At 40.1% G+C, this 144,179-nt stretch overlaps 2 protein-coding genes across 2 annotated transcripts; both read right to left on the minus strand.

Annotated features, from left to right (window-relative positions):
• Window positions 1–9,683: 9,683 nt before the first annotated feature.
• On the minus strand, window positions 9,684–13,104 carry LOC133635368 (E3 SUMO-protein ligase ZBED1-like). Its single transcript, XM_062028508.1, has 3 exons — window positions 11,948–13,104; window positions 10,908–11,527; window positions 9,684–10,735 (listed from the first exon to the last, which is right to left on the minus strand). The coding sequence occupies exons 1-3, from the start codon at window positions 12,804–12,806 to the stop codon at window positions 10,322–10,324; spliced, it is 1,893 nt and encodes a 630-aa protein (XP_061884492.1). The 5' UTR covers window positions 12,807–13,104; the 3' UTR covers window positions 9,684–10,321.
• Window positions 13,105–39,334: 26,230 nt separating this feature from the next.
• Window positions 39,335–85,742, minus strand: LOC133635371 (regulator of G-protein signaling 5-like). The gene is made up of 5 exons (XM_062028511.1): window positions 85,590–85,742; window positions 84,291–84,404; window positions 78,959–79,020; window positions 55,601–55,767; window positions 39,335–42,950 (listed from the first exon to the last, which is right to left on the minus strand). The coding sequence occupies exons 1-5, from the start codon at window positions 85,631–85,633 to the stop codon at window positions 42,786–42,788; spliced, it is 552 nt and encodes a 183-aa protein (XP_061884495.1). The 5' UTR covers window positions 85,634–85,742; the 3' UTR covers window positions 39,335–42,785.
• Between the last annotated feature and the right edge of the window lie 58,437 nt (window positions 85,743–144,179).

A 144,179-nucleotide genomic window follows, 5' to 3' on the forward strand; every position in this document is an offset into this window, starting at 1 on the left:
AAAATCCATTTTAGCTCATTAATTTACAAATTGATGTATGTTTGAGAAGGTCTTCATTAAAATCTCCCATTATAACAATTGTGTTACTGATTGGATTTACCCAATAAAGTAACTTAACCAGATTTGATTTAAAAAGTGAATTTGGATAACATGGCGGACGATAAATTACTGCCATCAAAATGTTCTCTTTGGTAAATAGGCACACCAAACACTCCAGATTTAAATTGGGCACCTGCATAATCTCACAGTCCGAATTATCTACAACACATATGTCAGAGTCAAGGCCCGCGGGCCATATCCGGCCCGCGAGAAGGTTTTTTACGGCCCTTGGGATGATCTTGATTTATTATTAGAACCGGCCCGCAGACCGCAGATCTTTTACACGCACCAATACTACATTTCCCACAATGCAACGGTGACGCACCGAGCAGTAGGCTGCTTCATTTCAATATTTATTGGCACAGCAGTCGTCAGCATCACAGTAAAATTAACTTTCAGATACCCATCAAAAATGGCAAAACGGAAGGTGGACACTGAGAACCGGGGGTTTCAAACAAGGTGGGAGTCGGAGTATATGTTTTTGGAGGTAGCTGGAAAACCTGTGTGTCTTCTGTGTGGAGAAAGTGTGGCGGTACTGAAAGAGTATAATCTGAGACGACATTATGAAACGAAACACGCGGACAAAAACAAGAATATGGACATGGAACAAAGGCTACAAAAGGCAGAGGAATTAAAACGAGGCCTCAAATCTCGACAGGCTCTGTTCAAAAAAGCCAAATCACAAGGCCAGGCTGCTGTCAAGGCCAGTTTTATTTTGGCAGAAGAGATCGCTAAATCAGCCCGGCCATTTACGGAGGGAGATTTCATCAAAAACTGCATGATTAAAGTTTGTGACGAAGTTTGCCCAGAAAAAAGGCAACTCTTTTTAAATGTGAGTCTGAGCAGAAACACCATTGCCGAGAGAGTAGACCAGTTGTCCATCAATCTAAAAGAGCAGCTTGTGAAAAAGGGAAAAGATTTCATTGCATATTCCTTGGCTGTGGATGAGAGCACCGACATTTCTGACATTGCCCAGTTGTCAATTTTCATCCGCGGAGTGGACTCCAGCCTAAGCGTGACAGAGGAGTTTTTGGCTTTACGTCCTATGCATGGCACAACTACGGGGCATGATTTGTATGAAGAGGTGTCAAGATGTGTAAATGAGATGGAGCTGCCTTGGGAAAAACTCGTGGGTTTGACAACCGACGGAGCACCTGCGATGTGTGGACACAGGAGCGGACTGGTAGCGAAGATACGGGAAAAGATGCAAGAGGAAAACGCGACAGGTGAGCTGACAGCTTATCATTGTATCATACACCAGGAAGCGTTGTGCGGTAAAGCCTTGAAAATGGAGCATGTAATGAGCATCATCACGCGCACAGTTAACTTTATCAGAGCCAAAGGTTTGAATCACCGCCAGTTCAAGGCATTTCTGACGGAGTTAGAAACGGAGCATGGTGATTTGCCTTATCACACAGAGGTGCGATGGCTAAGCCAGGGAAAGGTGCTTCAAAGATGTTTCGAGCTTCGTGAGGAGATTTGTCTGTTCTTGGACAGCAAAGGGAAAAACACAACACAACTCCGAGACGAAATGTTTCTGTGTGAAATGGCTTTTCTGTGTGACATTACGAGTCATCTGAATGCAATGAACTTGCAGCTGCAGGGTCGGGATCATGTCATCTCTGATATGTACAGTACAGTGAAGGCATTTAAAACCAAACTGACTCTGTGGGAGACGCAGATGCGGAAAGAAAATTTGACCCACTTTTCCAGCTGCCAGACCATGAAAGAGAAGCTCTCTACCAGTGCATTCCCGAGCGCACAGTTGGCTAATAAAATAAGTATGCTTGCCGCTGACTTTCGACGCCGATTTGCTGACTTTGAAGCACAAAAAAGTAGGTTGGAACTGCTCGGTAACCCGTTTGCTGTTGACGTGGAAAGCTCACCACCAAACCTTCAAATGGAGTTGATTGACCTCCAATGCAATGATGCACTGAGGGCAAAATATGCGGCAGTGGGTGCTGCGGAGTTCGCCCGTTTCCTCCCCGACACAATGCCCCAGCTGCGCATCCAGGCTGCTCAAACGTTGTCTATGTTTGGCAGCACATACCTGTGTGAACAACTGTTTTCTTTGATGAACCTGAACAAAACATCACACAGAAGTCGACTTACTGCTGAACACCTCCATTCAATCTTGAGGATTTCCTCAGCTCAGAGCCTTACCCCGAACATTGATGAACTTGTGGAAAAGATGGGACACCACCAAGTATCACCCTCAACCTCAAACAAGTGAACATTACTGTGCAATCACATATTTAGAGTTTTTACTCAATTCAAGTTTAAAAGTTAAAGTTTAATATTTGTTTTCACTGCATGTTACTTCTCCTTAAACAAAGTGTTGTTTTTGATTTATAGATTTTTGCACTTTATTTTATTGTATTTCAATTTAATTATATTTTAAAAATATTTCAGTTGAGTGGATGATAGAAAATTGCTATTATTGTTTTTTTCTTTGAAGTAAATTTAGCCCACTTTTGCTAAAATAGAAAATATAGGCTACTGATGGTGCCTTGAATACCGGTTTCTTTCATTTAATGTTCATGTTATGGGGATTTTTATATAAAGGAAATTTGTCTTTTGTGTCTGTTGAAAATTAAAGATTACTGACAGAGCCATAAGAAAATATTGCTTTATTTATCTGATCATATTGGAATATATTTGTTAGGTTTTCAGTAGGTTCAATTAGGTTCACTAGACTATATGCGTCATTTAAAAATTTTTCAATGAACATTCGAACAGTCCGGCCCTCGGCTTGTAGCTAAATTTTTTATTTGGCCCTCCGTCCATTTGACTTTGACACCCCTGATCTACAACATATAAACCCACTCCGCCATGTTCTTGATCTCTAATCTCAGATAATTTGACATCATTGCTGCTGTAACACAAGGCTCGAGTTTGACTGTGGAAAGTGTATCCCTCTATTTGGACGCAGTCTGTTGAGGATTGTGCACTGAGCCACGTCTCTGTGACAGCAATACAGTTAGGCTGTAAATGCTGTGTGCAAGACACCAAATGAGCGGTGTGGTAACTTAAATTTTGAACGTTCATTAAATACAAAGAGAAACTGTGAGTTTCTAATGAAGGCTGTGGCTGTTCAATTAGAAATGGGGGCATGCTATCCAATGCCTCCTTGACGGTGTCCTTGCAGTAAATGGCCTTTTCCTCAAAATCTCTAATCACAAGGCCGGACATATCCCTAACACGGCTGAGGGCGACATACGCCTGCCCAGCTGCAAAAACCTTGCCTAAACACACGACCTAAACACACGACAGCCTCCTACAGTTAGACCTTGCACTTTGTGAACAGTGCAGTCCCATGCGAGTTTAAGAGGAAACTGACGACGCAAACCGCCACGTTTTGTCGCCGAATCCTCCACAGGATCAATGGCAGTAGAATGCGGGCATTCTACAGCAGCATGGGAACGTTGCTTCCTCCTTTGTGAGCCTATTTTTGGATCGTCAAATTTCACATAGACTGCGAGAGGGAAGTCTTTATCTGCTCCAAATTGAATATAAGTCACCGTTCCACATGCGCCATTGACCAGACCGTCTGCCACGTCAAAATTTTTGCAAAGCATTACACGTGCTTTCGGAACCAAACACAAACTCTTGGCCAAACACGTGTACGATGTTTTGCCGTGATGCCCGACTATGCGCTTTAATTCACCCGACTTCCTACTGTTAATAAAATCTTGGGCCTCGATTGTAACATAATCTGGACAAGTTGTGAATAACCGCTCCAGATTATGCGCGCTGGTTTGCATATTCGTGGGATAAATATGCAAAGCTGCGCTCTCTTCCCCCGTCTCCCGGGACTTGAGGATATCTACGTCGCTTTTCAATCAGGGGGTTTGCTTTGACCGAACTCTAAGTCTATTTAGCAGCTCAGAAAATACACTATCTTTTTGCCTCACAATTGTTTTTAGTGCTACTTTTGTAAAATGACACCAGAGGTCCACACCCACCTGACTGGTGTTCAGCGGCCTCCCTTTAACGGATGGCAACTGATAAAAGTCACCGACAGCTACAACACTAAAGTTGCCAAATGGAGAAAAGTCCCCCGTCTGCTTAATTTGCCTTAACCGGCCATGCACGTAAGCTAAAAGATGATGATCTACCATACTGATTTCGACAATGATTAGAATTTGTAGGTGACCAAATTGAGCCCTCAATGAGTTTATCTTATCTTCACCCAGAGGGATATACGGTAAACTAACCTGCATGCCAATACTGAAGGTGTGGTGAATTGTGGCTGCATGTAAATTGTATGCAGCTATGCCTATGGGAGCAGTTAAGAGTACGCAGGTTTCATCTGGTTGGTACAGACGCGACAATAGTCTCCCTGCCTCGTACTGGATAGCTCTAATCAAATGGCTTTTTCCAGTACATGCCCCACCAGTTACGAACGCATGGAAAGGTTCTGGGTTTTTTCCCATCACCTTTTCTAGGCACCATTTCCTAATCCTATCAAAAATGCTCCTCTGCGTCTCATTCAGAGAATGGACCACAGCTAAACCCTCCCTTCTAGACAAAATGTCAGTGTTTCTCTCAAATTGAGCTACTTGTTTACCACCAACAAACAAATCAGGGACATTTTCCTCCAATTCAACTAGTTGCTCTTCCCTAATTTCCCCCTGCTGCTGTCGCCGCCTCTCCTCTAAACATTCCATGTGCTCGATTTGCTGTTCAGGACAAAGGTCCCCCCACGCATTGTCATCGACATTATCGAACCGGTCCGCCATCTCCTGCGCACGCTCTAATCGAGGACAGTCCACTTCAAACTTTGCCCTGTTGTTATCGACGACGTCTCGCACTGGCCGCACGGTCCCGCCAGCCGACGTTACATTACCTACCTCATAGAACTGTTTGTAGAACTAAAAGCCTTCCGGCTTGAGGTCGAAATCAGTTCTATGATGAAGGAACAACTGCAGCAAACGCTGAAAGTGGGCTTCCTCCTGTTTGTCTAATTCAAACCGCATGTAGCGAACGACAGCAAACTGAGTTCGTGTTCTCCGCAAGATGAACCCTAAACCCCCTTGTAGTGCAATTCTATTGTCTGATTTTTAATTCTTGCTGAGAACACGATACTCCAAACAAAATGTGGCTATGCACATATCCTCAAACACGACACTATCGGGCCTGTTCCTATACCTATCTACAATACTTGTCATCCACATGTCTTCTGACCTAAGACCCTCTGAGGAAGCCTTTCGCAACAACATACTGAGGGGTAAACTCATCCGCACAATGTTATTCCCTGTTGGAATAAACACGACCTTCTTGGAACATTCTTTCAAATGCATGCTCATTAGCCTATACACTGCCTCCTGAGCACAGACATCTCTGTTGTGTAAATATACACTGCCCAGTTTCTTTAAAGCATCTTTAGCAGAGAGATGTCCTTGTTTATTTGCTTCTTTAAGGGCATGGCTCAATAACAGACCTATTTCTGTCTCTGCTTTTGTGATGTACTTCATTATGTATACGATGACTGCGTAGGCGTCAGTGACAAAGCTAATGTCCATGTTAGCGTTCCGACACTTCAATAAATTCCTATTATACTGGTTAACCCAGGTGTCGTTTACCCCTCACCTATAAACCACCTTATTCTTAGTCTCCTGCCACCTATAAGCAAGCTCAAAGACTGCCTGGTTGATGCCCACACTGGCAAACAACTCTTCTACGCTACCAAAAGGCTCCTCCCTCTCCATGGCATCCTTTACTCTCGACATAATCAACCGTGCAACCTCCTTTGGCAACTTCTGTCCCTCATCGTCCAGACAGCTGCACTGTGTCTGAAATACAACTACCCTCTGTCCTCGTTCCCTTTTTAGCACAAACACATTCTTTGATTTTGCAGATGAACGTGCGTGCAGAGATTGGTATTGGAAAATTAAAACGGCATTTCGTTTTATTTTTACGACATGACTTTGAATGCGTTTGAACCGATGACACATCTTCCAATAGTGTGTCATCGTCTGAGGGTAGCTCACATGTCACATATTTATCAATAAACTCTGCAACTTCTAAATCGGTGTTTTTATTCATTTGGGGAGCTCCCTCAATCCAAAACAGCACATGAACATGGGGGGACCCACGCTGCTGGAACTCAATTCAATAAAAGTAATCTACAATCTTGCTAACTGGTTGAGACGGGGACATGAGTACTTCCTTCAAAAAACAGTGCCACCTGTAGTCAAACATCTTTGCGGCTGTGACCGGGTTGCGACACAGCAGCTCGCACCTATCGGCCCACTCTAACTGTTCTACTGTCTGCTGTCTGCCTTCCTGTCTCAGGATGCTGGCAAGGAGATTCTGCCAGCCCAAATCAGCAGAAGAAAAGGAGTAGAACCATGTTGGAATCCCCAATTGGCGGACACAAGCCAAAAGGTCTTTCTGAGCCGAAGACCAAAAAGCTGGCGTCCCGCGAATGGACCGAAGGAAACAAAAACCGTCATCGAACTGTAGCAAGTGCTTCAGAGACTCGTCGTCTTTGAGCATGCCCGGGCAAATCCGCTGAGAATGCTGAACCTCCTTACTTTTACGCATCGCGACCGAAATGCTACATTTTACTCGGTCCATTTCGGACATATACTGGCTAAAGAATATATATTCCACATTGCGCGCAAAACGGCCGTCGGCATGCATTATCCGATTATTAAAATAGCGCGACAATGTTAAGCGATGCATGCGGCATGTATTTGTGCTCGTCGGAAACAGCACAGGGAAACACATCGCCTCATTTAATTTGTCAGAAAGCATTCTAACTAGACTATAACCTTCCGCGAAGCAAGACTTACAACATGCTCAAAATACTGATCTAATGCTTCCTGAAACAAATGTCCTGAAACATGCAGTGCTGCTGTCTGTCATGTAACATTTCATTTTGTGCCATGTCTTCTGATACCTCTTCTGCCCCAATTTCCTGCTCTACAGCCTCATCCTCACTGGACTGTCTGTCAACAACAACCTGGTCACCCTGACCAGGCTGACCATCCTCTACAACAACCTCTTCCTCCCTACAAAAATAATTTAACCATTCCTCGTTGAACTCGATGTGTTTATACAAGACATTGGTTCTCTTTAAGTAATGAGCCCGCCTGACACGCCACGAGTCAACAAATTGATACTCGCAGTGTCCTTTGTAAGTTAATTTCCGCTTTAACTTAACTTGAAGCAGAGACCCCTCCGTACTGGACCGCGGCAACACATTGGTGGTTTGTACAATGTTGGCCGGAACACAAGTAACGGGCCTATGTACACCATTCTGACCACCCTTAGGCAACGCCAACACCTTCATAAAAGGGATGCGTAAAGTTATCAGGTTCTGCTCTAAGCTATTCAGACATTCCAGTTCTGGAGGAATGGGGTCTACATCTAAGTTGTTGTTCCAACATTCAGCTGGCATTTCACCTTTACTGATCTTACCATGACAAGTAAAGCAAATCCACAACTGACCTCTGGACGCAACAATGAGACAGGGCTCAACACACTTATCATCACGACTATGCAGATAATGCTCACTAATGCAATTATTTGCTATGCCAGCCGTTGCTAAACTTGCTGCATATACTTCCCTCTCACAGTGCAGCACCTGATATTTAAACAGCAGCCTATGACAAACACTACACACGAAATCCGGTCCATGTCTAACCTTATCCAAAAAACTATCCATGACAAAACCAAAATCTACAGACCTCTCCAGCCTCTGCTTCCGACTCAGCTGTACACTAGCTATCACTTGCTGCCTATGTTTTAAACTAACACTATACTGCCTTTTGCTGCCTAGTTTAACTCTTTCTCTGCGTTCTAAATGATCTCTATATTTCCCTGCACTGCTTGCTTTAACCCTTGTATTATGTTAAGGGTCAATTTGACCCATTTCAGTTTTTGTGTTGATGAAAGTACTGGTTATCCTTTCTTTTTCTTGCTGACATTTGGTGACTTTTCCTCATCTAGGGTCATGAACAGGTGTTTAAAATCTGGACACTTTGATGTGTAGTGGAATGTCTGTCTCGAGAGCTGTATACAAAGATGATGTTGCGGGTCATTTTGACCCAGACACTTTGATGTGGGTAAACAGCTGTTCAGATCCAAAATAAACATGTTTCTATGATGTACTTTTTACTTTGATGTACAATTGTTTGTAGTTTGATTGCCTCTTAGTCCCAGAGCCAGGTGTGTGAAGAGAGGGAACTTTCTCACACTTGTCCTTGTCACTGTTCTCATGTCATCTCTTTGACAAACTCACCAAAAATGAACTCCAGAATGATGACATCTGAGGAGGCTTTATCACTGATTTTTAACTGGGATAGTGATGTAGAGGAAGAGATTTCAGAAACAGAGGATTTTTCAGAGACAGAGGACAATGTTATTGCTGATCCAGATTGTCAATTTTCCTACGATGAGGAGGATTCAGAGGACGAGTCTGCCGTTGTTCCTCCAACAGATGAAAACCAAGGAATGCAGCAATCATCATCCACAGAGGGGACATGGGCATCTAAGGACGGTAATATAAAATGGTCAACAACACCACACCCAAGCCGAGGCAGACTATCATCCTCCAATGTGATCAAAGTGACTCCCGGTCCTACAAGATTTGCTGTCACACGAGTTGATGAGATTCAATCAGCATTTCAGCTCTTCATATCCCCACCAATAGAGGATTATACTGGAAATGACCAACTTGGAGGGGAGACGTGTGTTTCAAGAGAAATGGAAGCCACTGGATCAGACTGACTTGCATGCTTACATTGGAGTTCTGTTATTAGCTGGAGTGTACAGGTCAAAGGGAGAAGCCACTGCAAGTCTATAGAATGAAGAGAATGGAAGGCCAATCTTTCGTGCAACAATGTCTCTGGAGACATTCCACATGATATCTCGTGTGATCCGCTTTGACAACCGCGACTCTAGAGCTGGTCGACGTGAAAGAGACAAACTAGCTGCGATCAGAGATGTGTGGGATAAATGGGTTAAAAATGTACCTTTGTTGTACAATCCTGGTCCCCATGTTACTGTAGATGAGCGCCTTGTTCCATTCAGGGGGCGCTGTCCTTTCCGACAGTACATGCCCAACAAGCCCTCCAAGTATGGCATCAAAATATGGGCAGCCTGTGATGCAAAATCCAGCTAAGCATGGAATATGCAAGTATACACTGGAAAGCTACCTGGAGGAACATCTGAGAAGAATCAGGAGATGTGTGTGGTGCACCACACCATCATGTGGAGCATTGAAAATGTTGAAGAAAATTTGGAGAACATTGAAAATGTTGAAGTTCGCTGGGATGAAGTTAAAGTTGAAGTTAAAGTATTTCTTAAATATAGTGTTGGAATTAAAAATGTATTGTATGTTGGGCTGAACGATTTCAGGAAAAAATCTGATCACGATTTTTCTGACAGAAATTGCGATTTCGATTTTGACTCACGATTTCTTTTCAAATCAAGCTTCAGTAACAGTAACAGATTTAAAACATGACAAAAAATGATATACCATGAAAACATTAAATGCTATGTAATGCAAGGATGAATACTAAAAGGTAAGAATTGCTTCAAACATGTATTTATTAAGAAACATGCATGTACATTCTCCAAAGTTCTTGACCAACAGCAGTTATTAAAACTAAAGAACTAAAACCAGTACAAAAACCTTAATTATGTTAAGATAAATAAAAAAGTTTAAGTTAAATAAAATACAAAACAATTCCAACACAAAAAGCAATGCTTAATATATAATAAGAAAAACAAAATTCAACAACTTCAATAAAGGAAAGAAAGGATCCTGACCTTATGTAAACAGTCTTATACTCAAGTAGGTAGGTCAGTCTTTTATGGCTCAAGAGAGCTAGCCTATCAACATCTATAGCAGCAATTCAAGTACTTTATTCAACCCTGGAAGAAACCTGAACAATATTTTAAAGTGAAATTGAAAAGTAATGGTAATAAAGAAAATACTATTACAAAAACAAAATGACCCAACCTCTGCCCTTCTGAAAAATATGTCAGACATTAAAATAGGTGGGTCATTCATTTACCGCTTAGCAGCACCCAAATATTGCACATCTATTCTGTTAACAATAGAACATAATATTCCTGAAAACTAGCATTTATCTTTTTTTTTTTTACAAAAACTGACACCACAAGTCAGGGTAAAGTGCAGAACAAACACAATCTAAAAAGTACTTTAACAATAATACTTGCTTCCCTGACATCTCTACATCACTCTTCACAGATTTTTGGTCAAGAAAACTAGCATGTCAACCTTTGATGGTTTAAGACATGAGCGCTGACATGTGACAACATTGCCACTAGCACTAAACAATCTTTCTGATGGTGAACTGGTGGCTGGTATGCACAGAAACTTGCGAGCCAGTTTGCTCAACCATGGAAAGTTAACATTGTGCACTCTCCACCAGGCCAGGGGATTGTCCTCTCCATCAATTGTAGGAGTTATCAGGTAGCTGTTCAGCTCTGCATTAATGGCATCCTCCAACTGCATGGTGGTGGAAGGAGGAGGCACAGACGGTCTGCTCTTGAAGAAGCTGCCCAATGACCGCTTTCCCTTCCCCACAGTAGATGGCTCTGCCTCTGCTGCACCCTGGGGCATGGCCTCTGTAGTGCTGACACGGGCCCTCTTTTCCTGCAAAACACAGAGATGAGAGCTGTCAAAATTTTGCAGGCTGATGTCATTTTGAGCAATTGAGCATTCTATGTAAACATTAAAAAATGCCAATAAATGTAATAAGACATATCACTTGTATTGATGTGGCATTTTGTATTACTAAACTACACATAGAAACAGGACAAGTCACCTTTCGTGCCACCTGTTCCATTTCGATCCTCACTCTTTCTTTGATGTCTGGGACATTCTCTGCTCTTATGTAGTCAGTTTTGAATCTAGGATCAAGGAACGAAGCAATATCTAGTAGCTCCTGTGTGGCTGGGTCGCTGTATTTATCTTCAATATAGCGAAGAGCTCTTGACTTTATGTCCCTGGTAAGATCTGGGTCGTCTTTGTCTACAGTCAGGATCGATGTCCTCAGGAGATGGAGGACTGGCTTCAGGTAGGACACACTTACATAGGCTTCACCGGACAGGGCATCAGTAAACTCCTGAAGAGGGCCAAGGGCATTGTTTAATGACTCAAGGACATCTGTGTCCTGCCAAGTGGGGACCAGGTGACGTGTCTTCTTGTCTTCAGATAGAACCTGAGACAACGCCTTACTCTGCTCCAACACCCTCCCAATCATCCTCTGTCGTGAGCCCCACCTCGTCGGACACTCTGTAATCAGTGAGTGCTCCGGTATCTTCAATTCTTGCTGTGCCTTTTTCAGTGCGGCCTTCTTTTTCCAGCTATGTGAGAAATGTCCAACCAGCTGCTTGCAGAGTCCTGTTGCCCGTTTAACTCTTACATCATCTTTAACAGCATTTTCTGGACAAGAGGGGAAAAAAGAATATAGAAAACCATATTATAGACAACAGAGGGTAAAGCAATAATCAAAAGCACATAACACATTATTCATCATTATTCATCATCTAATATTGATTATAAATCTGTTATTATAATTTTTAATTTGTAAGGGATTTAAAGAAAAACATTAAGAGAAAAACTATACTGACTATACTGAAGGCAACAAGCACCCATCACATTAAATCTGTACCATCATTAGCTACATTCTAGCATGTCTCAAATGTACAAAAATATTCTAAGTAAACAAAAACAAACAACAACAAAAACACAGACATACACACACAGACAGAGACAGAGACAGAGACAGAGACACACACACACACACACACACACACACACACACACACACACACACACACACACACACACACACACACTTACCAATTGCAAGATGTAGCCTGTGGCCAAAACATTGAAGCCTGGTCCACTGATTAAGCTGCACAGCTTTGACGACGTTTGCTCCATTGTCAGTTGTGATGCACGTCTGGTCCTCCTCTTTCAGACCCCAGCTTGCTAGACACTCTCTTAATCCGAGGGCGATATTCTCTCCTGTGTGATCCATGGGAAAGTATGCTGTCTGCAGGCAGCGACTTTTCAACTCAAAGTCGTCATTTATGTAATGCAAGGTCAAGCTAAGATACGGTTCGCTTGTTCTGCTTGACCACATATCGGTAGTTGTGGCGTAATAAAGCACATTTTTCACCTCTCTTTCCACTTTTTCCTTGCACTCGGCGTAAAGCTGTGGGATGGCGACCTGGTTGAAATAGGTGCGGGAGGGAATCTTGTATCTTCTGTCCAGCGTGTGGAGGAGGTTTTGAAATCCCTCTTTGGTAACGGTGTTAACAGACACCATGTCTTTGCCAATGTAGTGTGTTATGGCGGTCGTTATCTCCTTGTGTCTGCGGCTGCTCTTCTCATAAGGAGTTATACTGGCAAACGACGCTGTAATTGTGGTATGTTTGCTACAATGGGCTGAATCGCTCGGGGTTGACTTTTCACCGGACTTTTTGGTCATACATTCGTCGTGTAACTGCCGGTGGTGATTTTTCAAGTGCCGGAATAAATTAGTCGTGTTGCCTTGGGATGTGGCGACTTTGGCCCGACAAGTTTTACAAAGTACCTGTTTCTGATGCACATCTGAAGTTTCGAAACCGAAGTAGTCCCAAATGACAGACGTGCTGCTCTTCTTCTGTATTAAAACTAAATCCTCCTCCACTTCTGACCCGGCGGCAGCAGCCATTTCCTCCAGGACGTTTGTTTCTTCACCAAAGTTGTTAGTGGGCGTGTACGCGGTAGCCTCGTCAATGGCCGCCTCTGATTGGTTAGCGTGACGGCATGCCCTGCTCACAAGTAGTTTACCACTTCTGATTGGTGAGTTTGACAAGGCATGAGAGTAGCACGAGCAGGCTGCATATACACAACAGACATGTCAGCCAGGAGAGCTAAATAACGTTCGTCTAAAACCGAAGCCTTCACGATCTCAAGATTGAGACTTCTGAAATCGCAATTTCGATCTGAAAACGATAAATCGTTCAGCCCTAATTGTATGTCACTTTTCTAAATGTTTATATAACCTAAAATAAAGTTGTTATTGGTTTAACCTGTTTTCTTGACTGTTTTGAGTGCATTTACACAGTACGGGTCAAAATGACCCGCAACATAATCAATGTCATTTTTTTTCAACATAATACAAGGGTTAACCCTTTCCCTGTGTTCTAAATTATCTCTATATTTCCCTATACTGTTTGCTTTAACCCTGACCCTGTGATCTAAATTATCCCTGTACTTCCCTACACTGCTTGCTTTCACCGTGTCCCTGTGCTCAAAACTATATCTGTATTTCTCTACACTTCGTGATGTATTGCTCTCCCTGAAGTTCAAGTCCTCACTATACATTTTCCTATAAAGCAGGGCACGTCTCTCTCAACGTCTAACATTAAATGTATCCTGCAGTCTTTTCTTACGCTATAAATACTTTGTCGCACTAGAAACCCTACTTACTGTATTGCCCTCTACAACCTCTATAAAATATTTACCTGAATATAGACAATGTATTCCATATACTGCCTGCCCGCTCCATCTTTCACTGAAGACCTAGTGCTACAGCCAATATCCCTGCCTAATTTACAATATCCATGACAACTTTGCAGTCCAGGCTTTAAAACAAACACAAACAACTTACTCAAAATGCTGGCCCCCGACATTCTCCAAGTAAATGCAGTCCGCTGACAAACACTTACTGCTGCAACTATACTTTAGCCAAAGACCATCATCAAATGTAAAAATGTCAATGCTTAAATAATCTGCAGTGGCCTGGATTTCAACCTCTGTGGCCCAAGTCTTGACACACTTCATCCTGGACTGCTTGATATACTCTAAAAGCTACATATCGCTCCTCAAAAGACCCCGATACCTATCCTCATTCTTTTCTAGCTCTCTACAGGCTGCGAGTCTAATCTTACGATGGTTCTTCTGTAAACCACTGACAGCCTGAGAAACAGCTCTGAAAAATCAGTTCCCATCCGGAACTATTTTCTCACTAAGGCAGGGAACACCTAAGTAGCCCACCTGTCTATGCACCAGACCACCGACTTTCATAAAATCTACTTTTAATTGACTACACAAAGCCCTACAAACGTCATCACCGAGGAAACGGAAAAACTGTTTCTCACTCTCTGATGCAGTGATAAACACTACATCAGAGATGACTATAATGCTATCAAAACGCTTTGATTGTTTTGACATGCGCTCACGGGAAAAAATCTTACGCTTTTTGCCATCAGTGGCAACAAATTCTGCTGTTGAGCCACTGCTAACTTCACTTAAAAAAGTGAGAACAGAAGCGCCAGACAGTGCTGGGCTCGCTTCAACACCAGCCCCACTCTGACACACAGATGGGGTTGCAAAAAATTTTCAAGGTCACTAAATCCTGGTGCTGGAGCAGTGCTCATCTCTATTAAGCCACTCTCCACAGAAACACCGGATTGTGCGTGGCTCACAGCTTGACCTGCGTCACTCTCAAACAAGGAGGTGGTAGCACAAACATCATTGATGTCACTAAGCTCAGGTGCTGCAGCAGTGTTCATCTCAAAGATGCAACTCTCTACAGAAGCTGGCGTCCCGCGAATGGACCGAATCGTCATCGAACTGTAGCAAGCGCTTCAGAGACTCGTCGTCTTTGAGCAAGCCCAGGCAAATCCGCTGACAATGCTGAACCCCCTTACCTTTACGCATCGCGACCGAAATGCTATATATCATTTGGTCCATTTCGGACATATACTGGCTAGAGAATATATATTCCACATTGCGCGCAAAACGGCCGTTGGCATGCATTATCCGATTATGAAAACAGCGCGGCAATGTTAAGCGATGCATTCGGCTGGTGTGGAATGTATTTGTGCTCGTCGGAAACAGCACAGGGAAACACATCGCCTCATTTAATTTGTCAGAAAGCATTCTAACCTGACTATTACCTTCCGCGGGGGCAAGACTTACAACATGCTCAAAATACTGATCTAATGCTTCCTGACCGATATCAACAGGCATAAGACAAGTGTCCTGAAACATGCAGTGCTGTTGTCTGTCATGTAACATTTCATCTTGTGCAATGTCGTCTGATACCTCTTCTGCCCCAATTACCTGCTCTACAGCCTCATCCTCACTGGACTGTCTTTCAACAACAACCTGGTCACCCTGCCCAGCCTGACCATCCTCTACAACAACCTCTTCCTCCCTACAAAAATCATTTTTCAAGGTCACTTAATCCTGGTGCCGGAGCAGTGCTCATCTCTATGAAGCCACTCTCCACAGAAACACCGGATTGTGCGTGGCTCACAGCTTCACTTGCATCAATCTCAAACAAGGAGGTGGTGGCACAAACATCATTGATGTCACTAAGCTCAGGTGCTGCAGCAGTGTTCATCTCAAAGATGCAACTCTCTACAGAAGCTCCAGACAACGCTGGACTTGCACCTACACTAACCCTAACGCCACACAGCTCAAAAGGCTTCGGCCCTGGACTGAGAGCGTCAGCCAAACAACAGATGTAGTGATGCAGGTCATCTAAACAGGAAAAGTGCAGTATTACACTGGTACCGTTGTAAACTACCAGGCCACAGCTACTTCGTGAGTGACTGTCGACCACAGCGAACTGTCCATCCTCACAGATGATGGCAGATGTAGACGTTACCAGTGTCAGTAGACACATACTGTACTGCCTGAACATTCCCTGTAATCCATTACGCAGAGTCACAAAGGGACCGTTTTCTGTCAGGGTTATCCCTGACAGTTTGATCAAGTTTTAGTTTTCCTCTGCGTTTGTCTTAGTTTCCTGTCTTTAGTTCCTGTCAGTGCTTTTATTTTGTCTTCATTTCCTGATTGTCTCCCTAAGTGCTCTGTCCCCTCAGCTGTGGCTGATTGGCACGTGGCCACACCTGGTGCCAGTCAGCCAGCTGCCTATTTATACCTGTCCTGCCCTCCAGTCACTGCTGGATCATTGTCATTACAATACTTGTCACTTGTCACTTACCTTCTACCTATTTGTCGTTGTAGCTCCGTCTACTTTTGTCCACTCCGCTTTAGTCATAGTTCCTTCGTGTCACAGTAAGTGTTTTTGTTTATTGTCCATAGTTAGCTTTGTGCTATTTTAGTTTATAGCTTAGTTTGTTCTCCGCCTTGTGCGCGCCTTTTGTTTGTTCCCTTTTGTTTGTTTTTTGCCAGAGTATTTTAATTAAATCGTGTTTTCCCATTCAATGCCTGCCATCATCTCTGCACCTTGGGGTTCGTCAACTACAGACTTTGACAGTTTTCCTGCTCAACACCCACATCACCTGATGATGGGTGTTGACTAAAATGGAAACTAAACAACTGCTCGTCAATAACTACATGACTAGGTAGATCCGGCACGGACAAATAATGCGACGGATGGCTAAAAACTACCCAGGTTGCGCATACTACTGTAAAATTTGTCGCCGGAATACAGGATGCGATCGAGATCCTGTGTCTCCCACGAAAACACACTTTTCACCATATGCTTAGCTATACTACTTGAAGCAATGGCCATGCATTGCATCCCTCCGTAACTAAATCTGCTATCCCCCTGGTGAAAAGATCCGCGCACAACCTTAGCTAACCTTATTCCCAGACGATCCCTCTCGACCATTGCCACACGACCGCGGACGGACTGAGGTTTACTAACACTACCACTATCACTAGGGAGAGGAAAAAAAGCAACCTTATCTTTGAAGACCTGCAGCGGCACCTGGGCTTCCTCCTGGATTGCAGGCTCCTCCCTGATGACCGCTGGCTCCCCACGGACCGCTGGCACCTGAAATTGTACATATGGTGCATCTTGACACTAACCCTACGTTCACACAACCAGTGACGAATGCAACTCTGCACTGATGGCCGTGATTTGACGATGGGAACTGAAGATCGTGGGAGACTTGGCGGGAAGAATGTCATTGAACATAAATAACACTGTAGCATCTTGGAACGAATGCGGAAAAAACACCCAACATGAAATCATATGAGCTAAACGCCCACTGGGCTGCCGCATCACCAATGATCACCGGCTGTGTGAATGCAGAGTAAGGGGAACAATTGGGACACCAACCTGCTCCCTCCGTCCGGCGCCTGAGGGCCACACGTCTCTGACGACACCTCCCAGGAGAAGCCTATTGAAATTAAAAGACACATTTATAGAGACTGTCTACTTAAGTCATACTTTATTTTATATTTTTAAATTATGTATCACATACTCTTAAAAATTTTCCAACATTTGATTAACAATTACTGGTAATAATGGTAATAATAGTAATAACAGTTGTAAAGTGGCTTGGGCATTTTATTAGGACGCCTTGCTATTGAGGCGTTCAGGACATGTACCACCGGTAAGCGGTAGAAGATGGATGGATGGATTATTACACAGAGAAAAAGTTGTATACACATGTATTATACATCAGTCTCATAGTAATAACAGTTGTAAAGTGGCTTGGGCAATTTATAAGGACGCCTTGCTGTTGAGGTGTTCAGGACATGTACCACCGGTAGGAGACCACGAGGAAGACCCAGGACACACTGAAGAAACTATGTCTCTCAGCAGGCCTGGGAGCGCCTCGGGATCCCCCGGGAAGAGCTGGTGGAAGTGGCTGAGGAGAGGAAAGTCTGGGCTTCCCTGATTGGGCTGCTGCCCCCGCGACCCAAGCCCAGATAAGCGGTTGAAGATGGATGGATGGATTATTACACAGAGAAAAAGTTGTATACACATGTATTATACATCAGTCTCTTAGATTCGTTAAAAACTCTTTTATCAACTTTTAATCAGAAGGGTTCAATCTCTCTCTTGTGCTTATTTGAAGCAGACACGACAATCGGCCTCAGAGGAGATTTTTGAAAAAAGGCAAGTTTTTTTAGCCATCTTTTGTATTGAAGGGGGAATGGCAAACTTCCTGTTGATTTTAGCTGGGGGTTGTCAGTATATGAAATATAGGTCTAAGTAAGACCTACATTGAGGTTTTTGTTTCATGTGTCTCTGACATTCCTACTGGGAGTTAGAGGTAGTTTTGTCTGAGCAGGGTGCCGCCATCTTGAGACGGCAGCAGCGCACCAGCAGCAGCGCAGCGGTTTTTTGAGGGCTCATAAAATCCAAACCGTAGCAGTACTTAAAACTCTTTCATCAACTTTTAATCAGAAGGGTTCAATATCTCTCCTGTGCGTATTTGAAGCCGACACGACAAACACGCTCAGAGGAGATAATGTTTCAAAAAAGGTGACTGTTTTTACACAACTCTTGTTTTGAAGGGGGAATTGCAAACTTCTTGTTAATTTTTGCTGGGGGTTGTCAGTGTATGAAATATAGGTCTAAGTGTGACCTACATAGAGGTTTTTGTTTCATGTGTCTACGACATTACTACTGGGAGTTAGAGGCAGTTTTGTCTGTGTTTTCTTCCTAGGGGGCGCTAGAGCACAATTTTGAGTTTTGGGGTTTGGTTTTTTGATTAGATCGCAATTTTCGCCAGTCCTGATGTGTGTGTCCAATTTGGTGAGTTTTGAAGCATGTTAAGGGGTCAAATTATAGCTCAAAGAGGCGGCGGTATAATAATAAAGAATAAAGAATAATAATAAAACGCAAGAAATGCAATAGGGTCCTCTGTCCCAAAGGGACATCGGTCCCTAATAATAATAATAAAACGTTAGAAATTCAATAGGGTCCTCTGTCCCAAAGGGACATCGGTCCCTAATAAAGCCCTTTAAAAACAACCACAGTTGAAGAACAAAGGGCTGTACACCACAACGAAATAAAGGCAAAGGACAGACTAAAAAATAACATTTAAAACAGAAATAAAATAAACATTGAAAAAGCAAATACAAATTACCCTAAGAACAATTTGTTAGATAAAAAGCAGTTAAAAAGTTAAAAACAGTTAAAGTTAAAAACAGTTTAAAGTCTCATGCTGGGTTAAAAGCCAGTGAATAAAAATGGGTTTTAAGAAGGGTCTTAAAAATAGCCAAAGAAGGGGCCTGTCTCACATTGAGAGGGAGATCGTTCCAGAGTTTGGGACCCGCAACAGAGAAGGCTCTGTACCCTCTGAGCTTGCGCTTTGATTTGGGTACCTCCAGGATCAGCTGATCAGCTGACCTGAGGGAGGTGGAGCAGCTCAGAGAGGTATGGTGGGGCAAGACCACGTAAGGATTTAAAACAAGTAAGATCATTTTAAAATGGACTCTAAAAGACACAGGCAGCCAGTGGAGGGAGGCTAAAACAGGAGTAATGTGCTCTCCTTTTCTTGTGTTTGTTAAAAGTCGAGCAGCTGCAGACGTGAGAGGGAGGATTGACTAATTCCAAAATACAAAGAGTTACAGTAATCCAGCCAAAATGTGATAAAGGCATGGATTACTGTCTCAAACTGCTGCCTAGAAAGAAGGTTTTTAACCTTGGCCAGCTGACGTAAATAAAAAAAAGCTGGCTTTCACCACTGTGCCAATCTGACGGTCCAATTTAAAATCACTGTCAATACGAAAACCCAGGTTGGTGATCATGGGCTTAACGTGCAAAGCCAAGGGGCCAAAGTCAACAGGGAGCTCACAGGTACCACTAGGTCCAAACACTATTACTTCTGTCTTCTTTTCATTAAAATTTAAGACGTTTAGGGCCATCCAGGCCTTGATGTCATCAAGACAAGCAAGTAGTGGCTGCATTGAAGCGGCATGATTTCTCTTTAACGGAAAATAAATCTGTGTGTCATCGGATAACAATGAAAATAAATATCATGCTTTTTTAGGATTGAGCCCAGTAAATAAATAGAAAAGAGCAGTGGTCCTAAAACTGAGCCCTGTGGGACCCCACATGTCAAGGGAGCAACAGAGGATTCAGAACCAGCAACATTTACAGAGAAGGTCCTGTTAGTCAAATATGACTTCAGCCAACTCAAAGCAGTACCACAAATGCCCACTTGATGCTGTAGGCGGCTAATTAAAATATTTTGGTCCACCGTATCAAATGCTGCTGTTAGATCCAGTAAAACTAAAATCATATGATCACCTAAATCTATAGCTTGAAAGATTTCATTAAAAACCCTTAATAATGCTGACTCTGTACTATGGAGGGGTTTAAACCCAGACTGAAAGACTTCTAAAATATCAGAGTCCTCTAAAACAGTGTTTAACTGGGTAAAAACAATATTTTCCAAGATCTTTGAGAGGAAAGGCAGCTTAGAAATGGGTCTAAAATGGGCTAAAACGGAACTTTCCAGACCAGGTTTCTTTAAAAGCGGTTGAACCACAGCGTGTTTAAAACTGGTAGGAACCACACCAGAAAACAGACTGCTATTTAAAATGTTAAGAACGGGTTTCCCTATGCAAGAAAACACTTCTTTAAAAAATGTAGGAGGGACAGCATCATGGGGGGAACCTGAAGGCTTCTTATGATTAGTTAATTCTTGTAACTGCCGCAGAGTCACTTGCTCAAACTGATTAAAAACAGCAGAGTAGTTAAATGGGACAGAAGGGTCAGAGGTCGGAACAGAAATGAGAGCCCTTGTTGTGGCAATCTTATCAATAAAATACTCTAAAAAGGCATTGCACAATTCAGAGGAGGGTTCCAAACATGTAGGCTGAGGGGCATTAAGAACAGAGTCAATGGTTTTGAATAAAACACGAGGGTCAAGACTATTTGAGGCAATAATGTTTGCCAAATGTTATCTTTTTGCCTCTTTTACTGTGCTCTAATATCCATGCCAACAGTCCTTTAAAATCTGGAGTGACACCTGAAGCTTGTCCTTCTTCCACCTGCGTTCAGCTTTGCGGCACTCACGTCTGATCGCACGTGTTCTCTCATTAAACCATGGTTCTGATTTAGTTTTGGCCTTTTTGATTTTTAAAGGAGCCATTGAGTTCAAGGCTGTCTCACAGGTGGAGTCAAACAATGCAGTTTCTTAGTGTCAGAAAAAACAGAGTCAGAGGGTAAAAAAACCTGGTTAAAAGCAATAATAAACTGACCAGCAGTGGAAGGGTTAAAAACTCGACAGAGACGCACGCGCAGGAGCGCGCGCACCAGCTGTCAAGCGGTTAAAACTGGCCTCAAATATGACAGGCATATGGTCTAAAAGCACATTGTCACAAATGTCCAAGTTAGACACAGATAGACCATATGAGAGGACAAGATCAAGCGTGTGACCACGTCCGTGTGTGGGGCCAGACACAAACTGTGTCAAATTAAAAGAGTCAATAAGGTTTAAAAAATCCTTCACCAGTGGCTTGTCGGGACAGCATACATGGATATTAAAATCTCCAACAATGAGGACATGATCATAGCGGGGCATAATTCCTGCTAAAAAATCCGAAAAGTCATTGATGAAGTCCTTTTTGTATTTGGGCGGGCGGTGAATGACAGCGCACAGCACCGCGTCAGCGCGACACACCTCAAATAAAGTCATTTCAAAGCTGGCGAAAAATGACGAAGGAAAGCATTACTTACATTTATAGTCAATTTTATAAAGTGTCGCCGTTCCTCCTCCGCGGCCTGAGGTATGAGGAGGGTTAAAATAGCAACAATCTGCCGGCAGAAGTTCGGAGAAAACACTGGACTCACCGGCACCGAGCCACGTCTTCGTTATGCACAGGAAGTCCAGACAGCATGACTCGAAGAAATCCCTGAGTGGGAACGTTTAAGGTGTGAGCAAAACACCCAAACTTGAGCAGGTGGAGCTTCTTGGGAGCAACATTCATATTGGCAGCGTTGTCAACGGTGGGTGCTTGTCCTTCAAGACCATTTTGGCCCTGTGGGACCGCTTCAACCACGCCACCATGGCACAAATCCTCGCTGCCCAGTTGGATACTGACAAGATGCTATAGATCTTCTGCGCTCCACGTTTAAGGTGTGAGCAAAACACCCAAACTTGAGCAGGTGGAGCTTCTTGGGAGCAACATTCATATTGGCAGCGTTGTCAACGGTGGCTGCCACGACCTTCGCTTGGATCTGGAACTCTTCCAGGATCTCATCTATTTCTTCGGCTCTGGTGTTGAGGACTTTCTCCGTTAACTGACCCTCCGAGACGTAGTGCACAGTTACGGAGAGGTAGTGATCCTGCGTGACAGCTATCCAACCGGCAGCAGTAATAGCTACCTTGCTAACCTGCTCTAGCTCAGAGATCAGATTGGCCTTCTCCACCTCATACCACGCTGGGACCAGGGTGTCAGACAGCTTTAATCTGTACTTGGGGTTCAGAGCTGCTAGAGCCTCCCCACAGAATAGTGATGGGATCGGCAGTTCTTTTGACTGTACTGAATCACTAGAATCAGTTCCTTAAATTGATTCGTTCAAAAAATTTGTTCACCGAATCACCCCCCCCCCCCAAAAAAAAATAATTGGGGGGGGGCGTGCGTAGTACAGACAGTACAGTGCAGACATTCGTGCACTGCGTAGGGACTCGTGTTAATCTAACAACAACAACAGTTGCTGTCAGGTGTATTTATAACGACATGGCTTCCCACACTTGAAAAGGAAGGACTCGATGAGGCTCAGGATTTCACTCGTATTTCAGTTTATTAACTGGAATCTTGGAAGGTGAAAAACCTTTAAACACACAAGAATAAAAGCTTTTAAATAAAATACAGCATTTTGCAACAAACAAAGTAAGTACATTAACTCAGGTATTTTATAAAGGTAAGTACATTTTTAACATTAATTAATACACATTAACCAGCATTTCACTTAACTTAATTAACTTAGATTAATAAGGTAAATTAGGCATTAAATAAACAGAAATATAGTTCACATGTTAGAACCATCTACTTTTAAAGCAACGTGTTTTACCTTAAGTTTTAGCCTAAATTATTTTATACAGACTTTAGACATGAATTTCTACAACAAGTTTAACTTGACACTTCTCTATTAATTCATATGAAATCAAGCATTTTAAACCAATATTACTGTAGTTTTTAACATAAACACTTTTAACAGAAATACTATTTTTATACATGAATTAAATGTTTTACTCTGCCTTTTAATAAAGCAAAATCCACTCTCTATATTAATATACTTCAAATTACATTTACAAGGCTTTAAGCGCCCTAATTGCCCATTTCTTGTCTCTACAAGTAAAACAAATATTTGTGGTGAATAAGATAAAGAAAAGAAACAAAATAAGCACCAATTGTACCTTATTTAACAGTTCAATTATCTAAATAAACATTCTTCTGAAGTTGAGCTCTGCCATCAATCACAGCGCATAAACTTCAACAGTCGGATCATGATTAAACAGTCCAGTGGAAAGAGGTGAGCTCACCGGTAGTCCGTTTGGTTTGAGTCCTTTTTCCCATGCGTTTGTGAAGTGCTTTCGTGGTTTTAGTGATCGTCTCTGTCTCTGCTGCTCTCAGCTCCGTCCTGCACACTGAATGAAACGGGTGCATTTGTTTGCTTTGTCCTGTCTGCGCTGCTCATCAGTCTGATTGCGCTCACCTGCTGGAGAGCGCACCTGGTGAGGCGCGCCGCGGAGCAGCGCTTCTGCTGTGACGCGCATGCAGCGCTTCTGCTGTGACGCGCATGCAGCAGCACAGCCGCTGTCACACACACACCTTCAGCCGCACCTCCAGGCAGATCGCCGCAACAGTTGCAGTAGAAGGGATAATAATAATAATATGAATCAGAATTGATCCCCAAGGAGAAATGTATTTTTGTTATAATAACTGTGTAAATAATAGCCTATGTATGTGTACATACCTTAGTTATTATTTTTATTTTAAATCTTCTCAAAACAGCCTGCTACACTTTACCCCCCGCCCCTTCTTTCTGTCTCCTCTACTAGTCTACTCTCATTTTGTTTTCATGTGGCTTGTTTTCATGGGATCGGCAGTTCTTTTGACTGTACTAAACACTAGAATCAGTGACTGACAACGCCACACTGTGGCCGCAGTTCAGTACGTGTACCGAATCACTTCTGCAGTTCTTTTGACTGTACAAATCACTAGAATCAGTGACTGACAACGCCACACTGTGGCCGCAGTTCAGTACGTGTACCGAATCACTTCTGCAGTTCTTTTGACTGTACAAATCACTAGAATCAGTGACTGACAACGCCACACTGTGGCCGCAGTTCAGTACGTGTACCGAATCACTTCTGCAGTTCTTTTGACTGTACAAATCACTAGAATCAGTGACTGACAGCGCCACACTGTGGCCGCAGTTCAGTACGTGTACCGAATCACTTCTGCAGTTCTTTTGACTGTACAAATCACTAGAATCAGTGACTGACAACGCCACACTGTGGCCGCAGTTCAGTACGTGTACCGAATCACTTCTGCAGTTCTTTTGACTGTACGAATCACTAGAATCAGTGACTGACAACGCCACACTGTGGCCGCAGTTCAGTACGTGTACCGAATCACTTCTGCAGTTCTTTTGACTGTACGAATCACTAGAATCAGTGACTAACAACGCCACACTGTGGCTGCAGTTCAGTACGTGTACCGAATCACTTCTGCAGCAGCAGTACAGTTTAATTGCAAATCAGCATTATTATAATGATAGCTACTAAACAACAACAACTGTTGCAGTAGAATGGATAATAATAATAATAATAATAATATGAATCAGAATTGATCCCCAAGGAGAAATTTATTTTTGTTACAATAACTGTGTAAATAATAGCCTATGTATGTGTACATAAATTAGTTATTATTTTTATTTTAAATCTTCTCAAAACAGCCTGCCCTACACGTTACCCTCCGCCCCTCCCCCTCGCGTCGCTGCTGCTCAGCCTGCACGGATTTTCTTTAACTTTATGTGTTGAGATAATGGGGACGTGTGTTTGTTTTCATGTGGCTTGAGTCAACATTAGCCGTTAGCTTGGAGAATGAATGGAGAACGGATGCCAATGGCATGAAACATATCCCCGCGACGGGGGGAGAATCACTCGCGGCATTGGGGCAAGCAGAGCAGAGAGCGAGAGCGTTGTCGTTCACTGAGTGATTCATGTCGTTATTCCACGGTGAACGAATCGTTCGCTCAGTCCCTCCCCCCGCCCTCTCATTGGCTGCGTCGTTCGCCGACGTCGAGGGTTCAGTGAGTCACAGAATGCGCCAGTTCCACTCATACCGGCATGGTCGCGGCGGAGCTCAACTGAACTGAGAAAGGAACGAATCAGTTCATGAAGTGATTAGGTTCAGTACGTTCACTCAAAAGATTCGTTCTTTCGAACGAATCGTTCGCGAACGACACAACACTACCACAGAACACATTGTTGTGGGAATGAAGCACATATACTCAGATACACTGACTGTGATTATACAAGGTCTATCATATCCTGACAGTGCCCCTTTAAGTGGGCCACCTAAGAAAAATACATGCAGGGAAAATCCTGCATTCATTTGTATTGTACAGCACTTTACATTTGAAACACATCTCAGAATAATGGTGTTGTTTACTTTTTGCTCCATTACATGTCAGCAAAATACAATTATTAACCTACTTGTATTCGTCTGTGTTCACCAAGTTGAAGGGGAGGGGATTTTTCACCATCATTCTCGCTATGGTAAAAGGGTTAAAGCCCTGTGCTGCAGAGCAAACACTGCCCTGGTCACTCTGGCTGTCATGAATGTCATCATCTGAAATAGGATAACATTAACATTATCTTAATTCACATCTTGCAAGCACTAGTTTATTAGACAGACCTGCAAACTCTGGAGTGGTGTAGGCTACAAGATACCGTTAACGACACATACAAAAAGGCTAACGTCAACGTTACCGTTAGCCACTGACTATGCTTAGGTAACGTTAGTCTAGCTAACATTACTGCAGTCCTGGTTGACATAAGAGGTAACGTTATTTTAGCCTAAAGGTTACAAGTGAGCAGATATGGAAATTAACCGGTAACAGTTAACATTAGTTACTCACCGGCACTATAACTGGGACTGGGACTGCAGGTTGAAGCAGAGGAAGAGGGGTGTGCTTCGTCGTCTCTGTCGCTGCTTCTCCACGTGTCGAAGACACGACACCTTTCTCTCACCTTCCGGTTATGTACGGCCTGAACATGTTTCAACATGCTTGATGTACTGCCCCCCTTACATGAGAGCGAAGCCTGGCAATAATTGCATATAGCCATTTCCTCATCGTATTTTTTACTAAAATATAGCCATGACTTAGAGCGTTTTTTCCGGTCAATTATTTTAGCTGTTTCTGTATCTGCCGCCGAATGACTGAGCTACGTCATTTCCTGTGACGTCCCACAGGACACTTCCTGTGACACGTGATTCGACTAACGAACCAAATCTTTTTCTTTACTCTAGTGGCTTTGATAAAGGGAACCGTTTCTCAAAAATCCATGGAATCAGTTCTTTTCTTATCGAACAATCGGGAGAACCGGTTTCGAACATCAACCCTACTTACACATCTGTGAAGGCACCATTAATGCTGAAAGGTACATACAGGTTTTGGAGCAACATATGTTGCCATCCAAGCAACGTCTTTTTCATGGACGCCCCTGCTTATTTCACCAAGACAATGCCAAGCCACATTCTGCATGTGTTACAACAGCGTGGCTTCGTAGTAAAAGAGTGCGGGTACTAGACTGACCTGCCTGTAGTCCAGACTTGTCTCCCATTGAAAATGTGTGACACAATATAAAGCCTAAAATACGACAACGTATTGTTGAACAACTTAAGCTGCACATCAAGCAAGAATGGGAAAGCTTCAAAAATTGGTCTCCTCAGTTCCCAAACGTTTACTGAGTGTTGTTAAAAGGAAAGGCCATGTAACACAGTGGTAAAAATGTCCCTGTGCCAACTTTTTTGCAATGTGTTGCTGCCATTCAATTTTAAGTTAATGATTATTTGCAAAAAAAACCAAGTTTCTCAGTTCGAACATTAAATATCTTGTATTTGCAGTACATTCAATTGAATATAAGTTTAAAAGGATTTGCAAATCATTGTATTCTGTTTTTATTTACGATTTACACAACGTGCCAACTTCACTGGTTTTGGGTTTTGGAATTGAATGTGTAGCGCGGCCACAGCATTTTTATTACCGCCACACTTTGAAAAATGATATATATTTTTTAATGGAAAACAAATTAAAGTAATATAATATCTTGTTGCCCCCAGAAAAACATCACACAAAGTCTGACGCTATTTTTTACTTTTATTACCAATCTCATGAAAACAAACGGCACAATTTCAGCAGGTTTTACCTCCCGTTCTAACACTTTCGTCTCGTGAGTGCACGCTTCCTCGGACACAAAACAACACTTCCTCATTCTCTGCCAATTACCTTTCAGGCATGGACGGTGTGTTTGCAAATATGGGAAAAATCAAATCCAAACCACATTAACATAAAACATTAACATTAGCTGGTAATTACAGTATGAATTGGCAAATACAGCCTATTGTTTGCACACTATTGACAAGTGGTGCACCGAAAACTTGACCACCGAAAAAACGACTTTGATCACCCAAAACCATCCTACTGAAACCGGTTGTAAACAAAACACGCGCCATTGTCTGGAGTGTTGTCAGCATGTCTGTGATGTGGACGGCCATCAACAAAATGTGAAAATATTAAGAGGAATTTTAAGAAGTGAAAGTTCAACTCGAGCAACAACGCGACATCATGCTCGCTGCAACTCTCTTCTTCCGTCAGAGACATCGAGGGACAGAAGTAGAGTCTCAGAATAAGAGTACATTCTATAATAACACCAGAAGAAAATGCTAGATTTGTTGCTGGTTGTTTTGAATAAAAATAAGTCATTAAAAGTCTGTAAACACTTGAAAAAAATACAAAAAGTACATTGTAAAACATTGTAAAAATATGGCAATACGATAACAAAAAAATGTTAATACTAATTATCAACATTGTTTTAAATGTATGTATACTTTTTTGGAGCCTTTTTAAAGAAAATCATTTTGTAGCAAATTATGCAAATTACTCAAAAACATCATGGTGACGCCCATTACCACTCCCCCACCACTACAGGTATCTTGGCAACCATATTTGTACTCAAATAAAAAACATACTAAACCAAAAAAGTATTTCCCCCCATCTTTTTCCATTTTCAATCCTTTTTTTTATTTTTATTTTTTATATGAATTTATTAATCAATCAACAAAACAATACACAACAATACCACAACAATGCAATCCAATTCCAAAACCAAACCCGTCCCAGCAACACCAAGAACAACAATAAACAGAGCAATTAAGGACACACAAACATGACACGGAACAATCCAAATGTAGAAACAAAAATGAACGTTATCGACAACAGCATCAATATTAGTAACAATTTCAAAATAGCAGTGATTAAAAATCCCTCATTGATATTATCATTAAAAACATTACTAAAAAATAATAAAAAATTAGAAACGAACAATAGTGTCACAGTGGCTTACACTTCCATCACATCTCATAAGCTTGACAACACACTGTGTCCAATATTTTCCACAAAGATATAAGAAGTCATATTTTGGTTAATTAAGTAGTTGAAACAAATTTAAATAATGGATCCCATATTCCAATATATGACTCATTATTATCTAAACTAAATGCAGTTTGTTCTACTGATATCATCTCCATAGCTTGTGTGTACTAGTCAGTATGAGTTGGACTATCAACAGCTATCCATTTTAAAAATATTACCCTATTATGCATATTGATAGAAAAGCATTTTTACTCTTTGATGACACATTACTAAATTGATGTAGATCCCCAAGAATACAAGTTTACAGTGTCATTGGGATGTTTATATTAATGATAGTGATTGCTTCTTTTGTTGTTTTCAACCATAACTCTTTTATTCTCTGACATTCCCACTATAAATGAACAAGAGTTCCCTTCATACATAACTTGCTATCTACTACACCAATTTTAAACAGCTGATAAGATGTAAAATACAATATATTCAATATCTTAAATTAAGACAGCTTATCTTTAATGCTTCTAAAGGGCTTATTGGCATTTTTCCAAATATCATTCCATGATATGTCTCTTTCATCTAAAATGTTTAAGTCCATCATCCATTTCCGAACACATGCATCATTTGTGTGGTGTTCATTTATTATTCCATAAAATAGTTTAATTAATTTCTTAATTGTATCTTGATTAAAAAGTGCATCTTCCAGTTCATGGCTATTTAAAGACATACATTCAGAGGATATGCATTTATTTACAGCGTGTTTTAAAGAGATAAAATGTAAAAAATGATTTCTGGGTACATTATATTGATCAACTAAATCATTGAACGGTTTAAAAGAGTTTTTATTAATAATATGATGAGGTTTAGTAATACCTCTGTCTTTCCATGTTGTTCATTTAACCACATTTTTATTAATGATAATATTAGGAATGTACTAAAGCGGTTGAATTACAGATGTCATTGGGTTGATTCCTAGTATTTTCTGGCACAGTTTTAGAATGTTAAAGGTGGCTTCTGTTGGGCTCTGCCTCAATTCATTAGGTATTTTTTAATATAATATATATAAGCTCCCCACATCAATGTCCAAATTCATTAACATATTTTTTTCTATGTTGATTCAGTCTTTATCTGCAGAAGAATGGAATAAGTGGCTTGCTTGTTCACAACCGAAGGAGATATAGTAATGTAAGAAGTTTGGTAATTGTAGTCCTCCTTTATCTTGTGTACAAGACAACCTTAAGTATGAACATCTGGCCTTCTTTCCACACCATATAAAATGTGATATCATTGTATATATTTTCTTAAACCAATTTTTATTAATTAGGACAGGCATCATTTTCAGTATATAATTAACTGCTGGCAGTATACTAATTTTTACTGTGTTCACCCGACCCCAAAGGGATATTTGGAGACGTGACCAACGTTCCATTTTGGATTCTATCTTATTTTTTAAATGTTTAAGATTTAGATCTCTACTTGCATAAAGGTTTGGTGTAATATGTAGTCCTAGATATTTGATTTCTGCCTCTTTCCATTTAATTTTGGAGTTCTGAACTTGTGATTTCTTCCAGTGTTTATTAAGTGGTAATATTTCACATTCGTCCCAATTGACTTTATACCCTGATAAACAGCCATATTCAGTGATGACATTATTGATATAGTGAAGAGAGGAGTTAGCATGTGACAGGTAGAGAATTATGTCGTCACAATACATCGATAGCTTATTATACTGAGAGACAATTTTTATACCATGAATATTATGTCCACTTCTTATTTTTGCCTGCAGTGCCTCAGACTGGAAGTCTCTGCAGAGAGTGGTGAAGACGGCGGAAAAGATCATTAGGACTCCTCTTCCTCATATCTTTGGAAATCGCAAAAAGTCGCTGCCTGACCAAACTCAGAAAATCTGTAGAGACTCCTCCCACCCCCACCTAGGACTGTTTTCACTGCTGGACTCTAGAAAGAGGTTCTGCAGCCTCCGTAGCAGAACCTCATTGTTCTGTAACAGCTTCTTCCCTCAGGCCGTAAGACTCTTGAACGCACCATAATAATCCCCTCAATTCCCCCCAAAACCGGATTAACTCGCTGGAATATAAAGACAATATAACATACATCCATAAACGTGGATGCATATGCAAAAGTGCAATATATGTATCTGTACAGTAATCTATTTATTTATTTCTGCACCTTATTGCTCTTTTATCCTGCACTACAACGAGCTAATGCAACAAAATGTTGTTCTTATCTGTACTGTAAAGTTCAAATTTGAATGACAATAAAAGGAAGTCTAATCTAAAATCTAATCTAGGCTAAATTAAGTAAAGTCGTTATGTAGAACACAAGGAAGTGTTTTAAATTTAGAAAAAATAAATAAAAATGACTCCTTTAATGTGCCTTATAATCCGGCGCCTTTTGTATTAAAATAGAACTGACTAGACCTGCTCATCGGCAGTGCGCCTTATGGTCGGAAAAATACGGTACTTTACTTCCGCTTTTGTAGTTACGCTATAGCGTCCTGAAAAATCTAAACGTTTAAAAGCAAGACTGAAGTTTATGCATGTTTTAAATAAAAGTAAATACATTTTTAAACACCGTTTCAAAATCGTATTTAAGACCTTTTATGAGATTTTAGGAACATTTTAGATAGTTCAAGGCCTTAAATTCAAATTGTTGGATTTAGGACTTTTTAAGACTGTTAAAGGCCCCGCGGATACCCTGTGAGAACTAATCACTAATCATGGTACGGCAGCTGCACCGCTGCAGACAGGGAGAGGCTCCAGAGAGTGGTAAAGGCAGCACAGCGGATCATCGGCTGCCCCCCCTCTCCGATAGACATTTACATCTCCCGTGGCCTCAGCAGAGCTACCAACAGTATCAAGGACAGCTCCCACCCTGGACCTGACCTGTTTGACCTTCTGCCCTCGGGAAGGCGCTACAGGGTCATCAGGTCTAAGACAAACAGACTCAAGAACAGTTTTTTCCCTAAAGCCATAATCATGGTGAACTCTCATAGGCACTGATTTTATAGTTTAGCACCTCTCTGTGTGCAATTTTTTACTTTCCACCCACAGTCTGAATGCTTCTGTATATATGTATATAGTATAATATTTAAACAACACATTCAGAACATTCGTTCTCAGGACTGGACTGTGCACCTTACCTCCTTTTGCACTATTTTTCTTTTCTTTCCTTCCTATGTTTTGCATATTTATAGACTGTCGCACTGATACTGGAGCTGCTTTTAATCTCATTGTACCTGTGTATAGTGACAATAAAAAAAAGGCATTCTATTCTATAATGCGCTTGTGGAAGTTGCCTCCTAGCAGCTCCACTGTCAGACACGGCACAGGAGCCAAGCATGCAGGTTTTAACAAGGTTTTAATAAACATAGGCTTTTAACAAAAGTTTTCTCCAGCAGAACGCGACCTTTCAGTCGCGTCCGTATCCTCTCTCCCTCTCTGCTCCAGGCCGCTTACTGTTAAAGACAACAGATGATTAGATTAACACGTACCACCTGTGAAATCTAATCACCTGCCAGCTGTGTCTCGCCGTCAGCACTGCCACGCCCCCATCTGATGGTGCTCTGTCCCCAGCACCATGGACAGAGGTGGTGACCTTTGCTCCTGCAGGCAGCGCCGACAACATCTGCCTCCAGAGCGCTTTATAATCCGGTGCGCCTTTTGTATGAAAATAGACCTGACTTGACCCGCTCATCAGCAGTGCGCCTTATGGTTCGAAAAATACGGTACATAAAACATTTTTGATTAATCGAGATGAATCCACAGCAACCCTCTTATTCATCTAATTAAACTGTGTATTCGTTTGGTAATAATAATAATATGTATGTACTGTAAGTCACTTGGAGATACAAATAAATGATTCTGCGTAGGATAAACAGCTCAAACTTCCTCAATAATAAAAGGGATGCCAGCTTTTGATACTTTTTTTTTTTTACAATTGTGTGAAGGACATTTAATGTGTTTATGAAATGAAAATATTTGTCCTGTGAAAAGCTCATTGGAGACCTAATCTGACATAAAAGAAGCACGTCAAAGTCAACATTCGTCAGAAATGTCATTAAACCTCTGGGACTTAAAGGCCACTGAGCTTTTCCAACTATTTCTAAGAAAAAGCAACGGATGTGAGCATGAAAGCCTCCGACTGTGTTTGTGTTGGCAGGCTCTCCCTCACTCACATCTGTTTCCGTTCTGCTTTTCACTCCTCGGACATTTGCACGAGAGCACTCCAAACATGTATTTTCTGAAATAAACAAGACGTAATATAATAACGCCATCATACTTTCCTTTGCTGAATAAACACAATTAGTTCAACATTGCTTGCTGAATTTTAGTTGGCTCAGCACACAATGTATTGTGAGCAGAGTTTACACACACCATATTAGGAGAAACGGGGAAGCAAAGCCCCCGACAACCTGTTTTTAATTACAGTCTGCATACCTTTTGTACGGTAAAAGTTATTTGAGGACTTGGGAAGATTTGATTGGCAAACAGTGATGCAATTCCCTAGGCTAAGATGCTGTATGTAAGTTTAACATGTGTCCTAAAAGGCACATGCATGGTTATTTTGCAGCCATACTCTATAAAAAAACAACAAAACTCATCAAGGATTCTTTGTTTTGGTACTCTTCTGCAGAATGATACGCTGGCAAACTGCACAAGTAGACTATCAGTGCATGGAGAAAAATAAATGCATGTTTTATTTAAATCAACCCCGCCCATTGAAATGAATTGAAATCAATTTAATCCGTGCCTGGCCGTCCCAAACAGCACAAAAAAACATGCCATGTTATCAGGCATTGTTTATAAGTCTGTACATTGTGTTGCATTTTTAATGGGTGAAAAGTGCTTTATAAATAAAGTTTGATTAAGTGCATATTATATTGAATTTATTCACTCCTTCATGTGAAATGAAACACGATTAATGTGCCGTATTTTTCGGACTATAAGCCGCACTTAAAATAAAAACATCTCAAAAATCGACAGTGCGCCTTATAACCTGGTGCGCCTAACGTACGGACTAATTCTGGTTGTGCTTACCGACCTCAAAGCTATTTTATTTGGTACATGGTGTAATGATAAGTGTGGCCAGTATATGGCAGTCACACATAAGAGATACGTGTAGACTGCAAGAGGACGCCAGTAAACAACACCAAAACTTAAAATGTTGCATTGAGAATACAGAATATTGCACACGACGCTCAAAAATATGTCAAAATGTTTTAGTACGACTTTGATAAGCGAAGAAGCCGCACCACTTGATGGATCGTCGGAGCATTACGGCTACCATAGTCAGACATTCTGTGCTTCAACATACCAGTATTATTATGGTGTGTGTGTATAAGGTAAGACATATTATCTGGCGTTTTGTTTAGCAAAATTATGCAAAAGCAACTTTTCTTACCTTCTGGTACCTGCTGATCTGTATTTGGGATCGGCATAAGTCCTGAAAATCAGAGCGCGTGCGCCATTATAGTCCGTGACGACGCCGTAGTCGATAAAGTTCTTCTTTTTCTCTATCTTCTTGTTATTGGGGCATTCATCCTTCGTTTTTGCTATAAATAACCTGCACAGTGGCCTTGTGGTTAGAGTGTCCGCCCTGAGACTGAGACTAGAGTTACCCTCGGCGTACTTGATTTAAAAAAAGAGAGTGGGAGACATAAAACAAGAGTTAAAAATGGAAATTATGGTTAGGCAATTATGTAAATGATTTTTCTGCTGTTTTTTCTTAGTTTAGGTGTATTTTTTTCTTGGTTCTACACTATTAAATGTTCGAGTATCAAATTTGATTGACTGACTGAGGGGTTGTGATATTCATCACAAACTAACCAAATCTATTGACTGGCTCATGAACATGAACAAATGGTTTATTTTTATTTGAAGCGTGGCAGTGATGAAACATTCAATTCAGGGGTGTCAAACTCATTTTAACTCAGGGGCCGCATGGAGGAAAATCTGTGCACACGCGGGCCGGACAATTAAAATCATGGCATTAAAACTAAAAAAACAAAGACAACTTCAGATTGTTTTTATTTGGCTTACTTTTGCCAATAACACATTCTGAAAATATTACAATAAAAAAAAAAGAAAACAAGTTTAGATCCGTGAAATAATGTTTATAACTGAATAAAATACATATGCATAAAAATTTATTTTTTGTTTTCTTATTTTACTGCAAAATCAAAAAAATGTTTTTCACTGTGTACTTAACAAATATACTAATCAAATGCATAGGTAATTGGATAATAATATCATTAGGTGAATCCCTATACTTTTGTATTTATACATTATTTACGGTTACAAGTGGCTCTCTGAATGCAGCCATAACTGCGATGATCTAGATCAGGGGTCACCAACGCGGTGCCCGCGGGCACCAGGTAGCCCGTAAGGACCAGATGAGTAGCCCGCTGGCCTGTTCTAAAAATAGCTCAAATAGCAGCACTTACCAGAGAGCTGCCTCTATTTTTTTTATTTTCTAGCAAGCTGGTCTCGCTTTGCTCGACATTTTTAATTCTAAGAGAGACAAAACTCAAATAGAATTTGAAAATCCAAGAAAATATTTTAAAGACTTGGTCTTCACTTGTTTAAATAAATTCATTAATTTTTTTACTTTGCTTCTTATAACTTTCAGAAAGACAATTTTAGAGAAAAAATACAACCTTAAAAATGATTTTAGGATTTTTAAACACATATACCTTTTTACCTTTTAAATTCCTTCCTCTTCTTTCCTGACAATTTAAATCAATGTTCAAGTAAATTTATTTTTTTACTGTAAAGAATAATAAATACATTTTAATTTAATTCTTCATTTTAGCTTCTGTTTTTTCGACGAAGTAAATATTTGTGAAATATTTCTTCAAACTTATTATGATTAAAATTCAAAAAAATTATTCTGGCAAATCTAGAAAATCTGTAGAATCAAATTTATATCTTATTTCAACCTCTTTTGAATTTCTTTTAAAATTTTTGTTCTGGAAAATCCAGAAGAAATAATGATTTGTCTTTGTTAGAAATCTAGCTTGGTCCAATGTGTTATATATTCTAACAAAGTGCAGATTGGATTTTAACCTTTTTAAAACATGTCATCGAAATTCTAAAATTAATCTTAATTAGGAAAAGTTACTAATGATGTTTCATAAATTCTTTTTTAATTTTTTTCAAAAAGATTCGAATTAGCTAGTTTTTCTCTTTTTTTCGGTTGAATTTGGAATTTTAAAGAGTCGAAATTGAAGATAAACTATGTTTCAAAATTTTATTGTAATTTTTTTCGTGTTTTCTCCTCTTTTAAACCATTCAATTAAGTGTAAATATCATTATATATTAATAATAACATAGAGTTAAAGGTAAATTGAGCAAATTGGCTATTTCTGGCAATTTATTTAAGTGTGTATCAAATTGGTAGCCCTTCGCATTAATCAGTACCCAAGAAGTAGCTCTTGGTTTCAAAAAGGTTGGTGACTTCTGATCTAGATAGTGATCCCAATCACCTCCACAATCTAATCACTTCTTCTCTCCATTTCTGACATTTTCTGAAAGTGAAATTAAAATCCGCCCCTAACTGTTTGAGCTATGTTGCTTACTAACAAACAGAAAGACAGACAACCCAGATCATTCATCAAAGGAAAAATTAAATGTCCATCTTCGTCTTTTGTCCGTTTGTAGCTTCGAAAAAGGCTGCAAGAGGGTTCACTCTTTGCGACCGTTTCACCATCTTGTGAGAACCCTCTTTGTCTATACGAGAGGAGGCTGGGTCGCTAGCCGCACACACATTCTTGTATTTGTCACCTTCTTGAGACCTCTGAAAAAATGCCTACCTCTTTAGGACCACCCTTTCTAGATATATAAAGATTTGTATTTACAACATTGATAATATATACATACTATGCAAATATAAAAAAAGGTAAGCTTTTAGTTTTGTAATTGTTTTTTTATCTTCATTATTTACTTCACGTTATTACAGTATGTCTCTATATACATATTCATTTTTTTAATACATTTTGGCCAAAGAGGGCGCATTTCAATTTCTTACACACACTTGTTATTTCATATGTTGGCCACAGGGGGAGCACTTTTAAAACCAACACACAGTCAACTTGAAAAATCCCTCCTTTTTGGGACCACTCTAGTTTTGATAGATTTCACCACCAGGGGTGCAAATGAGACATTCTCTATCAGATGCAATGGTTTTCCGTATTGGGACCATGATTTCAGTCCTAACTTGTTCACCGGTCCTCATATAGAAGGTACTTTTCCTTGTTGATGTCTCAAGGGTAGAAATACAAGAACACACACACACACTTTTGTATTTTTTTACCTTCTTGAGACCTCCAAAAAAATGCCTACTTCTTTAGGCCCACCCTTTCTAGATGTATAAAGATTTGTATTTAAAACGTTAATAATACATACATACTATGCAAATATAAAAAAGTTAAGCTTTTAGTAATTTTTTTTTGAATTTTGTGTTTGTAATTGGTTTTTAATCTTCATTATTTACTTCAAGTTATTACAGTATGTCTCTGTATACATATTTTTTTAAATACATTTTGGCCAAAGGAGGCGCATTTCAATTCCTTACACACATTTGTTATTACATATGTTGGCCAGAGGGGGAGCACTTTTAAAACCGACAAACAGTCAATTTTAAAAATCCCTTCTTTTTGGGACCACCTTAATTTTGATAGATTTCACCACCAGGGGTGCAAATGAGACATTCTCTATTAGATGCAATGGCGTTACGTATTGGGACCATGATTTTGGTCCTAACTTGTTCACTCGGTCCTCATATGGAAGGTACTTTACCTTGTTGATGTCTCAAGAAGGGTAGAAATACAAGAACACACGCACACACACACTTTTGTATTTTTTTTGCCTTCTTGAGACCTCCGAAAAATGCCTACCTCTTTAGGCCCAACCTTTCTAGATATATAAAGATTTGTATTTAAAACGTTAATAACATATACATACTATGTAAATATAAAAAAGTTAAGCTTTTAGTAAAAATTTGTTTTAATTTTATGTTTGTAATTGTTTTTTAATCTTCATTATTTACTTCAAATTATTACAGTATGTCTCTGTATACATATTTGTTTTAAATATTTTTGGCCAAAGGGGGCACATTTCAATTTCTTACACACACTTGTTATTACATATGTTGACCAGAGGGGCAGTACTTTTAAAACCGACACACAGTCAATTTGAAAAAACCCTCCTTTTTGAGACCACCCTAATTTTAATGGATTTCACCACCAGGAGTGCAAATGAGACATCCTCTATTAGATGCAATGGTTTTCTGTATTGGGACCATGATTTCAGTCCTAACTTGTTCACGGTCCTCATATGGAAGGTACTTTTCCTTGTTGATGTCTCAAGAAGGGTAGAAATACAAGATCCCACACACACGCAACACACCTAAGCCGGGGGTTAGCAACCCGCGGCTCTAGAGCCGCATGTGGCTCTTTAGCGCCGCCCCAGTGGCTCCCTGGACCTCTTTCAGAGATGTGTGAAAATGGAAAAAGATGAAGAAAAAAAATTGTTTTTTGTTTCATATCGGGAGAAATTCGGGAGGGTTGGCAACTATGCCTTAAACTCATCGTAGTTTGTACGATGTACAACTTTCTTCGACGCTGCCACAGAAAGACTTGTTTTATGCCACACCTTCTTTGTCTCATTTTGTCCACCAAACGTTTTATGCTGTGCATGAATGCACAAAGTTGAGCTTTATTGATTTTATTAATTTGCTGGAGTGCTTATCAGGCATATTTGGTCAATCCATGACTGTAAGATAATCGATGCTAACATGCTATTTAGGCTAGCTCTATGTACATATTGCATTACTATGCTTCGTTTGTAGGTATATTTGAGCTCATTTAATTTCCTTTACTTATCTCTGTGTATTTAATTTATATTTGCATGTCTCATGACACATTATCTGTATGTAATATTGGCTGCATTTCTCATAATTGTTTGTGTGCCATTTTGTTCCAGACAACAGCAAACATTACCTAGCACGCCAAAGATTGTAATAAATCTATTAAAAGAAGACAGCCTTTCATTTCCTTCAACTTGGACAAACACATATATACCTTTGGCCATTAAAAGCCAGTAATTTCCAGGAGTTATCTCACCCTCTGAGTAGCCTCTGATTTGCTGATGGTTTCCAATGTTGTAAAAATGTGTAAAATAAATATTACATTTCAACATTTCTGTCAACAAAGATTTGCTTCAGCCTGCGACACATAGTCATTTTGATAGTAGGCTATTATAGGTAATATAGACACTTACGTCATGTGTTGCCTTCATTATAACACTTATATAAGACTTTTAAAGTCATTTTGATAGTATGCTAATATAGGCACTTACATCATGTGTTGCCTTCATTATAACACTTATATAAGACTTTTAAAGTCATTTTGATAGTAGGCTAATATAGCTAATATAGACACTTACATCATGTGTTGTCTTTATTGCAACACTTTTATAGGACTTTTCATTTTTTGCGGCTCCAGACAGATTAGTTTTTTTGTATTTTTGGTCCAATATGGCTCTTTCAACATTTTGGGTTGCCGACCCCTGACTTAAGGTAACGTAGTAGAAATGATCCGGATCAACTCCTAAACCTAATCACTTGTTCTTTCCTGAAAGTTTCATCAAAGTCCGCCCATACCTTTTTTTAATAATGTTGCCAACTAACGGACAGAAAAGGCCTTGTGAAAACAAAAAGGTGTGTGGGCCATTATTTTCCCTTAAAAATGTGCTTAACCCTTGTGACCAACTACAAGAATTGTTTGATGAAAACATTTAAAGTGGAATCTAATTTGATGTTTACAAATACAAATACATTCAGAGGAGTGTGCAGCAAATATATTTTTATGTGGTCAAGACAAGACATGCATACAAGATTGTCTGACATATCCAGCACAGTTCGAGCCCCTAATCATTTTTCTCTCTTTATTTTTTTATGGCAACAGACTGATCAATCTTTGCCACAAAGAGCAACCCTTCCAACAAAAATGACTGAATAAGTGCTGAATATGTAGCTGATGGTATTGTGTTAATTCACGGCATACACGTGTTTGTGAAAGAAAAAAAAAATACATATCACCACATTTTGTGAAGTCACATTGCACACAAATATTAATGCCACCATTGTTTACATTATGTGAAATAAATGAACCAAAATCATCTTACACTTGCAAAATATCAATGCTACCGAGTTGTTTTTTTTTGCAGAAATGCTTATTGTATTGTATGTCATCATTCAAATATTTATTTTATTTCTGTGCTATACTTGATGGGATCTCATAACTACTTTTCATTGACAAAGATGGGCAGGATTTACTGTTGCAAAACAGAAATACTCTATTGTTTATTTTTGCAGCTTTCATTCACATCAATAAAAATACATGGGAAAACCACTGCATCAGGTTTTTCTAAACTATTATTAAAAAAAAAACATATCTCACCGCATTTTATATTCTGTGAATCCCTCCTACGCAACCTCCCATCTTAGCAACTTGCAGTTTAGTGGCCGAGGGGCCCGACCACCGGGCGTTCTAAAAAGACCGGCTCCCGTTGGAGACCGAATAGAAAGGAAGTGAGTGTCTTAAGTTGGCAGTGTTGTGAGAGAGTGAAAAGTGAGCTTTATATAATACACTGTTCATAATGATACAGTGTCATTTGCAGGGACACTTTTTATTGTTTAAACATGTCAATACATAGGGGACCTGATTTGCCATCACTGTTTAAAAACAACATCAACAAAAACAACATGATTATTTTAGTTTACACCAAAAGGCGTCCAAAATATGGCCTGTTTTAAAATAAAAAATTGGTCCCCGAATCCTTAGATTTTTCAGTATGCAGCCCACAGTGGGAAACAAGTTTGGACACATATATATATATACACACACATTTTTACAGTACAGGCCCAAACTTTGGACACACCTTTTCATTAGATGTGTTTTCTTTATTTTCAAGACTATTTATATTGTAGATTGTCACTGAAGGCAACAAAACTATGAATGAACACATGTGGAGTTATGTACTTAACAACAAAAGTTGAAATAACTGAAAACATGTTTTATATTGTAGTTTCTTCAAAATAGCCAGCCTTTGCTCCGATTACTGCTTTGCACACTCTTGGCATTCTCTTGATGAGCTTCAAGAGGCAGTCAAGAAATGGTTTTCACTTTGCAGGTGTGCCTTGTCAGGGTTGATTAGTGGAATTTCTTGCTTTATCAATGGGGTTGGGACCATCATTGTTAATGAGAAGGTGTGTCCAAACTTTTGGCCTCTACTGTGTATATATATATATATATATATATATATATATATATATATATATATATATATATATATATATATATATATATATATATATACACTACCGTTCAAAAGTTTGGGGTCACCCAAACAATTTTGTGGAATAGCCTTCATTTCTAAGAAAAAGAATAGACTGTCGAGTTTCAGATGAACGTTCTCTTTTTCTGGCCATTTTGAGCGTTTAATTGACCCCACAAATGTGATGCTCCAGAAACTCCATCTGCTCAAAGGAAGGTCAGTTTTGTAGCTTCTGTAACGAGCTAAACTGTTTTCAGATGTGTGAACATGATTGCACAAGGGTTTTCTAATCATCAATTAGCCTTCTGAGGCAATGAGCAAACACATTGTACCATTAGAACACTGGAGTGATAGTTGCTGGAAATGGGCCTCTATACACCTATGTAGATATTGCACCAAAAACCAGACATTTGCAGCTAGAATACTCATTTATCACATTAGCAATGTATAGAGTGTATTTCTTTAAAGTTAAGACTAGTTTAAAGTTATCTTTATTGAAAAGTACAGTGCTTTTCCTTCAAAAATAAGGACATTTCAATGTGACCCCAAACTTTTGAACGGTAGTGTATATATATATGTTGGTCAATGACGGCATGTTAAAATAAGATAAGGACAAAAGTATTGGGACACCATGCTTGCACGCAAACAAAAAATATTACTCATTTTAACCGCACATTTGCAGCTGTAACAGCTTTTACCTACGGGGAAAACATTCTACAAGAATTTGGAATTTGTGAGAATGTTTGTCCATTCCAAAATATATTCATGTGGCCAAATCTGTGTTTTATGGTGGTGTGTTCTTCCACACCAATCTCGCCCTAAAATGCCTTTATTACATTGTACACTGGGGCGTGTCATGGAAGATCAAAAAAAGGGCCTTACCCAAACTTTCTCAGTCCCAATCATATAATTATGAAATGTCCAAAAGTGCAGCCTAAATATTTAAGTTATATTGTAAAAAAAAAGAAAAAGTGACCCTCTGTGGAAAAAGTGTCTTTGATGAGATAAATACTAGATCCAGTTGGAACGAGCATGCACTTTGAGTAAAATATTGTCCCAAGACTTTTGTCCGTAGAGTTTATTTCTGTTAGTCACTATGATACAGTACATGTAGCGTATAAAAGTTGATATTTATGTTTTCTGAAGCAAGTAAAGACCTCTAAATATCTCTGTGTGTAATTGAGTGTTTCTGTGGTCACATTTCCCTTTAATAAATTGCAAAATTGATTTTTTTTATGTAATTTTGTCTTGCTATCATTGGTATTAATGTTGTTTAAATAAGTGAAATTATCCTTCTTTTGGACACTCTTGAACAGACGCAGCGTCGTCAGATGAGCTGTTTTATCTCTTCGACGTGAACCTTTGACATGAGCTTTGTCTAAATTATTACTCAACCAAAGTTGTTAGGTAGCACACGGGACAAAATGTGGTGAATAATCAAATTCATTCTGAGCAGCTTGCTTTTTTTATGACGATTGGGAATATGTTGTGTAAGAGAGGTGGATGGCCTTTTTCCAATACAGACACGCCTCTACTTACAGACATTGGACATACAGTATAAACAGACTGCATCTGTGTAAGATTACTTCCGCCTTAAGTGAGTAGACGTTTTGCTGCAACCCAGACTAAGCTTTATTTTGTCTTTCTCAGCAGCGAACATAAACAGTAGCAGTTGAAGCATAAACAGTATGCACAAAAGTTACTGGGACCTAGACTTAGCTTTTCTCTCTGAACACATTCGGTACCACTGAAGTAGGGGAGTGTCTGCATAGTGTCTTTTCTGTACAATTTGGAAAATATTCATTTTGATAGTTTTTTTTATAAGTTTCAGCTTGTTCCATCTAAATGATTGGAAAGTGAGCAATTTCAGCTGCAGTTGTTTTATTATTATCAATTAATATAATTTTGATTTTACCAGAACCTTAACTCCCGACCCAGCTGCTGAGTCTCCTGCGCAGGTTTAGTTTACCAAGAGCTCCTGGTACTGCTCAGATTTTAAAAAGCGCCCAAAGGAGTCTTTTTCCATCAGGGAGTAGATCCTCTTTTGGGCCAGGTCAAAGGTTTCAGGAGAGAGATCGACCAAATTCCTCAAAGTCACATCCTTGGTGAAGTGGTCAATGTTTACCTGTGGCAGAGAAACATATACAGTATGTTGTCACCAATGGGTAGTTTAGAGATGTTATGTTATAATGCAGTATGATGCAGCATGTTAACAATTTGTTCTCATGTTGGAAGAAGAAAATACACTAACAAGTTATTACAGTAAGAGACTACAAATATGACAATTGGAAGGTCAGCAGTGAAAGTGGATCACAGTTTGTAAACACCCAGGCACATGTAGTGAAAAGAGTTTGAGCAGTTTGATACCTAGCTGTATAACCTGTCCTCCAACTTCAGAGTTTTGGTCCAATTGAGAATAGTTTCAGTGTACGCTTAGAGCTGCCAGCTTTTTGGCTATTGTTCTATTGTTCTAACAAACACTCTTGGTGCAACTTAGACACCTCAGTGTTGCATCCTGGGTTCATTAGGTGTTGCGGGTCTCAAAACAGACACCCTCGCCCAGGTGACCCAACCGGGGCTGATCAGGCCTGTGTCTAAGTAGCTTGAGTAGCCCACAGATCCCCCCTGCTTGATCCACAGCCATCTTGATGCCTTTTCTGCTGCATCGGTGATGTCTTTGATGGCTTTCCTGTTCTGCAGTCCCTTCACTCCCAGCATCTCGAGTGGCCTGATGAGAGACTGGCCGACAAACCCTCTGCACCCAACATTGATTGGGTTGCATCGGGTCCTCCATCCCCTGCTTTGGCATTCGCCTGCCAACTCCTCATACTTGGCCCTCTTCCTCTCGAAGGCCTCCTCCATCTTATCTTCCCAGGAGACAGTCAGCTCAAGCAGGACCACTTGCCTCGTTGTTTTGGACACCAGGACTATGTCTGGCCTGAGTGTGGTTAACCGTGATGTTCTCTGGGAACTTGAGCTGTCTCCTTATGTCAACCTCAAGCTGCCAGTCCCGAGCTGTTGCCAGCAGCCCCCCTGCTAGACTCCGGTGCTGTTGTGGCTTCTCCCCAGCTCTAACAAAGGCAATGGACTGCCTTGTTGGTTGTTGGTGTTCTTCAACAAACTCTGTCATAACAAGAAGCTGATGTTGTCCATTTTTCAAAGCTTCCCTTCTTTTGCTCCATTTTCGGAATTATCGAAATAAAGTGTTGTAAAAATGAATAGAATATGTGCAGTGTGCTCTACCAATCAGCGTTCTTCAGCACACAACCCCCCTGTCAATAGTTCCTGGAGTTCTTAAAAAAACAAAACAATTACCATTTTTTAGGGAAAGTTAGAGGTTAGGCAAAACAATTCTCGCTGGGGAAAAAGGGGCAAATGTCTTCTTTAAAGTTTACAAAGCAGTTTGCTGTTCCACTCCACCTGGTAAATTGTCCAGACAATTTCCCGGCCAGAGAGCACACCCAAATATAAGCCTATTTTGTGGACATTTTTTGTTGTATATTTATTGGCCGCACAAGACTATTAGTTGCTGGTGTAAATTCACAAATTTAACAAAAGACACTGCCTGTGCAGTAGCATATTAGAGAGGTCATTGAACGTGGTCTTCGTCCATCTTTTTCACCATGAGCGAAAAAGCTGACATATTTTTCGGTGTGGAAGCTGTTTCCTTTTCGATCACCAGGTTGATCGCTCTGGCTTTGGGCCTGCGTCGTTTGCATTTTGTCAGTTCTTCTCTATCTTGAAGGCAAGCGTTAATCGCTGACTGAGTGAGTGTGTTTGATTTTTGACTTTTTATTTTTTGGGGGGGGCGGAGTAACTCCAGTGCCATCCACACTGGTTTAAATGTAGTAGCTTAAAGATGTGAATAATGGATTTCACTATATAAAGCACTTTGAGTCTTTATAATAATAATAATAATGATAATAATACATTTAATTTCATAGCGCCTTTCAGGAAACTCAAGGTCGTTTTACAACAATAGATAATACAATAAAACCAAGGCATATAAATTAACAACACTACAGAATAACAATAGGGTAAGAGTAGTTGGTGAGTTAGACGGAGTAAGCAGACCAGAACAGGGGTGTTTTGAGTTTAGGTTTGAAGATGGGCAGAGAAACGCAGTTACACAGGTCAAGTGGTAGATTGTTCCAGAGCTAGGGAGCAGAGCGACTGAAGGCTCTGTCCCCCATAGTGATGAGGCGGGCAGGGGGCACAGAGACGTGGATGGAGAAGGAGGATATGAGGGAACGAGTGGGGATGGTGACGTGCAGGAGATCAGACAGGTGTGGAGGGGCGAGGTTGTGGATGGCCATGAAGGTGTACAGAAGGAGTTTGTAATTGATCCGGTACTGTACGGAGAGCCAGTGGAGTTGCTGGAGGATGGGGGTGATCTGGCAGTGAGAGGGAGTCTTCGTTATGATGCGGGTGGCTGAAATCTGGACCAGTTGGATTTTATGGAGAGACGTGTTAGGGAGGCCAAAGAGGAGAGAGTTGCAGTAGTCCAGACGGGAGGTGATGAGGCTGTGAACAAGGATGGGAGTAGTGGGGGGTGAGGGAAAGGGCGACTGATGTTGCGTAGATGGAAATAGGCAGTATGTGTAGTGATGTTGATGTGCAAGTTAAAGGAAAGTGTGCCGTCGAGGATGACACCTAGACTCTTAACCTGATGGGAGGGGGAAACTGAGGAGTTGTCAATGGTGAGAGAGAAACTGTTACCTTTAGAAAGGTGCCAAGAAGGAGGATTTCAGTTTTATTGCAGTTTAATTGAGAGAATTGAGTGGCTGGAGGATTTTGGAGTTTCCTTCATTGGATAGGATGAGGCCGTTTAGTAACTAGATTTGGTGTGAGAAATGAGGTCCTTGTATTGTGAGATATGGAAGGTGTACATGTCCTTATGGATAGTAAGAAAGCTTTTTTATATAATCTCTCGAGTTGGCAGTTTTTGGATTTCATGGACCGGAGTTCGAGGGTAAACCAGGGGGCAGTTGTGGAGAAGGAGACAGACCAGGTTTTTAGGGGGGCGAGAGAGGTAAGAGTGTTGGTGAGGCATTTGTTGTAATGAGCGAACAGTTCCTCCGGGTAGGAGAGAGAGTCCGCGATTGGGAAACAGTCAATATTGGAGCGGAGAGTGTCAATATTAATGTCCTTGATATTCCGGAATTAAATAAGTCGGGGAGATTTGATAGTAGAGAGGCGGAGCACTGCGTTAAAAGTAAGGAGGAAGTGATCAGTTGCAGGGAAAACATCAGCAGTAGGCTTGGAGGGGGTGAGACCGGAGCAAACTAAATCAAGAGTGTGTCCTTTGATGTGTGTTGGGAAATCAATGAGTTGTTGGATTCCAAAACTGTCCAAACAAGATGCAAAGTCTCTGGTGAGAGGCAGGTTTGTGTTGTCCATATGTATATTAAAGTCCCCCAGCAGAATAAAATTTGGTGACAGAGTGGATAAATGAGTCAGTAGAGTAGACAATTCACTGATAAAATCACTGTGTGGCTTAGGGGGGCGGTAAACTGTGGCAATGATGGTTGGTGAGGCTCCAGGAAGCTTAAGAACAAGGCATTCAAAAGGGTTAAATGCAGGGACTGAGACCCGGGAGGACGTTCCACTTCTTGCGGTATATTGCGAGATCTCCTCCACGGCCGTTGCCACGGGGATGGCAGATGTAAACAAAACCGGGAGGAGTGGAATCGTTGAGTGGGGAAAAGTTGTTAGGCTGTTGCCAAATTTCTGTAAAAAGAGAAACTCAAATTCGGTGAGGAGATCTTGGATTAGGTGTCCTTTGCTCGTGAGTGAGCGGATGTTGACGAGACCAAAGTTGACGGTGGAAGTGTCGTGTTTGACAACAGCATCAGGCGACTTAGCTAGGCTGGCTAATGCATGATGGTTGACTGTACGGTCGGAGTTTCTGGGAGAGCGGCGAGAAGTGGTCCAAGTGGAATGGATTTTACCGGAGTGGTTATGCTGTATATGTCTGCGGAACCCACGGTGGATGTAGCGCAGAAAAGCGAGCGATGTCTGATATAGCTCCAATGGTGGAAGCTGCGGTATATTCCAGCAAATCCTGAGAAGGTCAGCGACTGAGTAATGGAGTAGTCCTGCCACAGGATGATGGCAGGATGACAGGAGTATCCAGATGAGCCCAGACCAGGTGAGAATGTGGTAGGACCACATGATGAGTCAGGGACCAGGTAGCTCACAAAGCTACCGGCGTTTTCCCAAGCACAGATAGACAAAAGTGCCAGGGAGACAGCAGGATTTCACTGTGCGAGAGAAGCGGTTATGCCTCTCGCAAGTGTGTGGAAGCAAATAGTCAGTATGTCACATAAAAACCTTAAGACCATGAACCCTTAGAATCTTTAAAGTCTGCCGGTGAGCAGCGGCAACATACACGCCAGCATCCACTCATACCGGAAATGGTATGAGTGGAGTTAAAGACAATGATTGTAGTTTTGATATGTGTTTCTCTCAGGGCCAATGATAAAACTTCAGTCTTGTCCTGGTTAAGCTGTAAAAATGTATATGCCATCCAGGACTTCATATCTGAAATGCAATTAAAAAGAGTATCAATTGGTCTTGTGTCATCAGGAGGCATGGAAATTTACAACTGTGTGTCGTCAGCATAACTGTGGAAATTAATTCCATGTCTTCCGATGACACTGCCAAGTGGAATCATGTAAATATTAAAAATAATATGACCTAAAATTGATCCTTGAGGCACACCACATGTGATTTCATAGGTATTTGAGGAGCATGTATCCATACTTATCAAAAATGTTCTGTCTGAGAGATAATAATTGAAACATTTGTGAACATTACCAGAGAGAAAATGAGGTGATCTACAGTATGAAAGGCAGCACTAAGATCCAGTAGAACCAAGACTTACAGTTCTTGCGAGTGAGCACTCAACCTGAGACAGTTCATGATCTGTACTGTGGTGCACCCTAAAACCAGACTGAAACTTCTCTAAAATATTGAAATTATTTAAAAAAATCTACAAACCCCGTTTCCACATGAGTTGGGAAATTGTGTTAGATGTAAATATAAACGGAATACAATGATTTGCAAATCCTTTTCAACCCATATTCAGTTGAATGCACTACAAAGAAGATAATTGATGTTCAAACTCATAAACTTTATTTTTTTTTGCAAGTAATAATTAATTTAATGGCTGCAACACGTGCCAAAGTAGTTGGGAAAGGGCATGTTCACCACTGTGTTACATGGCCTTTCCTTTTAACAACACTCAGTAAATGTTTGGGAACTGAGGAGACACATTTTTTAAGCTTCTCAGGTGGTATTATTTCCCATTCTTGCTTGATGTACAGCTTAAGTTGTTCAACAGTCCGGGGGTCTCCCTTGTGGTATTTTAGGCTTCATAATGCGCCACACATTTTCAATGGGAGACAGGTCTGGACTACAGGCAGGCCAGTCTAGTACCTGCACTCTTTTACTATGAAGCCACGTTGATGTAACACGTGGCTTGGCATTGTCTTGCTGAAATAAGCAGGGGCGTCCGTGGTAACGTTGCTTGGATGGCAACATATGTTGCTCCAAAACCTGTATGTACCTTTCAGCATTAATGGTGCCTTCACAGATGTGTAAGTTACCCATGTCTTGGGCACTAATACACCCCCATACCATCACACATGCTGGTTTTTCAACTTTGCGCCTATAACAATCCGGATGGTTCTTTTCCTCTTTGGTTTGGAGGACACGACGTCCACAGTTTCCAAAAACAATTTGAAATGTGGACTCGTCAGACCACAGAACACTTTTACACTTTGTATCAGTCCATCTTAGATGAGCTCAGGCCCAGCGAAGCCGACGGCGTTTCTGGGTGTTGTTGATAAACGGTTTTCGCCTTGCATAGGAGAGTTTTAACTTGCACTTACAGATGTAGCGACCAACTGTAGTTACTGACAGTGGGTTTCTGAAGTGTTCCTGAGCCCATGTGGTGATATCCTTTACACACTGATGTCGCTTGTTGATGCAGTACAGCCTGAGGGATCGAAGGTCACGGGCTTAGCTGCCTACGTGCAGTGATTTCTCCAGATTCTCTGAACCCTTTGATGATATTACGGACCGTAGATGGTGAAATCCCTAAATTCCTTGCAATAGCTGGTTGAGAAAGGTTTTTCTTAAACCGTTCAACAATTTGCTCACACATTTGTTGACAAAGTGGTGACCCTCGCCTCATCTTTGTTTGTGAATGACTGAGCATTTCATGGAATCTACTTTTATACCCAATCATGGCACCCACCTGTTCCCAATGTGCCGTTCACCTGTGGTATGTTCCAAATAAGTGTTTGATGAGCATTCCTTAACTTTATCAGTATTTATTGACACCTTTCCCAACTTCTTTGTCACGTGTTGCTGGCATCAAATTCTAAAGTTAATGATTATTTGCACAAAAAAAAATGTTTATCAGTTTGAACATCAAATATGTTGTCTTTGTAGCATATTCAATTGAAAATGGGTTGAAAATGATTTGCAAATCATTGTATTCCGTTTATATTTACATCTAACACAATTTCCCAACTCATATGGAAACAGTGTTTGTAATAGTTGTTTAAAAACAAGTTTTTCTAAAATTTTACTTAAAAATGGTAATTTTGATACTGGTCTGTAATTATTAAAATTGTCAGTATCCAAATTCCTCTTCTCCAGCAGGGGCCTCACCACCGCTTTTTTAAAAGCAGCAGGAAAGACCCCCGCTGGAAGCGAGCAATTTAAGATGTTTACAATCTCCTTTCTCAAATAACCATAAAATATTAAACAAAAATTGGTTGGTATTGAATCTAAAAGACATGTGGTGGGAATTTTTGTAGAAAAAAACCCTGCCAAGCATCTCAGCACTAAGCCTCAGGTAAAAACAGACACTCAGATGGATTAAAAGCAGTGTGAGAAGATAAAATGTCCAATCTGATGGTGTTTTATTTTTTCTCTGAAGTGGTCTTCAAACTGCTCACAAAGGGAGTATGTAGGTGAGCGAGGTATATTATTAAAATCAGGGTTAATCAAATGGTTAATTGTTGCAAAAAGGACTCTGGGGTTATTCTTATTGATGGTAATTACCAGAGGTGGGACCAAGTCATTGCTTTGCAAGTCACAAGTAAGTCTCAAGTCTTTGCCCTCAAGTCTCGAGTCAAGTCCCGAGTCAAGACAGGCAAGTCCCGAGTCAAGTCCAAAGACTGGAAAGTCTCAAGTCGAGTCCCAAGTCCTGCATTTTGAGTTTCGAGTCCTTTCAAGTCCTTTTAACCACAGACTAATATTTTTAAACAGATTGTGTATGCTTTTAAAACGCTGTATTTATTTATTAAAACAAGTGCATTTGAAATAGCAGGAAAAAAAATAGTGCTGACATTGCAATTTGTAATAGCACTATTAACAGTAATTTTAATAGTTTAAACAATTTTAAACATTTAACTCATTCCTTTACAGAATAAACACATTTGCAAAAACAAACATTAACATACTATTGGTTGTATTTTATGAAAATAATATTACCACAGAGTTGAGAAGGAGCAAAGATCTTCAATATTTGTATGTGAAAATCACAAATAAATCTTCTGGGGGAGGATGACACCCCTACAGGGGTTTGGTTTACAAACTTTCAGCCCCACCTAAAACAAAATTCACCAGCCGCCACTGATTATGATGCATTCTCATTTTAGGCAAAATATAAGACAATACCTTCTTAAGAGTATAATTGTAACCAGGAATAAGTCTTCAAGTAACAATATTCAAATACTAACATTGTTGGGTAAAACAGCATTTGGTTTTATTCTGAATGTAGTGAAACAAATTGGTGGTTTTAGCTGATATAAAGACTTTCAGGTGTTTATATATGTTTAAGTATTTGGCAGAGACTTTTATCCAAAGCGACATACATAAAAAATACATACATAACAATCACTGTAAACATGATCATTTAAGGGAAGAATGTAATACAAAATATCAATACAAAGTGTCAAGACAGAATAAACTCTCTGCTGCTGCAGCAACAGAGATACGGTCTATAGGTCCCGAAGATATATAGATATCTAATGTATTCATACATTGTTTATGTAGGATATACGCATGTATATATAACCTAATCATATTGTTTCTTCAATTTAAAAATAGTTTACCGTTTTTTCCCCCTTCTCTGGGATTATATTCCCAGTTTTGATCTCGGACGTCTGGTCACTTATAGCGTATAAGAATATTATATTACTGTTAAGCAAACTATGAATAACAAAAATTGCCAAAACATGTGTCCGTTATCTTAGCTACACGTATGACACAAAACCGCGTGGAAATCAGTGGTATTCAGTGAGGTAAAATGAATTAAATGCGCTGACAGTTCATTGCTCCTGACAAATGAATTGCACTGAGTGGAGCGGATCACCACTCCAAGATGGCGGCCCCGCGTCTCGTCTGCGCCAGTAGGCAGTAGCACTCGATGCTGCGTACCCTTAAAACATGTCTATGGTTATAACGTTAGCAGTGAGTTTACAGCCTCACTGATTTAACTACACAGCAAATAAAAGTCATGTTACTTAGCCAATAAACGTTATCTTACATTCAAAACTTACCCTTCTTTGTGCAACTTCAAATGTCGAACGAAGTTGGAAGTTGTTGCGTCTCCGTCTGTAATATTCGAACTGCGTGATTTGCATACGGCAATTCGTTTTTTGTTGACCAAGTCGTAGTTTTTATACCCGAACGAAACCAACTTTGGCATAATTGTTTCTCACTGCCGCATTGTTTGACAACTCTTGTTTGGTGGTTGTCCTGCATTTTGATTGGATGAATGCTGTGTGATGAAAACAACGTATAACTAATTTGATTGGCTGTTGTACTGAGAGCACACCAGCTGACAAGCAGCACACACGCTGATAGACAGACAGACACGTACAAAATGAAAGATACGGAGCGCTCCCAAATAACTTTTTAAGCTTTGGGTTTTGGGGAAAGTAGCAGGTCATGTCAAGTCAAAAGGCTCAAGTCCAAGTGAAGTCACAAGTCATTGATGTTAAAGTCTAAGTCGAGTTGCAAGTCTCTTTACATTTTGTCAAGTCGAGTCTAAAGTCATCAAATTCATGACTCGAGTCTGACTCGAGTCCAAGTCATGTGACTCGAGTCCACACCTCTGGTAATTACTGTGGAGAAAAAAGTGTTTCTTGCGTTCTTAACTGCCGTGTTGTATATATATATATTTTTCCTCCATTTCCTCTCTGCTATCCTGCAATTTATTTTTAGTTTTTTTGTTTCCCCCATCATTTCTCCATGAAGGTACTGATTTTAGAATGACCTTTCTAGATTTTAGAGGAGCAACTGAATTAAGGCTGTTTTGATTAAAATGGTCAACAATAAAATCACAGGGTGCAGGTAAAACTATTGGAGGACAGTTATTAAAAAGTAATAACATTTGCAGCCACTTCAGAAGTTAGATAGCGCTTTATCACAGTTTTCACTGAGGTCTCCCGCTGGATAAAAGCTGTGATATTAAAAAACACACAGTAGTGGTCAGGCACAGCCAAGTCGACAACGAGGACACACTGGTGGACAGACCATAAGTAATGACCTTCTCTGCTGGCCGAACATAACCACAAATTATGATCATAATTAAAGATACAATTATTTTTTTATTTACTTTAGCTAAATATCTAAAAGTATTCATATTCTCTTCATGTCATATTATGTTCGCTCCGTTCACTGTAAGCGATAGGGGACATACAGTTGATAGACAATTGTGATAGATCACGAGTTGTTGTCAGTAAGGCCTTCTAGCTGGCCTAAGGTTGAACGTGACTGTGGAGGGGGGCGTGGCCTGCGGGCCTGCCGCGGAACGGGGTGTGCCAGGACCGGCCTCGAAGACAGCAACAGGTGAGTGGATGGCCCACCTGGGCCTTGTTATCTAATCACCTGTCGCCTTTATTAGCAGCAGCCGGAATGAGAGACATTGTTGGAGTTGGAGTTCGAGGTGCTGCTGATACAAAGCAGGAGAGAAAGACAGTTTGCTGGAAAGCAAAAGCCTCAAGAGATTTATGAAAATAAAACAGTGTTATACCCTGAATTCCGGGCTCTCCTGGCAGTGTGTGGTGGTCTGAAGAACCCACTATAGGGCAACCTCGACAGTGACATTTACGCGCCCAGAGTGTCCGCCCTGAGATCGGTAGGTTGGAGTTCAAATCCCAGCCGAGTCATACCAAAGACTATAAAAATGGGACCCATAACCTCCCTGCTTGGCACTCAGCAACAAAGGGTTGGAGTTGGGGGTTAAATCACCAAAATGATTCCCGGGCGCGGCGCCGCTGCTGCCCACTGCTCCCCAAGGGGATGGGACAAATGCAGAGGACAAATTTCACCACATCTAGTGTGTGTGTGACAATCATTGGTACTTTAATCTTTAATCTTAATTTGTGATTGGATAATCATCGGGACCATTAGCGGATGAATTTGAGAACACATAGAGTTGATAGATAGATTGCGATAGCCAATCAGATCACAAGTTGTTGACAGTAGCCTATCTAAGTAGCCTGATGTTAACTAGACTGTGATTGGATACTCACCTGTCATTCCAAAGTGAGTATCCATTCACAAGTTCAATTTAGCAGGAAGCAGGAAGTGTTGGCCGTATCCAGACCGGGTTAGCAAGCAAAGAAGGAGAACAAAACTAGGCGGCAGATATATATTTGCAAAGCCATTTTCAAGAAGGATATTTAATGAGAAACTACATCTTGTGAGACGATGTCGGCAAACCCCGGAAGCTAGCTCAGCTATTCTGGCGATGAAATGCTCGCCATTTCCACTCGAATAAGCCGACAAGGAGGGGTACTACTGGCTTAAACTGTGTCGAATAGGTCCTACTAATTGTGAGTTTGAATATTACATTTTTTCATGTTTAATGTTTTTTGCAATTTTAATTTTGACAGTACAACAAAAGATATGTTTTAATTGCTGATGCGATTTAATTGGTTTTTAAATGCGCCAGATAATAACCAGTTTTGTATACTGTTAATGTGATTCAATGCCCAGTACATGTGTTTCTGTGTAGTATTTCTCCAGCAATGGTCATGTGGTGACATCAATTATGGTATTTTGAGAGGTAATCATTGAAGTCGGACATCACTGAAGGCCTAGGTGGGAAATACACGGCCCGCCACTGGTAATGAACAAATCCTGAGTGTGTCCTCTGTTGTGAGTTGGCTGTGTGACATGTTGGGTAAAATCCATAAAATCTAACATATTTAAAAATTTCCTTGAAACAGTGTCTAAAACATTATCAGTGTGTAGATTACAATCCCCAGCTAAAATTATCATATTATATGTTGAAATAATGATTGATAAAAACTCAGAAAAATAATTCATAAAAGCAGCACTTTTCTTTGGTGGTCTAGAACTGGGGGCCTGCTAAAAACAATTGCATGATATTCAAAAGTGGTATAGTGATAAAATAAAATCTGTTTTTCATGTTAGGGAATGCGAGGCTTTTGATGCTGTGCCACCTCCCTTCCTACCACCTCTGACTGAAAAAGCAAAGTTGGATGGAGATGCCTCAGTGAGAACAACTGGTGCATCTGTACCCAGCCATACCTCAGTTAAAAGCAAGCAGTCTGGTCTGTGGTCTTAAATGAAATCCATCCGTCCATCTATTTTGTACCACTTATTTTCTTCGGGGTTGCGGGGGGCGCTGGAGCCTATCTCAGCTGCATTCGGGCTACACCCTGGACAAGTCGCCACCTCATTGCAGGGCCAACACAGATAGACAGACAACATTCACATTCCCATTCACACACTAGGGCCAATTTAGCGTTGCCAATCAACCTATCCCCAGGTGCATGTCTTTGGAGGTGGGAGGAAGCCGGAGTACCCGGAGGGAACCCACGCAGTCTCGGGGAGAACATGCAAACTCCACACAGAAAGATCCCGAGAGCAGGATCGAACCCAGGACCTTCGTATTGTGAGGCAGATGCACTAACCCCTCCCCACCGTGCTGCCCCAATTTCAATACAAAACAAAGTAAATATGCACAATATCTACTTGCAACCATTTGACTTAGTTTCGTGATGAAGCTTACGCGCTGGGATTTCTACCATTGTGTCCGTCCCTTAAAAAGTCCGCCAGAAAACAATGACTCGATCACTTACTCATTCAGAACACCCAGAACATTCATACTTTGTTGTCCAGTCGTTGTTAAAAGTCAGATATTTGCCATTTATTTTGATTTTTTTTCCAGGGTTTCCTCACCCCACTGCTACTTCATTGTGGCACTAATGCCCCGCTGTTGCCCCTTACGTGGTGGTTGAAGTACTGCAGACATGATCAACAGTAGTTTTAATGGTTTCATCAGGCCTATTTGGGTGATGTTCGGCAGGCCAAATGAAAAGCTTTGGTTAAAAAATCCTCATGTGTCTACACGTACGGCATGGTTCTAATCACCTGCTTGACATGATTCTGGTCTGTAAAATGTTCTGTTCATGAAACTTAAATAAAGTTGAAAACAGATGGTTTCATAGCAAACTGCAGCCTGTAACTTTGAGTAACCTTTGTTAAGGGGAATTGACAATCTGAATGATTTTACCCCAGTTTTTTTACACTTTTTCCAACCAAAAGTAAGGGATTTATGTTTCTATTCCATGCATTGTCATTCGTTACCACTCACTAATATGGCTTTCACAACTAATTATAATAGTTAACATACTTTGTAAGTGTTACTTGTTGCTTAATGCAACCTGCATCTGCATTGTTTTCCATGACCTCCCATGAACAATTTGAGACTCTGACCTCTTTGGGTCCCTCAAACTGGATGTAGTCCTCATAGATCATTTTGGCCTTGGCCGCCATTTTCACAGTGTTCTTTGTCTTCTTGAAGTCCTCACAGGCCATCCAGAACTCAATATTCTCATCGCTGAACTCAGATCGCAGAAAGCCACGGAAGGCAGCAAGACCATCTAATGGATAGATCAAAGAGACATTAGAGATGTACAAGTCATTTCCTGCAGATCAATATCAAGTCAAGTATGAAATCTTTGATTGCAATTTTCCTTTCTCATCGCCCTGTACAATGAGAACACTGTTATTTTCCATATACAATCAGTCTACTCGATGAAAGCTTTATTTTGCATTCACAACTGTTCACAGTTTTGTAAATATAATCATTTAGGGCTCGCAATGTGATTTATCAATAATTAAACTGCTCTGCATTTATATTTAGCGCATTTAAAATGGGCAAAGACAGAAAATGGAGAGGGAATCCTCTGTCCTACAGGTGTGTGTAAACATACATATCCTCTGTCCTACAGGTGTGTGTAAACATACATATCCTCTGTCCTACAGGTGTGTGTAAACATACAGTATCCTCTGTCCTACAGGTGTGTGTAAACATACAGTATATGTATACTACACAACATAACAAAACATCACTGGTTGGACCGTTGAAGCATATGATATCATTCATGTGGAGGGAAATGAGTGACCCCTTGGGCACAATTAGTAGCATGTTCAAAATCCTCATTTAAATAGGGTAGTTACTATGAGGTCTGTCACACCGCTACTTCTCCATCTAGCTTTTATCTACCCCCCCCCCCCCCGGGCCCTATTCAGACTTTTTTTCAGAGTTTGTTGCTAATCTAGTGAAGCACGCAGATAATATAATTATAATTGGTGATTTCAATCAATCAATGTTTATTTATATAGCCCTAAATCACAAGTGTCTCAAAGGGCTGCACAAGCCACAACGACATCCTCGGTACAGAGCCCACATACGGGCAAGGAAAAACTCACCCCAGTGGGACGTCGGTGAATGACTATGAGAAACCTTGGAGAGGACCGCATATGTGGGTAACCCCCCCTCTAGGGGAGACCGAAAGCAATGGATGTCGAGTGAGTCTGACATAATATTGTGAAATTGTGAAAGATTTAAGGTGTATCCGGCTTTCCACCCGAGTGCAGCTAGGATGGGCTCCAGCACCCCCCGTGACCCTGAAAGGAACAAGCATGCGTGGCGCTCCAGACTATAATTGATAGCTGTGGTCTTACACAAATAATAAATTAACACACGCATCGCAACAGTAATACGATAGATCTAGTCCTTTTCCGGGGTGTCACCACCTCCAAAGGTATGATACTCCCGTACACTAAAGTAATGTCTGATAACTACCTTATAAAATTTAAGGTGTTCTGACTGATTGTCAACAAACTACTAATAACCACTGCTTTAGCAATCGCCACATTAATGCTGTCACAAACTACGACTCTTGCTGGCCTTCAGTAATGGCACCATTCCCAAATTATGTGGGCTCTATCAATAACCTCACTAACAATTTAACGATGCCCTGCGCAACGCCATTGATTAGTATAGATGCTGATGCGTCATCCATGTTGCTGCTACTTGATCTTAACGCTGCTTCCAATACCGTCGATCATAACATTTTATTACAACGTATCAAAACACGTATTGGTATGTCAGACTTAGCCTTTTCTTGGTTTAACTCCTATCTTACTGACAGGATGCAGTGCGTTTCTCATAACAATGTGACCTCAGAGTATGTTAAGGGTTACCACCGGGTTCGATTCTTGGCCCTGCATTCTTCAGCATCTACATGCTACCTCTAGGTGACATCATACGCAAATACGGTGTTAGCTTTCACTGTTATTCTGATGACACCCAACTCTACATGCCCCTAAATCCGACCAACACGCCAGATTGTAGTCACCTAGAGGCGTGTCTAAATGAAATTATCCAATGGATGTCCAGCAACTTTTTGCATCATAACGCAAAGAAAACGAAAATGTTGATTATCGGTCCTGCTAGACACCGGCACTTATCTAATAATACCACTTTAACATCTGACAACCAAACAATTACACAAGACGACTCGGTAAAGGTACTGTCTTCGACCCAACTCTCTCATTTGAGTCACGCATTAAGAGTGTGACTAAAACAGCCTTCTTTCATTACCGTAATATCACTAAAATTCGTTCCATTTTGTCCACCACCGACGCTGAGATCATTATTCATGCATCCGTTACGTCTCGTCTCGATTACTGTAACGTATTATTTTCGGGTCTCCCTATGTCTAGCATTAAAAGATTAGCAGTAGTAGTTGTTGTTTATTAAGTATATGTCATAGTCAACATCATACATGTAGTACATAATATACATACAATATTATTATTTCACAAAAATGTAATTAATAAAATAAAATACAATTGAATTAAACATATCTCAAAAGGGTAATGAGAAGAAGTATAAACTTTTTGAATCGCCCCCCTTTTTTTTTTTACATAGTTACTTTAACTAATATCCAGTTTCCTCATTTACAGTTGGTAAAAAATGTGGCTTCTAGACTTTTGACAAGGACAAGAAAGTTTGATCATATTAGGCCTATACTGGCTCACCTGCACTGGCTTCCTGTGCACTTAAGATGTAACTTTAAGGTTTTACTACTTACATACAATATACTACATGGCCGATCTTATCTTGCTGATTGTATTGTAACATACACTATATTGCCAAAAGTATTCGGCCACCCATCCAAATGATCAGAATCAGGTGTCCTAATCACTTGGGCCGGCCACAGGTGTATAAAATCAAGCACTTAGGCATGGAGTCTTTCTACAAACATTTGTGAAAGAATGGGCCGCTCTGTGATTTCCAGCGTGGAACTGTCATAGGATGCCACCTGTGCAACAAATCCAGTCGTGAAATTTCCTCGCTCCTAAATATTCCAAAGTTAAGTTGTTTGGGAACAACAGCAACTCAGCCACGAAGTGGTAGTCTACGTAAACTGACAGAGGGGTCAGCGGAGGAATTATGGCGTTGGGTTGTTTTCAGGAGTTGGGCTTGGCCCCTCAGTTTCAGTGAAAGGAACTTTGAATGCTCTAGGACAGGGGTGTCAAAGTCAAATGGACGGAGGGCCAAATAAAAAATTTAGCTACAAGCCGAGGGCCGGACTGTTCGAATGTTCATTGAAAAATTTTTAAATGACGCATATAGTCTAGTGAACCTAATTGAACCTACTGAAAACCTAACAAATATATTCCAATATGATCAGATAAATAAAGCAATATTTTCTTATGGCTCTGTCAGTAATCTTTAATTTTCAACAGACACAAAAGACAAATTTCCTTTATATAAAAATCCCCATAACATGAACATTAAATGAAAGAAACCGGTATTCAAGGCACCATCAGTAGCCTATATTTTCTATTTTAGCAAAAGTGGGCTAAATTTACTTCAAAGAAAAAAACAATAATAGCAATTTTCTATCTTCCACTCAACTGAAATATTTTTAAAATATAATTAAATTGAAATACAATAAAATAAAGTGCAAAAATCTATAAATCAAAAACAACACTTTGTTTAAGGAGAAGTAACATGCAGTGAAAACAAATATTAAACTTTAACTTTTAAACTTGAATTGAGTAAAAACTCACGCAGCTCCATCTCATTTACACATCTTGACACCTCTTCATACAAATCATGCCCCGTAGTTGTGCCATGCATAGGACGTAAAGCCAAAAACTCCTCTGTCACGCTTAGGCTGGAGTCCACTCCGCGGATGAAAATTGACAACTGGGCAATGTCAGAAATGTCGGTGCTCTCATCCACAGCCAAGGAATATGCAATGAAATCTTTTCCCTTTTTCACAAGCTGCTCTTTTAGATTGATGGACAACTGTTCTACTCTCTCGGCAATGGTGTTTCTGCTCAGACTCACATTTAAAAAGAGTTGCCTTTTTTCTGGGCAAACTTCGTCACAAACTTTAATCATGCAGTTTTTGATGAAATCTCCCTCCGTAAATGGCCGGGCTGATTTAGCGATCTCTTCTGCCAAAATAAAACTGGCCTTGACAGCAGCCTGGCCTTGTGATTTGGCTTTTTTGAACAGAGCCTGTCGAGATTTGAGGCCTCGTTTTAATTCCTCTGCCTTTTGTAGCCTTTGTTCCATGTCCATATTCTTGTTTTTGTCCGCGTGTTTCGTTTCATAATGTCGTCTCAGATTATACTCTTTCAGTACCGCCACACTTTCTCCACACAGAAGACACACAGGTTTTCCAGCTACCTCCAAAAACATATACTCCGACTCCCACCTTGTTTGAAACCCCCGGTTCTCAGTGTCCACCTTCCGTTTTGCCATTTTTGATGGGTATCTGAAAGTTAATTTTACTGTGATGCTGACGACTGCTGTGCCAATAAATATTGAAATGAAGCAGCCTACTGCTCGGTGCGTCACCGTTGCATTGTGGGAAATGTAGTATTGGTGCGTGTAAAAGATCTGCGGTCTGCGGGCCGGTTCTAATAATAAATCAAGATCATCCCAAGGGCCGTAAAAAACCTTCTCGCGGGCCGGATATGGCCCGCGGGCCTTGACTCTGACATATGTGCTCTAGGATACCAAAACATTTTGGACAATTCCATGCTCCCAACCTTGTGGGAACAGTTTGGAGCGGCCCCCTTTCTCTTCCAACATGACTGTGCACCAGTACACAAAGCAAGGTCCATAAAGACATGTGTGACAGAGTCTGTGCAGGCCAGTCAAGTTACTCTACACCAGAGTCCTGACCTGAACCCGATAGAACCCATTTGGGATGAATTAAAACAGAGACTGAGAGCCAGGCCTTCTCGACCAACATCAGTGTGTGAACTTACCAAAGCGCTTTTGAAAGAATGGTGGAAAATTCCTATAAAAACACTCCGCAACCGTGTGGACAGCCTTCCCAGAAGAGTTGGAGCTGTAATAGCTGCAAAAGGTGGACCCACATCATATGGAACCCTATGGGTTAGGAATAGGATGGCACTTCAAGTTCATATGTGAGTCAAGGCAGGTGGCCAAATACTTTTGGCAATATAGTGTATGTCCCGGCCAGAAATCTGCGTTCTAAGAACTCCGGCTTATTAGTGATTCCCGAGGCCTATAAAAAGTCTGCGTGCTATAGAGCGTTTTCTATTCGGGCTCCAGTACTCTGGAATGCATTACCGGTAACAGTTAGAGATGCTACCTCAGTAGAAGCATCTTAAAAAACTTAATTTATACACCCTAGCCTTTAAAGAGACCCCTTTTTAGACCAGTTGATCTGCCGTCTCTTTTTTCTGCTCTGCCTCCCTCTCCTGCATGGAGGGGTTATCAGGTGGGCACAGATCAGTTTCCAAAGAGGTTGCGCTAGCTGTTCCAAGTCATGACCCGGGATGGACCACTGCTCTATGCACTAGTTGGTGATGTCTCTGTGCTACTGATGTGTCTACATGCAAGCGGATTCACTGCTGGCCCCACTATGGACTGGACTCTCACATTATCAACTGTATCCACTCGGCATCCATTGCAGCGGTCACCCAAGGGGGGTTCCCCACATCTGTGGTACCTTTCAAGGTTTCTCGTTGTTCCCATCGAGTTGAGTTTTTTCTTGCCCTGATGTGGGATCTGAGCCGAGGAGGTTGTTGTGGCTTGTGCAGCCCTTTGAGACATTTGTGATTAAGGGCTATATAAATACACTTTGACGTATTGATACACAATCGTTAGACGAAGCTGAGCTGTTTGTGAGTGACAGGTGGAACTCATAAAAAAGTATATTCATGTCAGCAATACAACTTCAAATGTGAAACTAATGTGTGATATAAACTCATTACATGCAAAGTGAGATATGCCTAGCCTTTATTTATTACAAGTTTGATGATCAAGGCTTACGTTTTTTGAAAACCCCCACATTTTCTGAGATTTTCAATTCAAGGTTTTCATAAGCTGTAAGCAATAAACATCAACATTAGATCAAAATAAGGTTTGAAATAGCTTGTGTTGCATGTTATGAGCCAATGCCGTGCATTAGTTTTAAATTGTAAATCTAAACAAACCTTTGCACGATATAAAAATGTTTTTGGTTTTACCTGTATATTTTCTAGGGAGATGACACACTGCAAACAGTCAGTGTTCAAAAACAAGAAGAAAAAAAAACTAAAATTAGGGGTATTTTATTTGAACTAAGCAAAATTATCTGCCAATAGAACAAGAAAATGTGGCTTGTCAAGACTTTCCAAAACAAGTAAAATTAGCTAACCTCAATGAACCCAAAAATACCTTAAAATAAGTATATTGTCACTAATAACAAGTGCACTTTTCTTGATAGAAAAAAATGAGACCTTTTTGCTCAATATGTTGAAAAATATTCTTAAATTAAGCAAATGCTAGTGCCATTATCTTGACATAATGATATGCTTGAAGTAAGAAATTATTACTTTAAAAAGGTAGTTTTATACTTGTGAGTGTTGATGACACAGCTTTGCATCAGTTGATATTCTAGTTTCAAGCATGTTGTACTCAATATAGGTCATAAAATCTCAGCAACAAGCTGTAATATCTTACTGAGATAATTTAAGACCAAAACCCTTAAAACCAGTAAAACACTGTAACATGAAATCTGCTTAGTGAGAAGAATTATCTTATCAGACAGAAAATAAGCAAATATCACCCTTATTTGAGATATTTAATATTACTTAGATTTCAGTTTTTGCAGTGCAAAGATTCCTAAAAAGCTTTGAAAATGTTACTAAATGTTACATTTTTGTGTAATTTCCTCATATGTTTTATTTTGACAAATTCTACACAACAATACTTATTTAATAATAATAATAATAATACCTGGGATTTATATAGCGCTTTTCTAAGTACCCAAAGTCGCTTTACATGTTAAAAACCCATCATTCATTCACACCTGGTGGTGGTAAGCTACTTTCGTAGCCACAGCTGCCCTGGGGTAGACTGACGGAAGCGTGGCTGCCAATTTGCGCCTACGGCCCCTCCGACCACAACCTATCATTCATTCACCGGTGTGAGCGGCACCGGGGGCAAGGGTGAAGTGTCCTGCCCATTTATTATATTTATTTTCAAAATAAGTTTTTTTTATGCTATGTGCCTCGTCAGACCTCACTGTTGACTTTGTAAGGTAATGTTAGCTCTTAACTAAACAAAATTGATGCAAAATAAGAATGAATAATGAACTGAATTGTTTAGCAGAATTGAACGTGGAATCGGAACTGGAAAAATCTTCAATCTGACCCCTAATTGTATGCAAGCAATGCCATTCAGCGCGGCACTTTCGACTAACTGACACTGATACCAGCTGTAAAAAATCTATTTGTGCAAAGTAGAGATGAACTCTAGATTCATTTTCGACATTATTAACACGGCTTTGGAGTGAGCTATGCTAAATGACACGTATTGCTAACAAGACGTAAAAACACAAACAATTAACATCAAAGCGAATGGTTGTACCTGCGAATGTTGACAAAGTTTTTGTAAAACAACACACGCTCGTGGTTTTAGAACATGGAAGCTCAGTTCTAACAGAGGGATTGCCCAAGACATGACAAAGTATTTTCACGTAGTGGCTGGGCGACGGCCATGGCAATGACGCTTTGAGGATATTCTGGACTACCTGTAAATATCGTATTTTTCAGACCATAGGGCGCACCGGATTATAAGGCGCATTAAAGGGGTCATATTCTGATTTTTTTCTAAATTGAAAGCACTTGCTTGTGGTCTACATAACATGTATTGTTGGTTCTTTGGTCAAAATGTTGCATAGATAATGTTTTACAGACCATCTTCAAGTAGCTTTCTGTCAGTCGCTTCAGGATACGCCGTTTTGTGGGCGGTCTTATTTACGTGGCTCACCTTCGGCAGCGTCTTCTCCCCGTCATCTTTGTTGTAGCGGTGTAGCGTGCAAGGACGGGAGTGGAAGAAGTGTCAAAAGATGGAGCTAACTGTTTTAATGACATTCAGAATTTACTTCAATCAATAACGGAGCAGCATCTCCTCATCCGTGGCTCACTAGTGCAACAACAACGCCGGAAATGTGTCCCGTTAAAAACCAACCGACCAGAACCCTCTAATAACTAAAGTTCCGTGGGTGAATTATATAAACCCACTACAGTTTTTAGCGCTTTGATAGCTAGTCTACTGACAGATATAAGTAAGAACTTTTCACTGCGTTATATTAGAAATGGCATCTCACGCTGCTGGTAGGGTGGGCTTGCAACAGTTTCATTGTTTGTGACTGGTGCGGCTTTCACTACACAGTAGCAGGAGTTGACTGGGCTTGACGTGCCGAGACAGCTTGTACACGACCCTATGTCTGTCTGGTCTCACGTGGTATGAGACTGTAACCCATTACCTGGAAGACAATAGGCTAGGCGCGGGGACTAACAAGTCAACTCCAAAACTTCCCGAAACCAGAAATGGTGGAAGGTTAGGCTTGGGGCTAGCAACCCCAACCCATAAAAACTCCTTGCTACAGAAACGTTGACGAAAACCAAAAAATCCAAAAGTCTTGGAAAGGAAGTCTCTACGGTTACACAAACCAAAGAGAAAATGACGATGCACTCGGAAAACCGCAAGGAGACGGTGCGTCCGATTCTTCTGACCCCTAGACACTCCACTAACATCGCAACATGGAACATCAGGACCATGTATGCAGGAGGAAAGACAGCAGTCATAGCCGAAGAGATGAGGAGATACAGAATATCTCTCTTGGGTCTGTGCGAAACCAGATGGCTCCAGTCGGGGCAGGTTAAACTGGCCAGTGGTGAGTCCATATTATACTCAGGGCACCCAGAAGACTCTGCACCACATACAGAGGGTGTAGGGTTCATGCTATCCAAAGAAGCTCAGAGGGCCCTCATCAGTTGGGAACCCTTCAACTCAAGGATCATTACTGCAAAATTCCATACCACGCATAAGAAAATAAACCTTCAAGTAGTACAATGCTATGCCCCTACCAACGATGCAGAGGATGAAACGAAGGACAACTTTTACAATCTGCTATACCACATTCTTCAGAAAAAGAAAGGAAAGGACATCATGGTCTTAATGGGGGACATGAATGCGAAAATAGGAGGAAATAACAATGGCTATGAGCTGATAATGGGAACGCAAGGGCTTGGAACAATGAATGCAAACGGAGAAAGGTTTGCTACAGCATGTGCAGACAACAGCTTGGTTATTGGAGGTTCCATTTTCCCACACAAGGACATCCACAAAGCAACATGGGTTTCTGCCAACCACACAACTGAAAACCAGATTGATCACATCTGCATTAGCCGGAAATTCAGGCGCTCACTACTTGATGTCAGAGCGAGAAGAGGAGCTGACGCTGCATCTGACCACCACCTAGTCACAGCAAGATTCCAGTTGAAATTGAAATGCATGAAACAAAGAGGAGGGAGGATCAAATTCAACATACAACAATTCCAAGATATAGGCACTTTGGAACTATACCAAGTCACATTACACAACCGGTTCCAAGCACTACAGGACCAGACAACACAAGCACCAAGAACTTTAGAAGGGATTTGGGAAGGTTTGAAGTCCACATGGAAGGAGACCTGTGCAGAAATGGTAGGGAGAAAAAAGTCCACAAACAAACCTTGGCTATCCACAGAAACCCACAAGAAAGTGAGTGAGAGAAGGGAGAAAAAGGAGGTAGTCAACAGATGCAGAACTAGAGCAGGAAAGGCAGCAGCACAAAGAGAATATGAAGTAGTAAACAAGGATGTGAAGAAGAGTGTCAGAAGGGACAAAAAGAAGTACATCGAGGATCTAGCACAGCAGGCAGAGGAAGCAGCAGGGAAGAACTATCTGAAAGAACTCTATCTAACCACCAAGAAGGTTACCGGAAAATTTAAACAAGCCCAAATGCATATTAAAGACACAAATGGTACACTCCTCACAACCAAGGAAGATAAACTCCAGAGGTGGACTGATCACTTTCAAGACCTACTCAACAGAGAGCCCCCTCAACTGACTGCAGATATTCCACCAGCTCTAATCATGCTTGAAATAAACTGCAACCCCCCCACCAAACTGGAAATCAGGAAGGCCATCAAAGCCCTGAGAGCAGGAAAGGCAGAAGGGCCAGATGAGCTACCAGCAGAAGCTCTCAAAGCAGATATCGAAACATCCTCCAGCATGCTTTTCCATCTCATGCAAGCTATCTGGGAGGAAGACAAAGTCCCATCAGACTGGAGAGATGGCAACATCATAAAGATTCCCAAGAAAGGAGACCTCAGGGAGTGTAAAAACTACAGGGGTATTATGCTCCTCTCAACGCCAGGGAAGGTGCTTAACCACATACTACTAGAAAGGATGCGGAAATTGGTCGATGCACAACTGAGGGATAACCAGGCTGGTTTCAGAAATGGAAGATCTTGTGCTGACCAAATTGCCTCCCTCAGGATTATAATAGAACAATCCATGGAATGGAACTCACCAGTATATATTAATTTCATAGACTTTGAAAAGGCGTTTGACAGTGTCGACCGTGAGACACTGTGGAAGCTGATGGCACACTATGGCATCCCACCAAAGCTCATCAACATCATCAAGAGCACCTACCAAGAGATGCGATGTCGTGTCCTACATGACGGATGCCCATCAGAGGCCTTCGAGGTCCTGACTGGGGTGCGGCAAGGATGTCTGCTCCTCCTCTGTATTGACTGGACCATGAACCAAACAACCAAAAACAGCAAAACCGGCATACAGTGGAGCCTTACCGAACAACTAGAGGACCTAGACTTTGCAGACGATCTAGCTCTCCTGGCTCACACTTACCAACAGATGCAGGACAAATCACAAAAACTACAAAGAACTGCTGCATTTCTTGGGCTTAAGATCAATTCACAAAAAACAAAGGTCATGCGTATCAATAACAAGAACAATACACCAATAACAATGGACCATAATCAATTAGAGGAGGTAGTCAGTTTTACATACTTGGGGAGCATAATCAGTGTAGATGGAGGAGCAGATGAAGATGTCAAATCCAGAATAGGGAAAGCAAGAACATCATTCAACTTACTAAACAAAATATGGAGAGCAAAAAACATTTCTCTCAATACCAAATTGAAAATATTTAACTCAAATGTCAAATCCATCCTGCTGTACGGATCAGAAACATGGAAAACCACCAATAGCATACTCAATAAACTACAGACATTCGTAAACCGTTGCCTCCGTCGGGTCCTAGGAGTCTACTGGCCAGACACCATCACCAATGCCAACCTGTGGGAACTCACCAAACAAGAACCAGTGGAACTGCAAATCAGAAGAAGGAAGTGGAGCTGCATAGGCCACACACTCAGAAAACCAAATAAATCAATCACCAAACAGGCACTAACATGGAACCCACAGGGAAAAAGAAACAGAGGGAGACCAAGAACAACCTGGAGAAGAAGCACGGAACAGGAGATGAGGGCTGAGGGGCTGTCATGGCAACAACTCGACCGAAGGGCACAAGACCGGAATGGATGGAAGGCTTTCGTCGGCGGCCTATGTTCCTCAGGGAATACTAAGGCCTAAGTAAAGTAAGTAAGTATATTAGAAATGGCAACAGCGGAAGATGAATACCACATAACAAGAAGATAGAGAAAAAGAAGAAGCTTATCGACTATGGCAGCGACACGGACTACAATGGAGGAAGCGCGCACATTTTTAGTACTTATGCAGATCCCAAATACACAACAGGTACCAGAAGGTAAGAAAAGTTGCTTTTGCATATTATTGCGAAACAAAACGCCAGATAATATGTCTACTAATAGGTGCCATTTTGTGTTCCTTACACACGCACCATAATAATACTCGTATGTTAAATGCGCCAACAATCCATCAGGCGGTGCGGCTTCATAGCTTACCAAAGTCGTACTAAAAGCATTTTTGACAGATTTTTGAGCGCCATGTGTAATGTTCTATATTCTCAACGGAACATTTAACGTTTTGGTGTTGTTCACTGCCGTCATCTTGCAGTTTACACTTATCTCTTATGTTTGACTGCCATCTACTGGTCGTACTTATCATTACACCATGTACCAAATAAAACTGCTTTGAGTTGGGTAAGCACAGCCAGAATTATGCCGTGCATTAGGCGCACCGAGTTATAAGGTGCAGTTATAGTCCGAAAAATACGGTACTGTAATCTACAGTAGAACACTCTCAAGGCTGCTTATATTGGGTGACGAGAGTGTCTATATGGATGTTATTTCATGTTTACAGGGCTCTAATAATGTTTACAACCTTCTAAATATATTTTTTAAACAGTCTTTTTATCCTCAAACTATTTTTTTCGATTTATTATTGATAATCTTACACCATGTCTGGTACTGATTAACTGTGATGTATTGCCCATAAAAGGTTCCATTGTCTGATCCAATTTGTGCAGTAGATAGATGACAGGCCTACTGTTATGCCCTTGGGCTTTTATCAGCCAATCTTAAATGGCTGGCTTGGGTTAAAATAGCTCGGATTTCCAACCAAACTTGAGAACAAGGATCAACAAAGAGAAGCACATACACACATGCAATGATGACAAACCAAAAAAAAGGGGAAAATATTTGCATTCTCTTCTGAATTGCCTGGAGAACACCTGTAGAAGATTATTTATTAATGTTAATATTAAAAGTCGCAACTCCGCCTTCCGCTCGAATGCAGCTGAGATAGGCTCCAGCGCCCCCCGCGACCCCGAAAGGGACAAGCGGTAGAAAATGGATGGATGGAATATTAAATATAATTATTAATATTAATCATATATTAATAGGAAGCGGTAGAATATGGATGGATAAATTCATAGGCTTAATAACACCTACATATTGTGACGAAGTAAAAAATATCAATAAGACTATTTTAATCGCTTTATTCTTTTTTTCTCACTTCCTCCCCATTTCACTCTTTTATAGAAACTCGTCCTCCTAAACTTTGAACAGTACTCGACCGCTCAGAGTTTTCTTGACTGTCCTCCTGGGTTCTACACTGTATTTGTTATGCCCATTTTATTGTAGACTCTAACTGACACCTTGTGGCGATATGAAAATACAACGCTTCATTAGTTTGGGCACTTGTGGGTTGACGATATCAGTTCAGTTCATGAGACAATTGAGAAGTAGACAAGTTGTGTTAGCTCTTACAAGCCTTGGAAAAGATAAGTCTGTAAGTAAACTGTTTAACTTGTTTATGTAACTCAATATTAAGGTGGAAATTGGTTAAATTTGATAGTAAGATGTTTATTGAAAAACGATTTTTGTACACTGTTTTAATGGATGTTTTGAGGACTTAAAATGGCGGCCAGTCGTATATTTCCACCATCGAAACAGTTTCAACACTCTGCAGTATTTGTTTGATGATAATGCTGTATATTTGTGTAAAGCTAATATTTATATATTGTATATTACATTTCAGTATGTTATTTGAATCACATAGCTTATACATTTGTCATTGTGTGTAGATAGATGGATAGTACTTTATTGATTCCTTCAGATTTCAGTTTTACAAAAATAAAAGTCCAGTGCAAGACAAAAGTAAAGATAGGAAAACACAAAGCAAGATCAACAACAATAAAGAGCCTAAATGGATTCATCTGCTTCGGAACTTTATTAGACGCCTTGCATTGTTTGTTAGCTGTCTGCCAAGCTGTATAACCTCAACACATATAGTGAGGGCAGAACAGTATTTGATGGTGGATTTTTGGTTCTCATAACTAAACAATGGTGCTCTTTATATTCATATTTCAGGAGCTTTTCATGAAATAGCGAAAATGTTTGAACTTGCAGGCAACATTTTGTTATAGAATACAAGCTACATAAAATCGAAAACCGTTTTTTGTTCAGAACCGTGCGTAGTGATGTCAGACCACAAAACGCTCTAAAGTTGACTACCGTTTTTTCTGGACCGTAGGGCGCACCGGATTATAAGGCGCACTGCCGATGATCGGGTCTATTCAGGTATTTTTTCATACAAAAGGCGCACCGGATTATAGGGCGCATTAAAGGAGTCATATTAGGATTTTTAAAAAATGTAAAACACTTCCTTGTGGTCTACATAACATGTAATGGTGGTTCTTTGGTCAAAATGTTGCATAGATTATGTTTTACAGATCATCTTCAAGCCGCTTTCTGACACTCTCTTCAGGATGCGCCATTTTGTGGGCGGTCTTATTTAAGTTTTAATGACTTTCAGACTTTACTTAAATCAATAACGGAGCAGCACGATGGAACAAGGGTTAGTGCGTCTGCCTCACAATACGCGCTCTGGATCTTTCTGTGTGGAGTTTGCATGTTCTCCCCGTGACTGCGTGGGTTCCCTCCGGGTACTTCGGCTTCCTCCCACCTCCAAAGACATGCACCTGGGGATAGGTTGATTGGCAACACTAAATTGGCCCTAGTGTGTGAATGTGAGTGTGAATGTTGTCTGTCTATCTGTGTTGGCCCTGTGATGAGGTGGCGACTTGTCCAGGGTGTACCTCGCCTTCCGTCCAATTGTAGCTGAGATAGGTTCCAGCACCCCCCGCGAACCGAAAGTGATAAGCCGTAGAAATGGATGGATGGATGGATGGAATAACGGAGCAGCATCTTCTCATCAGTGGCTTATTAGTGCAACAACACCGGAAATGTGTCCCGTGAAAAATGGTCCGACCGGAACTCCCTAATAACTAAAGTTCCGTGGGTGAATAATGTAAACCCACTACACTGGTATGTTTTAGCGCTTCCATAGAGAGATATAAGTTAGAACTTTACGCTACTTTATACCAGAAATGGCAACAGCAGATGATGAATGCCCCATAACAAGAAGATAGTGAAAAAGAAGAAGCTTATCGACTACAGCATCGGCACGGACTACAGTGACGGACGTGCACAAATTTTCAGGACTTATGCAGATCTCAAATACATATCAGCAGGTACCAGAAGGTAAGAAAAGTTGGTTTTGCATAATATTGTGAAACAAAACGCCAGATAATATGTGTGCTAATGGGTGCCATTTTGCGGTCCTTGTACACACACCATAGTAATACTTGTATCTCTGACTACGGTAGTCATGAAATCCATCAAGCGGTGCAGCTTCTAAGTCGTACTAAAACTTTTTGACAGATTTTTGAGTGCCGTATGTAATATTCTTTATTTTCAATGGAACATTTAAAGCTTTGGTGTTGTTTACTGGCGTCATATTGCAGTCTACACGCATCTCTTATGTGTGACTACCATCACACTTATCATTACACCATGTACCAAATAAAATTGCTTCAAGGGCGGTAAGCACAACCAGAATTATTCCATACATTAAGCGCACCGGATTATAAGGCGTACTGTCGATTTTTTGAGAAAATGAAAGGATTTTAAATGCGCCTTATAGTCTGAAAAATAGGGTACATTTTACAAGAAAAGATTGCAACAGCACTACTGGTAATAATTATAAGGCAGCTTGGTCATCAAGAGGACATTCAAACATGTGAACGCACAACATGCAATAAATACAAATACACATCGCGTTTTGAACCGCTCCGATCTCATCCCAGCGGCAGTAATGCTAGCACGTCATCTGAATACAACAGGTACTAACACCTCCTATCATTTTAGCGCTAGTATTTGTTCAATTGAAATGAATGCCTTCTCATTTAGATGAGCATGATGAGAGACAGGTTCTGACTGGCTCCCAGTTCATGTCTGCTGCTAGACTAATGTCACCGAACAGCTACTGAGTTTGTGGTGTCAGGTTCAAACACTGATGACATCTATTAAACAGACAAGAAGCAAGGAATCATGCAGGGACAGAGTTCACTTTGGCTCAATGAGGAGCGACGTTTGGGGCTGCACACTCAGTTACAATCTCCCACCATGGTCTAAGGTCCAGACCCTTGTGCTCCTCTATTTATTTGGGAGGTCCCTGGTTACATCACTGAGGCTGCTTCTGAAGGAAGGGGGGTAATTTCAGCAGCCCCAGTTAGACACAATATATGATTATTCAGAAATGCAAATGTGCTGACACTCGTGATATCGCCCTGTCTCTGCTTTGTCTGCGTCACGGTACTCGATGTTCTGGAAAACAAACACTGATAAGAGACGACTGCAATCCAAGATTGCAAATTGTCCCTTTGCATAGATAGAAAAGTACAACTTCAGCACAATTGATAATAACTATAGCAACGGCCTTTAAGCATAAGAGTCGTGTGATAACTTACACATAATTATTCTAACAGTGATCAAAAGGTAGCATTTTCGGTGGGTGAATGTTCAATTGTAGTCAGAGAAAAGTTGCATGTTTTCCTGCAACCAGATTTTGTCTCAGTCATTATCAGGGTTTCCGCGGGGCATTAAAAAGCATTGAATGTCATTAAAAAACATTAAATGTGATGTCCTGAGGCATTGAAAATGGATACAATTGTAGGACTTAGCCGATAGTCAATACATCGATCCATTAAATGATAAATGAAAATGAATGTAAGAACGCTATGTAAGAAGAATTGCTACGTCCGTCTGTTTCCTTCCCTCCTCCCTGGTTTTAAAACTGGATACAAGAGCCTAAGGTCCAAAAGCGTGGCAGCATCATGCTGTGGGGATGTTTTTCAACGGCAGGAACTGGGAGACTCGTCAGGCTAGAGCAGGGGTCGGCAACCCAAAATGTTGAAAGAGCCATATTGGACCAAAAATACAAAAACAAATCTGTCTGGAGCCGCAAAAAATTAAAAGCCATATTAAATGTGTCATGAGATGTACATTTAATTAAGAGGACTTAAAGGAAACTAAATGAGCTCAAATATAGCTACAAATGAGGCATAATGATGCAATATGTACATATAGCTAGCCTAAATAGCATGTTAGCATCGATTAGCTTGCAGTCATGCAGTGACCAAATATGTCTGATTAGCACTCCACACAAGTCAATAACATCAACAAAACTCACCTCTGTGCATTCATGCACAACGTTAAAAGTGTGGTGGACAAAATGAGACAGAAAAAGAAGTGGCATAAAACACGTCCTAGAAAGTCGGAGAAAGTTATACATGTAAACAAACTATACGGTGAGTTCAAGGACCGCCAAAATAAGTAGGACAAAACGGCGCTCGCCCAATACTCGAATCAGTGAAGCATGTTTAATATAAACAGTGTGATTTATAACAATTAGGGAGGTTTGTGTCATGTTTGTCCTCCTACAGAAACCATACTAAAACAAAAAAATAGATTTTTTTCCCCTCATCTTTTTCCATTCTTCATACATTTTTGAAAAATCTCCAGAGAGCCACTAGGGCGGCGCTAAAGAGCCGCATGTGGCTCTAGAGCCGCGGGTTGCCGACCCCCGGGCTAGAGGGAAAGATGAATGTACAGAGACATTCTGGATAAAAAAAAATGCTTCTCATCCAACCTGATGGAGCTTGAAAGGTCCTGCAAAGAGGATTGGGCGAAATTGCTAAAAGATAGGTGTGCCAAGCTATTCAAAAAGCCACGAGGTTGTAATTGCTGCTAAAGGTGCATCAACAAAGTGGTGAGCAAATGCTGTAAATACTTATGTACATATGTTTTTTTTTTAGTATGAATACATTTGCAAAATTTATTTGAAAAAATTGGAAAAAGTGAAGCGCTGTGAATATTTATGTGCTGTTCTAACCTGTGAAAAAAAACCGTAGCAGTGTGGTCCATTTAGTGCAGGGGTCACCAACGCGGTGCCCGCGGGCACCAGGTAGCCCTTAAGGACCAGATGAGTAGCCCGCTGGCCTGTTCTAAAAAATAGCTCAAATATTTTTTAAATGTTATTTATTTACTAGCAAGCTGGTCTCGCTTTGCCCGACATTTTTAATTCTAAGAGAGACAAAACTCAAATAGAATTTGAAAATCCAAGAAAATATTTTAAAGACTTGGTCTTCACTTGTTTAAATAAATTCATTAATTTTTTTACTTTGCTTCTTATAACTTTCAGAAAGACAATTTTAGAGAAAAAAATACAACCTTAAAAATGATTTTAGGATTTTTAAACACATATACCTTTTTACCTTTTGAATTCCTTCCTCTTCTTTCCTGACAATTTAAATCAATGTAAAAAATTGTTTTTATTGTAAAGAATAATAAATATATTTTAATTTAATTCTTCATTTTAGCTTCTGTTTTTTCGACGAAGAATATTTGTGAAATATTTCTTCAAACTTATTATGATTAAAATTCAAAAAAGTTATTCTGGCAAATCTAGAAAATCTGTAGAATCAAATTTAAATCTTATTTCAAAGTCTTTTGAATTTCTTTTAAAATTTTGGTTCTGGAAAATCTAGAAGAAATAATGATTTGTCTTTGTTAGAAATATAGCTTGGTCCAATTTGTTATATATTCTAACAAAGTGCAGATTGGATTTGAACCTATTTAAAACATGTCATCAAAATTCTAAAATGAATCTTAATCAGGAAAAATTACTAATGATGTTCCATAAATTATTTTTTTAATTTTTTCAAAAAGATTCGAATTAGCTAGTTTTTCTCTTCTTTTTTTCGGTTGAATTCTGAATTTTAAAGAGTCGAAATTGAAGATAAACTATGCTTCAAAATGTAATTGTCATTTTTTTGTGTGTTTTCTCCTCTTTTAAACCGTTCAATTAAGTGTAAATATCATTAATTATTAATAATAACATAGAGTTAAAGGTAAATCGAGCAAATTGGCTATTTCTGGCAATTTATTGAAGTGTGTATCAAACTGGTAGCCCTTCGCATTAATCAGTACCCAAGAAGTAGCTCTTGGTTTCAAAAAGGTTGGTGACCCCTGATTTAGTGACATTCCGGCAATACGATTCTAGAGCTATTGTTGACTTTCATTGGACTATTACTATATGCCTTTTTTGCCCTTTTCGTTCGGGACCCTTTGGGACTGTGTGACAAGGGGTGGCACTTTCGTGACTTCTGCGGTGCTTTTTTGTGAACATCTGGACCTGCCTCCCGGGAGCCTTTTGGCCACGGAGACACCAGAGTCCATTTGGAGAGACTGGAGGAGATGCGGATGAAGAGACAGGACTGCGGAGCTCGAGCTGAGCGTCGGGACGGACACGCTTCACAGTGTCTTGGCAGAATGAGCAGGTATCGGACACCTCGGTATAGGGTATAGGGCGGTTGGTAGGCTGGGCGTGCCAGCAACCTGAGGGTTCCAGGTTCAATCCCCGCTTCCACCATCCTAGTCACTGCCGTTGTGTCCTTGGGCAAGACACTTTACCCACCTGCTCCCAGTGCCACCCACACTGGTTTACATGTAACTTAGATATTGGATTTCACTATGTAAAGCGCTTTGAGTCACTAGAGAAAAAGTGCTATATAAATATAATTCACTTCACTTCACTTTACCTCGGTCTCCTTGGACGTATCCTCGTTCATCCACTGGACACTGGCCGAGAGTTGGTGGGCGGCCAAGGCTGGAGTCGGTTGCTTTGTTGGGTCTGCTCCTGTCTCTGGTTATGCTCCCTCTACCCCAGCGGACTATGGCGTGGAACACCACAGAGGCCACCACAGTGTATATGTTTTTGTTATTGTTGTTGTTTTACTTTTGTGGCTGTGTGTAGAAGTGGCCGGTTGCATCAGCTCTGCTCTTTTAATGTCTTTAATGTCCTTTGATGTTTCCCTCTTACACACATGTTTATGTGTGCTATGGCTATGAGGTGTTTTTTCCATGGCCTCAGTCTGGACCCCTTCTCCAGGGGCCCAGGCTAAGACTGAAATTTTTTTTTTTTCTCACTTCAACATTTTTAACCTGTTTCTCACCTTTTTTGTAAGGGGTGCCGGAAGTTGGCAGACCCGTCAGCGATCCTGTTCTGTCTCCTTATGATGTTTGTCTGCTCTTGAATGGGATTGTACTGAAAATCTTAATTTCCCCTCGGGGATTAATAAAGTAATTCTGATTCTGATTCTGATATGCTACATGTAGATTTGATTGTTTTATTTTATTTTGAAACACTACTTACGAATAAAAGCACATAGATTGAGTCACTGTGTGTTTAATCCTACTAAAATCGGTATGTACCAAAACAGACTTACCACTGTAAGAAATATGTTGTACGTGCGGTCGAAAAAATTGTGTAAGTGGGGCTCAGTCCATAAGGAGGGCGAGAGTCCAGTCCCATTTTTGAATATTTTTAGCTCTGTGTTTTGGGTCAATATATACATATACTGTGACTCAGCTTTCTTACATGCGCGGACACATTTGGGGCCAGAATGCCTTCACATCAATTTGAATTTCGGCAAATTCCAGTACATTTAAGAGAGTCACTACTTTGAAAAATGTGGTTAACAGAAACAAAAGCGGGCTCATAAATAAAAGTGTGTATACAAATGCATTTACGCATGCAAACATAGAGGAAACATTAATCTCTCCGCTCGAGTCAGTGCAGGAGAGACTGAACATTCTTCCGCCACCCACAAAGTTCCACTGTCTGCATTTAGCTTGTTTTTATGCACAGGGAGCACTTCAGTGAAGTACTAGCTGGAGTGTTTACTGCTGCTTGCAAAACATTATCCATCATCAGTGTCATTGCTGTCAGCATTTTTTGGGGGGACGAGAAAATCCATAAGATTATGGGGACAAAAAAGTTTAATAAATGATTACAAGTGCACTGCAAAAACTGAAATCTAAGTAAGATTAAATATCTCAAATAAGGGAGATATTTGCTTCTTTTCTGTCTGATAAAATAATTCTTCTCACTAAGCAGATTTTATGTTAGTGTTTTACTTGTTTTAAGTGTTTTGGTCCTAAATGATCTCAGTAAGATATTACAGCTTATTGCTGAGATTTTATGACCTATATTGAGTAAAACATGCTTGAAACTAGAATATCAACTGTTGCAAAGCTGTGTCATCAACACTCACACGTATAAAACTACTTTTTTAAAGTAATAATTTCTAACTTCAAGCATGACAAAAAAATCCTGATGCAGAGCGCATATCATTATGTCAAGATAATGGCACTAGCATTTACTTCATTTAAGAATATTTTTCAACATATTGAGCAAAAAGGTGTCTTTTTTTTTTCTACCAAAAAAAATGCACTTATTAGTGACAATATACTTATTTTAAGGTATTTTTGAGTTCATTGAGGTTAGCTAATTTTACTTGTTTTGGAAAGTCTTGACAAGCCGCATTTTCTTGTTCTATAGGCAAATAATTTTGCTTAGTTCAAATAAAATACCCCTAATTTTTTATTTTTTTTTCTTGTTTTTGAACACTGACTTTTTGCAGTGTGGCATGAAAAAAATTAGTTAAATGGAACACTTGAATGAACTTTCAAATTTTTGTATTTTCTTATGACACGTGTAGTAAGGAAGTCGAGTTAAAGGCAATTTCAATGCAATTATTATATCTCGTTTTTATTATTGTATCACATGTTGGTCCCAGGCAAGCAAAATGAATCCTTGCACAAACAATCTCTCAAAATCATTGACCGAAAACCACAACACCACCATCACTGTTTAGTAGGGATGTCCGATAATATCGGACTGCCGATATTGTCGGACGATAAATGCTTTAAAATGTAATATCGTAAATTATCGGTATCGGTTTCACAATTATCGGTATCGGTTTCAAAAAGTAAAATGTATTACTTTTTAAAACGCAGCTGTGTGCAAGGACGTAGGAAGAAGTACAGAGCGCCAATAAACCTTGAAGGCAGTGCCTTTGCGTGCCGGCCCAATCACATAATATCTATGGCTTTTGACACACTCACAAGTGAATGCAAGCATACTTGATCAACAGCCATACAGGTCACACTGAGGGTGACCGTATAAACAACTTTAACTCTGTTACAAATATGCGCCACACTGTGAAACCACACCAAACAAGAATGACAAACACATTTCGGGAGAACATCCGCACTGTAACACAACATAAACACAACAGAACAAATACCCAGAACCCCTTGCAGCACTAACTCTTCCGGGACGCTACAATATATACCACCCCCCCTCTAACCACGCCCACCTCAACCTCCTAATGCTCTCTCAGGGAGAGCATGTCCCAAATTCCAAGCTGCTGTTTTGAGGCAATCAAAGCTGCTCATTGAGGTGGGCACTATGTTTGACATGTCAACTTATTGTGTATTATATTTATGCATGAGAAGAATGTTGTAAACTGTGAGGTGTGTGTTAAAATCATGTTTGTTTTTACAAATGATGACAGATGTGAACAAGAGCATGTATTGTCTATGTGTTATGATGTAAAGGAGGGGTGGTTGTATTGTATATTAAGTATGTGTCAATGAAAGGGCATTTTATGACTTTTCTTAATTTGATTACATGCATACATAGTTTTATTGCATGTTTTTTTGTATCTATTTAATTTAGGTAGCCAGGGACTGCAGATGGAAATGAGGTGTTTAGCTATATTCTGGTGCAGGACATATACACTATATTATTGCCAAAAGTATTTGGCCACCTGCCTTTACTCACAAATTAACTTGAAGTGCCATCCCATGGAATTGTCCAAAATGTTTTGGTATCCTGGAGCATTCAAAGTTCCTTTCACTGGAACTAAGGGGCCAAGCCCAGCTCCTGAAAAACAACCCCACACCATAATTCCTCCTCCACCAAATTTCACACTCGGCACAATGCAGTCCGAAATGTCTCCTGACAACATCCAAACCCAGACTGGTCCATCAGATTGCCAGATGGAAAAGCGTGATTCATCACTCCAGAGAAGGCGTCTCCACTGCTCTAAAGTCCTGTTGTGACGTGCTTTACACCACTGCATCCCACGCTTTGCATTGGACTTGGTGATGTATGGCTTAGATGCAGCTGCTCGGCCATGGAAACACATTCAATGAAGAGCTCTCTGCGTACTGTACGTGGGCTAATTGAAGGTCACATGAAGTTTGGAGCTCTGTAGAAACTGACTGTGCAGAAAGTCTTTGGACTACGCGCTTTACGCTCTCTGTCAGTTTACGTGGCCTACCACTTTGTGGCTGAGTTGCTGTTGTTCCCAAACTCTTCACTTTTCTTATAATAAAGTTGACTTTGGAATATTTAGGGGCGAGGAAATTTCACGACTGGATTTGTTGCACAGGTAGCATCCTATGACAGTTCCACGCTGGAAATCACTGAGAGCGGCCCATTCTTTCACAAATGTTTGTAGAAAGACTCCATGCTTAAGTGCTTGATTTTATACACCAGGCCAAGTGATTAGGACTCCTGATTCTCATCATTTGGATGGGCGGCCAAATACTTTTGGCAATATAGTGTATGTCTTTGAGCTTAATGTTTCTGTGCATTGTCCCTTCAAATAAAGACTAAACTAAACTAAGAAAAAAAAATCCATATTTAAAATGTATAACTTAAGCAAAGAAAAATTGTGACTGGAATAGCAAAGGAAGTAGACCTACAGTTGTTGTTCAGGACTTGGTCAAGACCCTCACGCCACTGAGCAGCTTCTTCAGGTGAAGGCCTGTACACAAAATACTTCATGTCAATCAAACTGCAGGAAATCATCTGAACACAACATTTTGGTTTCAATGTCAAAGGTTATGCATAATTCTGTTTTCAGTTTGTGTCAAAAAATGTTCCTCCAGAACAGGGGTCTTCTACTGAGGGCCCAAAGACAAATCAAAGGGTGCAAGGGGTATTTTAAACTTTTTATTTAAGCAAAATAAAGGCTATAAAGTACTTTTCATGTATTGTAAGACATCACTTTTTGTTATATATATTTTTTATTTTATTTTTTTTGTCCTGTCCAGCTACTCAGGCAAATCATATACTAGTTAGAACCAAACCGAGAAACAACACAGCAATTATCAGCATTATTGCTGCATTTTAGAAGTGTCTGTATTACTTTATTAAACATACGTAAATAATTGATGTTTGGACATTTGTACATCGATTCATGAATCGACCACACGCTAATGGCGATTTTCCCCACCTGTAATGAAAACCCAGACATATATTTGGTGAAAATGTTCCATTTAAAACCAAATCTTGCTAAAACCAAAGTGTATGAAAACCAATGTATTAATTAAAAGTAATATATATATGTATATATATATATATATATATATATATATATATATATATATATATATATATATATATATATATATATATATATATATATTAGGGATGTCCGATAATGGCTTTTTTGCAGATATCCGATGTTACGATATTGTCCAACTCTTAATTACCGATACCGATATCAACCGATATCGATATATACAGTCGTGGAATTAACACATTATTATGCCTAATTTGGACAACCAGGTATGGTGGAGATAAGTTCCTTTTTAAAAAATAAAAATAAAATAAATAAATTGAAAACATTTTCTTGAATAAAAAAAAAGTAAAACAATATAAAAACAGTTACATAGAAACTAGTAATTAATGAAAATGAGTAAAATTAACTGTTAAAGGTTAGTACTATTAGTGGACAAGCAGCACGCACAATCATGTGTGCTTATGGACTGTATCCCTTGCAGACTGTAGTGATATATATTGAAATATAATGTAGGAACCAGAAATATTCACACAAAAGGGTTGTTTCTTTCTGTTATTAATGAGTGTAAATGGGGGAGGGAGTTTTTTTGGGTTGGTGTACTAATTGTAAGTGTATCTTGTGTTTTTTATGTTGATTTAATAATAAAAAATAAAAAAAACAACGATACAGATAATAAAAAAACGATACCGATAATTTCTGATATGACATTTTAAAGCATTTATCGGCCGATATTATCAGACATCTCTAATATATATATATATATATATATATATATATATATATATATATATATATATATATATATATATATATATATATATATATATACATATATATATATATATATATATATATATATATATATATAGATATATATATATATATATATATATATATATATATTGCTGTAAGCTTGTGAAAAAGGTTGATTAGTCCCAACAGAGCAATGCAGTGCAGTGACGATCAATCAGAACAATCAGCAAGAAGCTCGTGTTGCTGCAAATCTCATCTTCAGAGCCTTGCTAAATCAAACCTTTGAACCATTTAATCTGAGAGGCTTTTGCCTGGAAGCCAGCTGCTCACAACTGATTACATCTGCTCCTGTTCAGTACAGTTTCAGTCAGTGGGTTTAAACACATTCATATTATTCTTGCCTTTGAATTGTTTTTCTACTCTGGTATTTAATTATACCACTCACATCTCGCATGACTTACATGTTATATTTTGTCTTTCTCTATGTTTTATTTAGTTGATTTCCTGGTTTTATTTGGGTTTTTTTCAGGCAGCTGGCCCTGCAGCTGGGACCAGAGCAGCGAGGCAGGTGCACACAATCAGCAATTAGTGCCATTCATAAAGCTCACCAGACACATTGCTGATTGCTTTTCTCAGTTCTGAGCCATAACTTCCCTGTTTTTGCACACTTGGTTTTCCAACGTCCATTTTTTTTTGTCCTGTCCAGCCACTCAGGCAAATCCTATTGTTGACGTAAACGGCCCATATCTGCTGTACAGATTTACTTAACAAAAGATAAAAGTGGGCTACTTCTCTTGTTGGCTTGTTGTATTTGACTTTGGATAGAAAAAAGAAGAAGGCAGAGCGACAACAACAACAAAAGAACATTAGCAAAAACGTTATTTTTCATATTTCTACACTGCAAAAACTGAAATCTAAGTAAGATTAAATATCTCAAATAAGAGTGATATTTGCTTATTTTCTATCTGATAAGATAATTCTTCTCACTAAGCAGATTTTATGTTAGAGTCTTTTACTTGTTTTAAGTGTTTTGGTCCTAAATGATCTCAGTAAGATATTACAGCTTGTTGCTGAGATTTTATGACCTATATTGAGTAAAACATGCTTGAAACTAGAATATCAACTGTTGCAAAGCTGTGTCATCAACACTCACAAGTATAAAACTACTTTTTTAAAGTAATAAGTTCTTACTTCAAGCATGAAAAAAAAAATCATGATGCCGAGCGCATATCATTATGTCAAGATAATGGCACTAGCATTTACTTAAAGGCCTACTGAAATGATTTTTTTTTTATTTAAACGGGGATAGCAGATCCATTCTATGTGTCATACTTGATCATTTCGCGATATTGCCATATTTTTGCTGATCGACGGTACGACGAAGGACTTCACCCGATCACTGATGCGGTTGGCGGCCCGGAGACGGAGGAAGTCAAGGTGAGGTCGTTCGGCTAGCGCGTCTGCTATCCTCAAAGTCCTCCTGGTTGTGTTGCTGTAGTCCGTCGCTAATACACTGATCCCACCTACAACTTTCTTCTTTGCAGTCTTCATTTGTCATTAAACAAATTGCAAAAGATTCACCAACACAGATGTCCAGAATACTGTGGAATTTTGAGATGAAAACAGAGCTTTTTGTATTGGATTCAATGGGCTCCGAATACTTCCGCTTCAACCATTGACGTCACGCGCAAACGTCATCATATCGAAACGTTTTCAGCCGGAAGTTTGCCTGGAAATTTAAAATTGCACTTTATAAGTTAACCCGGCAGTATTGGCATGTGTTGCAATGTTAAGATTTCATCATTGATATATAAACTATCAGACTGCGTGGTCGGTAGTAGTGGGTTTCAGTAGGCCTTTAATTTAAGAAAATTTTTCAACATATTGAGCAAAAAGGTCTCATTTGTTTTTTCCTACCAAGAAAAGTGCACTTATTAGTGTGAATATACTTATTTTAAGGTATTTTTGGGTTCATTGAGGTTAGCTAATTTGACTTGTTTTGGAAAGTCTTGACAAGCAGAATTTTCTTGTTCTATTGGCAGTTAATTTTGCTTAATTTTTTTTCTTGTTTTTGAACACTGACTTTTTGCAGTGTGATGACTATTCTTGCCTTTTTTTGCTCATTAATCCACGTGGATTTCATGTTTCTTGTTTTCATGTGGTTTTTTTTTTGCCTTTTGGGTCGGGACCCTTTGGGACTGTGTGACAAGGGGTGGCACTTTCATGACTTCTGCGGTGCTTTTTTGTGAACTTCTGGATCTGCCTCCCGGGAGTCTTTTGGCCATGGACACCAGCTACTGGTTCCACACCAGAGTCCGTTTGGAGAGATCTGGAGGGCATGCGGATGAAGAGACAGGGCCGCGGAGCTGGCGCTGAGCGCCACGGACCGAGCTTGTCCGTGTCTTGGCTGAATGAGCAGGTATCGGACACCTCGGTTTCCTTAGACGTATCCTCGCTCATCCATGCAGACTGGAAACTGGCCGATAATTGGTGGGCGGCCGAGGGTGGAGTCGGCTCTCTTGGTTGCTTTTTTGGGTCTGCTCCTGTCTCTGGCCATGCTCCCCCCCACCCCAGCAGACGATGGCGTGGAACACCGCAGAGGCCACCACAGTGTATATGTTTTTTTGTTGTTGTTGTTGATGTTTTACTCTTGTGGCTGTGTGTAGAAGTGGCTGGTTGCATCAGCTCTGCTCTTTTAATGTCTTTAACGTGTCCTTTGATGTTTCCCTCTTACACACGTTTGTGTGCTATGGCTATGAGGTTTCTTTCTTTCTTTGGGTTAGGGTTAGCAGGTTGGCAGACCTGTCAGCGATCCTGTTCTGTCTCCCTGTAATGTTAGTCTGATCTTGAATGGGATTGTGTTGAAAATCCTAATTTCCCCTGGAGGATTATTAAAGTATTTCTGGTTCTGATTCTGATACTTTGACTAGACTGCCTTGTCTTTGCACCCTTTGTTGTTATTAGTTTGCCTTCCTGGATTCCAGGCCAATTGTTTTCCCTTTTCCATTTTTCGTAGTTGCTAGTTATTTTTCCTCAGAATTTATTTAGGCATTTTGTTTATGTAAATTTTTTGGTGATATTTGCTAGCCATTGTTTTTTAATATTTTTTCACCAACCACTCACTCTTTATGGAGCCTAAACACTGGTAGTAAAATTTGGAATGGGGAAAAAAAGTTGACATTGTTAAAAAAGTTGTTTTGGCAACAAACTAATAGAAAACTAAAAAATATATATACATGGTGGATATTTTTTGTATCATGACGTATTTTCAATGCCAGTCTTCATATTTGCGTAAACTGTTTTTTTTTTGTTGGTGTTTCAGGTTTTTTTTGCAGCTTTCCCTTTTTCACTGGAAAACCAATAATTGTTTATTTTCGGTCTTTCAAAATGAATTCAAAATAATGCACTTTTTTTTTTTTGAGAAATCCCTGGATATATACTTATATTATTGTTCCATCCTTGAGAAAGAACTTTAAATAAATCGTAAAGAGACAACATGAATAAGATATTCACACCTATGTGTTGGAGAATGCCTCAGTCTTGGAATAAATATTGGAAAACGTTCGCCAGACCATTTTATGACGAAGAGTGTGTATTATGAGGCTTAAAATCAAACAGAGGAAACCAACTGAAATAATATTAAAATGTCAACAAAATATGTATCTGATCATTATAACTTTTGTTTATCAATGCATTGGGTTTGACTGCACTCAATAAAGCATATTAATAAAATAAAGTAAGCCTTCATAGATTTTCAGCTCTTATATCATACTCTTGTAGTTCTTATTAATGCCAAGTAAATCAAAGCAATAATAATCCCTTCCCTCATTTTTGTTTTATTTAAATTTGTTATATGATTTAGAAATTTTGAACATGTTTTGATCTGTTGTTGTTGCTGGCCACCTTGCCACAAATTATTAAATTTACCACACAGTAAAACCCCTGTGTTTCCTTTTAGCCATGCAGGAGAGACTTACTTCTGCAGCTTCTCCGGCTTCTTCTCGGTTTTCTCCGGATAGGGGATGATGAGGTCAATGGCATGTTCTGGCTTTTGCAGCAAAACTCCCAATTTTGACTTGATCTCTTTTGCCCTGCAAGACACGAAGCAGAGCGGGGGGAAGATGATATCTTCTTCTCTCTCACAAGGAGTCCTATAAACTGTTCCTAAAGACTACAGTCTGTTTATGTAGTCTATGTTTCATGCAATAAATCTCACCTACCTGGAATATAAAAAATAAACATCCCCAATTTCTCCAAAATAGTGTCATTAAAATAGTCTTTTTTCAAATCAAAGTCAACTTAATGCATTATTGCTGTCAAATAACACATTTTCTTAATCAGATAAATCATTAATCATTAAAGTTGGAATAATCATGAATAATCTAAGGTTATTTGTCATTTGCATTATTAAAATTACCTTTAAAAAATAAAATAAATAAAAAACTCCAATATTTGGCCACAACTTCGACGTTGTCAGAATATCATTCAGGATTTTTTTTAAATTGTATTTTTTAAACACTTTAGACTTAGTCTAAGACAAACTTTATTGATCCACAAGGAAAATTGTTCCACACAGTAGCTCAGTTTCAAAGGATGGAAAGGATAATGCAGGTATTAATAGACAAAAAATGTACCATAGTAGCAATATAAAATATAACATATGTAATTTTTACATATTATATACACAGTATATAATATATACTGATGTATTATATTATTATAGAATATATACAAATCCCAATTACCACGTACAGTATTACAGTATATGTAACAGCTGCAGCAAAAAAAAAAAAAAAGGCCAGCATAAAATATTAATTATAAACAAAGAGAGGTAGCTAACATAACTTAACTCGAATGCACGTCATTTGTTCAAACCCGGTAACAGTTTTGTCTTCAAAGGCGCATGCATGGTCAAAATTGCGTGTTTAATCTGCGTGTATACATGACTGATGTATTACTTTTTTTTTTATAACTCACATGAGTTAACTCCTTATTTTTGATAGCCCTTAGTAATATTGGTGACTATTTCTACCTTGAACAGCCTAAAACACCAAACACTATTTGCAATAAAAAATACTAGCAGTAACATGAAATATAGCGCTTTAGTTTAGTCACGCAATCTGCATTTTCAGACATCAATAATGGAAATTCAGGTGTTCTAATCTTAAAGATCTTAATCCTACCAAATATATTTCTTGAATCAGGTTCCATGTCAGATAAATATGATGAAATAACAAAATCAAGTCTGATAAAAACAAAAAAGCAGCGGGTCTCACCTTACAAGGCAGGTTTGGGGCAGGGCAGCTAATCCTTTACACATTTTGCAGAACCTTCAGACACGCAGTTTCAAAATCGGTTTAATATTCAGCGTTTAAGTCCAATGTGAGCCTGAAAGTGGATCTTGCTTTCTGACCCTAGCTTTCAACACACGGGGGCTTTTAAGGAGTGACTCTCTGGGCGGTGAGCCAAAAGTTAAGCCAATCAGACTGGAATGTGTGCAGCAGTCTGGACAAAGGAGAAGCAATGTTTACATGTGAACACCTCTTTATGTAAGTGAAGCTTGAGAACCGCCTAATGAAAACCTTTTTGCGTTATCTTCACCCTTTAAACAAACCCTGACCTCGCGTCAAAGATGTAATATTTTTCTTTTTTTTGCTTTTGTTTCTGTCAAATATATATGTGTTCCGTATATTCATTTGAGTTGCGCTCATCCCCGCACTGAGCGCTTAAGTAAATATTTCTGTCTTCACGGCATGAGGCAGGACCACTTTAACTTTTCACCAACATGTCATTCCAATAATAGATTTGAGAGATTCGGATTAAATGGCTAAAGCTGACATAGTATCTAAAACTCCAGCGGTGTAAATCGAGGTTCCAAATAATGTATATAAACTAGGAGAGGGGTCCCCAAACTATTGCCCCCGGATTCTGCCCGCCAGGGTCCAAAATCTGGCCCGCGGGAAGTCCCAAGTTAAAAAAAACAAAAACAAAATATATATATATATTTTAATTTTAAATTTTTTTTTTAATAATTTGTCCTTTGTAATATCTTCTCTCCGTTTGTTATTCTCGGGACCGCCTAGCCACTCAGGCAAATCATATTGTCTAAAAATGCATTTTCCCATCGATAACGTGACATCGCGCTTGCGCCGCAGTGTCGGGCAAGCGCGCTGAAATAGCGTCAATTTGTGCACGAAATATATATACATATATATATATATATATATATATATATATATATATATATATATATATATATATATATATACACTACCGTTCAAAAGTTTGGGGTCACCCAAACAATTTTGTGGAATAGCCTTCATTTCTAAGAACAAGAATAGACTGTCGAGTTTCAGATGAAAGTTCTCTTTTTCTGGCCATTTTGAGCGTTTAATTGAGCCCACAAATGTGATGCTCCAGAAACTCAATCTGCTCAAAGGAAGGTCAGTTTTGTAGCTTCTGTAACGAGCTAAACTGTTTTCAGATGTGTGAACATGATTGCACAAGGGTTTTCTAATCATCAATTAGCCTTCTGAGCCAATGAGCAAACACATTGTACCATTAGAACACTGGAGTGATAGTTTCTGGAAATGGGCCTCTATACACCTATGTAGATATTGCACCAAAAACCAGACATTTGCAGCTAGAATAGTCATTTACCACGTTAGCAATGTATAGAGTGTATTTCTTTAAAGTTAAGACTAGTTTAAAGTTATCTTCATTGAAAAGTACAGTGCTTTTCCTTCAAAAATAAGGACATTTCAATGTGACCCCAAACTTTTGAACGGTAGTATATATATATATATATATATATATATATATATATATATATATATATATATATATATATATATATATATATATATATATATAATATATATATATATATATAGCCGAGGTTATAGCCGACAATGGCTTTTTTACCGATATTGTCCAACTCTTAATTACCGATTCCGATACATACAGTCGTGGAATTAACACATTATTATGCCTAATTTTGTTGTGATGCCCTGCTGGATGCATTGGGGCGGGGTTGAGGTGGGCGGGGTTGGGGTGGCGGGGTTTGGTGGTAGCGGGGGGTGTATATTGTAGCATCCCGGAAGAGTTAGTGCTGCAAGGGGTTCTGGGTATTTGTTCTGTTGTGTTTATGTTGTGTTACGGTGCGGATGTTCTCCCAAAATGTGTTTGTCATTCTTGTTTGGTGTGGGTTCACAGTGTGGCGCATATTTGTAACAGTGTTAAAGTTGTTTATACCGCCACCCTCAGTGTGACCTATATGGCTGTTGACCAAGTATGCCTTGCATACTCTTATGTGTGTGTAAAAGCCGCATATATTATGTGACTGGGCCGGCACGCTGCTTGTATGGAGGAAAAGCGGACGTGACGACAGGTTGTAGAGGACGCTAAAGGCAATAATGTTTTCCGGGTGGAAATCGGGAGAAATTCCGGAGAATGGTTGCCCCGGGAGATTTTCGGGAGGGGCACTGAAATTTGGGAGTCTCCCGGGAATCAATCAATCAATCAATTCCTTTATTGTCATTGTCATAATAACACTTAAGTCATACATGTCAACGAGATTTTATTTGAGCTTTGTCGGGAGGTTGAAACAGATACCGATAATTTCCAATATTACATTTTAAAGTATTTATCGTCTCTAGTTACTGTGGTTTATCAGTTAGAAAGTGCTCAATTCCGGGGTAGAGCGGAATATTCGTTAGGTCAGGAAAAAACACGGAGGCTATTTCATCCCTACAAGCCTGTTTCACAGGTTTCCCTGCTCTTCAGGGGATTTTTCCCAGAGAGTAGTAGGGAAACTTGCTACTCTCTAAGAAAAAAACTCCCTAAATACACCAGAAGATTCTCTATTGTAAACAAATTGAAAAAAAATATTAGCAACCGTTGTAACAGTCATTTTTCAGATTTGCCATAGTATTGTTTTCTTACAAAAGTTGCAGTGTGCTTCATATCAAGTGTAACATGTAACATCAACAACCAGAACGTCAGCAATAGTAGAGGAAAGCACAACAATATATTGTCTGTGAAAGGGACTAAATGGGTAACTTTTGCAGTGTTTTTTCGGCTGTGAGAATGGAGCAAACCGATAAAAACATCTACAGTACTAATGTATCTGCACAACGTTGTGAAAAACAGAGTGCAGACAGAGTAATTGTCTAAAAAGAAAGAAGGCGAATATGGCTTGCAAGCCTCAAACAGAATTTGGATGTGAATAATGTGCATAACCTTCAAATGTGCTCAGCTCATTTTGTATCTGGTGTGTATGAATACATTTGGACCTGTTTTTTTGTGACTTTTTTGAAAACATATTGCCAATACACAAAGACTATTTTTTATTTAAGCATGACAATATGACATTGGCAAGTCTCCCTTGCTTTCCTCACACAACCATAAACTGAGTGTAAACACTAAACCGACAACCTTTAATGCTTTTGATGTGTTCATATACACTTGGAGAAAAGATGAGGGATGAGAAGCTGCCCTAAAATTATTGGAATAAATAATAGAAATAAAATGAGAATTATGGTTTTCTTATTAGTTTTATTGCTGTGATTACGCAACTAGCACAGAGAAATTAGCGTGTGTTTACTGCATGTAATAGTATGATTTCACTAGTAAATATCTCATATTGATCTATTTAGGCCAGGGGTGCTCACACTTTTTCTCCAGGCGAGCTACTTTTCAATTGATCAAGTCGCGGGGATCTACCTCATTCATATATATAATTTATATTTACTTATTTATGAAATATATGTTTTTGTTAACAAGTTAAAGGTGTTTAATGATAATGCAAGCATGTTTAACACATACAGTTAATATTTTTAATAAATTAAAGGTGTTTAATGATAATACAAGAATGTTTAATACATATAGTTAATATTGTTAACAAGTTAAAGGTGTTTAAAGATAATGCAAGCATGTTTAACACATATAGTTAATATTGTTAACAAGTTAAAGGTGTTTAAAGATAATGCAAGGATGTTTAACACATATTGTTAACAAGTTAAAGGTGTTTAAAGATAATGCAAGCATGTTTAACACATATACCGTATTTCCTTGAATTGGCGCAGGGAATATAGTATTCGCACGTCTAGAATTACTGCTGGGTCAAACTCGTTTCTCAAAATAATTAACGCATGCTTGGCCTTATCGCCGGTTCATTATTAACGCCGGATCAAATTCGTTTCGCAAAATATTAATTTTATTAACGCATGTCTAGAATTTTCGCCGGGTCAAACTCGTTTCGCAAAATAATTAGCATATGCTAAGAACTTCCACCGGGTCAAATTCGTGACGTCACGAGTGACGCTTTACCTGTCCTCCTTTTCAAAATGGAGGAAGCTGATTTCAATAGTTTGAAATCGCACAAAGGCAAAAAGATTAAGAGCTATTCAGTAGGATTTAAAGTCCAAGCTATTGAATACCGGTATGCTAAAAAGAACAGTAAGCAGCTATGTTTTATTAATATACCGTAGCTGCGTGTGTCAAATATTATGAATCATTAAATGACTCCCGCCTTTTGGTGGTAGAGGGCGCTAGTGATCCTTCTTGCGACTGCTGGTACTCGGCAGCAGAAGAAGTGGCAGCAAGAGATCGTTTTTTTCCCCCTCGCCTTGACTTTTAACAAGGAGGATTACATATCTAAAATAAAACAGTTTTCTAAACTGGACTTTCAATCGAAGCAGGAGGTAATAATTAAAGGAATATCTCCATCGAGACATAGAGACTTTGAAAACTGAAGAAAAATAATACTTCTACAAACAAGTTTGTAATGATAGTGTTTGACCACATGGTGGTAGTAAGAGTCTACAAATGACTAGGAACCAATATATACCGTACTATGTGTCAGGTAGGACTCTTCAGAGAGGAACACACCTTGTACGCACGAGTGTTGAAGTAGCGTTGGTAATATGTGATCGTGATTAAAAGACAGTTCTACAAATCATCCAACGATGTGTTATTTAAAAACAATAACATGGTACCAGGAGTGAAGAAGGACAGATACTATGTCGCAATCGTCGCAGTTTGCTGAGGTTCCAGAGACTGTTTCAAACCAAGCAACAGCTGAGTCCGATGTTTCATCTACACCTACTGACTTTGAAACAATGCCAATGCAGCACAGGAATGAAGATGTGACTGACGATCCTGAACCTGTGTACAGAAGAAAACAATAATAACATAACAAAGTCATCGATGCTTTTGGTCAGAAGGAGCTGCGCATGGACTTAATTTATAAGTAAAGGTAAGACCATAATAACGTTGTTTTTTTTATTAAATGTACTTTTCATGATGGTATGCTTACATCACACTCAAAGCGCACGCCTAAATTTACCGCATTTCTTTTGGTAAACGCCGGAGTGAGAAGAGGTTTTAAAATAATTACCGCATGCACGGCCATCCCGCCGGTTTCCGGTAAACGCCGGAGTGACAGGAGGTTTTAAATTAATTAGCGCCCCTGCGGCTCTTCAAGGAAATACGGTAGATTCCTTTCTTTCAGGAAGACAAGAATATAAGTTGGTGTATTACCTGATTCTGATGACTAGCTTTGATAGGAATCAGACAGTAGTGCTGATAACGTCCGCATTTTCAAATGGAGGAGAAAAAAAGTCATCCTTTCTGTCCAATACCACATGAAAGTGGTTGGTTTTTGGCATCTTATTTGTCCAGCTTCTGTACTCCTTTGTATACAGTGCACACTTTACAAGAAATATATTGGCGGCAAACTCCGTAGCTTGCTAGCTTGTGCACGCCAGCTTTCTGAGACTCTTAGCGCAGGCAGGATGAAGCAGAGCTTTTATTGTGAAGGCAGGAACTGTGCAGTCGGTCTTTGGAGTTTTGACGACAGGTACGGCGCTGTCACGAGTCTGTTGAAATAAAAAGTGTTTCTCGCCGTCATCCTGTCGGTAATTTTTTCTTAATAATGAGCTGGCAGCAGCCAGCGTCATCTCAGAAGACTCTCAGGTGCCGTGAATGTCAATCAAGTGACGAAAGTGACGTCAAAGTGAAGATTTATGATCGCTCATTTTTAGGACTATTTTTTTAATGCCTGGCTGGGGATCGACTGACACACCCTCCGTGATTGACCGGTAGATCGCGATCGACGTAATGAGCACCCCTGATTTAGGCGATTGGCGCCACTTAATCCACATAACACTCATTTTGGGGGGTTAAGCTGATCCTTGTAAAGTTGTGCAAGTGTTTGTGGCGTTTCAGCATCATTTGACACAGACTTATCTTCTGACTTTTACAAACACTTCACTCCTTGATGGCTCCACATCCTGAACGGGTCCTAAACACTTTATACGTTTCCATCCACCGACTATAGACATTCATTAAATTGATCGTTCCGGAGCCGAAAATCACTGAACTTGCACTTACCCATCTTATGCAAGTCATTTGGCTTTGCTGTGAGCTTGAATTAAGTTTTTCTCCGTTGCTATGCTTAGCTGTAACAACACATTCTAGTTGGTGGCTCTCAATATATCCGGACTGGGCAGCCCGGGTAGCCTACCGTATTTTTCGGACTATAAGGCGCACTTAAAATCATTTAATTTTCTAAAAAAACGACAGTGCGCCTTATAACCCGGTGCGCCTAATGTACGGCATAATTCTGGTTACCGACCCCACAGCAATTTTATTTGGTACATGGTGTAATGATAAGTGTGAACAGTAGATGGCAGTCACTCATAAGAGATACGTGTAAACTGCAAGAAGATGACGCCAGTAAACAACACCAAAACTTTAAATGTTCCATTGAGAATATAGAACATTACACACGGCACTCAAAAATCTGTCAAAATGTTTTTAGTACGACTTGGTAAAGTATGAAGCCGCATCGCTTGATGGATTGTCGGCGCATTAAACATACAAGTATTATTGTGGTGTGTGTATAAGGATCGCAAAATGGCACCTATTAGCAGACATTATATGGCGTTTTGTTTTGCAATATTACGCAAAACCAACTTTTCTTATCTTCTGGTACCTGCTGATGTGTATTTGAGATCTGCATAAGTCCTGAAAATGTGCGCGCGTCCGCCACTGTAGTCTGTGTCGACACCGTAGTCGATAATCTTCTTCTTTTTTCTCTACCTTCTTGTTATGTAGCATTCACCTTCCGCTGTTGCCATTTCTAATATGAAATAGCATAAAGTTCCTACTTATATCTTTCAGTAAACTCGCCATGAAAGCAGTAAAACATACCGGTGTAGTGAGTTTACATTATTCACCCACGGAACTTTAGTTATTAGAGGGTTGCAGTCGGACATTTTTACACGGGACACATTTTCGGCGTTGTTGCATTATTGAGCCCCGGAAGAGGAGATGCTGCTCTGTTATTGATTTAAGTAAAGTCTGAATGTCATTAAAACAGTTAGCTCCATTTTTTGACACTTCTACCACTCCTGTCCTCGCACGCTACACCGCTACAACAAATGCTGAAGGTGAGCCACATAAATAAGACCGCTTACGAAACGGCGCATCCTGAAGCGACTTGAAGATGATCTGTAAAACATAATTTATGCAACATCTTGACCAAAGAACTAGTGATGGGTTGATGAGGCGTCATGAAGCGTTTCGACACATTGCAAAACTGTATTGATACTGTGTCGATACTGTGTCACAAAATACTGACATCTGCTGGACATTAAAAATCCCTACAGGCAACCTATGGACCGACTCAACTGACACTGATTTTATGACCTAGTATATACAATAATACAAACCAAGTCATTGTATTTCATTTAGGATTATTTCATATCTTTATTTAAATAAAAATATATGTTTATCTTTTTTAGATACAGTCAATAAATAATGTGAACATGTATCATAACATGGAAATCTAAGAGAACGTGTTGTGAATGAGGATGCTTGTGGACTGGGATTTTTTTTTTTACACATTTTTATTTTAAAAAAAAAACAGTTTTTCCAACGTATTAAATTTCAGATGATTTCTCTTAGTTATTATTTCTCCGGCTGTAGAAAAGACCCGCTCACAGGCAATGTTCCCTCTAATTGTTCATGTGTGCGAGCAAACACAAAAACTCCCTGAGCATTCAGTGGAGCACTTGTGAGCAACATCACATGTGGCAATACCAGCAGCACACCTGTCTCAAACCAATCTTTTATAATAACACTCAAATGAGAGGAGTCATTTTCATGAGATTATTTTCTAATATTAGTGATTTGGCCCACTTGTAATGAAAATAAAAGAAAACTTGTTTTTCATAAGCTATGGATTAGTATTGTACAATATGTCTGGGTGGGGGTCCTGCTTTGGAAATCATTTGTACCCCTTTCAGAGATCACATTTAGTTCCCCTTAAACATCCTCATGTTGCACAATGAAATGTAAACATAGGATGAAGTGTGCATTCCTGTAACTTTTTCTAGTAACAGCATTTCATGATTAATATCAATAAATTAACATTAATAATAAATGACAGTAGAATAAGCACACGTATGACTGAGGAGTCATAGTGTAACTTTGTGTGGTGTTTGAGTTGTCCGACTTTTTGTGTGGCCATAAACGCACCAGTGGTTTAGTGCTATGCGTGTTGGTGACAAATGACAAGTTGGTTTTGGCCTGGTTTGTACGGCAAAAAATGACTAGATTTTCGAGAGAGAAGTTTTTTACTTATGTTTTTGGTGTGGTTATGGCCGAATATAAACAGTTTTGCTCAATAAAGTGATCGATATAATTCCTGTCTTCGAAGTATCTCGATAGACGTTACAATAATTGAACGGTGTTCAATTGAACGGTGTTCGTCAACACCGTTCAATTGAACACCATTCAATTATTGTAGGGCCGCTTGTTGTCACTGTCACTCAGAGTTGCATTGCAAAATTACACAGAATAAATGTGTTTATTTTGTTTAGAATTCAGATGGGTTTTGATTTGGTGCGCGGCATATATTTGCTGTGCGCAGAGGACGCTTGAGCAGTGCGCAATTGCGCAGGCGCGCACCTTAGAGGGAACGTTGCTCACAGGGCACAGAGGAGGCGGGAGTGCGACAAAGTTCGCGTATCGGTCACGTGACCAAAACAGCTCATGATCGGTCACGTGACTTTCTAAAAGCGGTACAAGCACCGACACAGGGTTTCGCTCTATGAGCTCGACGCATGCGCCGATGCATCGGTGTTGCCGGACCCATCACTACAAAGAACCACCATTACATGTTATGTAGACCACAAGGAAGTGTTTTCAAATTAGAAAAGAAAAAAAAAAGACTCCTTTTAATGCGCCTTATAATCCGGTGCACCTTTTGTATGAAAATAGACCTGAATAGACCCACTCATCGACAGTGCGCCTTTTAATATGGTGCGGCCTATGGTCCGAAAAATACGGTACTTTACTTCCGCTTTTGTAGTTACGCAATGGCGTACTGAAAAATCGAAACGTTTAAAAGCAAGACTGAAGTTTATGCATGTTTTAAATAAAAGTAAATGCATTTTTAAACACCTTTTCAAAATCATATTTAAGACCTTGTATGAGATTTTAGGAGAATTTTTGAGATTTCAAGGCCTTAAATTCAAATTGTTGGATTTAGGACTTTTTAAGACTGTTTAAGGTCCCGCATACCCTGTGAGAACTAATCACCTCCTGCAGTTGACATTTTTGTATTTGTATTAGTTTTTGCAAATGCTCATGAGGTTAACTGACAATTTAACGTTTGACTATGTAACTACCTCACAAATTGATGTTTGGCGGGGGATGGTTCTTTAAGTGGCTTCTCGTATTCCGTATTCCCTGACTTGTTGTAGACGTTGCGGTGTGCATTTCATTTCCATGTTCACATGAGGAGTTACGCTAGGGGTGAGATGAAAGAATTGTCAGGTGTAATGGACAAACTGTTGGTTTTGGTTAGAGTGGACACTTCAATAGGGATTTTGGTTGTATTACTGTTGAAATAAAGACAATTGTGTGAGAACCACTGCCTAAATTCATTGAGGCAGTCAGTAAGGGAGGAAAGTGGAAGAGTGGTGGTGGGTTTGGTTGAGTGTCATCTGCGTAACAGTGAAAATATATTTTAAATTGACAGAAACCATTGCCGGGTGTAGATTGCACATGGTAAAGAGCAGGGGCCCCAGGACACAGCCCTGGTGAACACCAGGGGAACGGGAGACAAAGGGGATTTGGGTGATCTGAGTTGAACAAACTAAATGCGGTTGGAGAGATATATGTCTGAACCATAGCGTTGGTTCTAACTCAAAGGCTGCAGTAAGATCTGTAAGGATAAGGATGGTGAGAAGACCACAATCAGCTGCCAGGAAGAGATTGTGGTTGTGTGTGATTTTCAAGAGTGCTGTGGAGGGGGCAGAAACCAGAGTGGAATTGTTTGTAAAACATATTTAACAATTGGTGGGAGTGAAGCTGGGAGGATACAGTTTTTTCAAGGATTTTTTTTTAGAAGAATGCTGTTTTGGAAATGGGATATTTGTTATAAAAGTTGTTTGGATCTGAGTGTCTTTTTTTCAGAATTGGAGTTATGGCTGCTGTTTTAAAAGCTGAGAGATGAAATCCAGTGGTGAAATGAGTGAATGACATTAGTGGTAAGGTGGATCAGTGAGGGGAGGCAGACTTGAACCAAAGCTGTTGGGAGGAGGTCGACTGTTTGGATCGACTGATAAATTCCGTAATTTGAGACGGCGTGTGAAAAACTTGAACATTTAATTCAATGTTTTTTATTTGGTCTTCAGTTCATGTAAACAGTACACTTCAAGTACATAGCAGATAAATAAATAAATAAAAGTATCGATTTACATATCATGACCAAAAAGTTATAGGCTGAAGCTAAAAGCTTATTATGCCTATCCTTTCCACATTCACTTTTTGCATGTCAAATAGAGAAAAAAATCGATCTTGAGCTAAAGTAACAGAAGAAAGGACTCTAGAGCAGTGGTTCTTAACCTTGTTGGAGGTACCGAACCTCACCAGTTTCATATGCGCATTCACCTTCTTTAGTGAAAAATAAAATGTTTTCAAATTCAAGACATAGGGTATAGGTTTTTTTTACTGGTGCACAAAATGAACCGTGCATGAATATCACCTTTTTCAAAGAACAAAACCAACACAGTGCAATCAACTCACAACAAATGACATACCTGCAAATCAGTGTGACTTCTGCTGTTGCCTTTGAGAGACAATGCAGTTCAGATATGTGTGGCTTCACCTTGGCAAGTGCCACTCTCATGTCATTCTCACAGCAAAGTCTGTTCTTCGAAAAGGATTGCTAGCAAAGATATGTTGTAACAAACGGTATAAAAAACTCCAGGGCTTTCTTAGCAATAACTGGATACTTTTTCATTTGTTGACACCAAAACGTTGAGAGCGTTGTTGTTCTGAAGAGTTGCTGTTGAACCTGGCTCTGCTGAATTTCAATGATTTCGTGGAGGTATTCATCATTGACATCTGCTGTCTCAACAGCAAACGTGAACGGCTGTCTCAGCCATGCTGGATATGACTCTCTTGTAGGGAAGTGTCCGTCGAGAGACTTTGCAGGCTCATCTAAGTGCGTAGCAATTGTTTGCTTCAGTTCCATGGGTACAGAAATGTCTCCTATTGCAGACACATCTTCGATATTACTTACACAGTCGTCCAGAAGGGGAAAGTTTGCGAAGTTATTGTTCTCTGTTCGTCGTTTGCATTACGGTAGCTATTTTTTAAAAACCTTCAGGTTTTCTTCCGCTTCCATGATGTTGACTCCAGCACCCTGCATCTTGCTGATTGAGATGATTGAGAGCTGCGAATATATCAGCCATGTATGCTAAAATGAGAATGAACTCGGAATTTTTGAAGCAATCTGCATGACAATGTTGGTGCTCTTGCAAAAACAGGGCTAATTCCACACACATGGCAAAAACACGATTCAGCACCTGTCCGCGAGATAACCACCTAACATTAGAATGGTACAGGAGTACCTCGAATTCAGAGCCCATTTCTTTACATACCTCACTGAAGATGCGGTGCCTCAGAGCACTATTTCGCACATAGTTCACACATTCCACTACAGTTTTGAATACTTCTGACATTTTTGGGGGCAAGGTTTTTCTTGCCAACACATGCCTGTGCAGAATACGATGTGTAACAATGATGTGTGGTGCATCAGCTTTTACTAGCGCGCCAAAACCAGACTTTCTTCCCAGCATGACTGGAGCTCCGTCCGTACAAACTGCAGAAACCATATCCCAGAAAAGATTGTTGTCTCTGAAGAAGTCATCCACAAGCTTCTTCACATCGACTGCCTTAGTTGTTGTAAGAGGCTTATAAAATAAACATTCTTCTTTTATCATGTCATCTTTCACATAGCGCACAAAAACAGCAAGCTGGCTTGGATTAGAAACGTCTGTGGACTCGTCGAGTTGAAGGCTGAATTTTGCCGGGCTTGAAATCAGATCTGTGACTACTTGAGCTAAGATGTCTTTACTCATATACTCTATTCTGTCGCTGATGGTGTCATTTGAAAGAGGAATTTGGGATAATTTACCTTCGGCCGCTGTTCCGAGTATCAGATTCGCCATCTTTAACGCAGCTGGTTTTATGAGTGTTTCACCAATGGTGTGTGGCTTGCCCTGCTTTGCGATCAGGTAAGCAACTTTGTACGATGCTGTGAGGAACGGTTTGTTAATGGGTACAAATCGAAAAGCAGCCAGAGTGGCTTTTTCATCGAATCTGGCTCTCTTCAGCTTGAATTCAGCAAGCGTTGTGTTCTTGTATTCCCTATCTCCATGCAGCTTCAAGAAATGTTCCTTTAGTTTTGCCGGTGTGAGACTAGAGTTGCTCAACTTGACATTGCAAATCATGCAGATAGGACGCTGGGTCCCATCACGTTCCGTGATAATGTGAATCCATGTTGTACATATTCGTCCGACCACTTTCTTTTTTTGCTCGACATAGTATGGATTAAAATATCAAGAAAGAAATCACACGACGTACTACCACGACAGTCACATGTTGACTACTGAGTGCACTAAATTCCCCGCAGCACTGATTGGCCAAGCAATGTAACGTTATCATCTGCAACCACTGATGGCCAAGCGGGGCGTGTCATCACGAATTGACACGATGAGTCGGGTGTGTCTTGCCCTCCGCGGCGGAGACTCCGCCGAACCCCTGAGACCGACTCACTGAACCCTTAGGGTTCGATCGAACCCAGGTTAAGAACCACTGCTCTAGAGTCCCTGTCAAAATCATAGTACTTGATCACATGCATTGTTAAGCATGTAAATACATGTATTCACCAATATATACATATGTATATACAGTCGTGGTCAAAAGTTTACATACACTTGTAAAGAACATAATGTCATGGCTGTCTTGAGTTTCCAATCATTTCTACATCTCTTATTTTTTTGTGATAGAGTGATTGGAGCACATACTTGTTTGTCTCAAAAAGCATTCTGACCACAGAACTTTCCTCCAGAACAGGGGTGGGCAATTAATTTTTACTGGGGGCCGCATGAGCAACCCGAGCACTGCTGTAGGGCCACACTGACAATATTTCAATTACATTTTGCTCAAATTATTTTTTATATACCGTAAGATAAATAATAATAATAATAATAAAAATAATAATAATAATAATAATAATAATTTCATTTAACCTAACTTAACTTTATACAAAAGCAGATTGCTTTTGATGGTTTTATTTTTAACACTGTCTTACACAACACTTCCTGATGTATAATACAATGCAAAAATGTAAATTTCTGTCACTTTATCCTGCATCCTCTTTAAAAGTCCAACATTTTCCCCCGTCAGATTTGGACAACCATCTGTTGTCAGACCTGCCAGCTTGTCCCATTTCAATCAATCAATGTTTATTTATATAGCCCTAAATCACAAGTGTCTCAAAGGGCTGTACAAGCCACAACGACATCCTCGGTACAGAGCCCACATACGGGCAAGGAAAACTCACCCCAGTGGGACGTCAATGTGAATGACTATGAGAAACCTTGGAGAGGACCGCATATGTGGGTAACCCCCCCCCCCCCCCCCCCCCCCCTCTAGGGGAGACCGAAAGCAATGGATGTCGAGTGGGTCTGACATAATATTGTGAAAGTCCAACACATCAGCGAAAGTCCAGTCCATAGTGGGGCCAGCAGGAACCATCCCAAGTGGAGACGGGTCAGCAGCGTAGAGATGTCCCCATCTGATGGACAGGCTAGCGGTCCACCCCGGGTTGGGAGCAGAGTAGAAAATAAAATAAAATAAACGGCAGATCAACTGGTCTAAAAAGGGAGTCTATTTAAAGGCTAGAGTATACAAATGAGTTTTAAGATGAGACTTAAATGCTTCTACTGAGGTAGCATCTCTAACTTTTACCGGGAGGGCATTCCATAGTATTGGAGCCCAAATAGAAAACGCTCTATAGCCCGCAGACTTTTTTTGGGCTCTGGGAATCACTAATAAGCCGGAGTTCTTTGAACGCAGATTTCTTGCCGGGACATATGGTACAATACAATCGTCAAGATAGGCAGGAGCTTCACCGTGTAGTATTTTATACGTAAGTAGTAAAACCTTAAAGTCGCATCTTAGGTGCACAGGAAGCCAGTGCAGGTGAGCCAGTATAGGCGTAATATGATCAAACTTTCTTGTTTTTGTCAAAAGTCTAGCAGCCGCATTTTGTACCATCTGTAATCTTTTAATGCTAGACATAGGGAGGCCCGAAAACAAAACGTTACAGTAATCAAGACGAGATGTAACGAACGCATGGATAATGATCTCAGCATCGCTTGTGGACAAAATGGAACACATTTTAGCGATATTACGGAGATGAAAGAAGGCCGTTTTAGTAACACTCTTAATGTGTGACTCAAACGAGAGAGTTGGGTCGAAGATAATACCCAGATTCTTTACCGAGTCTCCTTGTTTAATTGTTTGGTTGTCAAATGTTAAGGTGGTATTATTAAATAGATGTCGGTGTCTAGCAGGACCGATAATCAGCATTTCCGCTTTCTTAGCGTTGAGTTGCAAAAAGTTAGCGGACATCCATTGTTTAATTTCATTAAGACACGCCTCCAGCTGACTACAATCCGGTGTGTTGGTCAGCTTTAGGGGCATGTAGAGTTGGGTGTCATCAGCATAACAGTGAAAGCTAACACCGTATTTGCGTATGATGTCACCTAGCGGCAGCATGTAAATACTAAAGAGTGCAGGGCCAAGAACCGAACCCTGGGGAACTCCGCACGTTACCTTAACATAGTCCGAGGTCACATTGTTATGGGAGACACACTGCATCCTGTCAGTAAGATAAGAGTTAAACCAAGACAAGGCTAAGTCTGTCATCCCAATACGCGTTTTGATACGCTCTAATAAAATATTATGATCAACAGTATTCGAAAGCGGCGCTAAGATCAAGAAGCAGCAACATAGATGAAGCATCAGAATCCATCGTTAGCAATAGATCATTAGTCATTTTTGCGAGGGCTGTCTCCGTAGAGCGATTTGCCCTGAAACCGGACTGAAAAGGTTCACAGAGATTGTTAGACGCTAAGTGTTCATTTAGCTGCTGTGCTACAATTTTTTCGAGGATTTTCGAGATAAACGGAAGGTGGGACACCGGCCGGTAGTTTACCAGGAGATCAGGATCGAGGTTAGGTCTTTTGAGTAGAGGATGAATAACCGCTTTTTTGAATGCTAGGGGAACAGTGCCAGAGGAAAATGATAAGTTTATAATATTTAACACTGATGGACCTAATAATACAAAAAGCTCCTTGATAAGTTTCCCAGGAATTGGGTCAAGTAAACATGTTGTTTTTTTTGTCCCATTTACACATTTTGACAATTCCTCCAATGTTATTTCATCAAAGAGAGAGAAACTATTTTGGAGGGCGGTATCCGTCGTATATACAGTCGTATTTGTGTTAATAGAACCCAGCTGTAGCTGAGATGCATTGTCTTTAATCTCTTTTCTAATGACTTCAATTTTCTTATTAAAGAAATTCATAAAGTCATCTGCTGAGTGGGTGGAGCTACTGGGAGAAGTCCCTTGTTGGGTTAGCGATGCTACTGTACTAAACAGAAATTAAGGATAATTTTTGTTGAGGTGGATGAGATTTGAGTAATATTTAGCTTTAGCTGAGGTAAGCATGCGTTTATAAGTTATTAAACTATCACACCATGCTTGATGGAAAACCTCAAGTTTAGTCGCACGCCATTTGCGTTCCATCTTTCTACATGATAATTTCTGGGCTTTAGTTTCTTCTGTAAACCATGGGGTACGCCTTTTAGGGGCTCTTTTTAGCTTTAGCGGTGCTACACTATCAAAGGTGTCGCGCAGGGCATCATTTAAGTTGTTAGTGAGGTTATCAATAGAGCCCACATAATTTGGGAATGGTGCCATTACCGAAGGCAGTAGGTCAGTAAGAGTCGTCGTTGTGGCAGCATTAATGTTGCGGCTGCTATAGTAGTTATTATTATTATTATTAGTTTGTTGACAATGAGTCAGAACTTCGAATTTTATAAGGTAATGATCGGACATTACTTTAGTGTACGGGAGTATCGTAACTTTAGAGGTGGTGACACCCCTGACAAGCACTAGATCTATCGTATTACCGTTGCGATGCGTGGGTTCATTTATTATTTGTGTAAGACCACAGCTATCAATTATAGTCTGGAGCGCCACGCATGGAGGGTCCGATGGGGTATTCATATGGATATTAAAGTCCCCCATTATGATTATATTGTCGGCGTGCGTCACTAGATCAGCAACAAACTCTGAGAATTCACTGATGAAGTCCGAATAGGGCCCAGGGGGGCGGTAGATAACAGCCAGGTGGAGAGGCAGCGGTGTGACAAACCTCAAAGTGAGCACCTCAAACGAGTTATGTTTATTATTTAGGTTAGGTGTAAGATTATAGTTTTCATTGTATATTAGTGCGACACCTCCTCCCCTTTTAAGAGGTCGGGCAACATGTGTATTGGTATAGTTAGGAGGAGACGCTTCATTTAGCGCAAAAAAATCGTCTGGTTTGAGCCAGGTCTCGGCGAGACCAACGACGTCAAGTTTGTTGTCTCTAATGACTTCATTAACTAATAACGTTTTGGAAGATAATGATCTTATGTTTAAAAAGCCCATATTATAGGTAGTGGGCTGTTTTGAGGATTGTTTGTTGAAATTATCCGATGTAGCAATATTAATAATGTTGCGTTTATTATGCGTAGTGCACTTTAAATAGTTTCGACCATATCTAGGAATTGATACGACGGGGATATTCAGATTGTTTGCTTGATGTTGCGATAAACTGAACGCATCATAGTTAGCTACCTCAGTACAATGTATGTCTGCCTCTGACACGGTCACAAAAGAAAAAACATTATGTGAGTTGTGTTTTATTCTAAGAGAATTGCTATGTGTGCAGAGATTATCCAGCCTGACGCCGGCTAGTTCTAGTTTAAATGGCTTCTTACCCGGAGACTCCACGCTTCTTTGGTTAGCTTTTCTCTTTGTTGTTAGCCCCGCTCGGCATCCCCGCTTCTGCTTCCGCTCGCGCCGCTTACGTCGTCTCCATTGGCGGTCACCGCTAGCACTTGACTCCGCTGCTACAAAGGTAGCTCGATGTAGCCCACGAAGTATTCCCATGCTAGCGAGGAGGTCCACCGTACATGCATCTTTCAGTCTATAACGACCCGATCCATCCACATCCAGAATTGTCATTTCAGTCCTAACATGTCCAAACACGCATTTACCTATGTGAACAAGTCATTGCCTGTGGTTGTCTCTTTAATTGACTGCATGGCTGCCAGCTTCTCCGTGATTTGAAAGTCTGCAGTTATCCCACGTAAGAAGATGAGCAGCTTGGCGGTGTCACGTACATCGCAGCTCTCATCCAAAGCCAGCGAAAAACAGTCAGTCGGCCGTTCTGTTCTTCAGCTGAAGCTCCAAGTTTCCAGCGATGGTCTCAACCTGCCTCGTTACAGTGCGTCGGGAGAGTGACACGTTCTCAAATGCGCCCCTCTTCTCCGGGCACATCAGCGCAACAGAGTCCAATAAGCACTCCTTAATAAACTCTCCGTCAGAAAACGCCTTACTTTTTCTGGCGATTTTGGGAGAAATTACGAAACTTGTCCTGACAGCTGCATCTTTGGGGGTGTGAAATATGGCAAAAAGTCCTTGTTGGGTTTGCAGTTTTACCATCAACGCATCAGCCTCCCTTGCGCGCGCTTCATCAGACAGATTCCGGTATTGATCCTTGTGCTTCGTCGTGTAGTGGCGATTCAAATTATACTCTTTAAACACAGCAACCTGTGTACCACAAATTAAGCACACGGCTTTACCTTTAATTTCTGTAAAGAAATACTTGGCAGTCCATGTCTTGTTGAAAACACGGCATTCGTCATCAACTTTTCTCTTTTTAGCGTCTCGGGGGTAACCGTGCATCACTTGTCGCTGTGCACCTTCACTCACAGGTTACACACGGACGTACGCCCATAAATAACACTTTTCAAAATAAAAGCAGCACAGTTGTATTACACGCACGACATAGATGTTTTTTAAAATTTATTTTGTAATTTGTGATTGCCGCTGTTCACATTCACTCACAATCGCGCACGAGCATAGTCCACATGGAAGTAATACAAATAATGCTTTTCAAAACAAAAGCAGCACCGTTGTATTGCACACTCGACATAGATACTTTTTAAAATGTATTTTGTAATTTATGATTGGCCTCACGCTGCCGGATGTGGCCCGCGGGCCGTAGAATGCCCAGGTCTGCTCCAGAAGGTCTTATCTTTGTCCATGTGATGTCGGATGAAAAAAAAAAAAGAGCTGTTTGGCCAAAATACCCAGCAATATGTTTGGAGGAGAAAAGGTGAGGCCTTTAATCCTAGGAACACCAAGTTTACCATCAAGCATGGTGGTGGTAGTATTATGCTCTGGGCCTGTATTGCTGCCAATGGAACTGGTGCTTTACAGAGAGTAAATGGGACAATGAAAAAGGAGGATTACCTCCAAATTCTTCAGGACAACCTAAAATCATCAGCCCGGAGGTTGGGTCTTGGGCGTAGTTGGGTGTTCCAACAGGACAATGACCCCAAACACACATCAAAAGTGGTAAAGGAATGGCTAAATCAGATTAGAATTAAGGTTTTAGAATGGCCTTCCCAAAGTCCTGACTTAAACGTGTGGACAATGCTGAAGAAACAAGTCCATGTCAGAAAACCAACAAATTTAGCTGAACTGCACCAATTTTGTCAAGAGGAGTGGTCAAAAATTCAACCAGAAGCTTGTGGATGGCTACCAAAAGTGCCTTATTGCAGTGAAACCTGCCAAGGGACATGTAAGCAAATATTAACATTGCTGTATGTATACTTTTGACCCAGCAGATTTAGTCACATTTTCAGTAGACCCATAATAAATTCATAAAGTGAAGTGAATTACATTTATATAGCGCTTTTTCTCAAGTGACTCAAAGCGCTTTACATAGTGAAACCCAATATCTAAGTTACATTCAAACCAGTGTGGGTGGCACTGGGAGCAGGTGGGTAAAGTGTCTTGCCCAAGGACACAACGGCAGTGACTAGGATGGCGGAAGCGGGGATCGAACCTGCAACCCTCAAGTTGCTGGCACGGCCGCTCTACCAACCGAGCTATACCGCCCCAAGAACCAAAAGAACCAAACTTCATGAATGTTTTTTGTGACCAACAAGTATGTGCTCCAATCACTCTATCACAAAAAAATAAGAGTTGTAGAAATTATTGGAAACTCAAGACAACCATGACATTATGTTCTTTACAAGTGTATGTAAACTTTTGATCGTGACTGTAAGTAAGAACTTTACACTACTTTATATTAGAAATGGCAACAGCGGAGGATGAATGTCACATAACAAGAAGATAGAGAAAAAGAAAAAGCTTATCGACTATGGTGTCTGCACGGACTACATAGGCGGATGTGCGCAATTTTTCAGGACTTATGCAGATCCCAAATACAGATCAGCAGGTACCAGAAGGTAAGAAAAGTTGCTTTTGCATAATATTGTAAAACAAAACGCCAGATAATGTCTTACCTTATACACACACCATAATAATACTCGTATTTTGAAGCACAGTACAATGCATCAAGCGGTGCGGCTTCATAGTTTACCAAAGTCGTACTAAATTAGTTTGATATATTTTTGAGCGCCTTGTGTAATGTTCTATATTTTCAATGGAACATATAAAATGTTGGTGTTGTTTACTGCCACCATAGTGCAGTCAGCATGAGGTCAGCGTGACTCGAGGGTGCAAATGTGGATTTTGGAGCCCAGCTATGCCGAAATAAAATGGCACGACCACCCAAATGAACTGGAAATGTCCCCGGCCAGCCCGACCAAACGGACAACTGTCCATCGAGTAAGTCACTATTATATTGATCATGATACATGCAGCACATTACCGTACAACTCCAGTACATACGCTGTCGAGCTCGCTGTGTAGAACATAAAATGTGGGCTAATATGTTACATGGGCTGGCAAGCATACTGGTGTATTTTAGAAAGAGACATATATATTTGAGACAATATCGCCATACCGGTATCTTTTGGTGTGCCTTTGTTATGGCCGCTTACGTCCAGTGTGGCGTGCTGCCGCCGGGGGCCTGTCAGGTACCGTAGTGCGTCCGGAGTCGCTACCGCGCATTGCAGACACGGACCCCCCGCCACAATTGCCTTCTAGCAGCTGGCGGGGGCTTGTGGTGGCTCCTCTTTGTTAACCAGGAGATAACAAGCTGGTGAAAAGATTCAACAGAACAGCTGTCAGAGCCGACAAACTACTGTTGATAACTGGCAAAGCAAACAGTTTAGCTGAAACCCTTGCTGAAGTCACACGTCGCTTGGCAACAGACACCGCCTTTTAAAAAAGGCACACACACCCATACTGCACTACTAACTTCTCACAACTGCATATGACATATTTAAAGTTTGTTTTTTAAGTAACGCATTAATTACTTTCGCTAGTACGGGGGTGCATTAATCCAGCACAACAGCGGCGCATGGACTTCATTTATAAGTAAAGGTAAGACCATAATAACGTTGTTTTTATTAAATGTGCTTTTTTGTGTGCTACAGTTTGTATGTGTAAAGTTAAAGTTAAGTTAAAGTACCAATGATTGTCACACACACTAGGTGTAATGAAATGTGTCTTCTGCATTCGACCCAACCCCTTTGATCACCCCCTGGGAGGTGAGGGGAGCAGTGGGCAGCAGCGGCGCCGCGCCCGGGAATAATTTTTGGTGATTTAACCCCCAATTCTAACCCTTGATGCTGAGTGCCAAGCAGGGAAGAATGCTGGTATGAGCTTTTAAACATAACCCGTTAACTGCTGCCAATCAAATGGTGAATAAGATACTCTTTAGGGTTCATATGTTTGTAAATCTGACTGTGATGAAGTCAGTGCCTCACCAGCCATGAACCTCACCGCACGTCACTGGTACAAATAGACATTTTTAATCTATTAAAAGTCGAACCGGAATAAAAATGCTTCATGTAAACACGCCATTCGGAATATTGTAGCACATAAAAATATTTCTTCCTGAATTCGGGTTGAAATTATCCTTACTGCGCATATTTTTGGTGTCTCCGTGACAACGTCGGACAAGCAGAAATGCACACAGTGGAAGTCTAATGCTTCTTCAGCACCTGCAGTGAGCAAACTTGTCCAAAAGATGGCGCCATAGCAAAAATGACTCACCTTTCCATTCATGTTAGGTTCTGTGCATGTCAAAGTAAAGTCAGATTCCGATTTAAGGTTTGATTCATTAAAATGCACATCATAATCAGATCTTTTTTTTCAGGGTCCATGTACACAGTAACATTCTAATCTGAATGATGATCAGATTAAATAAATGTAGTCCATGTACACGTGGCTATTGAATGATATTTGACTAGCTTTTTTGCAGAAGGTCCTTAAAAACAGCACAACGCTCATGTAACAAAATACATCGTCCAAATTTAAATGTCTACTGTAGAGGATCCTTTCTTGGGAATATACAAAATAAGATCATATATAATAGTCCGGGGGAAGTCCGGACCCTGGTCTTTAGCTTTCTGGAAACGAATCAATTCAGAGAACTCTGATTCAACTATCAACCTCAGTCATTACAAAATGTCATGACCAAGATTGCACCATTTGACTATCACAGTGGTTGATGAGCTTACATTTGACATACACTATATTGCCAAAAGTATTTGGCCACCCATCCAAATGATCAGAATCCGGTGTCCTAATCACTTGGCCCGGCCACAGGTGTATAAAATCAAGCACTGTTTCTACAAACATTTGTGAAAGAATTGGCCGCTCTCAGGAGCTCAGTGATTTCCAGCGTGGAACTGTCATAGGATGCCACCTGTGCAACAAATCCGGTCGTGAAATTTCCTCTCTCCTAAATATTACAAAGTCAACTGTCGGCTTTAGAAAATGGAAGAGTTTGGGAACAACAGCAACTCAGCCACCAAGTGGTAGGCCATGTAAACTGACAGAGAGGGGTCAGCGGATGCTGAAGCGCATAGTGCAAAGAGGTCGCCCACTTTCTGCACAGTCAGTTGCTACAGAGCTCCAAACTTCATGTGACCTACCAATTAGCCCACGTACAGTACGCAGAGAGCTTCATGGAATGGGTTTCCATGGTCGAGCAGCTGCATCTAAGCCATACATCACCAAGTCCAATGCAAAGCGTGGGATGCAGTGGTGTAAAGCACGTCGCCACTGTACTCTAGAGAAGTGGAGACGCCTTCTCTGGAGGGATGAATCATGCTTTTCCATCTGGCAATCTGATGGACGAGTCTGGGTTTTGGGGATTTCGGACTGCATAGTGCCGAGTGTGAATTTTGGTGGAGGAGGCATTATGATTGGGTGTCCTTCGTCGCGCCGTCGATCGCTGGAACGTAGGTGAGCACGGGTCGTGATGAGCAGATGAGAGCTGGCGTAGGTGGATAGCTAATGTTTTTAGCATAGCTCTGTCGAAGTCCCGTAGCTAAGTTAGCTTCAATGGCGTCGTTAGCAACAGCATTGATAAGCTTCGTCAGCCTGGAAAGCATTAACCGTGTAGTTGCAGGTCCAGTGTTTAATAGTATTGTTGATTTTCTGTCTATCCTTCCAGTCAGGGGCTTATTTCTTTTGTTTCTATTTGCAGTTAAGCCCGATGCTATCACGTTAGCTCCGTAGCTAAAGTGCTTCGCCGATGTATTGTCGTGGAGATAAAAGTCACTGTGAATGTCCATTTCACGTTCTCGACTCTCATTTTCAAGAGGATATAGTATCCGAGGTGGTTTAAAATACAAATCCGTGATACACAATAGAAAAAGGAGACAGTGTTACGGTCAGTAAGTTACGGTCAGAGTGAAAAAAGATACGTACTGCACTGCAGTCTAATCCTTCACTCTCACGTTCCTCATCCACGAATCTTTCATCCTGGCTCAAATTAATGGGGAAATTGTCGCTTTCTCGGTCCGAATCGCTCTCGCTGCATTGTAAACAATGGGGAAATGTGAGGAGCCTTTCAACCTGTGACGTCACGCTACTTCCGGTACAGGCAAGGCTTTTTTTATCAGCGACCAAAAGTTGCGAACTTTATCGTCGATGTTCTCTACTAAATCCTTTCAGCAAAAATATGGCAATATCGCGAAATGATCAAGTATGACACATAGAATGGATCTGCTATCCCCGTTTAAATAAAAAAAATATCATTTCAGTAGGCCTTTAAAGTTGATCCAAGTACCATATGAACAATATTAACTTGGGCAACACAAGTTACAAAACAGGAAATGACTTTATTTAGGTAGAACTATCACATTTCATGCTATCAGCCTTTTAATACTCCCCTTGAACCACCAAATTTTGACCTCTGTATTTATCAGATCCTGGGTTGGCCCTGGTCTTAAACCTATTGTTACATAGCAAATACAATTCAATTGTTGTATAAATGGCAGTATAAGATAAAACATGCTTTGGATCATTTTTTGAGCACAGCTGCAGTGAAACTGGACTCAGATCGCAGATTTCCCATTACTGCATGCATCACTAAAGTGACAGCTTATAACACACTTTACCCAGCATTTAAATAGTCCAGATACAAAAACATCAACCCCTTAATGCGGTATTAAGGTCCTGCCCCCTGCAGCCATGACAACGGTTACTGTGATCTACACATCAATATCAGTTACAAATGTGTGTGTGCAGCTTGCAGGCCATTGAACATGTGGAATATGTGGAAGGGTAATGAACTGTCAACATGTGCTAAGTGTTTTCCGGATACACCGCATTTACTGACGCACACAAGAATTACTAAGGCACAGTTAGGCCCAAAACTATTTATATCCTGACTTTTTTTTTTTTTTTTCATGTTTTTTCGGTAAATAGACATCCTTTTGCAGGAACACTTGAAAACTAAGAGACTTTTCCTTTTTATTAAAGACACAGATTGCGAACGATGTCTTTCCAGATTTACAGAATGACAAAACTACCGTATTTTCCAGACTATAAGGCGCACTTAAAATCTTTTTTTTCTTCTCAAAACTCGACAGTGCGCCTAATGTAAGGAATACGTTTGGTTGAGCTTACCCACCTCGAAGCTATTTTATTTGGTACATGGTGTAATGATAAGTGTGACCAGTAGATGGCAGTCAAACATAAGAGATACATGTAGGCTGCACTATGATGGCAATATGTCTCAAGTAAACAACACCAACTCTTTAAATGTTCCATTGAAAATATAGAACATTACACACGGCGCTCAAAAATCTATCAAAATGTTTTAGTACAACTTTGGTAAGCAATGAAGCCACACCGCTTGATGGATTGTACTGCGCTTCAACATACGAGTATTATTAAGGTGTGTGTATAAGGTAAAACATAATCTGGAGTTTTGTTTCGCAATATTATGCAAAAGCAACTTTTCTTACCTTCTGGTACCTGCTGATCTGTATTTGGGATCTGCATAAATCCTGAAAAATTGTAGTCGATATTGTAGCTGTAGTCGATAATCTTCTTCTTTTTCTCTATCTTTTTGTTATGGGACATTCATCTTCCTCTGTTGCCATTTCTAATATAAAGTAGTGTAAATTTCTTACTTATATCTGTCAGGAAACTCGCCATGAAAGCGCTAAAACATACCGGTAGAGTGAGTTTATGTTATTTACCCAAGAAACTTTAGTTATTAGAGAGTTCCGGTCGGACGGTTTTTCACGAGACACATTTCCGGTGTCGATGTTTCCGGATGAGGAGATGCTGCTCCGTTATTGATTTAAGTAAAGTCTGAATGTCATTAAAACAGTTAGCTCCATCTTTTTACACTTCTTCCACCCCCGTCCTTGCACGCTACGCCGCTACAACAACGATGACGGGGAGAAGACGCTGCCGAAGGTGAGCCACGTAAATAAGACCGCCCACAAAACGGCGCATCCGGAAGCGACTGTCACAAAGCGGCTTGAAGATGATCTGTAAAACAAAATCTATGCAACATTTTGACCAAAGAACAACCGTTGCATTTTATGCCCTATAATATAATATATGAAAAAAAGATTACAAATAGACCATCAATGGGCACTGCGCCTTATAATCCGGTGCGCCCTATGGTCTGGAAAATGTCATGCAACACTGTAGTTTAAATGGTTTTGGATTAAATGTCTTAGATTTGCTATGTTACTTACTCAAAATTTCAAATACTACACAAGACTTCTGTTATGCTTTCTTATCAATTTGGCTTCAATGAACTGCTGACACAAGGTCGGGTGACTAAGAAGTGTCTCGTTTCTCAGCGCTTGTAGCCCACAGTAATGCAAGAGGAAATTAAATGGCTCTTCCCACAGCACCAGGAATTGTTTCCATTAAGATGTTTATTTGCAAAGGCTTTACAGTTCTTAACACAGGGGAAAAGAAGTTTCACAGGTCGTGTAATGTGCAAATACTTACGGCCGATTCGTCTGTTGCAGTTTCAAGATCTAATCAGTGACAAAAATTGTCGAAAAACATTACGTGTTCATTTGCATTCTTGCTGCCTTAGAGAAATAAATTGCATTCCATTATTTCTGAGAGAAGATTTTCCATCAGAAATCACTGTAAAATACAAAGAGTGAGCCTTTCCTGGCCACTGTTGTACAGGAAAGGTTATTATCAGTTATCATTAGAAGGGACCTAAAATTATTATAATCTACATTTAAAATACTTTTTTGTGGTCTAGACAGGGCCGGTGCCAGGAATTCTGGGCCCCCTGAAAAAGTATTATTAGTAGTATTCGTTGCCACCGTCAAAGTTTTTGTTTTTTAGTGTTTTTGACGATGCCTGGTGTAATACACCCAATTTGTTTCCTTTTTTACAATTAACCACTTAAAGGCCTACTGAAACCCACTACTACCGACTGATAGTTTATATATCAATGATGAAATCTTAACATTGCAACACATGCCAATACGGCCGGGTTAACTTATAAAGTGCAATTTTAAATTTCCCGCGACACTTCCGGTTGAAAATGTCCCGGTATGATTACGTTTGCGCGTGACGTCACGGAGTGAACGGAAGTATTCGGACCCCATTGAATCCAATACAAAAAGCTCGGTTTTCACCACATAATTCCACAGTATTCTGGACATCTGTGTAGGTGAATCTTTTGCAATTTGTTTAAAGGCCTACTGAAATGATTTTTTTGTTATTTAAACGGGAATAGCAGATCCATTCTATGTGTCATACTTGATCATTTCGCGATATTGCCATATTTTTGCTGAAAGGATTTAGTAGAGAAAATCGACGATAAAGTTCGCAACTTTTGCTCGCTGATAAAAAAAAGCCTTGCCTGTACCGGAAGTAGCGTGACGTCACAGGAGCTAGGATTCCTCACAATTCCCCGTTGTTTACAATGGAGCGAGAGAGATTCGGACCGAGAAAGTGATGATTACCCCATTAATTTGAGCGAGGATGAAAGATTCGTAGATGAGGAACGTTACAGTGAAGGACTTGAGAGGCAGTGATGGACGTATCTTTTTTCGCTCTGACCGTAACTTAGGTACAAGCTGGCTCATTGGATTCCACACTCTCCTTTTTCTATTTTGGATCACGGATTTGTATTTTAAACCACCTCGGATACTATATCCTCTTGAAAATGAGAGTCGAGCACGCGAAATGGACATTCAGTGCCTTTTAACTCCACGACAATACATCGGCGAAATGCTTTAGCTACGAGCTAACGTGATAGCATCGTGCTTTAACTGCATATAGAAACAAAAAAAATAAACCCCTGACTGGAAGGATAGATAGAAAATCAACAATACTATTAAACCGCGGACATGTAAATACACGGTTAATGCTTTCCAGGCTGGCGAAGGTTAACAATGCTGTGCTAACGATGCCATTGAAGCTAACTTAGCAACCGGACCGCACAGAGCTATGCTAAAAACATTAGCTCTCCACCTACGCCAGCCAGCCCTCATCTGCTCATCAACACCCGTGCTCACCTGCGTTCCAGCGATCGGCAGAAGGACGAAGGACTTCACCCGATGCGTTTGGCGGCCCGGAGACGTAGGAAGTCAAGGTGGGGTCGGCGGCTAGCGCGGCTAGCGCTCCACCAAAGTCCTCCTGGTTGTGTTGCTGTAGTCCGCTGCTAATACACTGATCCCACCTACAACTGTCTTCTTTGCAGCCTTCATTGTTCATTAAACAAATTGCAAAAGATGTCCAGAATACTGTGGAATTATGAAATGAAAACAGAGCTTTTTGTATAGGATTCTACGGGGTACCATAACTTCCGTTACTCTGACTTCGTCACGCGCATACGTCATCATACCGCAACGTTTCAGCCGGATATTTCCCGGGAAAATTTAAATGTCACTTTATAAGTTAACCCGGCCGTATTGGCATGTGTTGCAATGTTAAGATATCATCACTGATATATAAACTATCAGACTGCGTGGTCGGTAGTAGTGAGTTTCAGTAGGCCTTTAATGAACAATGAAGACTGCAAAGAAGAAAGCTGTAGGTGGGATCGGTGTATTAGCGGTGGACTACAGCAACACAACCAGGAGGACTTTGAGATGGATAGCAGACGCGCTAGCCGCCCTCACCTTGACTTCCTCCGTCTCCGGGCTGCTGACCCCATCGATGATCGGGTGAAGTCCTTCATCGCTCCGTCGATCGCTGGAACGCAGGTGCGCACGGGTGTTGATGAGCAGATGAGGGCTGGCTGACGTAGGTGAATAGCTAATGTTTTTAGCATAGCTCTGTCGAGGTCCCGTAGCTAAGTTAGCTTCAATGGCGTCGTTAGCAACAGCATTGTTAAGCTTCGACAGGCTGGAAAGCATTAACCGTGTAGTTACATGTCCATTGTTTAATAGTATTGTTGATTTTCTGTCTATCCTTCCAGTCAGGGGTTTATTTCTTTTGTTTCTATCTGCATTTAAGCACGATGCTATCACGTTAGCTCCGTAGCTAAAGAGCTTCGCCGATGTATTGTCGTGGAGATAAAAGTCACTGTGAATGTCCATTTCGCGTTCTCGACTCTCATTTTCAAGAGGATATAGTATCCGAGGTGGTTTAAAATACAAATCCGTGATCCACAATAGAAAAAGGAGAAAGTGTGGAATCCAATGAACTCTTGTACCTAAGTTACGGTCAGAGCGAAAAAAGATACGTCCTGCACTGCACTCTAGTCCTTCACTCTCACGTCCTCATCCACAAATCTTTCATCCTTGCTCAAATTAATGGGGTAATCGTTGCTTTCTCGGTCCGAATCGCTCTCGCTACTGGTGTAAACAATGGGGAAATGTGAGGAGCCCTTCAGCCTGTGACGTCACGCTACTTCCGGTACAGGCAAGGCTTTTTTTATCAGCGACCAAAAGTTGCGAACTTAATCGTTGATGTTCTCTACTAAATCCTTTCAGCAAAAATATGGCAATATCGCGAAATGATCAAGTATGCAATATAGAATGGATCTGCAATCCCCGTTTAAATAAAAACATTTAATTTCAGTAGGCCTTTAACAAGTCAGAGTATTATTATGTAAATTATGTATTATTAGTTTTCTTTTTAACTTTTTTGTATTTAAATGATAAATGATAAATGGGTTATACTTGTATAGCGCTTTTCTACCTTCAAGGTACTCAAAGCGCTTTGACAGTATTTCCACATTTACCCATTCACACACACATTCACACACTGATGGCGGGAGCTGCCATGCAAGGCGCTAACCAGCAGCCATCAGAGGCAAAGGGTGAAGTGTCTTGCCCAAGGACACAACGGACGTGACTCGGAAGGTAGAAGGTGGGAATTGAACCCCAGTAACCAGCAACACTCCGATTGCTGGCACAGCCACTCTACCAACCTCGCCACTAAATTTTACACTAAACACATTTTACAAGACCACATTTGTCGCACCATTTGTCTTGGTTTCTTCTGTCTTGTGAATTTCATGTTTTAGTTTGAAAAGTAACTCCTCTTGTTTCAGATCACTTGCCCTTCCTTTTGTGTCATCAGTCTGACGTCATCCCTGACCCCTGATTGTTTCCACCTGTTCCCCATTACCCTCATGTGTCTTATAAGCCCACGCCTTCCTTTGTTCTGTGCCAGATTGTCTCGTTTATTCGTGCCTCTCTAGCAAACCTGTCCATGCCGTGCCTCGTCTCGTGTTTGAATACCTTGACCCTGAATTCCTTCGTTGATATTTTGAGTTTTCTTTTTCTCCTCCTCAGCAGAGTGATTTTGTGTTATTTAGTTTTACAGCCGAAGTGGGTATTTTTCAGTTTTTCTTACAGTTCTTCCTTTTCCTCAATTTTTTGAGTGACATTTTTTGTTAACCTTTATTAGATTAGAGACAGTGTAGAAGTTTCATAGCCATTGTTTCTTCTTCCTGTTGGAGCGTTTTGTGTTTATAATAAGTTTCATAGAATATACGGAAGCTTTCAAAATAAAAGCCTGCCAAATGATTCCCTACTCTGCATCTGAGTCCTATCTTTTGACCAAGCCTGACAACATTGAACACATCATTTTAACGTAACTGACCTTTGTCAGATGCTCAAAATGATCAGAATAAGCACAAATGTTTTGCAGTGCTTGTTCGTTTTGCCAAAATAAGAGTGCACATGCAGCATAATTAGTAATTATGAGCATCTGACAAAGGTCCTTATTCAGTTACTCAGTAATTATTATTAATTACTGAATATAACTTGAATGTGTCATAATACAATACAGCCTATGACTGCATACCCACACAGTCACACCGTTGCTTTACAATGAACTGGCAACTTTTTTTTTTAATGAACTGTTGACTTAATCCAAATAGGTTCATTAGGTCTTCAAATAATTATGCAATTTGTTATGCCGTACCTGATGGTTTCGGCTGTTGCCTTCCTCAGAGGTTGTCACGTGATGTTGCTATGACGTGTCTGGTAGGCTGATTTAAAACAGTTCTTGGCGCTGTTTTCCATCTGCAAAATTCAGTAAACGGGTTAAATGGTAAATGGGTTATACTTGTATAGCGCTTTTCTACCTTCAAGGTACTCGAACTTTGACACTATTTCCACATTCACCCATTCACACACACATTCACACACTGATGGTGGGAGCTGCCATGCAAGGCCCTAACCACGAACCATCAGGAGCAAGGGTGAGGTGTCTTGCTCAAGGAAACAACGGACACGACGAGATTGGTAGAAGGTGGGGATCGAACCAGGAACCCTCAGGTTGCTGGCACGGCCGCTCTCCCAGCCGCGCCACGCCGTCCCCAGTATGAACGTGAATTCATAGAAACAAAACATCCTCGGCTCAGATCCCACATCAGGGCAAGAAAAAACTCAACCCAATGGGATGACAATGAGAAACCTTGGAGGGGACCGCAGATGTGGGGACGTCGAGTGGATCTAGCATAATAGCAAAGCGTGATAGCACGGGCGTTGAACTACGTGATCACACCCGATAAAATTCCCAAGGAGGATTTCATTTTAGCCACAGAATTAGCGTGTAAGGCAATAGAACAGGGGTCCCCAAACTAAGGCCCGTGGGCCAGATACGGCCCGACAGTCGGTGAGTAAAAAAAATAAAAAATACAACTATTATTTTTTTTTATCTGTCCTTTCTAGCCCATCCATCAATCTATTTTCTACCGCTTGTTACTCTTGGGATCTCCTGGCCGCTCAGGCAAATCCTATCGTCTAAAAATGAATTTTCCCATCGATTACGTGACCTCATTACGCTCCTTCAGTCAATTAGTGCACGAGGGAAAAAAATGGCTAAATCATTGGGGAAACGTAAAGTACACTCCGAATGTAGAGTTTTTAAACATCAGTGGACATGACAGTTTGTCTAATCTGCAATGAAACGGATACCGTAATTTCCGGACTATAAGCCGCACCTGACTATAAGCCGCACCAGCTAAATTTAGGGGAAAATACAGATTGCTCCATATATAAGCCGCACCCGACTATAAGCCGCAGGGTTTTGATGTGTAATTACCGTAGTATATAGGGGTTCCTGCTACCACAGAGGGGATTGTCGGGACAGAGATGACTGTTTGGGAACGCAAAGCGTCCCATTTATCAACAATAAATCATTCAATCAAACTTTCACATCTTTGACATGGCGAACAGCATTCATGCAGAGTACAAATAATACAACGGTGCAAAGTAATACAAAGTGCTCGCCTGTACGTTATCAAAATAACCAGCCTACCGGTATATGAAAAGTCAGTCTTTAATCATTGTGTCATCGTCTTCCTCCTGTGTACTAAAACCACCGAAATCCTCTTCATCGGTGTCGGAGAAGAACAGGCCGTATATATAAGCCGCACCGTTGTATAAGCCGCAGGGACCAGAACGAGGGGAAAAAGTAGCGGCTTATAGTCCGGAAATGACGGTATATATATATATATATATATATATATATATATATATATATATATATATATATATATATATATATATATATATATATATATATATATATATACATATATATATATATATTGTTCATCTGGCCAAATTTTTTTAAGCCGATGCGGCCCCCGGGTCAAAAAGTTTGGACAAGGACTCAGAGTTACGAAACGAAGTCAAAGGCATCTTAAAAACCGCCAGGCTACCACCCGGAAACATGACAAAGCAGGAAGTTAAAGCAGCACAAGCGCTTGCCAAAGAAAATAGCATAACTATCCTACCAGCAGATAAAGAGAGAACCACTGTAATCATGGACACATAACTATATGAGTAACAGATGAACACCATGTTAAATGACAACAACACATATAAGGTTTTCAAAAAAGATCCAACAGGACAAAAAGAAGGCCCTGAAGTCACTATTCAACCCACTTCTCAAAGAAGAGAAAATAAACAAGGAGACATATAATCATCTCATCCCCACAGCTAGTATCACTCCAAGAATATATGGAACCCCCAAGATACACAAGCCAGGAACACAGCTGAGACCCATTGTGAGCAGCATTGGTTCTGCAACAACTTGTCCAAAGCACTGGTTGAACTCATAAAACATCTTCTTGGACTCACAGACAATTGGCCCAGGAACTCAAAGATATCACAATGCAAAAAGATGAAATATTTATTCCACATGATGTGGTTTCTTTATTTACAAAAACACCCATAACCGTCACCATCCACATTGTCCATAACCGTCTAAAACAGGACAAACCGCGCTCACCACTTAACCTGTAACACCCCTTGTTGTAAAATTACAACGTTACCTTTAACCATCCTAAAAAACAATCTGTTATATATTTTTTTACCACATTTAATAATAATAATGATTTGCATTTGTAACGCACTTTACATTTGTTAAAATCTCAAAGTGCTACAAAGTATAAAAATAAAAATAGAAAGTGAGAATATATAATAAAAAATTAAAATAGAAATAAAATAATGACACACACTATAGTGTGTGTCATTATTTTATTTCTATTTTTATCTATGTTTCTGTTTTATCTAGTGTTTATCTATAGATAAACACTAGATAAAACAGAAACTGTATAAAACAGATAGACAAGCAGTGCATTTAAAAACAAGAAGGCAGAGAAATTAGATAAAAGCTGTGCTATAAAGGTGGGTTTTTAGTCCCTTCTTAAAATGGTCGACCGACTGTGGTGCTCTAAGATGGTCGGGGAGAGCGTTCCAAAGTTTTACAGACGACAGGGACTGTTTTTAGGACTTTCACCACCAATGAAAGTCTTCATGACCAATGTCATGAAAATAAAAAAGAGGGGGAAAAAGCGTTTTTTAAGAGTATTATCTTGTTTCATATTTTTTATATTTGTAATAAATGACTTCATAAAAATATAACTGTGTGATTATTATTAAAGGCCTACTGAAACCCACTACTACCGACCACGCAGTCTGATAGTTTATATATCAATGATGAAATCTTAACATTGCAACACATGTCAATACGGCCGGGTTAACTTATAAAGTGCAATTTTAAATTGCCCGCTAAACTTCCGGTTGAAAACGTCTATGTATGATGACGTATGCGCGTAACGTCACTAGTTAAACGGAAGTATTCGGACACCATTGAATCCAATACAAAAAAGCTCTGTTTTCATCTCAAAATTCCACAGTATTCTGGACATCTGTGTTTGTGAATCTTTTGGAATTTGTTTAATGAACAATGAAGACTGCAAAGAAGAAAGTTGTAGGTGGAATCGGTGTATTAGCGGCTGGCTGTAGCAACACAACCAGGAGGACTTTGACTTGGATGGCAGACGCGCTAGCCGACGCTAGCCGCCGACCGCACGGATGATCGGGTGAAGTCCTTCATCCTTCCGTCGATCGCTGGAACGCAGGTGAGCACGGGTGTTGATGAGCAGATGAGGGCTGGCTGGCGTAGGTGGAGCGCTAATGTTTTTATCATAACTCTGTGAGGTCCCGTTGCTAAGTTAGCTTCAATGGCGTCGTTAGCAACAGCATTGTTAAGCTTTGCCAAGCTGGAAAGCATTAACCGTGTATTTACAGGTCCATGGTTTAATAGTATTGTTGATTTTCTGTCTATCCTTCCAGTCAGGGGTTTATTTCTTTTGTTTCTATCTGCATTTAAGCACGATGCTATCACGTTAGCTCCGTAGCTAAAGTGCTTCACAGATGGAGAAAGTGTGGAATCCAATGAGCCAGCTTGTACCTAAGTTACGGTCAGAGTGAAAAAAGATGCGTCCTGCACTGCACTCAAATCCTTCACTCTCACTTTCCTCATCCACGAATCTTTCATCCTGGCTGAAATTAATGGGGTAATCGTCGCTTTCTCGGTCCGAATCGCTCTCGCTGCATTGTAAACAATGGGGAAATATGAGGAGCCCTTCAGCCTGTGACGTCACGCCACTTCCAGTACAGGCAAGGCTTTTTTTTATCAGCGACCAAAAGTTGCGAACTTTATCGTCGATGTTCTCTACTAAATCCTTTCAGCAAAAATATGGCAATATCGCGAAATGATCAAGTATGACACATAGAATGGATCTGCTATCTCCATTTGAATAAAAACATTTCATTTCAGTAGGCCTTTAATGGTATATACCGTTATGGGGCTAAGTAAGCAATCAACCCTGCAAATGAACCCTTAGTTGTTCAGACAACGTGAGTACAAATACAGAAATTCTGCTCCCATCAAAGCCCAATGTTGCAATTACATTTCTCTAAAAACATATTACATTTTTTTTAACTCTTCAATTTCTGCATCAAATGCCTCCTACAACAACATCTGAAAGGTAAAATATTTTTATTTTTTTTAGGTTTTTCTATATTTGGGTCTTACAGAGAGAGTTAAGACATCACAAGGCTGTTGGAATTTGTCTCCACTTCAACCTACTTCCAGCACCGGGGTACCATCTACAGGCAGAAGGAGGGGTTCGCTATGGGAGCACCTGTTCTTCATGGAAGACCTTGAAGCCCGGGCCCTACAAACAGCACCAGCACACTGCGGCGTCTCCTTATGGAAAAGGCATGTGGATGACTTCGTGGAAATAATGAAAATAGGACATACACAGGAACTCACAGACCACCTCAACATACTAGATGAAACAAATGTTCAATTCACCCACGAAGAAGAAAAGGAAAGCACAATAAACTTTCTGGACCTGGACATAAAACATTCGGAGGATGGCAGTATGAAAACCCACTCACACAGATCAATACTTCCTCGGAACACCCCATAAATCACAAGCTCTTAGTAGTAAGAACACATTTTAAACGTACCAATCTCATCACCCAAGAACAAGACAGAAAGGAGGAGGAACAGCACATTACAAAAGCACTAAGAACTTGCAACTACCCAAAGTGGGCCATAGACACAGGGCGGCAACAAGCTAAACAAAACATCATCAAGAGGAAACAAAAAACAAACAAAAGTAATGAAAAACAAAACAGGGCCATGGTCATACTTCCATACGTCAGGAGGGGGTCACAGAGAGGGTACAGCAGGCCATGAACAAACACGACATCAAAACTCTGGTCAAACCTTACACTAAACTACAGTTGGTAGTTCACCCTAAGGACAAAATAGACCAAAAACACAAATGCAATGTAGTATATGAGATACCTTGTTTGTCATGCAACAAATCATACGTGGGAGAAACTGGCAGAGCCTTTTAGCATCAGGAAGAAAATAATGTGAAAAGGAAACATCAAAAGCTTGCACACAAGCCACCAGACAACAAGCAGAACAAGAACAGCTGAAGTCTGCCATATCAGACCACTGCAAGAGGGAGAGCCACCTCATGGAGAGGCTATCGTGATCCGGGAGCAAGTTGCCCAGACTGTGAACCAGGATGAGGGGGCGTACCAACTTTCCCACACCTGAGCCAAAGTCCTGAAGAGGTCGGACTGCAGATGGCGCTATCAGCCTGCTACTAAAAGCAGGAAAACAGTGCCAAAAACTGTTTAAATCAGCTGACCAGACATGTCACAGCAACATCACGTGACAACCTCAGTTGCAGCCGAAACCATCAGGTACGGAAATAAACACACCCGTCTGGCTATAAGAATAAAACAATTGCAGAACTGTTGACTTGTCTAGCGTTTAGTGCAGCCACATGACAGCCAACGTAGGCTTCAGAGTCCAGCTTGTGCCCTGTCAAATCAAATGTTACAGATATTAAATGAATGAACAAGTATGGCTGATTGTGTCAGCCCAATCAATAATTTTACTCTCTCACCATTCTTAGTAAAACGTTTTTAATGTCCTGGGCCCCTGCTCTGCTGCTCATACACCTAGCCTGCTTCTCAATTATTCTCTGGTTTCCAAACTTGTGCTATTTGTGTGGGGGGGCATCCAAACCCTGCTGGAGTTCGCTCACCTTCACTTAATTCGGATGAGGAAGAACCATGGAAAGAACGAACCGCAGTGTGGACCAAAGTTCCACCTAATTTTTAATATGTCTGAGTAAACGCACAAACTCCCTGAGCATTCATTGGACCACATGTGAGCAACATCAGACATGCACACTGTTGACACACCAGCATCACACCTGTCCCAAAGCTGGCATAACAAGTTACATAATCAAATATCAGTCATTGCCATTACAATATTTTATAATATAAATGATTTAGACCACTGACAATAAAAATAAAATGTTTTGTTTTTCATGAGTTGTATATTGAATATCTGGGTGAAGTACCCCATTCAGAGTTCACATTTAGTTCCTATTAAAACATTCACATTTTGCACAATGAGATGCATTGGGATGCAGTGTATAACCTTTTTATCTGACCACAGAACTTTCCTCCAGAAGGTCTTATCTTTGTCCATGTGATGTCAGATGAAACAAATGTTGAGCTGTTTGGCCACAATACCCAGCAATATGTTTGGAGGAGAAAAGGTGAGGCCTTTAATCCCAGGAACACCAAGCCTACCGTCAAGCATGTTGGCGGTAGTATTATGCTCTGGGCCTGTTTTGCTGCCAATGGAACTGGTGCTTTAAAGAGAGTAAATGGGACAATGAAAAAGGAGTTTCCAATGTGGATTACCTCCAAATTCTTCAGGACAACCTAAAAACATCAGCACGGAGATTGTGTCTTGGGCGCAGTTGGGTGGATCCAACAGGACAATTACCCCAAACACACGTCAAAAGTGGTAAAGGAATGGCTAAATCAGGCTAGAACTAAGGTTTTAGAATGGCCTTCCCAAAGTCCTGACTTAAACGTGTGGTCAATGCTGAAGAAACAAGTCCATGTCAGAAAACCACCAAATTTAGCTGAACTGCACCAATTTTGTCAAGAGGAGTGGTCAAAAACTCAACCAGAAACTTGCCAGAAGCTTGTGGATGGCTACCAAAAGCGCCTTCTTGCAGTGAAACTTGCCAAGGGACATGCTACCAAATATTAACATTGCTGTATGTATACTTTTGACCCAGCAGATTTGGTCGCATTTTCAGTAGACCCATAATAAATTCATAAAAGAACCAAACTTCATGAATGTTTGTTGTGACCCAAAAATTATGTGCTCCAATCACTCTATCACAAAAAAATAAGAGTTGTAGAAATGATTGGAAACTCAAGACAAGTGTATGTAAACTTTTGATCGCGACTGAATCTCTCTCTCTCTCTATATATATATATTTTATTTTTTGATGTGATTACGGCAAAAAGTGACCATTTTTGCTAAATAGTAGTCACTGATGTTTTGGTGTGGTTATGGCCGATAGTAATCCGTTTTGCTCAATACCAAAATTGTTGATGCAGACCTACGGAGCCCCTAAAGGGACATGGGGAAACATTTTTTTTAGATATGTATCTCATGCACACGAGAAACTATCTCGCGCTCATGCAAATGTTTCTCGTGCGCTCAAGATAGCTTCAAGTGCGCACGGGAAAAAAAACTTTTCGTTCGTGAGAATGAGATAATCTCCCGTTGCTCAGCAGTTTTGCTCCCTGTTATTACAAAGGATGGCAGCAGTAGATTTATTCATGTTCCTTCAAATGCGGAATATACCTGAAAGTGTCATCAAAGTTGACAAAGTGAGGATAATTATTAACTTTTATATAAAGTAAGAAATTGCCTATTTTAATGTTGCTATCTTACTGTAGGAAATGTCATTTTGCAAACGTTGCTTTTTACAGATCGACACCAGTGTCATAGGTATTATGACAGATGAGGAGTTAAGCAAGTATATCGAAAGATATGGGGATCGACTTGCGCTTAGAGCATTTTGCCGTCAAAAAACCGTGACAAACAAAAAGTCGGGAGGAGCAGAGACAGTGAAGTCCTCTCTCATGCAGAAATTAAGAGACAGATTAAGAACTCCTAACACTGACAGACAAGGCACCGCTATTGGCAATAAACATGCAGGCAAAGTCATCCGACAGGTTAAAATGGGATGGCTCCAGTTGAGAGTGGAACTTATCACCAGGTCAGAACGAGAAAAGGAGGAGGAATACGGAATCTGTCGGTCCAGAAATCAGTGACTATGGGTGAACTATTGGAGACAGGCAAATGCTTGTTTTTTTCAAATGGGCATTCATCAAAAGGACTGATGGAAGACTTCGAGTTTGACATTTGTGACTACAGTCACAATCCTGTGCCCCATGAAGTCACGGTGGGCCAGCTGTACGAACAGACTAAACTACGAATGCTGCGCATCTATTCTATATATTCTATGTATATATATATATATTCTCAATACTTTTCTTTTGTCGAGCACAGAGAAAATAACATTTTAGTTAAATGTAAGTTGTGTCTTGGATCAAAGATCCTATCTACTTAAAGTTAAAGTGCCATTATGTTGCAGCTATTTAAAATAGTTTTGTCAATTTGTTCTGGCCTGAAATAAATTGGCCCTTTGAAACATATCTTTGTCTTTGTGTGTTGTATGTAGACCACATTGCTTTCTGAGTTCAGTGATGCAAATGCATGTCAAGTTGATCAACAGATTGTATTATTCTCCAGTGCAATAACAGTACTGAAATGAAGGCTAAAAGAGCATTAATGGCAGCCTTAAAAAAAAAGAAGTAACTAAATAGTTACTTTTCACAGTAACGCATTACTTTTTGGTGTAAGTAACTGAGTTAGTAACTGACTTACTTTTGAAATAAAGTAACTAGTTACTGGTTTTCAGTAACTAACCCAACACTGTCTATCAGTGTGGCAAAGTCTACTGTTATTCTGGTTGGTTTTGTGATGAGGGGAAATAAATTATTGCTGTACAATCCTGTTATAAAATTGGTTGTTTTGGTACTATCCATGGGGTTCAGAAGATTAATATTAAAATCACCGCACACAATATGGATCTTGTTTGATTTACTAAACAAATAATCACATTTTTGATTGAATGTGTTTAGACATGATCCAGGCGTTCTATAAACACAACTGACATTTATTTTTTTTGATTTTTCTATTTCAATTTCTACAGTTATACATTCAAAGACTCCAGCTATAGCAGTTGATTTGCTGTCAATCTTCCAACAGTTTAAATCTCAATTTACAAAAAGTGCTACTCCTCCTCCCCTTTTTCCAACTCTGTTTGTAGTGAATAATTCATAACCATCCAATCTCATTTTGCAACACTTGTTCTCATCAAGCCAAGTCTCTGAGACTGCAACAACACTAAATTTGTTGAACTGGTTCAGATATTCTCTAATATTGTCATAGTTTTTATGCAAGCTTCGGCTATTAAAATGTATTACGGTAAATGATTTGTCCACATTCACACATTTAAATTGTTCATCTGTGTAGTATTCACAGTTTCTCGTAATATCATTGTGAAGATTACAATCCGGATCTATGTCACTGCCAAACTCATTTGAATTGCAGTTGAAATTGATATTGTCATAGAAGTCTAGTTGGATGTGATTATAATTATTACACAGTTCACTATTATGATTATTATCAGTACTTCTATATTCTAATTCCTTATCACCAACATTGGTAAAGATATTTTTTAATTCACTCTCCATTATATTTTAATTTTTTCTTTTTCTTTGTACAGATAACACATTTGTATCCACCTCCACTGAAACACTTGCACTGAAACACACACACACACACACACACACACACACACACACACACACACACACACACACACACACACACACACACACACACACACACACACACACACACAACTGACAATACTTTTACTCTATTATGAGCGTCCCAAAGCAGTCCAAGAGAAAACAAGTTTGTATTTGGTATTAGGTTAGTGTTTATACGTGGTGTTGAGTATATGTGTTTATGATCCAAGGTAAGAAAAAGTAAAAAACAACAAAAATAGTCTGAGCATTCCAAAAATAAGCTCATCAAAAATCTCACTGTAGCTGTCCTCATCAAAAATGGAACGATCAAAAAATGAGCTCAACAAGAATGCAATTGTAACTGTCCAAAAAATGGAACAATCGACATTATCTGAACTGTTCGAGGTCTTCAAGTTCTCTTACCAGTACCACTTTTGCTTTTTCCGGCGTAGATCCATTCAGCTGAATGAAAACCTTGCAGTTTCTTGTCCATGTGGCTCCAATCTTGTTGTTTTTCCTCAGGATCCGTGCTTCCCGTGCTATAGCCGATATTTTCTTGGTCAGATGCTCGGTTGATATACACCGCTGATCCCTTCAACTTTCTTCCTTGTCTCAGTAGTTCCGTTTTGTGTCTCCGGTTTACAAAGCGCACAAGGACTGCAGGCTTTGCTTTGTCTCTGCGTGGCAGTTTATGACACGCTGAGATATTGTTTGCTTCCACATGTATGTCTTTTCCTTTCAAAAAGTGCAAGACTAGGTCCTCCAGAGTTTGCAGATCCTCTGTCTCTGCGTCCTCTCCAACATCCCTGCCCGCCGTAGCATCTCGGGCATATGAGTCTGATGTTTAGTCCCGTGATGATGACATCTTCCAACCTCGTGTACTGCTCCAAGTTTTCAACTCTCCTTTCAAGATCAGTTACTGTCTTGTCTTTTTGTCGGATTATTTATTTGAGTTTCCTTACTTCATCTACAAGCTCCGTTAGCTTGCTTAGCTTGTTGCGAGACGCTAGCCAGGTCCCCTGACATGAAGTTTAGCGACTTGCGTATTTCCTCTATGTCATTCTCCATCTGTGTGCGCTCTTCTTTGGAGGAGGCATGACAAAAATTACGTCGATGCTTCCCTCGCCTTTTCTTTGTATTTTGACAGAGTGGATTTGATAATAGTTACTTAATGTTGTCGCAGTTTAAACAACAACTGGCTCTCAAGGTTCACACTGTGAAGCTGTGACCTTCTAGCCGTGAACAGGAGTCCTGCGTGACTAAAAGGTCTCTCACAGGCTGCAGATGCTGGGAGGCCTGTGTTGATTTTCAGTGACAGGCTCTTGATTTGAGGAAAGGAATGCAAGAGATCCATACCTCCAGTGGATGGACATGAAAGGTACCTCTCCAGCTCTCCTGTTTTTGATTGTCCTGTACTCAGCGATGCAAAGAAGTCATCTTCGTCAGATTGACTACTGTTTGTGGGAGCATCATCCATCTCCAAGTCAGTGTCCAGGTGATTTTTGATGTAGTCGAGGCCTGTGGCAAGTGAAAGTGATTTCAAAAGAATTAGGTCTGAACATATTTTTTTCCTTTCTACTGTACAGCCTTCCAAGCTGCTGGTTTTTGATGTGGTCCTAACTCTTGCTAGCCTATAATTTGTCACTGGTACAATATGAACTTAAATAAAAATAACATTACATGGATTAATATACACACATCTTCATTAGGAAAATGTGTACATGTGCATAAGTATATTTACTGTCATTTAAGATGCTCTCATCAGTGGTCCAGGATGTCCTGAATTTTGGTAGGAGTATAGCTGCTGCAATCAGCTCAGGTGGTTTCATCATCTCTCCAAAACGTTTCTGGATCCCCTCCAGCAGGACATCAATGAGAGGTCTACACACTTTGCAAGATGACTCCAACTTCTTCAGCTTGTCCTGCAACTGGTGAAGTGTTGGCAGCAGGAAGCCCATATGCTATGATGATTGCTCTTGGAGGATGTTCAGGGCCATGGCAACATGCTTTATTACAGCAGCGTACTCAGTCAAAAATGCCATTTCAGCTGTATTGAACCCATAAAAGATGTAAAGATGAAAGTTAGCTTTAAGCAACTTTTGATACATCAATTTTTTCATTTTCATTGTGTGTTAAATGAACATACAAACTACACAACAAATCAACTACAATTATCACATGACCACGTAAAGAAAACGATATTATGTTGCATTATATTGATCTTAAAACAGGTGGATTCACACACATTAATCAGCAATGCCCACATTTGTTCTATTACACTTTAAACAATGTGAGTTCTGCCAACTTACATCTTTATCCGACTCTTACCAGGAGGACTTTGAGTTGGATACGCATGCTTGTGGATACGGGACAACAGAGACTCTTACCTAGAGGACTTTGAGTTGGATACGCACTACCGTGAGTACGCAGCTGCGGCTTCCAAACATTTGATCGCTTGCCTGTACGTGCATGCCGCTATGTGCATGTCACGTACGCAACTTTGGGGAAATATATGTGCTGTATGAACTTTGGGGAGGTGAACGGTACTTTGGGCTGTGGGATTGAGTGTGTTGTGCAGGTGTTTGATTTGTATTGGCGGGTTGTATGGACAGGAGGGGGGAGGTGTTTGTTATGTGGATTAATTTGTGGCATATTAAATATAAGCCTGGTTGTGTTGTGGCTAATGGAGTATATATATGTCTTGTGTTTATTTACTATTTTAGTCATTCCCAGCTGAATATCAGGTCCCACCCGCCTCTCACAGCATATTCCCTATCTGAATCGTTTCCACTGCCCACTAGTCCTTCACTCTCACTTTCCTCATCCACAAATCTTTCATCCTCGCTCAAATTAATGGGTAAATCGTCGCTTTCTCGGTCCGAATCGCTCGCTGCTTGTGGCCATGATTGTAAACAATGTGCAGATGTGAGGAGCTCCACAACCTGTGACGTCACGCTACTTCCGGTACAGGCAAGGCTTTTTTTTATCAGCGACCAAAAGTTGCGAACTTTATCGTCGATGTTCTCTACTAAATCCTTTCAGCAAAAATATGGCAATATCGCAAAATGATCAAATATGACACATAGAATGGATCTGCTATCCCCGTTTAAATAAGAAAATCTTATTTCAGTAGGCCTTTAACCCCCTGGCGTTGAGAGAAACTATAGATAAAGACAAGTTTAAACAAAAATGAAGTAGAATTAGAAAATGCTTTAAATTAGAAAGAAAGCAACTAGACGCTGCAGGAACAACATCATATTAATATTCAGAAAAGGGCAACAAACTGGGTCGTGGGTAAATTGTAACTCCAACCAACCATCTATCCACCTCTTTTAACAAAATAAAGACAAGAGTGAGTTAATGTCTGAAAGGTGTATCTTCAGACTGGAAGAGGGATTTCTTTTTTCTCGATAAATGCCCGACCGCCTTTAAAGAAGGCAATTTTCCCTGCCTTGCGAGTTTCATCCACCAGTGGCCATAACTTCATTCTTGCTTCTCTGTCGACTTTACAGAGATCCTCGGCGAAGCGCAGCCCGTTGCCTCGCAGGTAAGAGGAATTCTTTGCAGCGGCCCAGACTGCAGCTCTGTGCACCCGGGAGGAAAACTGCAGTAAAACACACCTGTTACCTTTCGGCTTCTTCACTCCAACGCGGTGCACGGTGTCGATAACATTCGGCAGCCGTTCAGCATCAGACGGCAGCAGAGCCTGGCAAACTCGGATAACCTCTTCACGTACCTCTCTGTCCTCCACACGCTCGGCCACACCATGCAGTCTTAGATTCCATCGTCTTCAATATCTCTCCATCTCGGTGATGCGTTCTTGAAGTACATTGATTAGCTTCTTGTCCCCCTCCACAGCGAGTTCCAGCCCAGAAACCCTCCCCATAATCTCGCTTACTTGTTTGCAAACTTGTTCCACTTTAGCATTTCCGCTGGCAATTTGAATGGCATTGGCCTGGATCAACTTCTTCAACTCGTCTGAGCGGGCGTTAATTAACACGGATAGCGTAGCAACAATGTCGCTATTGCCCATTTCATCTTTGTCTTTCTTGGTGGGAAGCTTCTCCGGTGTTACTGGCAGGGAAGAAAAAAGTTCTTCATTCATGAGATGCATTTTGATGCTGTCCCCACTGATGATATAGTCATGACAGTTGTCAAATAGCAGGTTTGAAGCTCTGGTTGTTGCGTTATCAGCCATCAGGAAAAGCCTTGTCTTTAAAATGATATGATGATTATTGTCATGTCTGTGATCATGTTTTGTTTAGTTATGTTTTGCTTGGTTTTTGGACACTTTTTAGTTCCTGTTTTCACTCCCTTACTTTGTCACCATAGCAACCATTAGTTTCACCTGGTTCACATCCTCATGTCACGCACCTGTCTCACGTTTTCACATTTTGAGTCACGCACCTGTTTTCACTAATCATGTCACCAGTATTTAAGCTTGTTGTTGCCAGGCAGTCGGCTTGGTGACATTATCCTTACTATCTCTGTTTACCTCTGCTACATGTCATTCCAAGCCATTGTTCCATGCACGTTTTTCATGCCACAGTAAGTGTTGTATATTTCATGTTTGTAGTTTTTGCCTTTGTGCAAGTTTTTGTTTCATTAGCCACGTTTTTGTACTTCCGCCTTGTGCGCGCTTTTCGTTTGTTCTTTTTGTTAGTGTAAAAATAAACATGTCCTCACCTTCACGCCTTGCCCGCGCCAACTTTCCTATGCATTCCGGGAAAACAAAACCCCCCAAAAGTCCTCTTGTTGACAATTATGACGATGAATGGCACTTTTTTATCGGCAGAAACTCTTTGAAGGAACAACTTGTAAATTGGTGGCTGACTCTAAATTGAGTATATTTTGAGTTGGCTAATGTTAGCATGGTTGATGCGGTAAATGGGTGCGCTCGGGTGGAGGCGTAGTACTGCACAATAAAACACTGCTTTCTGACATTAATCGTATTAGTGGAAATGGCAGGCAGACTTTACCTAAAATGTAAATACCTATTCCTGCGTAAGATGTGCTTTTATGCTGCCACCACTGACTTAACAACTAGGTTTTGACCTTATACTGTATATTTACATTGTGAATGTATGTGTTTTTCAGATGCTAATATTAGCACGGAGGTGCTTTAATCTCAGAAATATCATCACAATCTGGAGGCAGTTCTCCAGAGGCTGAACAGGTGCATGGTAAGAGCACATACTGAGATTATGTGTTTGTATTAAAACTGTTTTAATTATTATGTTATTATTATTATTATTTAGTACCCTATTTTTCGGATTATAAATCACAGCTTTTTTCATAGTTTGGCCGGGGGTGCGACGTATACTCCGGAGCGACTTATGTGTGAAATTATTAACACATTACCGTAAAATATCAAATAATATTAATTATCTCATTCACGTAAGAGACTAGCCGGATATCAGCAATCGTCACACACACGTCAACCAATGAAAATTTAGCGGAGGCGGGTCATGGCAGAAGTGCATTGTGGGAAAAGAAGATGCTACCTGCTACTACTTCCACCATTCCAACGTTGCCGGTAACTTATAAAAACTGAGAAGGGCTGAACAAAAATGGCACCGAAAAGGAAATCATATACTGCAGGTAACAAGCTGGAAGTAGGGAAATATGCAGCAGAAAACGGCAATAGAGCAGCAGAAAGATAGTTTGGAGTAGGCGTGAAACTTGTAAGGGACTGGCGAAAAGTGGAGGCTACTATTACTGAAATGAAGAAAACTAAAAAAGCTAATTGCGGGCTAAAAGCTAGGTGACCGCAGCTCGAGGAACGAATTCACAAATGGGTGCTTGAACAACGTGCTGCCGGGAGAGGCTTGTCAACCGTACAGTTGCGTCTCCACGCCCAAGTCGTTGCCAAGGAGATGAATATAAATGACTTTGCGGGAGGACCTTCTTGGTGTTACCGCTTCATGCAACGCAATCGCCTCTCTATCAGAACCATGTGCCAAAAACTGCCAGCAGACTTCCAATCCGAGGTAGACAGTTTCCGCAAGTTCGTTGAAAAGCATGAAAGTGAGCACAACGTGACACCGGATCATATTATTAACATGGACGAGGTCCCCCTCACGTTTGACATTCCCATGGGCCGAAGTGTTGCAGAGAAAGGGCAAAAGAGTGTCAATATTGTAACAACTGGTCATGAGAAATCACACTTCACAGTGGTGCTGGCATGTTGTGGAAATGGTTTAAAATTGCCACCAATGGTCATTTTCAAACGAAAAACCTGCCAAAAATGTAATCCCCCTCAGTTGCAGTCACCGTGAATGAGAAAGGGTGGATGAATCAAGAAATGATGAACCTATGGCTTACAAAGTGCTACTTTAGAGCACACAAAGCTCTGCTTGTGATGGATAGCATGCACATCACGCCACAGTTAAAAAATAAATTAAAAGTTTTAAACTCCATACCTGCCATCATCCCCGGAGTCTTAACCAAAATACTCCAGCCACTTGACATCTCCGTGAATAGGAGCTTTAAGGCAGTCCTGCGCAACCTGTGGGAGCAGTGGATGATGGATGGAGAGCACAGCTTCACAGCAACCGGGAGAATGCGCCATGCAACTTTTCTGGATGTCATTGGATGGATCGACAAAGTATGGGCTTCAGTGACAACCGAAACCATCCTGCCCGGATTCAGAAAGGCTGGAATAATTGGAACTGCAACTGACGATGACTCTGACGTAAGCGACGTACCAATAGAAGAGGAAGTGGCGCATTGTCTACCTTTGGAGTTGGCAGAGTTGTTTAGAAGCGACACCGAGGATGAAGATTTCATGGGATTTAGCGATTAGGAGTGACAGATTATTTGGTAAACTTATAACATGTTCTATATGTTATAGTTATTTGAATGACACTTACCATAATATGTTATGTTAACATACCAGGCACGTTTTCAGTTGGTTATTTATGCGTCATATAACGTACACTTAGTCAGCCTGTTGTTTACTATTCTTTATTTATTTTAAATTGCCTTTCAAATGTCTATTCTTGGTGTTGGATTTTATCTAATAAATTTCCCCCAAAAATGCGACTTATACTCCAGTGCGACGTATATATGTTTTTTTCCTTCTTTATTATGCATTTTCGGCCGGTGCGACTTATACTCCGGAGTGACTTATACTCCGAAAAATACGGTAAATGCAACAGTATCATCATAACTCTAAAACTACAAGATTTATAATAAGGATGCTAGTTTAGGCATTGTATTAGATCATAAAACATGAACTGACAATATTAAGATGTTTTATTTAAAAATGGGTTAATATTCGTGACCCAAAAACAAAAGAACTGCTAGCATTCTAGTTTACCTGTAATCTTTATGAATTAGAATCATCAAGATTATTTTGCCATGGTAACAGCTTTAGCTCAGTCTGGTTCTGGTGGTTCAGCTGCAAAGAGCAGAGAGAGAGAGAGCACTCCTGCTGACCTCAGACTCATGGTAACTATTGCTTTGAGTAGTTGAGTTGTGAGAAAGTGTAGTGAGTGGTGCGGATATACTATCATATTGCATTTTAGAAGGCATTTATATTTATACGAGGTTTAGTTTTAGATAACAAAATTGAAGTGATTGCTAATATACACATATTCAAAGTTACTTACTTTTAGATGAATGGTTATGTCTATTCAAACTGTAATGGTAGAAACTGAAACAGTGATTGTAATGTAATTTCAACAATAGTACTGACAGCCTACAGAACCAGAACAGACACTACAAAGTTCTACAGGAGCTATACAAATCCAGGCCCAGACCTAACAAGAAGAATGTTGCCCAGCTGTTGGACCTTGAATACCAAGCAAGACGGGCTTACATTGACTCTGATGTTTTGAAGGAGAAGGACAAACCGACCAAGATCCTTCAAAAAAGTGGATCATGTAAGAAAATCAAATCAATTTAAGTTGATTCATGTTTAATATGATTGTTGGAGTAATTCCCTTAATTATTTTACAAATTATAGATTGTTAGCCATTTTAAAATGTTTAATATGAAGGACAGATGTTGGCCATGTTTCTTTTTTTTGCAAAAATTGTTTCATAAGTCACAAAGCAGGTTAATCTGCAATTTCTACTTGCATAGTAGGTCAAAAACATTTTTAAATTCACTAGATTTTGATTGGAATGTAGATTTTAAAATATATTTGCTATCTGTCCCTTTGTGGTAGATAATGGATGAACTATAGCGGATGCGCAGTCAAGGACATTCCCACTTCATACCTGATATGAAGAACCGCTGGAGGACATTTTGTGAGAAGATTCAGTTTTATGGAGTTTTCAAAAAAAGGCACGAGACCTCCACTGGCAGATAAAGGTAGTTACTCACACATAACTTAATGACTTGAATCCATAGGCTGACCACAGTAGTCAGTGATGCTGGTGCTGCTCAGTTTCAGACATCCTCCAAGTATTCACCACTGACATGGCTTGTCAACCATCCTAATCACTCCAACCACTAATGTTTCTTGTCTTGTTGCGCTGTCTTTCTCTCTGTTTTTGTGTTTTTTTTTAAAAAACTGACTGCAGTAATTGAAATAGTTTTGTTTTACATAAAAGCAAGCGGTTGTGATGATAAAGGCTTTAGAGTTTGAGTTTATTTCGAACATGCAAGCATACAACATGATACATCACAATTTCCAGTTTCTCTTTTCAACATGTTCGAAAAGGAGTAGGAAGAAGCAGAGCTTATTTAATCCTACCCCTTTTCTTTACATAACAGTTGCTGAAACTTTTTTATTCACTTCCTGTTCTCAATTTATTCACAATAAACTCCATAGGTAATCACAATAAAAATAAATAAATAAATAATAGTAAGAATTTAATAATAATAATTGGTGAAGAAAGTCATGTTTCATATGATGAGATAAGTAAGATTACTTTAAGAATGAATGAATGAATGGATGAAATAAATTGAAAATGTTTGTCATGGTTCTTCTTCTTTGTACTTTGTAAACACTTTAAGTTTGAAGTGTTTCTTGAAGTGGATCATATTAGTACATTGTTTGATTGCTTTGCTTAATCCATTCCATAATTTAATTCCACATACTGATATACTGAAGGTCTTAAGTGTTGTACGTGCAAACAAATGTTTTAAATTACATTTTTCTCTAAGATTATATTTCTCCTCTTTTGTTGAGAAGAATTGTTGTATATTCTTGGGTAGCAGGTTATAGTTTGCTTTGTGCATAATTTTAGCTGTTTGCAAATTCACTATGTCGTGCAATTTCAGTATCTTTGATTCAATAAATAAAGGATTTGTATGTTCTCTATATCCAACATTATGTATTATTCTAACTGATCTTTTTTGTAACACCGTTAATGAATGAAGCGTACTTTTGTAATTATTTCCCCATATTTCTACACAGTAGCTCAGATATGGTAACACTAGTGAGCAGTATAGACTATGAAGTGATTTTTTGTCTAGAACATGTTTTGCTTTATTCATTATTGACGTGTTTCTTGCTACTTTATGTTGTATATTTTTTACGTGAGATTTCCAGTTCAATTTATCATCAATCATTATACCTAGAAATGTGGTTTCATTTACTCTTTCAATTTCTTTTCCGTCTATTTGTATTTGTGTTTGACTTTCTCTTCTACTGTTACCAAATAGCATTATTTTAGTTTTACTAAGATTCAACGATAGTCTGTTTTTGTCAAAACATCTTTTTAATTTGTTAATTTCTTCTGTTATTATTTGTATTATCTCCTGTGTGTTCTCTCCTGAACAAAACGCTGTTGTATCATCCGCAAATAATACTAACTTTAAATCTTTTGTAACTTTACAAATGTCATTTATATAGAGATTGAATAATTTAGGTCCTAATATTGATCCCTGAGGTACACCACAGGATATATTTAGCGTTGTAGACATGTGTTCGCCTAGCTTCACGTATTGTTTCCTGTTCGTTAGATAACTTCTTATCCAGTTTGAGACTAACCCTCTGATGCCATATCGTTCTAGTTTTTTGATTAAAATATTGTGATTTGGCAGACATCTTTCCATCCCCTATTGCAGTGTTTCTCAAATGGGGGTACCCGTTCCCCTGAGGGTACTTGAAGGTATGCCAAGGGGTATGTGAGATTTTTTTTAAATATTCTAAAAATAGCAACAATTCAAAAATCCTTTATAAATATATTTATTGAATAATACATCAACAAAATATGAATATGTGGAGCAGCGGGGCAGGGCACGCCCGGCCCAAGATGGCGGCGATCGAGCGGCGAGGCGGGGCGCGCCGGGAGCGACGCCACAATCGTGCCCAGGTGCGCGATCCGCACACCTGGGCACGATCATCCAATCTCCTGTCGTTGAACAAAAGGGGAGAGACTGGAAGGAGCCGGGGGGAAGCTGACGTGGAGCGAGACAGACGACGAGAGACGCGGCTGAAAAGCCAGCAGGACGACGCGGCTGAAAAGCCAGCGGGACAGACGCGGCTGGAAAGCCAGCGGGACGGCACGGCTGAAAAACAAGGCGGAGGAGCGAGCAGGAACCGGCAAGTGCTGAAAAGCAATCCGCAGCAGACTTTGTTTTATTGAAAAATAAAGAAAGTCTAAACCTGCCCGCAACATGTCTTTCCTCGATGGTCATGAGAACCCGAGCGACAGCTGGAGACTGTCACAGAATATAAGTTCATAAACTGAACATCAAATCAAGTAGGCTATTCCATTCATTACCATAAACCCAGAGTTTCCCCCATGCCATGAAGGTTTCACCCTACCTGGCGGTGCCACACGACACCAACTGTCAATCAACTATCGATGTAGAAAACAATGGAGGCGTGGTTAAAGCGTAGCAGTAATGCAGCTGAAAACAAGGAGGAACATGTGCCAAAGAAGGCCAAACCAGAGCTGGCAAAATTCAGACAGTATCCCGAAGAATATGTGTTAATGGGATTTACGGCTTCGAGTTGTAACCCCCCCAAGGCAATGTGTTTTTTCTGTGGAGAAATGTTAGCTAACAGCGGCATGAAGCCCACACATCTTCAGCGGCATCTCCGGACAAAACACGCTTGCCATGTCGGTAAGCCACCTGATTTTTTTAAGAGGAGACTAAATGAATTCAGGTCATCTCAAGACACGATGCGGAAGGCCTCCACAACATCAGCCAAAGCCCTAGAGGCTTCTTACGCGGTGTCTTTGCTTGTTGCTAAAGCCAAAAAGCCGTTCAGTATCGCTGAAGAGCTGATACTTCCAGCCGCTGCAGTGCTGGCCGAGACAATACTGGATAAAAACGCAGCCGAGAAAATAAAGAATGTGCCTTTATCAAATGACTCTGTTTGCCGGAGAGTAGATAAAATGGGAAAAGACATTGTTGAGCAAGTTGTTGGAAAACTTAGCGACTCATTTTCCCTCCAGCTGGATGAATCCACAGATATTAGTGGAAATGCACAACTTGTAGGTTTTGTCAGATACATAGATACTGACAATATTTATGAACACATACTTTTTTGTAAAACATTAGAGGGGAGAACAACAGGAGAGGACATTTTCTTGACATTGTCAACACTTTCTTCTCTGAGAATAACATCAGCTGGAAGTCCTGTAGCAGCGTCTGCACAGATGCAGCAGCGTCAATGACGGGCAGCGTGAGAGGACTGATTGTACGCGCTAAAAAAGAAAACCCTCACGTGAAGTGGACTCACTGTGTCATACACAGGGAGGCTCGGCGTCCAGGAAAATTAGCCCTGTGCTTCATGACGTTTTAAACGACAGCGTCAAAGTCATCAATTTTATAAAGTCAAGGCCACTTAATTCACGTCTGTTTCGTCGCCTCTGTGAAAATATGGGAGCTGAACACACGCAACTGCTGCTGCACACAGAAGTGCGCTGGTTCTCCAGAGGGAAAATACTAAACTGGCTGTTGGAATTACGTTCCGAGCTACACACCTTTCTGATTGATCACCATTCCCCCCACGCCACCTTGTTCCAGGACACGGACTGGCTTGCCAAGTTATGTTATCTGGCAGATATTTTCTGCAAACTGAATGAACTGAATATGTCCCTACAGGGCAAGGACACCAACATTTTAAACCTTTATGACAAGGTGGGTGGTTTTCAGAAGAAAGCTAAGCTGTGGAAAACGGCCTGTGCTCAGGGAAATTTCACCTGCTTTCCTCAGGTGGATGATTTTCTCACAAATGAGGATGTGGACAGAGCTCCAGTCAAGTCAGTCATCATGGGTCATTTGACCAACTTGATTTAAGATTTTCATTACTACTTTCCTGACATGGAGGAGAAATCTGCACAGCTGGATTGGGTGAGAAATCTGTTTCTATTGTCTAAAGCTACCAGAAGCAAGCTACCTGTCACTTATCAGGAACAACTTCTGGAAGTGTCATCTGACCGTGGCTTCCAGATTAAGTTTTCCACCTCCACACTCACACAGTTCTGGGTGTTTGTGAAGCGGGAGCACCCTGACTTGGGGCAGAAAGCTTTGGAGCAGCTATTACCCTTTGCCTCCACATATTTATGCGAGTCCTCCTTCTCTGCAATGACTGTGATCAAATCAAAACAAAGAAACAGACTCTGTGTGGAGAAGAGCTTGATCACAGCAGTTGCCTCCCGGCCACCAAGACTGACACAGATCCTCAGTGAAGCACAAGCTCAGCTTTCTCACTAAAATGTCTATCAAAAAGAACTGTGAAAAGAAATGCAACAATGCAATATTCAGTGTTGACAGCTAGATTTTTTGTAGACATGTTCCATAAATATTGATGTTAAAGATTTCTTTTTTTGTGAAGAAATTTTTAGTATTAAGTTCATTAATCTAGATGGATCTCTCTTACAATCCCCAAAGAGGGCACTTTAAGTTGATGATTACTTCTGTGTAGAAATCTTTATTTATAATTGAATCACTTGTTTATTTTTCAACAAGTTTTTAGTTATTTTTATATCTTTTTTTTTCCAAATAGTTCAAGAAAGACCACTACAAATGAGCAATATTTTGCAGTGTTATACAATTTAATAAATCAGAAACTGATGACAAAGTGCTGTATTTTACTTATTTATCTCTTTTTTTCAACCAAAAAATGCTTTGCTCTGATTAGGGGGTACTTGAATTAAAAAAAACAAAGAAGTTGGGGCATGCAAGTGAGGCCATGCTTCTCATCCTTGAGGTAAAACATGTTGTATGACATTTTTTCCTGTACTTTATAGCAGGGCTATTCAACTATGTTGTTAGGGGGCCACATTTTTAGAAAGCCAAGTGCCAGGGGGGCTAGACATTTTCCAGATTTTTTTGCACAGTCTTTCAGCATTTTGATGATGGCCAATAATTGTAACCTTAAATATAATACAGAGTTGAAAAGAAATTGGATTCATATCTTCATTTAAGCAAGTGACATTTACTGTTCTGTTAGTCAGGATTACTGAATATAAGCATTAGTATGATTTATGAATTCCACAGGATGTGGCATTTTAAGAATTTTAAGAAAATGATACTACATAATGAGTAATATATTCTGAACTGCTGCCTTTCCATTAAGAAAAATAAACTAGTTTTTAGAATAAGTTTGCTGGTTTCAAGAAATGTAATGCCGAGCGCGTATCATTATGTCAAGATAATGACACTTGCATTTACTTAATTTAAGAATATTTATCAACATATTGAGAAAAAAGGTCTCATATTTTTGTATTCTATCAAGAAAGGTGCACTTGTTATCAGTGAGAATATACTTATTTTAAGGTATTTTTGGGTTCATTGAGGTTAGCTAATTTGACTTGTTTTGGAAAGTCTTGCCAAACCAAATTTTCTTGTTCTATTGGCAGATAATTTTGCTTAGTTTAAGTAAAATACTCCTAATTTTTGTATTTTTTTTCTTGTTTTTGAACACTGACTTTTTGTTGTGTATAAGCTCACAATTTGCTGCTCACCTTTTTTATAGGTTAGGACAATGAAGAGACGATCCTTAAAAAACAAGACCAGGAGACGCAATCAAGTGGATCATCCAGAGAGCTACTCTGATATAGATCTAGTTCCCAGTGGCTCAATGCAGCAAAACCATGAAAAAGTAAGCACTAGTATTGCATTTCCATGGATCCAGTCTGTGCTAAATAGTACATAACTTGTGTTGTCTGAAGATTTTATTGTACCAAAATGTTCAGTATTCTTTCAAATTAAAACATAATTTTATAGTTATAGTTTCCTGTAGTGGCATTTGAGTTACATCTGCATGACACAGCAGCTATGTTTATTATAAATCACAGGTGAAATCTATAAGGACACAGAAATGGCCTTTGAGATACCATAATTTAGTTTTAGTTTTAAATCTGCAGTTAAAATGGGAGTCTGCGAACGTTTTGAGTTTAATCCTACATTAAGTTAAAATGCATAAACCAAAACATTTTATAATCACATGAATATACATAGCAGCTTGGATGAGATTATTGATATGATATGATATAATATGATATATTTTTATTTCAAATGTGCAAAAAAAAAAAAAGCAAGCCTGATCCAATACAGTGCATTATAACAAAATGAAAACAATATAGAATAAAAAACGTTAAAAAAAAATATAAATAAATAAATATAAATATAAAATTTTTAAGAATTGTGGTTGAAATGGAAAATATGTTTTTGAGAAGGGGTTTTATGTTATAATAAAAGGTTAATGAATACAGCATGTTTCATGGTTTGATGTTTCATCTTCTGCAGATGTGAAAGAGGCATTTGCAGGGAAGAAGGCCCATGTCCTTCTTTCAAAGATTGAAAAGTTTAAATTGTATTTTTGGGACATCGAGAGGGTTGGTCCCAACCAGGAGCTTGAGAGCGAGGTATTATGCTGTCATTTTTGTCTGATCCCTGTACATCACTTCACATATGTGCATTTCTGGACTATACACATTTTAATCAGGATTATTTTCTATTAATAAAGTTAATAATACATAAATTGCAATTTGGTTAACAGCAAAATTAGTTGATAACTGATCCTCCATACTGAATATATGTAGCATTTACACACAGAGTCAGTCAACATATGGAACTGCATGTCTCACGCACAATTAATTTATTTTTCAATCTTTCATAGGTAATCAATGCCTACCTCACCTCTCTTGTGAGGAACTACAACAAAACAAGTGCAGGAGAGGCTGGTTCCATCGACAGTTTTTCGATGACGGCAATTTGGCAAGGGAAAATACCAAGACTCCGGACAGTATGTAGGGGACTGTTATGCACATGGAATTTGCTTCTTTGATTATGCAATACATTTTCATTAGTTCCTCTTATTTACAGCTCGATCCAATGGCATTCTCCATCCTTGTGGGAATAATGAATGAACACCACCACTGGATGTTGACGGTGAGATGAGAAGTACTGTGCAAATCTTGCTTTTATAAGATTTGTATCGGTGGTTTTGAAGGCCCTCTATACTTTCAAGGGTTGAACTCCCTTTCAAATGCCATTTCTGAAGTCTAAAACATTTTCATGTACCATTTCAATCTTACAGATGAATATGTCCAATAGTAGGTTTGTGCCTCACTTTATCTTGTTTCCATGTTAAAAATACAAAGGTCATCTACCCACATGAGAGGAGATGCCTTTTTTTGGATCCATTGGGGGAATCGGAAAGGAACATTAAGAGATGCCTGGAGTCAACAAGGTATTTTTTTCCATTAAAGGATTATGTCTGATACATAGTATTTGCACTATAACAGGGGTCGGGAACCTATGGCTTGCGAGCCAGGTGTGGCTCTTTTGATGATTGCATCTGGGTAGCGGATTTCGGCTTTTCAGATAAAACAAAATATTATCGCTTGTTTTAATCCATCCATCGATTTTCCACTGCTCATGTCTTGTTCAGGGCTGCAGTTGGCTGCAGGAGCAATTGTCCATTATTTTAATCGGATTATAATAGCCTACGTTGGGCGTTGCTGGGTAAACAGGTAAACGCCCCCTTTTGAATCAGTCTGCGTGGTCATTAGCTCAAAGCTAACCCTTCGACGAAGAAGATGGCAAAAAGAAAAAAAGATGAGGAGTATCGTACGTTTCAGGACGAATGGACCGAAGAATTCGCCTTTGTGGAGACAGCAGGTTCTGCCGTGTGTCTAATTTGCAATGACAAAATTGCATCGATAAAACGGTCGAATGTAAAGCGGCACTTCGACACACGCCATGCTACCTTTGCATCAAAATACCATGCGGGAGACAGCAGGAAGAAAGCGTGCCAAGAGCTACTGAGCAGGGTGCAAGCTAGCCAGCATCAACTCCGCGTATGGACCCAGCAAGGTGACTATAATTCCGCTAGTTTTGCTGGATCTTTAGCAATAGTGAGGAACGGAAAACCATTCACAGATGGTGAGTATGCTAAAACGTTCATGCTGGATGGAGCCAATGAACTTTTTGATGATCTTCCGAACAAAGACAAGATAATTAAACGGATACAAGACATGCCTCTGTCGGGAAGAAGTGTTCATGATCGTACCATCATGATGGCAAACCAAGTGGAGGAAACGCAAGTGAAGGACATAAATGCAGCGCCGTTCTTTTCCCTGGCTGCATGAAGCTTAACCTCACCGAGTACCAACCAGACTACAAAGCCATCAGCAAATCCGTGCAGCACCAGAAGTCTTATTAATGGTGAGTATTATAACAACATTTTTTAAAAGAATAAATTTAGAGGCTTATTATACTCACATTTAGTTGAATTCAGTCTTAAAATATATTATATGGCTCTCACAGAAATACATTTCCATATATTTTGCTTTCATGGCTCTCTGAGTCACAAAGGTTCCTGACCCCTGCACTATAACATCAGACCAAAAGCAGCTCTAAGAGCTGCAAAATGACAATGGTGCAATAGTTTTTTACAAATAATATTTCTATCATTAAGGGCCTTTATGCGAAAGAAAGGCTGCAATGTGACAAGGTGGGCATGCAGCACCCTGGCCCATACACGCCAGCAAGATGGCACATCAAGTGGTGTCCTGGCCTTAAAAGTAAGTGTACTGTACACTACTGAAACAATGTGGACAACCTCAAAGTCATTACCTTTTTTCATAAGAGAAATCCATGACCTGGTTTCTTACATGTTTGTGATATGTACCATTAAGTAGCCCAAAATTTTGATGTTAACAAGAATAACTTGCATATATACATATGTTGCTCAAAGTAAAAACATGGATCTTAGCATCTTGCTAGTTTATGTATTTATCATAAGATGCTTATACGCTAACCTACGTTTTTTTTTTAGTTTGCAGAGAAAATATTGAAAGGGCAGCCAATTAACATCAAGACGAATCTTACGGCTGTGAACAAGTTGAGACTTGATATTGCCACTGTCCTCCTTCAAGAAACAGGTGCATTTTATTTTTAGCAGATCAATATTAATGACTTCATGTTTGAGCTGTTTTAAACACATGCCCTTCAGTTGAAATGACAGGGGAGGGAGTAAATCATTATAGAGGAATGTACAGCACTGTATCCAAATGCTTAGTTCAAACCTGAAATGGCCCATAACCTTGGTACAAGACACTATATTGTATCAATTTATAAATGCTGGATATTCTGGAATCATTTAAGTAACATTAATAGTGCATGTGTGGAAGGGGTCCTCTGTCTCACTGTCTTTTAACCCTCTAGGTCAGGGGTCGGCAACTTTTACCACTCAAAGAGCCATTTTGGCAAGTTTCACAAATTAAAGAAAGTAATGGGAGCCACAAAAAAAAAATTTAAATTTAAATTGAAAAACACCGCATACAAAGCTTAAATGCTTTGTGCTATGTTAACCAGGGGTCTCCTGGCCCGCGAGTTTTGAATGAATGGCGCTTGATAGCGTCATACTTGCCAACCCTCTCATTTTTCCCGGGAGACTCCCGAATATCAGAGCGTGATGACACTGCATTTGGCGCCCTCTACAGTCTTCCCTAACAGTGTACCTGCTCGACCACACGTAGAATGCAATTTCAGCTTGCTCACGTAAGTGACAGCAAGGCGTACTACCTCAGCAGCCACACATCTTACACTGACGGTACCAATACCCAGAATCCCATGCAGCCCTAACTCTTCCGCTCAACCAATGCACGGAGAGCGGGGGGGGGGGGGGGGGGGGGGGGGGGGGGTTGTTGTGTGGGGGGATTTGGTGGTAGCGGGGGTGTATAATGTAGACCGGAAGAGTTAGGGCTGCATGGGATTCTGGGTAATGGTTGTGTTGTGTTTATGTTGTTTTACGGTGGGATGTTCTCCAGAAATGTGTTTTTCATTCTTTTTTGGTGTGGGTTCACAGTATGGCGCATATTTGTAACGTAACAATGTTAAAGTTGTTTGATACGGCTACCGTCAGTGTAAGCTGTGTGGCTGATGAGTAAGTATGCTTTGCTGTCTCCTGTGTGTGCAAGTAATAACAACATGCAACATGTGGCTGGACTGGCATGCTGTATGTAAATGCTATAGAGGACAATTACTGCAGTGCAATTAGGGCACGCCCTTTATTTAGTAATAATTAGAGTGTAAATAGGATTATTTTTCCCTGGGAGTAATCTATGAGAGACACTGAGATCCATAAGTCTCCTGGGAAAATCGGGGGGTCGGCATGTATGTAGCTGAGCCGCATCAGAGTGGTCAAGGAGCCGCATGCGGCTCTGGAGCTGCGGGTTGCCGACCCCTGCTCTAGGTATACAAGACAGTCTTGATTTTAAGCATTTGAAAATTGGTTGACTGCTTAACATATCGCTTTACTTTAACACATTTAAAAACAGATTCTAAAATGTAAATATTTCTCGTAAATGATGACGTATTTCAAATGAGGTTTGCCACTAACATTTTTAAACCATAAAAAATATTGATGCACAGATTAAATCAAATAATCAGGACAGTCTAATACAATTACATATAACTGGAGTTTATTTTAATTTCAGCAAGATATTTGAAGAAATTCGAGAGTGAATATTGATGCATACTCTTTTTCGGAACAGGTGATCTCAGCAAGGTCTGTCACAGCTGTGGGATGGAGG

This window comes from Entelurus aequoreus, linkage group LG19 (assembly GCF_033978785.1).
Source record: "Entelurus aequoreus isolate RoL-2023_Sb linkage group LG19, RoL_Eaeq_v1.1, whole genome shotgun sequence".
Classification (NCBI taxonomy): Eukaryota; Metazoa; Chordata; class Actinopteri; order Syngnathiformes; family Syngnathidae; genus Entelurus; species Entelurus aequoreus.

Bases quoted from the DNA above. Each gene is read 5' to 3' on its own strand.
- LOC133635368 (XM_062028508.1), bottom strand. From the start codon at position 12,806: ATGGCTGCTGCCGCCGGGTCAGAAGTGGAGGAGGATTTAGTTTTAATA. The intron at 11,528-11,947 runs GTAAGTGTGTGT...CCTCTTGTCCAG, and splicing joins CAGGCTACATCTTGCAATTG to AAAATGCTGTTAAAGATGAT. The intron at 10,736-10,907 runs GTGACTTGTCCT...TGTGTTTTGCAG, and splicing joins TGGAACAGGTGGCACGAAAG to GAAAAGAGGGCCCGTGTCAG.
- LOC133635371 (XM_062028511.1), bottom strand. From the start codon at position 85,633: ATGTGTAAAGGATTAGCTGCCCTGCCCCAAACCTGCCTTGTAAG. The intron at 84,405-85,589 runs GTGAGACCCGCT...CGTGTCTTGCAG, and splicing joins CCCCAAACCTGCCTTGTAAG to GGCAAAAGAGATCAAGTCAA. The intron at 55,768-78,958 runs GTAGGTCTACTT...TCTATCCATTAG, and splicing joins CCAAGTCCTGAACAACAACT to ATGGTCTTGCTGCCTTCCGT.